The sequence below is a fragment of the Durio zibethinus genome, chromosome 6 (assembly GCF_047325235.1).
Source record: "Durio zibethinus cultivar Kanyao isolate XHJ-2024 chromosome 6, ASM4732523v1, whole genome shotgun sequence".
Taxonomy (NCBI): Eukaryota; Viridiplantae; Streptophyta; class Magnoliopsida; order Malvales; family Malvaceae; genus Durio; species Durio zibethinus.
Window position 1 is genome coordinate 24,953,126 of NC_143167.1, and position 144,179 is coordinate 25,097,304.

At 28.7% G+C, this 144,179-nt stretch overlaps 5 protein-coding genes and 1 pseudogene across 39 annotated transcripts; 3 read left to right on the forward strand and 3 right to left on the reverse strand.

The window, feature by feature from the left end:
• The first annotated feature begins 54,310 nt into the window (after positions 1-54,310).
• LOC111284382 (glutamate receptor 2.2-like) lies at positions 54,311-58,734 on the forward strand. 2 transcript variants are annotated; one of them, XM_089762339.1, is made up of 5 exons: positions 54,311-54,625; positions 55,473-56,788; positions 57,006-57,317; positions 57,457-57,943; positions 58,119-58,734. In XM_089762339.1, exons 1-3 carry the CDS (start codon positions 54,340-54,342, stop codon positions 57,147-57,149), a joined length of 1,746 nt encoding a protein of 581 aa, XP_089618465.1. In that variant the 5' UTR covers positions 54,311-54,339; the 3' UTR covers positions 57,150-57,317; positions 57,457-57,943; positions 58,119-58,734. The 2 variants fall into 2 exon arrangements, with proteins under 2 accessions (XP_089618465.1, XP_089618466.1); XM_089762340.1 differs by having other exon boundaries at positions 57,457-57,866.
• On the forward strand, positions 57,468-58,658 carry LOC149518505 (glutamate receptor 2.8-like). Its single transcript, XM_089761580.1, has 3 exons — positions 57,468-57,866; positions 58,119-58,313; positions 58,452-58,658. The coding sequence occupies exons 1-3, from the start codon at positions 57,468-57,470 to the stop codon at positions 58,656-58,658; spliced, it is 801 nt and encodes a 266-aa protein (XP_089617706.1).
• Positions 58,735-58,974: 240 nt separating the features above from the next.
• LOC111285503 (diacylglycerol kinase 4-like) lies at positions 58,975-67,078 on the reverse strand. Of its 4 annotated transcripts, none has more exons than XM_022874984.2 (12): positions 66,539-67,067; positions 66,324-66,446; positions 65,728-65,865; positions 65,552-65,637; positions 65,278-65,365; positions 64,706-64,838; positions 64,014-64,096; positions 62,490-62,560; positions 61,599-61,676; positions 61,241-61,328; positions 59,768-59,884; positions 58,975-59,342 (listed from the first exon to the last, which is right to left on the reverse strand). In XM_022874984.2, the coding sequence occupies exons 1-12, from the start codon at positions 66,884-66,886 to the stop codon at positions 59,184-59,186; spliced, it is 1,512 nt and encodes a 503-aa protein (XP_022730719.2). In that variant the 5' UTR covers positions 66,887-67,067; the 3' UTR covers positions 58,975-59,183. The 4 variants fall into 4 exon arrangements, 2 of the variants coding, with proteins under 2 accessions (XP_022730719.2, XP_022730720.2); XM_022874985.2 differs by having other exon boundaries at positions 64,706-64,781; positions 66,539-67,066; XR_016342911.1 differs by lacking the exon at positions 58,975-59,342 and adding an exon at positions 60,886-61,071 and having other exon boundaries at positions 66,539-67,078.
• Positions 67,079-76,388: 9,310 nt separating this feature from the next.
• Positions 76,389-78,243, reverse strand: LOC111286358 (uncharacterized). The gene is made up of 3 exons (XM_022876272.2): positions 78,183-78,243; positions 77,995-78,065; positions 76,389-77,897 (listed from the first exon to the last, which is right to left on the reverse strand). Exons 2-3 carry the CDS (start codon positions 77,998-78,000, stop codon positions 77,547-77,549), a joined length of 357 nt encoding a protein of 118 aa, XP_022732007.2. The 5' UTR covers positions 78,001-78,065; positions 78,183-78,243; the 3' UTR covers positions 76,389-77,546.
• Positions 78,244-78,304: 61 nt separating this feature from the next.
• On the reverse strand, positions 78,305-80,557 carry LOC111286357 (uncharacterized; annotated as a pseudogene). Its single transcript, XR_016342921.1, has 5 exons — positions 80,354-80,557; positions 80,133-80,253; positions 79,905-80,008; positions 79,089-79,283; positions 78,305-78,999 (listed from the first exon to the last, which is right to left on the reverse strand). The product of XR_016342921.1 is annotated as an uncharacterized LOC111286357 (transcript).
• A 100-nt stretch (positions 80,558-80,657) lies between these two features.
• Positions 80,658-99,705, forward strand: LOC149518506 (uncharacterized). 30 transcript variants are annotated; one of them, XM_089762356.1, is made up of 12 exons: positions 80,981-81,773; positions 81,854-81,937; positions 83,089-83,173; positions 83,594-84,910; positions 91,070-91,166; positions 91,262-91,344; positions 91,699-91,794; positions 91,894-92,018; positions 98,024-98,292; positions 98,660-98,793; positions 98,968-99,030; positions 99,250-99,705. In XM_089762356.1, the coding sequence occupies exons 4-8, from the start codon at positions 84,641-84,643 to the stop codon at positions 91,960-91,962; spliced, it is 615 nt and encodes a 204-aa protein (XP_089618482.1). In that variant the 5' UTR covers positions 80,981-81,773; positions 81,854-81,937; positions 83,089-83,173; positions 83,594-84,640; the 3' UTR covers positions 91,963-92,018; positions 98,024-98,292; positions 98,660-98,793; positions 98,968-99,030; positions 99,250-99,705. The 30 variants fall into 30 exon arrangements, 21 of the variants coding, with proteins under 21 accessions (XP_089618468.1, XP_089618470.1, XP_089618474.1 ...); XM_089762359.1 differs by having other exon boundaries at positions 91,265-91,344; XM_089762354.1 differs by lacking the exon at positions 91,894-92,018.
• Positions 99,706-144,179: the final 44,474 nt, after the last annotated feature.

The window sequence follows — 144,179 nt, forward strand, 5'->3', positions numbered from 1 at the left end:
GTGATCTCAGTTTCGAGAAAAAATAAATAATTTTAAAATTATTGAACCCTACTTAGAGGAGCTTTTTTCAATATGAGAATTTTTAAAATTGATTGAAATTTTGCTTAAAGGAGTCTTTTTCAATATGAGAATTTTAAAATCGTTAAGCCTTTGCTTATAAGAGCTTTCTTCAAGATGAGAATTTTAAAAGTCGTTATGGCTCTGTTTTGAGGAACTTTTTTCAATATGAAAATTTTTAAAGTCGTTAAGCCTCTGCTTAGAGGAGTTTTTTTTCAAGATAATAGTTTTTAAAATTGTTAAGCCTCTAATTAGATGAACTTTTTTCAAGATAAGAATTTTAAAGTCATTGAGCCTTTGCTTAGAGAAGCCTTGTTCAAGATGAGAATTTTTAAAGTTATTGAGTCTCTACTTAGAGGAGCTTTCTCAAGAGAGAAGTTTTAAAGTTGTTGAGCCTCTGCTTAGAAGAGATTTTTCAATATGATAATTTTTAAAGTTGTTGAGCCTCTACTTAGATGAGTCATTTTTAAGTTTTAAAAAGTTATCAAATCTCTACTTAGAAGAGCTTTTTAAATTTTCAAAAGTTGACTAACCTCTAGTAAAAGGAGCATTTCAATTTGATTTTTAAAGTTAAGAGTTTCTTGATTTGATAAAAAAATCAAAAATAAAAAATCTTTAGACTTCAGACAAAATTGTTGTCTTTGTCTTTGTTTTACTCTTGATTTTCAACAATGCGCAAAGAGAGGTAGCTATAGACACCAAATTTGTTTAGATTTTTTAAAATTAGGCCTAAATTTTTTTTCTTAAGACGGAGACTATATTTGGGATAAGAATATTGAAAAAAACTTTTTCAAAGTTTTTTAAAATTTTTTATGAATATCATAGGCAATTGATGATCGATTATTGGCAATTAACAGTGCACATGTGATTTCTAGGTATATTAGCCAGTGTTATTTAAGAGAAAAAAGTTTTTTTTAACAGAAAAGAGAAATAAGCTAAAAAAAAGTTTATATAAAAGCAAAAAGGGGTCCAAATACGAGGTCGTTTGGGAGCCCATGGTCCACACCCAACTTGTGACCCAACCTAAGGTTTGGCAATGACTTAGCGACCCACCTCTGCCCTAAGCCTCAATAGGTTTAGCTGAACCACTGACCTGAACCCAACTGCCCCTAACCGAGCTCACCAAACTGGCATTGACTGGTCCAGTTCAAGTACATTTTTTAAAATATTTTGATTTAGTTTTTTATTTGTATTTTTACCATTTTAAGCTTTTTATTATTATTCTTATTATTATTATTATTATTATTATTATTATTATTATTTATACATGTTTAGAATTTTCAATTGTCTAGAATAAATATGTGTTTCTTTTTATAGTAATAACAATAAATAAACAAAAACAAATAATGAAAAATAAATTTTAAATTTTTTATAATTTTAAATTTTATTAAAAAATTAAAATAAACCTTGTAAAGCAATGTAATAAATAATTAAATGATAATAATAATAATAATGATAAATAATAATGGTTTCAAACCTTTGATAAATTTTAAATTTGAAAAAATATTAAGAAAAATAATCAAATAAATAAATAAATGAAAAAAGTAAAAAAGGAAATTTTTGTCTGATAATGAGATTCTAAGGTTCTTCAACTAGCGATACCTATAAAATTTTTAGGTAAAAAGATTTTTTTTAATGTTATCTATAAACACTCATTGTGTCTGGGGTACGATTGATTTATCAATTTGGATTTTTTTCGGATTGTTAGACTTTGGAGGGGTTCATGTTTGGGTTTTTTACATCTTGTATTATTTCATTTGTATTTTGAGCCTGGTAATTTTTGAGCAGATGCAAGCTCTAGTCCAACCTATATTGTATTTATTATTATTATTATTATTATTATTATTATTATTATTATTATTACTACTACTACTATCATCATCAGCAGCATCATTATTATTATTATTATTTTATTTTTTGACTTTTAATTTTATTTTTCCCTTTTCTCTCTTTCTGTCATTAACAATGAATCTAAGGGAATAAAATATGAAGGAAAATCAAGTCAATTCTATGGAATCAGGATCTGTGTGCATAAAATTAGGAACCAAATCATCTAAAATTAAGGCCTTAGATCAATCGCCCAAATCAAGCAAAACAAATCCCAGGATTTAAGCCTAGATTAAATTGTTTTAAACCCTAAAATCACTACTAAAATGGCTATAAATGGGACACTAAAATCACACAGAAAGCAAAAAAAAAAAAAAAAAAAAAAAAGAGGAAGGTTCTGGGTTTAGTTGTTGTTTAGATGATTTTGTTTTAAGGCTAGTTAACATTTGGGTTTCTATATTAGGTAAAAAGCAAAAAAAATTTGGAATCTTTGAAAAAATTTGAAAAATGGGAATTTTTTGGAAAAATCTAAGAAGTTTCTAGAAAAATCTTAAAATTTTGAAAAAATATGGGTTTTTTTTGTAAGGTTTGAATTTTTCGATTGAATTTTTTGACAAGGGTTAAAGTTTACGGCCAAATTTCAATCAGTAATCCAGAAACCAATAACCAAACCTAGTTTTCAATAGTCTTATCTGGGGTTTCTAGAGAGAGGCAAGAAAGAAAAGGAAAATAAAAAGAGATAGGGCTAAAGGTTTCTAAAGAAAAACTAAAAAGATAAGCTTTTATACTAGCACAAAATGACACCGCTTTGGAAACCTAGGATCCGTATGTCAACCTGCTGACCCGTGTGTTGGACCTGACTCGATCACAGGTTTTTTTTTCTTATTTTATTTTCCATTTATATTTTTATAGATTCTCTTATTTATTTTCTATTTCATTTCATTTTATTTGTTTTATTTTTATTTTTATTTATTTTTAGAATTTTTAAATTTCATTTATTATCATTATTATCAATTTCTTTCAAATAATTATATAAATTTCATTTTTGTCTAAATAATAATAATAGTAATAATAATAATAATAATAATAATAATAATAATAACAAGATATAATTAAAATGTTTCTAAAGAAAGTTCATGAATTCTACCAAACTATTGGAGGCTTTTTCATAAATTTAGTTTTTTATGAATTTTACCAATCTATTAGAGAATTTCATAAATTAATTTTAAAAAAATCTATTGTTAATAAAATATTTTGTACTTTATCCTACCAAACTATTGAAGAATTTGCATTTTAAATTAAATCTTACTAAACTATTGAAAGATTTAATATATTTTTTAAAAACAACAATCTTATAATAAAATCTCACCAAACTATTAGGAGATCTGCATCAAAGTAAATCTTAGCAAACTATTCGAAGATTTTACTGATATTTCTTTAACTAAAATTTGAATGAATCCAATGATGAAGCCTCTTCAAGGTGGGATACTAGTTTTCATGAATACTCCCAAGGTGAAAAAATTATCTTAAATTGCAACCAAACTATTGAAGTAATTTTAAGATTAATTTTCAATATTAAATATTTTGGTAAATCATAAATACGGTTAAGGCTTAGATAATTTGAAATCAAACTGGTATCATCCTTTGGATGGAGCACTGTAAGGGTGCTATGACACTTTTTATGCATAATCGCACTCTCGAATCTGAAATCTAATTTCGTAGACTAAAATCTACTATTTAAATATACTTAAATCAATCTTGGGACTTTTTTTTAAATAGGATAGATTATGTCAGGTGGCCAATCGCACCTTAACAAAAAAGAATGGTGTAACTCCTTTAATCCATGTCTAGCAATAGGTTCATGGATCTATACGTTATGATAGTTTGGTGACTCTACTAAGAAAATCGAGAGTTAGGCCAGTAAATGATTTCTTGTTATCCTAGCCTTACCTAATAAATTTGAGATTTTTTTCTTTTCTTGTTTTATTTATTTATTTATTCACTTTCATATATCTATTATTCATTTGCACATGCATAATATGAGTTATATACCTAAGTTTTGTCTGTTATGAGGAAATAAAGTACTTACGCCTTCATGAGATTTCATGTCTCTACATAAACTGGCAAAATATTTTCACTCAGATTGAATCTTTTTTGCTTGTAGCCTATAATGGGCAAGGATTAGGGTGCCTTATTAGTTTGTGATGAACGATGATATAAGGAACAATTTAGGAACTTTTTACAAATAATTCAAGCTACATATAGTTAACTTTAAGAGTTTAACGCATAAGTAGAGCCATGTCCCTTTGCCTTTTATAGTTAATATGAAATTTAGAGTCAAGTTGTTATTTTACTTACTTTATCGTGTTTATTCTTTATTTTATATCGAGATGACTAATTGATTTTCTTATTTATTTTTCTTCTTATGCATATTCACAAACATACATATAGATTGTACATTATTGCTACCCTAAAGATATTTTCAACAAAAGCTTTCATGAAACCCACAGATTGTGAAGTTTGCACCTCATCTATGTTTTTTAAATGTGATTCGCCCAATGATGTGAAGATAAAGTTAAAAAGGAAACAACAAAAAGAAAGAGATTGTTTACTGCTTGGTTATGCCTCTATTTTACCTAAGGAAGTTCAATTGCTTCTTAAACAAAACAATTTGAAAACCCTATTAGGCATATAGAATAACATGGTTCCTTTGAAGCAATAAGCTTTTTGTCAAAAGTTTGGGCATGTTGCACATCTCTTGTTAGTGAAAGTTGAAACCTCACTTATTAAGGTGATAATGTAGTTTTGGGATCTATCCTATTATTGTTCCATTTTTAATGAAGTTGATTTTGTGCCAACTATAGAAGTGTATTCAATTATGGTAAGTATGCATCTTTAGTATCTAAATAGAATATATGTGAAGCAACAAAAGTCGGGGTGTTGTAAAAAGTTGACTCATATTTTAAAAGGTAGGAAAAAAGCTCATAGATTCACATGTTCAGGAAAAAAGAGGGCATAAAGGTATTTTATTGGAGTTTTTTCGAGATTTCATTGTTAAACACCCTGACGAAGACCAAAGAATGAATGTATTTTCCTTAGCAATATATGGAATGGTAATCTTCGCCAAAGTCTTAGGTCATATTGAGATAGAGGTGGTAGATTTATTTAAATAGATTGAAAAAAGATGTAATCCTTCACCAGTAATCTTGGCAGAAACCACCATATCATTGAGCTTTTACAAACAAAATGACAAAATGCATTTTTTGGGTTACACACCATTATTGTATTTATGGATGAAGAGCCATCTCGAATGCAAGAAGAATACTTTTTTCAAACTCTATTTTTGTAATTGAAACCTTATTAAGGAGTTTTGCAAGGGTAAATGGCCAGAAGCAAAGAAAGAATGGGAATATTTATTGCAGAAGCTCATGGCTAGTCAAGTGAAATAGCTAGTCCATGGATAAGTTAAGAATTCATGCCTTATCAATATGGAGATAAGGTAAGGGTTCCACTTTTAGGCTTACGAAGGTCAATAAGTTATGCACCGCTGATGCTAAGGAGGCATTATATAGCTAAATAGTTCATTCATATGACATACAGGCTCAGCTAATTTGACTATTTATATGAGGAACCTAAAACTTTTCAAAAAATTGATAGTATAATCAGGGCTTGGAAAAAGCCTAGAAGAGTGTGCCTTGGATCATTCACTGATAAGTCATTTAAAGGTATAGGGTGTAGAGAGTCAAGAGGGGCAAGGAGGTGGCATCTACAGATCATGTCCAGTCAATGAATCAAGGGTTGGATAAAGTGCCTTTAAAGTTAGAATTTGTAATGGAAGAATCAAAATTTGAGAAAGATAAATTAAAGCAAGAAATTATAAAGCTTCAAAAAGAAAAAAAGCAATGGAAAAATAAAGCAAAAAAACTAGAAATCCAAGTCCATAAGATTTTCAAAGAGAATAATACGGTAGTTAAGGATATGGCTGAACTTCATCAATAACATAAAAGATTAGAGGCTGAGAGTAAGACTCAAAAAGCTATTAGAAAGCATGGTGATGCCTTTATAGAATTGATGAAGCTGTGGTAAGAGACAAAAGATTGTGCATTCAAGTGAAGGCTAAACAAATAAATATCGTCAATTTGACTTGTGAGAACAAAAAATTGAAAAAAAGAGTATTCCTAAATGGAGGATGATTATATGGAAGCTCAATAAAATAATGAGATGCTTGAAAGGTATATCTAGACACTAAAATAGAAACTGAGTGAGCAAGGGAATCATATCATGGCACTTATGGAAAAGCATAGGGAGTTGTCCTATCAAGTATGGTTTGGCAAAAGAGAATGGTTGAAAAGGCAAAAATACATAGAGCATCTTGCAACCTAGATAAATAAGGCAGTAATTAAGGTAGGAGAAATAACAAAAGAGATAGAGACATTGGGAATTTTGGTTACACCAACAGGAGAGTGTGGGCAATAGTTGTTGAATTTCATTGTAAAGGCTAAAGACCAGTATGAACAAATCAAGTCTTTTTACAAGTAAAAAGTATTAGACTTAATGTAAAATAGACTTTTGTGGAATAAATGAAAGCTCACTTTTGTTGAAATCTTTAATAAAGGGCAAATATTTTTCTTACCCATGCATTATATTACATTCATTCATAATCATTTTTTATATCATGTTAGCTTATAACAAGATCACTAATTTTAGATTATGGTATGTAAGGTTCAAATACAACTCAACATTCGTATAACACTCGACCTCATACTAGAAAAATAGAACAAGATAATACGAGTCACATTGAGAAGTTAGAAAACACTAAAGAGAAAATCAAAGAGGAACTGAGCAAGATCCAATAATCCTAAGCTACAATTATCCGAGAATGCCTTATGCACCTAATTAAAGAAATGTCCAAAGTTACATTAATCCTGTTTCCATGAAAAAGGTAGTTGAGCGAACCCAAGTCCTTAATCCAAATTAATCAAAGAAAAAATTGAAAGGGGTTGAGTCCTTGAAACACCTTAAAACTGATCACATGATAAATATGATCGAGAAGAGATTACGAGCCATAGAAAGCATTGATTTTTATGGTTCTATGGATGCCATGAGCTTTCTCTAGTATCAAATGTGGTGATTCCCCTTAAAGTTTAAAGTTTCAAAGTTTAAAAAGTACAACGATACCAAATGCCCTATCACACATGTCATGATATATTGTCATAAGATGGCAGTACAAGCTAGTAATAAAAAACTGTTCATGCATGTGTTTCAAGATAATTTAACTAGGTATACTACAAAATGATACGTTCAGTTAGACAGGGCCCGTATACAATTTTGGAAGGATTCAATTCAATCCTTTATCAATCAATATCGTCATATTATATATATATAGCTCTTGATCGCCTTTTGTTGCAAAGTATGGAGAAGAAAATAACTGAGTCTTTTAAAAAGTATACCCAAAGGTGGCATGATATAGCTATTCAAGTGCAATCATCATTAATAAAAAAAAAATAAAAGTGTTATTTGTAAGTACTTTGAAGCCACCTTACTATAAAAAAATGATTAGGAATGCGACTAAAAATTTTGCTAACATAATGATTTCGGGAGAGATCATTGAAAATGTTATAAAAAATGGCAAGCTTAAAGAGGGAGCCCTCTGTTACTAAGAGGATGCCTAAGCTGTGAGTTATGAAGGATAGTAATATAAAAACTACCCTTAACCAATTTATCCCACATATTATCCTAACATAAATCATGCTTTAGTTTTCCTCTATCAACTAGTTCCATGAGCTTCCTATCCATCTGTTTATCAACCTAACTTCAAACTACTTCCCTATAATCCAAACATCTCGACTATAACAAGACCCTATGTCTATCTAACCAACCCAATGAGTGGAACACAAGAGCCACAAAATAATAAAAAAAACCCACATACGATCTTATTCCCATGAATTATATAGAATTGTACCAAAAGCTTTATAAAAATCACTTGATTCTTTCATATCTATGAAAGTACTTGAACTTCTTTCTCTCAAATGGTACAATTCTATTGCTCATTATGACTATCATTATAGGGTTACTAGCCATTTCACTAAAGATTGTTCCTCTTTGAAGTACAAGGTGCAAAGTGTAATAAAAAAAGTTGATAAATTTTGATACTAGTGAAAAAATAACACCCAATGTCAACAGTAACTTGTTGCCTAATAGTACAATCAATACTCAGAACAAAGATAAGGGGCAAATAAAAAGAAGAGTGAAAGAGATCAAAATGCCATTTAGTCAGCTATATGAAGATTTATATAAAGTTAGGATGATATAATCGATGGACCTATGTACCTATCATGAGAGATGTGTCTCGACTTGGAGATACTAGTATCATAGTGGGGCTCCGAGGCATTAATTAAAATGTGCAAACAGTTTTATGAAGAGGTATAGAGGCTAATGGATTTTTACTAAATTGAATTGTATGAAAAAATAGAAGCTTTAAAAGTTGTTAAAGTAGCTAGACGATAAGTAGATACAAAAGCCAATTACCATACATTATGGTGAGAAGCCAAGATCGATCATAGACAAGTTTATTCCCAGGCCAGTGACTTTTAAAGTCCCAATTCTATTCCCTTACAAGGATGAGAAGGCTATGCCATGAAAGTATAGTTATGAGGTAATGGTCCAAGGATAAGAAGAAATCATGCCTAAGTCTAATGCTGCCAATATAACTGGTATAGATGGGATGACCAAAATTGAAAGATGCTATACTCCTGAGGCACTAAAAAAAGTTAAAAATAAGAGAATGATGGAAAAACAAATTAGACTGTAATAGATTCCAAGAAAAGATACCTAAAATCTATGTTTAAAAAAAATGCTTACGAGTTCTTAAAGTTAGTGAAACATAATGAGTACTCTGTAGTGAAGTAATTAAACAAAATGCTAGCCAGAATATCTTTGTTGTCATTACAGTTAAATTCAAAACCACATCACAACGCCTTATTGAAGTTGTTAAATCAAGCTTATATGGCACATAATGTGTAAGTAAAATATATGAATCATCTGATAGGAAACTTAGTGGTACCATATTATATATGCTTCAGTGACAATGAGATTCTACATGAAAGTAGAAGAAATACAAAGGCTTTACATATCACTATTAAATGTAAGAATCACATCATAGCCAAAATCATTATTAATAATGGTTCGACCATTAACGTTATGCATATATCTATTTTAGCAAGGCTGCCTATTGATATGTCCCACATCAAAAGCAGTCATATAGTGGTCCGAGAATTTGATGGAACTAGGCATGAAGTATTAAGAGATATTGAATTACCTATGCAAATAGGACCTTATGTCTTCAACATAAAGTTTCAGGTTATAGATATTTCTTCATCCTACAATTATTTGTTAGGAAAACTATGGATTCATATGCCAGGTGCTATTTCTTCCTCTATACATCAAAAGGTTAAATTCAACACGGAAGATCAATTGGTGATTGTGGTCGCAAAAAAAGACTTACTGGTGATTTAGCCTATGAATGCTCTATACATAAAAGCTACAGAAAAGTTATTAAAGTGCTCTTACTAATCTTTTAAACTTGTTAATGCTATGGGTAGAGGTCCTAAGTTTAGTAGGATTATAATCAATCAGATGATTAATAAATGTTAGAATATTAGAGTTAGACTAGGTAAAAATTTGCAAGGAATAAAAAACCACCAAAATTATAGACAACAATGGAAAATTGGGCCTCGGATGTGAAATGAAAGGAATACAATATGAAAATAGAGGAAAAATAATGGAGAGAAATATGCCAATGGTTATCTTTCATTTATATGAAACATTTATTCTTGAAGGATACATACACCCGAAAATTAAGGAAAACACTGAAGGGGAATTAAACATGGAATAAGCTTTCGTTGAACTATCCATCCAAATGATAAATGAAGATATTCGAAGGAAAGAAGTATTGGTTTATCCATACCCACCAAACTTTGAACTGAAAAACTAGAGTGTCATCCAAATGCCTACTATCTTGGATACTTTTTCAATGTAATTACAACTCCCAATTGTTTATGCCTAAAAGCATTGGGATGATTTCTTATGTATGAGCCTCTTATTATCCATTATTTCAATAAAAAAAGAAGCATGCATTTTATTCGTTTCTTCTATTCAATCCACTTTCTCATCAAAACATTTCGACAATATCTTCTATTTCATTTAATTTTAAGTCCTTAAATGAATATGAAGATAATTATGATAATAATAAATGATTTAATTTTGAAAATTCAATTAACACTAATTACTTCAACACTAAAAAAGACTCTGAAGAATACATTTTACCTTCAGATTTAATGAGATTAATTGAACAAAAGAATAAATCTATTAAGCCTTATTAAGAAATTATCGAGATGATTAATTTAAGAGATGATGAGAACAAAAAAAAGTCAAGATTAGTACCTTGCTCATAGTAGTTAGCAAACAGCAATTAGAGGATTTATTTTGAGAATTCGTAGATGTGTTTGCTTGATTTTATCAAGATATGCTTGGATTCAACATTGAGATAATGGAACATAAGCTACCACTGAAGCCTGAATGTAGGCCAATTCAATAAAAATTTAGAAGAATAAAACCTAAAATGTTATTGAAGATTAAAGAGGATGTAAAAAAGTAATTTGATGTGGGCTTTCTGCAAGTGGCCAAATATCCTGAATTGGTGGCCAATATAGTACCTGTTTCTAAAAAAGATAGAAAGGTATGAATATGTGTAGACTATCGTAATCTAAATAGGGCTAGCCCAAAAGATAATTTTAATTTATCGCATATCGATACATTGGTAGATAATACAGCTCGACATGCAATGTTCTCTTTTATGGATGAATTTTTCAACTAAAATAAAATAAAAATGGCTCAAGATGATATGAAAAAGACTACTTTTGTAACTATGGATTGAAAAATGCTAGGGTAACTTATCAAAAGGCTATAGTGATACTCTTTCATGATCTGATGTACAAAGAGATTAAATTATATGTAGATGACATGATCATAAAATCTTTAGAAGGAAAAGACCATGTAACTAACATAAAAAAATTATTTGAGAGGTTGAGAAAGTTTTAGCTTAAGTTAAATCCATCCAAATATACATTTGAAGCCAAGTTACGAAAATTACTTGGTTTTGTGATCAATGAAAAAGAAATTGAAGTTGACCCAGATAAGGTACGAGTCATTCAAAACTTATTCTTACCCAGTACACCAAAGGAAGTTCAAAGTTTTTTAGGTAGATTTAACTACATTTCACGATTCATCTCGTAACTTACCTTCAAATGCAATCTTATCTTTAAACTTTTTCAAAAGAACAATCCTAGTGAATGGAATGTGTGGACATCAATTTGTCCAGAAAAAGATACAAAGTACGTATAAAATACGAAATATAATAAAAAGATACAAAATACAAAAAAATATGAAATAAAAAAAAAGTAGAACAGAACAAAAAATCAAGAATGGCAGTGGTGCCATCCCCGGCACCACTGCCACCACCCGTGCCACCAAACCCACCAGACCCTACACTGCCACCACCCGTGATCGTCAGACCCTACCTTTCACCCCTCTAATTAATTTTTTCGTTGACAAACTACCAGATATAGCCAAGATTAATAAAAGACGCATGGGGCTCGTGTTTACACCCGTGCCTAGCCCTATGCCCTTCCTCTCAAACACACGGAGCTCTATAAATAGAGCTCTAGCGAAGCAAAAAAAAAAAAAAAAAAAAGAGAAGGAAAGAGGTGTTGCCAAAAAAAGAAAAAAAAACACACAAAAAATTATACACAGTCCTCCCTATAAGGAGGAACCCAACGTTGAGTTTTCTGCACGAAGAAGGGAAAAAAAGAGTTAGTTTAAAAAAAAAAGAGTCAGAACACTAAAATTTATAGTTTCATCGAAACTTCACCAGCAGATCTACGGATTTTGAGACTCTGTTTGGTGAAAAAGACGTCGGATCTGTGTTCAGGGGTCGAAAGAAGTTTGTGAGAGATTTTTAAAATTTTTCGACATCATCGACGGTGGCCGGAGCTCGTCGCCGGCAAGGACTGCGACGGTCATCACGACGGACGACCACCAGCCCCAGGTCGGCTGGAAAGAGAGAAATAAAAAAAAAGAGGTTTCTTTTTACTGAGAAAGGGAAGAAATGAATGAAAATTTTTTTTTTTACCTTTTACATAAACTGTCAATAGCCAAAACGACGTCGTTTCAATAAACGCCCAAAACGACATCGTTTAGACCAAGTAGGATCCGCGCGTCAACCCGTGACCCGACCCGGGGTCTGTGCACCCGATCCGACGACCCGCTTCTCCATCAGCCCCTGACTGGTCCATCTGAATCGAACCAGACTGCTCAAGTTGAACCGGACCGCGCTTGAACCGTTACCAGATCGAGTCAAACCGTCGGACCAAACCGCTCGTTGATCGGACCGTTGATCGGCCCGATTTAGGTAAAAAAAAATTTTTTTGAATTTTTCTTATTTTTTTATATATTATTTTATTAATGTTTATGCATATTAAAATAATTACATTTGTTAGATTAAATGATGAAATTGTGGTTAATTTTTTTATGTAATTATGTTAATTTTTAAAATAAACTTTAAAAACAATAATATAAAAATAAACTTAATAATAATACTAAAGTAATAAAAAATGTAGGAAAAGTAAATTTTTATCCGACGATGAGATTCAAAGGTATTCCGAGTAGTGATGCCTACGAAATCTCTAGGTGAGAAGATTTTTTGTAAAATATTACCAGTGTATTGGAATATTTATAAAAAATCTTTAATATAATAAAATTTTCATTTTTCTTCAATTTTTTTAAAATAAAAATTTCTTTTTTTATAATAATAAATAAAAATTGATTAATATATTAAAAATATATGTAATAAAAATAGGAAGGAAAGAAATTTAATCCAATGATGAGATTCTAAAAGTATTCCGAGTAAAGATGCTTTAGGAAATCTCTAGGTGAGAAGATTTTTTGTAAAATATTACCAGCGTATTGAAATATTTATAAAAAATCTTCAACATAATTAAATTCCTTTTTCTTCAAAATTTTAATTAAAATTAAAAAATTAATAAAATAATTAATAAAATTTTTGAATGAGAATAAAATGTGTGCATAAACATGAAAATATTTTGCATGGCATGCATGACATAATTTCTTACGAAAAGTAAATTTAGACTCCCAAAGATGAGATTCTAAAAGTATTCCGAGTAGAGATGTTTTAAGAAATCTCTAGGTGAGAAAGAGTTCTTTTAATGTTACCAACGTACTGAAATATTTTAAGAATTATTTCAATAAAAAGGTTTTAATTTATTTTTCTCGAGAATAATTTTTTTTAACATGACATTTTCTTACGAAAAATAAATTCGAGCCTCCAAAGATGAGATTCTAAAAGTATTCTGAGCAGAGATGCTTTAAGAAATCTCTAGGTGAGAAAGAGTTCTTTTAATGTTACCAACGTACTGGAACATTTTAAAAATTATTTCAATAAAAAAGTTTTGATTTATTTTTCTCAAGAATAATTTTTTTTAATAAATAAAAAATCAAGAAAATTATTTTTCGAACACCGAAAATTGGACTATTTTTATCAAAATCAAAGGATAACATGTTGTTAATTGGTACCATTTTTAACGGACGTTGTGGGGTTGCTAATCCTTCTCCATGCGTAACCGACTCCTGAACCTAGACTGTTTCGTAGACCGTAAAATTATCTTTTTAATAAATTTTAATTAATTTTAAAACTTTATTAAAAAGATATGTTTTAGTAGGTGACTAATTGCACCTAGCCAAAAAAGATTGGTGGCGACTCCATTAGTTTTTTATTAGTTTCCAAATTCGTTGGACGGACACAAAACCGTTACGATAGCTTGGCGACTCCACTGGGAAAACCTTTTATTTTCGAGAGTCAGGCCAAAATTAACTACTTGTTATCCTTAAATTTTGATTTAAAACAGTCTTAATCAATTTCTTAAATTTTTATTTTTCATTTTTAGTAAAAAAACAAACAAAAAAATAAAAAAAAACAAATCAAAAATAAAAAGCAAAAAAATTCACACACATTTCTTTTACTATGCCTCTTATGTTTTATTTTTTCTGTATATATTACTATTAATAAATTAGGATATATTTGCACACAATGGCACGATGCATCTCATACATGAGCTCTATACCCGGGCTCCGTCCTTTATACGAGGAAGTAAAGTACCTATGCTCTCGTAAGGTGATAACCTCCATAATGGCAAGCGAAATACTTTCACTCGAATTGAACCCTTTTCCGTTTGTAGCCTGTAATGGATGAGGATCGGAGTGCCTTACTAGTCCAACATGAACGACAGTGAGGAACAATTTGGGAACCTTTAGACCCTGTTGATCCAAACCCAGCATATAATAAGCCTAGAAAACCAGCCTTATGTAAAGCTCCGTCCACCTTCTTGTAGAAAACACGTAAGAATAAAGTTGTGTATAATACGAAACAAAACAAAACAAACAAAAAATCTCAAAACACAAAAAAAAAGACTAAAAATTTTTTTTTTCTTAAACCACATCCTCATATTAACTCAATCTTGTTTCGTTTTCTTTTTTTACATTAATCATATCTTACAGTTTTACATCGAGATATTTGCTCTAGGACATCTCTCTCAAGAAGTTTTCATGGATCCCATAGAACTACAGATTTACTCATCCTCAGTTAGTGTGCCATGTGAGTCGTATAATGAAGTACATGTTTGGTCGAAAGAAGCTCAACAAAAGAACGGAGATTGTTTACCTACCAGTTATATGTTTGAGTTACTCGAGAAAGTGTATTTAGATCTTACACAGAATGATTTAAAAGAGTTAGCTGCTGTATGGGGTCAGTTAAGTAAGAAAAGAAAAGAAAGCTTTTGTAAAAAGTATGGGCAGATTGCATTTCTCATTTCAGTAGTGATAAATGAACAGCTGATCAAAGTAACTATACAGTTTTGGGATCCATCCTATAGATGCTTCACTTTTAATCAGAAAGATTTGATGCCAACTATCGAAGAGTATTTAATTTTGCTCAAGATAAAACTACAATGTCCAAATAAAGTATTTACCCGAAAGCCAAAATCAAGTTATCACAAAAAGTTAGCCAGGCTTATGGAGGTTAAAGTAGAAACCATTGACTCTTTTGCAAAGTCTAAAGGTGAACATCTCAGCATTTGTTGGGACTTTCTCCGAAACTTCATTCAGGAGCATTTGGATAATGATCAAGGTATGGATGTGTTTGCTCTAGCATTGTATGGCATGGTCATCTTTTCGAAGACTTCGGGTTACATTGAAATAACTATGGTAGACTTTTTCGAGTAAATTAAAACTCAAGCAATTAATCTCGCTCCAGTAGTCCTAGCCGAAACCATCAGGTCATTGAATTTCTGTCGACGAAATGGGAAAGGACGATTCATAGGATGTGCACTCTATTATACGTATGGGACAGAAGTCATTTCAAATGTGGGAAGAGTACATTTTCGAAATCATATCTTTGAAATAAAGCACCACTCGAAGAGTTTTGTAAAAGCCAATGGTCGACATTAAAGACTAAAAAAGAATGGATCATTTTCTTACGAAGGCTTACTGAGGATGAAATCGAATGGATGGTGCCTTGGATGCCTCATGTGCCTTTGTTGTATCATGGAGGAAATGAGCCATGGATTCCATTATTAGGGCTATAGGGCATTGTAAGTTACGCTCCATTGATGGTACTTAGGCAATTTGGTGCAAAACAGTTTGTTCTTACTACTCATGGCTTGGTCTAAGTAGAATTCATTTATGGGGATTCAAATCCATCAAGAACTTCGGAGCAGTTGATCCAAGCATGGAAGAAAACACAAAGAATGAGGTTAGGGCCTCTCATCGATAAAGTCACTTCTAATTACCAAATTTGGAAAGCAAGACGGCTTAGACACATAGTACTCCCGTCTGATGATAGTTCATATCAATTGGTTAATCTTTCAGAAGAGGTGCAATTATCAAAAGTTGAGCTTGTCAAGAAAGAATTAGAAGCTGAAAAAGAAGAAATAAGAAGAGAAAATTTGAAACTTCACGAGAAAATAAGGCAATTAAAATATGAAACGGAGATACAATGGAGCAGATTAGAAAAAGTCATAAAAAAGTGAGATCGGGTTAATAGTGATTTAAAAGATCTACACTAGGAAAATAAGAGGTTACGAGTTCAATTCAAAACTGGAAAAGTTACTAAGTCTTACCTTAGTCGACAACGTGAAATGGATGAGCTCTGAGAGGGAATAAACCAATGAAAGAGCAAAGCTCAAGAAAAGCAAGAGAAGACCACCAGAATTTCTCAAGAATGTTAGAATTGGAAGTGATTATACTCTACAAACTCAACAAGATTGGTGGAATGCCAAAACGAAAAAGAAAAGTTGAAAGTCATGCTCGTAAAAGAAAGAAGAAAGCACTTTGAAGTATTGAATGAAAAAGAATCACTTCACCAGGTGATCAAGGGTTAGAGATACAACTACAAGACCACAAGAGCCATATTTCAGTAATGATAGATGAGTGGCATAGAAGGGAAAAAGATTAGATCTTCACTTGTGATTCAGAAAGGGATGCCCACATGATATGAAAGGCAGAAAGCTTAGAGAGGTAACAGTACATAGAGCACTTGACTAATCAAGTTTCAAAGCAGTGAAGAAAGCATAAGAGATGGTCGAAAAGGTAGAAGCATTAAGAAAAGAAGTCAATCCCATAGGAGAATATGGACAGCACCTAATGAACTTTCTAGATGAGGTGAAAGATCATTATGAGCAAGTCAAATGCTTCTATGGATATAACTCCAGGATGGTAAATCCTATGTAATAAAAGTTGTATGGGATCAATAAAAATTTTTAATGTTGAAATTCGTCCAAGAACAAATATCTCTCACTTGCATTCATGCATCATATACATCATTTTTCATAAAATAAGTAAAAAATAAAATTTTAATTTTTTTCTTTCTTCTTCAAAATAAAAACTTTACGGTAATAAAGGTTCAAGAATAGCTCGCCCGTCAAAAATTTTGACCCAACCTACTCGTTATTCATACAATACCAGAACACAGACAAGAATCATGGAGCAAGAACAGGCCAGTCAATTTGAAAGAATGAAAAAGCTTAAGAAGAACTAAAATGAGATCTCAGTACAATAATAGATATGCTCAAAAAACTTGATAAGAAAAAAGTAGTGGAAGAAAATCTTAGCTTTCAAGAGTAATCACCAGATATGGTAGATCCTGTCTATCCTCTAAGATTTGAGCCACGACTGAACCAACCTTCAAAAGAAACTAGAGTACCAATTCCTACTTTCGGTGGATATCCTAATCCTTATCCAGGAATGACATCCACACTTATTCTAGGATAATTTCAAAATTTTGTTAATCCCATTATGATGGAAAAACCACCTGAGCCAATCTTAGTTCCTAATTTGGATGATCTCAAGGAAAGAGAAAAGCTAGGGATGCAGACACTTGAAAAGGTAGAAGATACCAATGCTCAGAAAAAAATGAAGTTATTGGAAGAAAGGCTTAGGGCTGTAGAGGGAATGAATTTTTATGGCTCTACAGATGCGACTGACCTTTGTTTAGTTCCAGATGTGGTAATTCTACCTAAATTCAAGGTCTCTGAATTTGAAAAATATGATGGCATAAAATGTCCAATGACCCACATCATCATGTATTATCGAAAGATGGCAGCATATGCTCGAGATGAGAAGTTGTTAATACATATATTTCAAGATAGTCTTATGGGTTCTGTAGCTAGATGGTATGTTCAATTAGATAAGACTCGTATTCATTTTTGGTAAGAGCTTACAAAGGCATTTCTTACACAATATCGACATGTCACGGATATGGTTTCAAATCGTCTATCTCTTCAAAGTATGGAAAAAAAATAACTAAAAACTTCAAGGAGTATGCACAAAGATGGAGAGATGTGGCTGCACAAGTTCAACTACCTCTCACTGAGAAAAAAATGACTGTTTTATTTGTAAACACCTTGAAAGTACCGTATTATGAGAGATTGATAGGCAATACAACCAAAAACTTTATAGATATGGTGATATCATGTGAGATCATTAAAAATGCCATAAAGAATGGTAAGCTTGATGTAGGAGAGACAAGTGGAACAAGAAAAGATAGAGCTCTAAAAAAGAAAGAGAATGAAGCCCAATAGTAAACTATGTAAGGCAATAGTTCAGAGGTTTCACCCCTACTTTGTACCAGTCTACCAAACCCATTACCCTTCTGTAAACCATGTTACATCCATCCCACATCCATATCAACTATACCAACCACTACAACAACCAGCTTATCCACCCCGTTTTCAGTCATCCTTTCAGATACCCACCTACAATCGTCCTGCTGCACCTATTAGACCAAGATGGAGACTTAGTCCTAATAGTAGTTTGAGAGGCCTGAGAAATACCTAAGAAAAAATTACTTTTGATCTTATTCCCATGACATACACAGATTTGTATCCTCGACTTGTTGATAAACATCTGCTTGCTCCCGTTATCGTTGAACCTTTGAAACCTCTATTTCCTAAATGGTACGACCCCAATGCACATTGTGATTATCATTATGGGAATCCAGGTCATTCTATTAAAAATTATACTGCTTTAAAACGTAAAGTGCAAGGGTTAATCAATAAAGGAGTATTAAATTTTGATACCAACCAACAAGGGACTCCAAATGTCAATGGAAATCTTCTACTAAATCATACTAGACCATCAATAAATGCCTTAATTAATGGGTAAAAAAGCCACGTGAAGAAGAAAATAAATGAAGTTAAGACTTCGATGGCTAGGGTGTTCGAAGTCTTGATCAAAGTTGACATGTTGAAGCCAATAGAACCTCAAAATTACTCTAAAACAATTAGCTCAACTAAAAGCTGCAATTATCACGGAGGTGTTCTGGGGCATTCTATCAAAAATTATCGCCAATTTCGTCGAGAGGTGTAAAAATTGATGGATGAAAGTCGAATAGAGTTTTACCGAGAAAGGGAAGAGTCGATGAAAGCTGAAGTGTCTACCATTGATTCAAAGAATAAGTTTATGCGTAGACCGGTAACTATCTATTATGATGAAAAGCCAACAACGAAACTAGAAAAGCCTATCTCTCGACCTGTGGTGATAATTAAAATTCTTGGCCCTTTTTTATATTAGAATGATAAAGCAGTACCTTGGAAGTATGATTATGATATCGTAGTCAACCCAGATACTATCAACATAACGGGTGTAAGAGCATAACTCGAAGTGGTAAGTGCTATACTTCAGAGGCTTTAAAAAAAGCTAGAAAAAAGAAAGCCAAGGTATGAGAAGAAAATGAAAGTCAAAGTGGTCTTGACATAACCCCAAAAAAAGAATGTCAGAAGTCAGTATCTGAAAGTGAAGCATGTGAATTTTTGAAGTTAATAAAATATAGTGAGTATAACGTGGTAGAACAGCTTAACAAGATGCCAGCTAGAATTTTACTATTGTCATTATTGCTCAGTTCAGAGTCATATCGTAATGCTTTACTGAATGTGCTAAATCAAGCATATGTGTCTCACAATGCTTCTATTGAATATGTGGAACAGCTTATTGGTAATCTGACAATTTCAAACTATATCTCCTTTAATGATGAAGAGATTTTTTTTGAAGGTAGAAGAAGTATCAAGGCTCTTCACATTACTGTGAAATGTAAAAGTCATATAATGGCTAAGGTTTTGATTGATAACGGCTTATCCATCAATGTTATGCCTGTGACTACTCTGACAAAACTTCCTGTTGATGGATCTTATATGAAACCTAGTCATATGATAGTGAGAGCCTTTGATGAAACCAGAAGAGAGGTGCTAGGAGATATAAAAGTGCCATTACAGATTGGCCCATGCACTTTCAACGTAAAATTTCAAGTTATGAACATATCTCTTTCATACAATTATTTATTGGGTAGACCGTGGATCCATATGGCAGGTGCTGTCCCATCCTCATTACATCAGAAAGTTAAATTCATTGTTGAAGGGAAGCTAACATGTGTGGCAGAAGAAGAAGATTTATTAGTAACTCAATCAATAAATACTCCTTATGTGGAATCGACAGATGAAGCTCTAGAATGCTCTTATAGGTCTTTTGAGATTGCCAATGCAACATATATAGCTGAAGGATCTAAATTGTATTCATCACACTTGTCTACGATGACTAAAATGGTAGTCAAACAGCTTACCAAGATGGAATGGTGACCTAAAGTCAGACTTGGGAAAAATCTACAAGGAATCACAGAGCCATCGATCGTATATGAAAAGAGAGACAGATTTGGCTTGGGATATAAGCCAATGAGAGGGGACAGAGCAAGAATGGTGAATGAGAAAAGAGATAAGAGGATAGCTAATCTTAAGGGATATGAGCTGAAGTCAAAGCCCATAGTCATTCCATACCTTTATAATTCTTTTCACTCAGGAGGATACATTTATCCAGATTTATCGGGAGCCCCAAATGTAAGATTCGTGGAAAAATTTTCAGAGCTGGCCATTCAAATGGTGGATGATAGAGAAAAGAAAAGTCGAAGTGAAGAGCTGTTCGTGTACCCTTGTCCTTCAGATTTTGAGCTGGATAATTGGAAAGTTACAGAGTTGCCTGTTGTTTTTAAAACTTTAGAAAAGTAATGTACTGTGAACTTTAAATCCCTAATTACTTTCTACAAGTATTAGAAGATCTTTTATGGTGTATTTATATTTGTCGTTCTAATAAAGGACTTAGAAGATGCATCCACATTTCTTCTATTATTTTTATTTTCATTTTACCTTTCATTCTTTTTCTTATATTTTCTTGTCATTCCATTTTTGTATGCCAATATTCTCTCTATCTTACCTTTTACAGGGTCTCAAATAATGAACATCAAGATAATCATGACAATAATCTCATATTTGATTTCGAAAACTTAATTCATGTTGACGAACTTGATAATGAGGAAGATTCAGATAACTATACACTGCCTCTTGATTTGTTAAAATTAATGGAACATGAAGATAAGCCAATTGAACCCCACCAAAAAATTACAGAATCAGTAAATTTGAGAGATGGTGAGAACAAAAGAGATTTCAAAGTTGGTACTTCTCTTTTACTAGCTGAAAGATAGAAGCTAGAAGAACTACTTCAAGAATATGTAGATGTGTTCGCATGGACTTACTAGGATATGCCAGGACTCAGCACTAATATTGTAGAGCACAAGTTACCTTTAAAACCAAGATGTAAGTCGATGCAGCAAAAGGTAAGGCACATGAAACCAGAGATGCTACTGAAAATTAAAGAGGAAGTGAAGAAACAATTCGATGCTGGATTTTTGAAAGTGGTAAAATATCCCGAATGGGTAGCCAACATAGTGCTAGTTCCTAAAAAAGATGGAAAAGTGAGAATGTGTGTCGATTATCGAGATTTGAATAGGGCAAGCCCTAAGGATAACTTTTTTTTACCTCACATCGATACTCTAGTGGATAATACTGCTAGACATTCCATATTTTCCTTTATGGATGGTTTCTCATGCTATAATCAGATCAAGATGGCTCGAAATGATATGGAAAAAACTATATTTGTGACCATGTGAAGAATATTCTGTTACAAAGTCATGCCTTTTGGGTTGAAAAATGCTGGTGCCACTTATCAAAGAGCAATGACGACTCTCTTCCACGAGATGATGCATAAAGAAATAGAGGTATACGTGGATGATATGATTGTAAAATCTCATGAAGAAGAAGATCATATGGTCAATCTCAAAAAAATTTTTGACAGGTTAAGAAGATTTCAGCTGAAGTTGAATCTTGTTAAATGTACATTTGGTGTCAAGTCAGGAAAACTATTGGGCTTTGTGGTCAGTAAAAGAGGGATTGAAGTAGACTCGGATAAGATACAAGCCATCTAAAATTTATCTCCTCTTAGTACCCCAAAAGAAGTGCGAGGTTTCCTTAGGATACTGAACTATATTGCTCGTTTCATCTCTCAACTCACCTATAAGTGCGATCTTATTTTCAAGCTTCTCAAAAAATATGATCCAGGGGAATGGAATGATGAATGCCAAAAAGCTTTTGATAAGATCAAAGAATACTTGTCAAATCCACTTGTGTTGGTGCCTACAATCCTGAAAAAACCTTTGATCTTGTACTTAATAGTGCATGAAAATTTCATGGGATGTGTACTGGGGTAAAAAGATGAAACTGACAGGAAAAAACGAGTAATATACTACTTGAGTAAAAAATTCACTGATTATGAGTCCAAGTATTCACCATTAGAAAAAATATGTTGTGCATTAGCCTAGACAACTCGAAGGCTTAGACAATATATGCTTTATCACACTACTTGACTCATAGCAAAGCTGGATCCTATTAAGTATATCTTCGAAAAGCCCTCGTTGACGGGAAGAATAGCGCAATGGCAAGTTATGCTTTCAGAATATGATATCATTTATGTGACTCAAAAGGCTATTAAAGAGAGTGCAATAGCTGAATTCCTTGCTGATCGTGCAGTCGAAGATTATGAGCCAATAAAATTAGATTTTTCTGATGAGGATGTGATGGCCATTGAAGAAAATGAACCTGTTGAAAAATCATGGAAGATGTATTTTGATGGAGCTGCTAATGCTTTGGGTCATGGTATTGGGGTAATTTTGATATCTCCTGATGGACATTATTACCCCATCACAGCCAAGTTAAATTTTAATTGAACAAACAATGTGACTGAATATGAGGCCTGTGTTATGGGTCTACAAGCAGCAATGGAAAAGAAGATCAAAGTGTTAGATGTATTCAGAGATTCAGCTTTAGTCATCTATCAGTTACGAGGTGAATGGGAGACAAGAGACTCTAAGTTGATTCAGTACCATAAATACATCTCTAAGTTGGTCAAACAATTTAAAGAAGTTCAGTTTGAGCATCTACCCAGAGAGGAAAACCAAATTGTTGATGCACTGGCTACTCTAGCTGCAATGATTAAATAGATGCAAATACTAAAATCCAACCCATCAAGTTGGATGTAAAAGATGTACTAGCACATTGTTCAAGTGTTGAAAAAAAAGTTGATAGGAGGCCATGGTATCATGATATCATGTAATACATTAAAAGCCAGCAATACCCAGAACATGCAATAGAAAATGATAAGAGAACTATTAGAAGATTGGCTATGAGTTTCTTCATTGATAGAGATATCCTCTATAAAAGAGGTCGAGATCAAGTACTCTTAAGATGTGTAAATGCAGCTGAAGCAAAGAAGATTATTGAAGAAGTGCATGATGAAGTTTATGGGGCACATGCAAATGGTCATATGATGGCTAGACAAATTATGAGGGCTGGCTATTATTGGTTGACAATAGAAGGTGATTGTATTGATTATGCTAAGAGATGTCATAAATGTCAGATTTATGCTGACAAGATTCATGCTCCACCATTAACATTACACGTTATGGCTCCTCCGTGACCATTCTCTATATGAGGCATGGATGTCATTGATCCTATTACTCCAAAAGCTTTGAATAGGCATAGATTCATTTTTGTGATGATTGATTACTTCACTAAATGGGTAGAAGCTGCATCATATGCTAGCGTGACCCGATCTGTGATATGCAAATTCATAAAAAAAAAGATAATATGTAGATATGGGCTTTCAGAGATAATTATCTCTAATAATGCCAAAAATTTAAACAATAAGATGACGAATGAAGTTTGTACTCAGTTCAAGATTCGTCATCGTAATTCGGTACCATATCTTCCAAAGATGAATGAGGCAGTAAAAGCTGTAAATAAAAATATCAAAAGAATCCTAAAAAAAATGATTGATACTTATAAAGATTGGCATGAGAAGTTACCCTTTGCTTTGCATGCTTATAGAACATCAGTCCGAACGTCTACTGGGGCCACTCCGTTCTCTTTAGTATATGGAATGGAAGCAGTGCTACCGATCGAAATGGAAATTCCCTTGCTGAGAGTCTTAATAGAGGTAGAATTGGAGGAAACAGAATGGGTTCGAAATCGCTATGAGCAATTGAACTTCATTGAAGAGAAAAAACTTACAGCACTTTATCATGATCAATTATATAAAAAAAGGATGATGAGAGCACATGATAAGAAAATTCATCCCCGTTGCTTTAGAGAATGAGATTTAATGCTGAAAATGATCCTTCTAAATTAACATGATAATCGAGGAAAATGGACACCAAATTGGAAAGGCCCGTATGTGGTGAAAAAAGCCTTTTCTGATGGGGCATTGATTTTGACAGAAATAGACGGAAGTGATTTACTTGCTCTGATAAATTCAGATGCTGTGAAGAAATATTTTGCTTAAAAAAAAGAAAGAAAAAAGGTAAAAAAATGAAAAAATGATGACTCATCCGAAGTTGAAAACCTGAAAAAGGCGGCTTGAATGCGAAAAAGAAGTATCATTCCACAATACAAGGGTAAGTGTAGTTTGATGAACTCTAAAAGATCAAGGAAGTCATCTAATTTAGTTTTAGAAAAAAATCTGAGAATATTCTGTTCATGATTATCTTATGATCATCATTTGGGCACCTTTATTTCAACTCAAATACTTTACCATGTACTTGTTACCAGTCTAATGAAATATGCTTTCTTTCTTTTGGGAATAACACCTATCCATTCCTTTATTCTCATTTTTGTCCACCATATGAATAGAAGAAATGCGGGATTGCATTTTATTGGTCTTAGACTTAAAATGATGAAAAGAAACACAAACATGAAAGATCTTGGCATTACTTTTTAAAAGTTGACAAAGGTAAATGAAAATGGATGAGAAAAGTATGACAGAACATTGATGTTGCAGACTTTTGAAGAAGAAAAATATTGTGGTCAGATGTTAAAAACAGATTGGTCGTACAAAAATTCTGATAAAAGAAGTCAAAAGTGAGAGATTTTGAGAACTTTTTTACTACAATGAATGATTTTGATTGCATTACATGCATTGCATTATGAGCACTCAGTACATGCATCCATGATAAGTTGTAACAAAGATAAAAAATTTCCATTTCTTAATGAAAAACAAGATTTTGGTAAAGACAATGATCAAACAAAATAATTCAAAAGAGGAAATTTAATTGTTCAAATATGAGAACTCAAATTTGAAAACAAGATGAGATTTTAAAGTTGTTGAGCCTCTGCTGATATGAGCTTTTTCATGAGATTTTAAAGTCGTTGAGCCTCTGCTGACAGGAGCTTTTCCAAGATGAGATTTTAAAGTCGTTGACCCTCTGTTAAGAGGAGCCTTTTTCAAGAGATTTTTAAAGTTATTGAGCCTCTGCTGAGAGGAGCCTTTTCATGAGATTTTAAAGTTATTGAGCCTCTGTTGAGAGGAGCCATTTTCAAATGAGATTTTAAAGTCGTTGAGCCTCTGTTGAGAAGAGCCTTTTTCAAGATTTTAAAGTTATTGAACCTCTGTTGAGAGAAGCCCTTTTCAAATGAGATTTTTAAAGTTGTTGAGCCTCTGCTGAGAAGAGCTATTTCAAGAGAATTTTAAAGTTGTTGAGCCTCTGCTGAGAGGAGCCTTTTTTAGATGAAATTTTAAAGTTGTTGAACCTCTGCTGAGATGAGCTTTTTCAGATGAGATTTTTAAAGTTGTTGAGCCTCTACTAAGAGAAGCCTTTTCCAAGATGAGATTTTTAAAGTCATTGAGCCTCTGCTGAGAGGAACTTTTTTCAAGATTTTAAAGTTATTGAGCCTCTGTTGAGAGGAGCTTTTTCAAATGAGATTTTTAAAATCGTTGAGCCTCTGCTGAGAGGAGCCTTTTTCAAGATTTTAAAGTTGTTGAGCCTCTGTTGAGAGAAGCTTTTTCAAATGAGATTTTAAAGTTGTTGAGCCTTTGCTGAGAGGAGCCTTTTTCAAGATGAGATTTTTAAAGTCGTTGAGCCTCTGCTGAGAGGAGCTTTTTTCAAGATGAGATTTTTAAAGTCGTTGAACCTTTACTGAGAGGAGCCTTTTTCAAGATTTTAAAGTTGTTGAGCCTCTGTTGAGAGGAGCCCTTTTCAAATGAGATTTTAAAGTTGTTGGGCCTCTGCTGAGAGGAGTTTTTTCAGATTTTAAGTTTTCAAAAGTTGTCGAGCCTCAAGTGAGAGGAGCATTTTCGATAAAAAAAAATCATTTGGATTCTGGACAAATTTGTTGTCTTTGTCTTTGCCCTATTACTGATTACCAGTAATGTACAAAAAAAAAAGTAAAACAGAACAAAAAATCAAGGATGGCAGTGGTGCCATCCCCGGCACCACTGCCACCACCCGTGCCACCAGACCCACTAGACCCTACACTGTCACCACCCGTGCCACTTGACCACCAGACCCTACACTACCACCACCCATGATCGCCAGACCCTACCCTCCACCCCTCTAATTAATTTTTTCGTTGACAAACTACCAGATATAGCCAAGATTAATAAAAGACGCATGGGGCTTGTGTCTACACCCGCGCCAAGTCTCATGCCCTTTCCCCAAACACACGGGCTCTATAAATAGAGCTCTGGCGAAGCAAAAAAAAAAGGAAAAAAAAGAAAAAGGAGAAGGAAAGAGAGGTTGCCAAAAAAAAAACACAAAAAAATATACACAGTCCTCCCCGTAGGGAAGAACCCAGCGTCGAGTTTTTTGCATGAAAAAAGAAAAAAAAAGAGTTAGTTTCAAAAAAAAAAAGTCAGAACACTAAAATTTATAGTTTCACCGAAACTTCACCTGCAGATCTACTGATTTTAAGACTCTGTTTGGTGAAAAAGACATCGGATTTGTGTTGAGGGGGTCGAAAGGAGTTTGTGAGAGATTTTTAAAATTTTTCGACATCGTCGATGACGGTCGGAGCTCGCCACCGGCAAGGACTGCGGTGGCCATCGCGATGGACGGCCACCGGCCCCAGGTTGGCTGGGAAGAGAGAAACAAAAAAAAAGAGGTTTTTTTTTTTAGAAAAGGAAGAAATGAATGAAAAAAAAATTTTTAACTTTTATATAAATTGTCAATAATCAAAACGACGTCATTTCAATAAACGCCCAAAACGACGTCGTTTAGACCAAGTAGGATCTGCGCGTCAACTCGCGACCCAACCCGAGGTCCGCGCACCCGACCCGACGACCCGCTTCTCCATCTGCCCCTGACTGGTCCATCTGAACTGCACCGGACCGCTCAAACCGAACCGGACTGTGTTTGAACCGTTGCCAGACCGAGCCGAACCGTCGGACCGAATCGTTCGTTGACCGGACCATTGATCGGCCCGGTTCAGGTAAAAAAAATTTTTTTTTTAATTTTTTTAATTTTTTATATATATTATTTTATTAATATTTATACATATTAAAATAATTATATTTGTTAGATTAAATGATGAAATTGTGGTTAATTTTTTTATGTAATTATGTTAATTTTTAAAATAAACTTTAAAAACAATAATATAAAAATAAACTTAATAATAATACTAAAGTAATAAAAAATGTAGGAAAAGGAAATTTTTATCCGACGATGAAATTCAAAGGTATTTCGAGTAGTGATGCCTACGAAATCTCTAGGTGAGAAGATTTTTTGTAAAATATTACCAGTGTATTGGAATATTTATAGAAAATCTTTAATATAATAAAATTTTCATTTTTCTTCAATTTTTTTAAAATAAAAATTTCTTTTTTTATAATAATAAATAAAAATTGATTAATATATTAAAAATATATGTAATAAAAATAGGAAGGAAAGAAATTTAATCCAATGATGGGATTCTAAAAGTATTCCGAGTAAAGATGCTTTAGGAAATCTCTAGGTGAGAAGATTTTTTGTAAAATATTAACAGTGTATTGAAATATTTAAAGAAAATCTTCAACATAATTAAATTCCTTTTTCTTCAAAATTTTAATTAAAATTAAATAATTAATAAAATAATTAATAAATTTTTGAATGAGAATAAAATGTGTGCATAAATATGAAAATATTTTGCATGGCATGCATGACATAATTTCTTATGAAAAGTAAATTTAGACTCCCAAAGATGAGATTCTAAAAGTATTCCGAGTAAAGATGCTTTAAGAAATCTCTATGTGGGAAAGAGTTCTTTTAATGTTACCAACGTACTGGAACATTTTAAGAATTATTTCAATAAAAAGGTTTTAATTTATTTTTCTCGAGAATAATTTTTTTTAACATGACATTTTCTTACGAAAAATAAATTCGAGACTCCAAAAATGAGATTCTAAAAGTATTCCAAGTAGAGATGCTTTAAGAAATCTCTAGGTGAGAAAGAGTTCTTTTAATGTTACCAACGTACTGGAACATTTTAAAAATTATTTCAATAAAAAGGTTTTGATTTATTTTTCTCGAGAATAATTTTTTTAATAAATAAAAAATCAAGGAAATTATTTTTCGAACACCGAAAATTGGACTATTTTTATCAAAATCAAAGGATAACATGTTGTTAATTGGTACCATTTTTAACGGGCGTTGTGGGAGTGCTAATCCTTCCCCACGCGTAACCAACTCCCGAACCTAGACTGTTTCGCAAACTGTAAAATTATCTTTTTAATAAATTTTAATTAATTTTAAAACTTTATTAAAAGGATATGTTTTAGTAGGTGACCAATCGCACCTAGCCAAAAAAGATTGGTGGCGACTCCGTTAGTTTTTTATTAGTTTTCAAATTCGTCGGGTGGACACAAAACCGTTATGACAAAAGAATGTCAAAAAGCTTTTGATAAGGTTAAACAATACATATCAAATCTTTCAATATTAGTATAATCTGTTTGGAGAAGATCATTAATTCTATATATGGTGGTTTATGAGAAGCTGATCGAATGTGTGCTAGGACCATAGAATGGATCTGACAAAAAAGAAAAGACTATTTACTATTTGAGTAAGAAATTTACGGAGCATAAGTTCAAGTATTTGTTGTTGAAGAAAATGTGTTGCACTTTAGCTTGAATGGCTAAAAGACTCAGGCAGTATATATTTTACCACATTACCTAGCTTATGACTAAACTCAATCCAATCAAATACATCTTTGAGAAACCTTCATTATTAAGGAGAATTGCAAGATGGCAGGTGATGCTTTTATAGTATGATATACTATATATAAGCCAAAAGACGATCAATGAAAGTGTTATTGTTGAATTTCTTGTAAACCGGGCTACTAAAAGCTATGAGCCCATGAAACTCAACTTTTCCAATGAAGAACTAATGGCCATATCAGGATTAAAGGAGGATAACGAAGATGAAAAGTCATGGATAATGTATTTTGATGAGGTTACTAATGCCATGGAGCATGGAATTGGGGTAGTTCTAATAAAAAGGATACGGCATCATTCATGAGGTGCATCAAAGTTAATATTAGTAAAAAGTTCTAAAGTGCTAAGTGCATCATATGGTTGAATTTTTTAAAAAAATTTGAGATATGTTGTCATGAGTATCTAATTATTTGTCTGGGGCATTATTATCCCAAATAGCCATCCTTATATACCTTTATCCTGTCCCATTCCCATCAGTTACAATTTACTTCTTCGAATAAATGATATTCATTTTATTCTATCCATGTCTCACTTTTAATCATTGCCTTTCACTTTCTATTGATGTTTTGCCATGAATAAAAGAAATGTATAATTTGCATCTTATATTTTAAAATTGAGATAATGACTAATAATTGAATAATGTCATGAGAGATTATGCATTCACTTTAGAAAAACTGAAAGAGATGAAGGCAAAAGATGAAACCTTCAAGGTTTGGTAAAGGTATTGGTTTTGAAAATTCCCTTAAAAAAATGAGTACATATTTTGATTAACAAAAAACGGATTTGGTTTTCGTCACGAGAAGTTTACAGAGATTGGGATGCAATGGAAAGAGTTTGGAGAACTTTAATACCATAATCAATACTTTCATGCATTTACGTCATTCATATTACCATTATTACATACCAAGTTTAGATCTAGGCTTGGTTCAAATCATTTTATTTTTCTTACCTGCGATTCGATCCTCGTTCCTATTTCAATCTTGGCTCAATTCATATCATTTTATTTTTTTGACTCGCGGTTTGATCCCAATCACCTATTTCGATCTTGGCTCGATCCAAATATTTTATTTTTTTGACTCTTGATTTGATCGCAGTCACCTATTTCAATCTCAACTCGTTCTAGATCATTTTATTTTTTTGACTCGTAGTTTAATCCTAGTCACCTATTTTGATCTCAGCTCGGTTCAGATCATTTTATTTTTTTGACTCGCGATTCGATCCCGATCACTTGTTTCGATCTCGACTCGATCCTGATAATTTTATTTTTTTGACTCACAGTTCAATCCCAATCACCTATTTTGATCTCGGCTCAGGCCATATTATTTTATTTTCTAACCGTGGCTCGATCCTGGTCACATGTCCAGATCATTTCATTTTTCTAACTTGCAATTTGATCCCAATCACCTATTATGGTCTCGACTCAATTCAGATCATTTTAATTTCTTGTTCGCAGTTCAGACTTGATCATTTTCCTATTTTGGTATACTCGATCACATTTTTTATTTTAACTTTAGGTCCTAAACGTAATGGCTGTTGATGTTTTTGCATCATTCCTATTCAACAGGAATGTGCAAAAAGGGACAATTGTAGACACCCATTTTCGTTCATGGTATGATTGATTCATCAATTCAAATCTCTTTTGGATCAATGGATTTTGAAGGGGTTCATGTTTAGGTTTCTTGCATCTTGTATTAGTTTGTTTAGACTTTGAGCCCGATAATTATTGAGTAGATACAGGCTCTAGTCTAACCTATATTGTACTTTTTTTATTATTATTATTACTATTACTATTAAGAACCAAATCGACTGGAATTAAGGCATTAGATCAATCACCCAAATCAAGTAGAACAAATCTCAAGATTCAAGCTAGGATTAAATTGTTTTAAACCCTAAAATAACTACTAAAACAAGCTATAAATAGGACACTAAAATCACACAAAAGGCAAAAAAGAAATATGAGAGAGGAATGTTCTAGGTTCAATTGCTATTTTGATGATTTTGTTTTAGGACTAGTTAATAGTTAGGTTTTTGAGTTTAGTGAAAAGCAAAAATTGTTTGGAATTTTTGAAAAAATCTGAAAAAATGGAGTTTTCTAGAAAAATCTGAAGAGTTTCTAGAAAAATCTAAAAAATTATGAAAAAAATTTGGGTTTTTGTTTGAAGGTTAGAATTTTTTGGTTGAATTTTTCAATGAAGTTTGAAGTTTTTGATCGAATTCTAACAAATTTTCCAAAAATCGACAATCAAACTCAGTTTTCGGTAGCCTTATCTAAGGTTTCTAAAGAGAGGTGAGAGAGAAAAGGAAATTAGAGAGAGAAGGCTAAAGGTTTTTAAAGAAAGATTGAAAAGATTGGCTTTTATACTAGCATCAAATGATGCCATTCTGAAGGCTTAAGATTCACACGTCCACCTGCTGACCCACGCATGAGCCGCGTGTTGGACTCGACCTAATCATAGGTTTTTCTTTTTTTTTTTTTTCATTTTATTTTCCATTTACATTTTTATGTATTTTATTTTTATAAATTTTCTTATTTTTTTATTTCATTTTATTTGTGTTATTTTTATTTTTATTTATTTTTAGATTCTTTTTAATTTAATTTATTATCATTATTATCAATTTCTTTCAAATACTTATATAAATTTCATTCTTTTAAATAATAATAATACAAAGATATAATAAAAATGTTTATAAAGAAAATTCATGAATCCTACTATTGGAGTTTTTTTCATGAATTTAATTTTTTTATGAATTCTACTAAACCATTAGAGAATCTTATGAATTAATTTTAAAAAATCTATTGTTAATAAAATATTTTGTATTTTTTCCTATCAAACTATTAGAGGATTTGCATTTTAAATTAAATCTTACTAAACTATTAGAAGATTTAATATATTTTCTAAAAACAATCTTATAATAAAATCTCACCAAATTATTGAAAAATCTACATCAAAGTACATTATACTAAATTATTGGAAGATTTTACTAATTATTTCTTTAACTAAAATTTGAATGAATACACAAATAAAGCTTTTTTAGGGTGAGACACTAGTCTCTATGAATACTCTTAAGGTGAAAGGATTATCTTAAATTACTACCAAACTATTGGAGTAATTTTAAGATTAATTTTCAACATTAAATATTTTGGTAAATCATAAATATGGTTAAAGCTTGGATAATTTGAAATCAAACTAGTACCATCCTTTAGATGGACGCTGTAAGAGTGCTATAATCTTTCTCAGGCGTAATTGCACTCTCCGAATCTGAAATCTAGTTTCATAGATTAAAATTTACTATTTAAATATACATAAGTCAATCTTGGGACTCCTCTTTAAATAGGATAAATTCTGTTAGGTGACTAATCACACCTTAACAAAAAAGATTGATGGTGACTACTTTAATCTATGTCTAGTGATAAGTCCACAGATCTATATATTATAATATTATTAATGTATTAGAGTATTTATATAAAGTTTTCAATACAATAAAATTTTTTTAAAAAAATTAAAAATAAAAATAAACTAAAATTATTAGCAAAAATAATAAAAATGAAGGAAAGGAAAATTTTGCTCGATGATAAGATTTTAAGGTATTTCGAGTAATGATACCTTAAAAATCTTTAGGTGAAAATATTTTTTTAAATACTATCAATGTATTGGAATGTTTATAAAAAATTTTCAATATGATAAAAATTTCTTTCTCTTTTTTAAATAATAATAATTTTATTAAAAAATAAAATACGTTCATCAATATACTATAATTTGCATTGTATACATGATATATTTTTTATAAAAAATAAATAAGAGCCTCTGAGGATAAAATTATAAGGTATTCCGAAAAACGATGCCTAAGCAATTTTTAAATAAGAAAAAATTTCTTTTAATATAATTGATGTATTGAAATATTTTAAGAATTATTTAAATAAAAGAGTTCTAATTTATTTTTCTCGAATAAAATGGAATAACAAAAAAAGAAATAATAAAAAATAAAGAAACAAAATTTTGATAAATAAAGGTAGTCAAGAAAATTATTTTTGAACACTGAAACTAAGACTATTCTTGTCAAGATTAAATAATAACATGTAATTAGTTAGTACCGTTTTAAATAGGCGCTATGGGGATACTAATCTTTCATTACACGTAAACGATTTTCGAACCAAACTGTTTTGTAGTCAAAAAAGTTATATTTTTAATAAATTTTAATTAATTTTAAGATTTTATTTAAAAAATATGTTTTAATAGGTGGTTAATCACATTTAGCCAAAAAAGCTTGGTGGTGACTCTGTTTTTTTTCTTTCCATTTTTAAATTCATCGGACGACTCCAAAATCGTTACAATAAGTAACATAAATAACAAAATAATTTATTATATTAAATTTCATAAACGTTGCTAATCAACTCATTACAAATTTACATTGACAAATGTTTCATTGACAATGAAGATCAAAATATTAATAAATTTAATATTTCATAATGTTAAGGTTTTAATTACAATAAATTCATGTTATCTATATTTCTTTTAATATTTTACTAAATGCTTTTATTATAATTAGAATTTTGATATTATGAAATATGAAATATTTACTTGAATTTATTCAAATGGACTAAATCATCAAGCTTGAAGTAAAACTGTTTTCGTAATTTTGGTATTGGATAATTTTTATCTATTTTTCAAATTTAAAATGATATAATTACAATAAAATAAAAATTTTATAATTTAATTCCATGAAATAAAAATATTAATGCTTATTTTTAATTTCTTATAAAAACTGAAAAATTATTTGTTATTGACCAAATTTTAAATTTTTAAAGTTGGGTGACCAAAATACAAATTTTTAAAAAGTTAAATGATCAAAATTTATTTATTTATTTATTTTTCAAAATTTATAATGTTACGTTAACAATACTACATGGCATGTTAATTGAGATAGCAATGCCAAAAGACACCTAAAAATTGACATAGCAGTGCCACATCAACACATAGTTAGTGATTAACAGATGATATTTACTCAAACCTAAGTGATCAAATTGATAAATTAGTACTTAAGTAACCATTTAAAAAAGACCCATAAAGTTGAATGACTATTTGTATATTTTACTTTCTTTTTTGTGCAAAACTTTTTCTAATGTTGTTGCTTTCTTTTTCTATGCTCGAAAGAATTTATTATTTTCAGTTTTTTTTTTCTTTTTAAAAGAATTAATGAAAAAAATGCTTTTTTCATAATTCAAAATTTTATAATATTTAAGAGTTATAATTATTAAGACAAATAAAAAACACAAATTGATTTACCAATTTTTTTCTCTTTTCAATTTATTACAAATTATAATTTTTTAAATAATTAAGAAAAAAATAAAGAAGATAAAAAAAATGAGAGTTAAAAAATAAAAAATAATAATAAAAATCATATTATTATTTAATTTTTACCTTTAACACCATATTTGTAGTTTTATTATCTCCTAAAGCTTCATTTTTGCCTTTGTCGTTTTCCATAAGTAATATATATATATATATATATATATATATATATATATAAAGATAAATATATAAATTTGTTAAATAAACACATGGGTTTTTTAGGTTTCTATCTCTTCTTAATCTCTATCTTATTACTTATTTAATTGAAAAAAATATTACACATATAACTTTCTCGAATCCACAACTTTAAAACTTCAACTCTTATGTTATACTAACTCATTTAAGAGTCGATCAATAATACACATGTTGTTAATTTTTCACAAAACTATATCGGGTTTTAAATTAGAGTCCATGATTAAACATAATGTATGGTCAATACCCAGAAAAGCCCAATCAAATAGGTATGGGTTTGGGCTATTAGAAATGAAGAAAAGAACCCAAAAAATCAATTTTTTGTAAGCCTTTCGAAATCGTTATCTTCAACAGCCATTCAAAATCAAATGCCTATTCAAATTAAAAATGTCTGACAAGAGAGAAGATTTTAAACAAAGGTCTAGAAATATATATATATATATATATATTTTACATTTAAAAAAAAATCAAATAACCAGCTGGAAAAAAATAAGATAAGAGGTTTTCCATCTAGGAAATAATTAACAATTAAATTTATTTAATTGGAAGTAGGCAAAATCCCAAAACTGCTCTTGATTAAAAAATCGCACAACAATGTCAACTAATGAGGCCTTACTTTTCGGTTTCATAAAGATATGTAACATATAAATATAAAATTTTTAATAAGATAAAAAATTATTTTTATTTTTATTTTTCTTTATATTGTGTGTAAGAATTATAATTCTTACAAAAAATATATATATAAACATAAATTGATGAATCAAATTAATTTTTGATTTTTTTCAATAATATTTGATGCATTAATATTATATAAGTATTATAAACTATCAATCAACTAAATCATGATACCACATTGACGAATAAAATAAAAAGTAAACAAATTCTTATAAATAAATTTTAATAAATCATATGATAACTTCATTTATACTTATTTTAAGGCTCTAATTATTTTTTATTTTATTTATTAATAAAATATTATAATATGATTGATTGATAATATACAATATTTATATACTATCAATGTATATACATAATTTTATCCGAACACATTCTAATTGATTGTGATATTGTTAAGATCAAAACCCAATTCATGTCCAAGTTTCATTTACGATTCATGAGTTTTCAAAATTAAATTTTGAGCTAAAATGGCCAAAATGCCTCTTGATTAAACTTAATCAAATTTAATCAAATTTAGTTAAACTTGAGTCAACCAATGAAATTGACGATTGAATATGACTATTAAGATTTATGATTAATAAAATTATGATTTGAACTTTCTAAAATCCTGTTGGACCTCAAGAAGAGTTAAATTATAAAAATATATTTTTGAGTTATTTTCGTCATTTTACCTTTTGGGATTTTTTCACTAGAACTCCATAAATATTATTTTATAAATTTTAATGTTTTAAAAATCTTGATTGCACTTAAAAATTATGAAATTACTAAAATACCTTTTAAAAGATATTTTTATAATTTGACCTTTTGGGGTCAGTTTTTTGTGAAACATTCTAGATTATATTTAAATATTATTTCATGAATTTTAATGCATTAAAGATCTTGATTGCACCTCAAAAAAAGTAAAATTACTAAAATATTTTTTATGACATTTTTGTAATTTGGCTTTCTCAGGGTCAATTTTCATAAAAAGCTTTAGATCATAATTAAATATTATTTTATAAATTTTGGTCCATTAAAATCATGAAAATAAATATTGAATCATAAGATTCTAGAGAAAATCATGAACAATGCTCAAAACACTAATAAGGGCAAAATTATTATTCCTTATGTTATAAAGGGATTGCCACGCATAAAGACAAAAGAATGTGCAAGAAAATATTTGAACCTTTAGATCTTAAAATACCATAATTCAATGGTTCACATCATGAGTTTGGCCACCAAATTTCATAAGAAAAAGACAAATATTTTTTCTCCATTGATTTTCTTTTAATCTAAGAACTTATATGCAAGGTTGAGGGCTTTTAAATGATGGGGTTAAGGGGTTGAAACAAAGAGTTTTTCAATTTGGAAAGAGTGGTTGATGGAAAGACACAAGAAAGGAGGAAAAAAATAGAAAAAAAAAAAGGAAATATTAAAGAAAAAGTTTAGAAAGGTAACATCTTTAACTTTGCTCTCATATTTTTCTTCATATCCCTTTCTGTGCTAAAGTCGCTAGAATGTAATAAAACTCAAAATCATCTTCCCTCTGCAGTTTTGGGTTCATAGTGACTGCCATTTATATAATTTTTTTCTTGTTTTGTGTTGGTGCTATCTGTGTTATCTTGTCTTAGATCCTACTTGAATTTAATTTTTGCAATGCTATTAGCCCATTTTTATTTTTTTTTTTTTGCTTCATGTTCCCCATTTTTGCTAATGAAATTTAATGGTTTTGGGTTTTTTTTTTTTTTTGGACTTTAGCTTAGGTAGTAATTGGTTTGTTTATGTTGTCTTAAGCTTGCACTTTCTTTTTTGTTTACTTAGGGTTGGATCATCATTTGTAGCCTTTTTTTTTTCTTTTATTTTTGTTGCATAATGTTTGTTTTATGTTATTTAAATTTCAAATACTTTAAATTTTATGTTCTATAAGTTTCATATATTTCATTCTCATTCATGATTAACATTGCTCATTTAAATTTATACTATATTCATGTTCACCTATATTTTACTAGTAAGCATGTTACTTATCACTTGCATTTTGAAATGTTACCCAAAAAAACCAATAAAAATCCAATTGTTTAGAAAATTAATGAAAAACAAGCTTATTCTAAAAGTCTATCTAAATGTTGGGGATTTTTGAATAAGTTCACAAAAATACGAAAACCCTAAGAAAACCCTAAACCAAAACCTAAATACCCTAAACCATACACATAAATTGAAACCATAAAATATCTTAAGCCTGAAATTATCTAAACCCTAACTTAAACCTAACCTTAAATCATAATATTAATCTAAATTTTAACCTAAACCAAACCTAAACCTAGCTTAAACCCTAAAATGAACCTTAAACCCAAAGTCAAACCCTAAAACCCCAAAGTTAAACCCTAAACCTTAAAGTCAAATCCTAAATCCTCAAGTCAAACCTTAAAACCCAAAATCAACCACTAAACCCTAGACCAAACTCTAAACCCTAAAGTCAAAACATAAACCCTAACCTTAGCCAAAACCCTAAACTTACCCTAAACCCTAATCCTAACTAAAAAACCTTAAATTTGGCCCACACCCTAAACCCTAAAATTAAAACCTTAAAATAAAAAATCCAAACCTTAACCTTAACCTACATCAAAGCCTTAAACTTACCTCAAACCTTAAATCTCACCAAAACTAACCTTAACCGAAGCCCTAAACCTAAACCAAACCTTAAGCCCTAAACTAAACGCTGAACTTAGGCTTTAACCTTAAATTTGACCCAAGCTTTAAATCCAACCCTAAACCTTAAATCATCCAAACCCTAAAACTAGTCAAATCCCAAAAACCTTGAACTCATTTCAACACCCAAAGCCTTCCCAAATTCAAAGGATTTGCATGAAAATCCTATATGAAATAATATATTCCTAAATGCCATCTAAAGGATGAGGTACTTAGGAAATTTTATTTCATTAAGTTTTTCGTATAATTTCTTAACCAAAAAATAATAATAAGGTCAAACAAAACAAAAGAAATAAAAGTAGGATTTAAATATTAATACTCATACCTAAACTCTGTTTAAAGGCCAAAGAGTCCAGCTGGTCTTTTTATATTTAAGAACCCGATTTCAAAATTTCATCTTATCATTATTGTTGTAACGATTGTGTCCGCCTAACAAATTTGGAAATGAAAGGAAAAAAAAAAGGGAGTCACCACTAATTTTTTTTAGCTAGATGCGATTGGTCACCTATTAAAATTTATCATTTTAATAAAATCTTAAAATTAATTAAAATTTATTAAAAAGATAATTTTTGGGTCTGTAAAATAGTCTAGGTCTAGGAGTTGGTTATGTATGGGAAAAGATTAACACCCCACAGCACCCATTTAAAACGGTACCAATTAATTAGTATTATCCATTGATTTTGATAAAAACAATCTTATTTTTTATGTTTGAAAAAAATGATTTCCTTAATTTCCTTATTTTATTGAATTTTTGTTTTTTTTTTAATATCTTTTATTACTTATTGTTTCATTTTTATTCAAGAAAAATAAATTAGAATTTTTTTATTGAAAAAATTCTTAAAATGTTTCTGTACGTTGATAACATTAGAAAAACTTTCTCTCACCTAGAGATTTTTTAGGCATCGCTTCTCGAAATAACTAAGAATCTCATCCTCGGATGCTCAGATTTATTTTTCGTAAAAATTATGTTATGCATGCAATGCAAAATACTAATATATTGATGCACACATTTTATTCTCTTCTTTAGAAATTTTATTGATCTTATTTATTGAATTATTATTTTTATTGTTTATTGAAGAAAAGAAAATTTTTTATCATATTAAAGATTTTTATAAATATTCCAATACACTGGTAATATTAAAAAAAAATTTCTCACCTAGAGATTTCGTAAAGCATCATTACTTGAAATACTTTAAGAATCTTATCTTCAGATAATATTTTCTTTTTCCTTATTCTTTATTTTATTTTTACTTTAGCAAAAAAAATTTTTATTATATTGAAAACTCTTTATAAATATTCCAATACATTAGTAGTATTAAAAAATAAGTTTTCTCACATAGAGATTTCGTAGGTGTCACTACTCGGAATACCTTTGAATCTCATTGTTGGATAAAATTTTCCTTTTCTTATATTTTTTATTATTCTTTATATATGCTATTTTTTATTAATTTTTTTAATTATTTTATAAGGTTTATTCCAAATTTTAACAAAATTATAAAAAATTTTAATTTTGTATTTCATTATTTATTTATTTTTTTTATTAATTACAACAAAAATTTATCTTAGCAAATTTAAACATTTTAACATGCATAAATATTAATAAAATATTTTAAAATAAAAAAACATTCAAAAATAATATCTGAATCAGACCGATCAACAGTCCAATCAATGCAAGTTCGGTCGGTCCAATCTGATCCAATTCAACTGGACCGATCAAAGGCTGAGGGATGATGAGTCACCGAGTCAGGTGCGCATACCCCAAGTCGGGTCAAGGCTAACGCACGGATCTTTTTGGGTTTAAAACAGTGTCGTTTTGCTTTTGCCTAAATAATGTCGTTTTGAAGGCCTATTTAAAGGCCAAATCAAATTTTTTTTAGTTTTCTTTTTCTCTCTCTGTTCATCTCAAACACTTTTATTCTCTCTCTAGAAACCTAAAATCCGATGACTCCTACACTGTGCTATCCATCGATTACCATCATCATCCGTCAATCACTGAAAAACTTAAAATCACCCAAAATCTTCCCTTCAACCCTCCAAATACAAATTTGAGAATAGTTTTGCAAAAAATCTCTTCGAACTGCGAAGATCTGACGTGAAAGATTTGGCCAAAATGATTTTTTATTTTTTATATTTTTAGACCAGTGTTATAGTTCCCGTTCTAGGGACTATGTGTTTTTTTTTTTTTTTGTGCTTTTTGTATTTGATTTTTCCTCTTTTTTTCACAGATAGTTTTTTTTAATCTAGCAATGAGTTTTTTATTTGATTTTTTTTTGTTTTTGCAGGGCTTCTTCATTTATTTTTTGTTCTAGGTCCCTTCTAAACGGATTCCCATGGCTCTATTTATAGAGTGAAAAAAGGAAGAACAAAATCCTAGAAAATATGGGATTTTGATTGCCTATGATTAAGGCAGCCATCGACTGTCAGAATGACTGTCAGTGGTTATCAAAACTGCTAACAGTGCAGTTGCAGGTGACTGTCAGAGCCGCTAGCAATGCGACTGCTGATGGCTCTGGCAGTGCAGCTGCAACAAGCAAAAAGGTGCTAGAAAAAGAAAGAAAGAAAAAAGATATAAAAAATAATAATAAAAAAATTGTGTTTACAATTATGCATGATATCCATTTGCATATTTTTAAGAGTATTGTTTGTATTCATCATGCATATGTCCTTTAATTACTGTAATTTATTTTGTTATTGTCGCATCATCAAATTTTTTTGTATAAAATATTTTTCATAGAAAATGTTATTAAAAAATTATAGATTTTAAAATAAAACTAAAATAACATTTCGAATGAAATAATTCTCGATATTTTTGTCTAGATGCTAGAGAATCATAAATAATTATTATCTACAAATAATGTTATTTATATTTTAAAATAGTGTTACGGTGAATCTTAAACGAAAATAGTTACATTAAAATCTTGTCTAAATATTGAAGAATTTTAATGTAATACTTTAACCTAAAGATTTTCTCAATATTTCTAAATAAAGTTTTTATCAAATAATTTTTTTTTAAAAGTGAAAGGAATTATCATTAAATATCAAATTGAAACTATTATTGTACAACATCAAAGATAATACATGATTAATTAATACTATTTTAAATAGATGATGCGAGGATACTAATTATTCCTTACGTGTAATTATATTTTTGAATCTAATTTTATTTTCAAAAACTAAAAATATTTTTGTGATAAACTTTAAATTTATTTTTTATTAAAAAAATATATTTTTTAAATGATCAATCATACATAATAAAAAATATTAATAATGACTTTATTTTTTAAACTTTCAAAATTTTTACAATCTTATAATCAAATTCACGAACCCACATCTTACATCAATCGACCCATCAAATATTAACTCTTGAAAATAAACGGATTAAATGTATTATGGAATGTGTGAAATCATCTCCTGTTCTTTTTTTTAATAAATGAAAAGTCCTATGGTCAGATTAATCCAATTAGAGTGTTGAGGCAAAGAACTCTTGTTTCTTTATCCTTTTCCTTTTGATGTTGAAGTTGATGTTCTAGACCTGTTCATTTGGACAAAGTTCAGTCTAATTCGAGATATTATTTAATTAATAAAAATATTTTTATTTAATTTAAATTTTAAATTAATTTAATAATATTTTTTAATAATATTAAAACTATACTAGATCGAATCTTAGGTAAAATTTTCAAAGATTAACCGACACAAGAGCACCAAGTCAAACACTAGACAGTATAAAGCTCAGTAGGAACTGTCCTGTTTTGTCTCACCTATTTTTTGCATCTGAGTCAATTTTTTTTTCTTGTTGATGCTAGCCTCGATAATTATAGCAGCGTTATTCAGTTTAGGAATATCAATTTTATATTTAATGATAAATTCAATTTTTTATCTAAATAAAAATAAATATATTATGAATATAAAAATAAATATAAATATAATTTTATATTTTTATTAGATACAAAAATAAAGATGAATAATATAATATTTATTTTGTATCTGTACTTTACATATATATTTATATATTTAATAAAAAATTCTATTAAATAATATAAATTATTTTTTTAAATTAATTAAAATTAATATATTTTTGTTAAAAAATATATATCAATATATATTTATAAAAAGATTACTTAAATATTAAAGATAAAAATAAAAAATAAAAACAATTACCTATTTGGAGCCGCCCCTTATAAGAAGAATGGAAGTTGTGAAATTTATTGAGAGGATATTTTAGGTATTGTAAGGGCTAAGGCCTCTAGATTGTATGTTTGTAAGCGGATTATCCCAACTATGCCCAACAAAAAAAAAAAAAAAAAATCTAAAACAAGCCAAATCAGTGGAGGTAATTATCCCAACAGAGACAAATGCGTCATAAACAAAAGAAGCTAATAACACAAGCAAGACAAAACAAGATTAACTCCACCATCCGAAATCCAAAACGCAAAGTGCTGCCCATAACTAATCCACACTTACGATATTAAAACTTGAAACAAAAGGCGACAAAGTAAATATAAATTTCAATATTTAAAAAAAGTTAAAATTATAAATGATTTTTAAATTATAATAAATATTCAATATGACATTTAAATGTTAAAATTTTTTTAATATAATATATAAATTATAAATATATTAATTAATATAATATTTAAAAAATTATTTATTCATCATGTATTATTTTTTAAAGTTAATTATGTTATGAATAAATATTATATTAATCAATAAATTTATAATTCAAATATTACATTATAAATTTTTAAAATTTAAATATTATATTAAATATTTTAATATATATAATTTAAAATTATTCATTACATTAATTCTATCTAAAATCTGAAGTAAAAAGAGGACAACCCCTTATCAATCGTCCGTCACGGCAATATTTGAAACAAATAGAGTAAAATCCGGTACCATGATAAATTTTGGAGCAAAAGAATTTCCCGTGATATGTGAAGTACTAATTTTATAAAAATCAAATGAAGTATTTCTAGCTACGACAATATCTTAGCTAGCCAAGCGAATTAAAATCATTCAAATTCGAGAAAAATAAAAATCATTCAAAATTTGAGAAAAAAAAAACTCAAATAAATTTTATTAAAATAAAAATAAATTCTTGATTTTTTTATTATGTCATGAAATTAAGATTACAATTTTTTTTATTTCGATATAATTAAAATTTTAACATTTCAGAATATTTCACATTTTGTTAATTTTTTATTGACTAATAATTTTTTCAAAAAATACTTATTTGAATTTATTTAAACAAATAGAACGAAAATACTTAAGGAAATTGATATTATTTACCCATTTTTTAAAAGAATATAATTACAATGAAATAAAAAGTATAACTATAATTTCATTCAATAAAATATCGAAGATTTATACTTGAAATCCTAGCTGTTAGTGTGGCGTAATCACTTAATTTCTACAGTTCTGCAACAATTGTATGAAGCAATATCCTTTGATCACAGTATATATGCGTACATGGATTTTGCTTAATAATTAAGGCATTTTTATATGGTTGAAATAGTTTTTTTTTTTTTTTTAACTCTATGGTTGAGATAGTTATAGCCAATCAAGTTAACCTGGTGAAAAGTCATTTATCAAAGACTTGTAAACGAAGTATTTAAAATTTTGAAAGGCCTATATATCTAAAGTTTGGAAATTTGAATCTTAGTCAGAAATACTGACCAGGGATGGTCCAGTTTGGCTGGGTCATAAGTAGAATTTAAATGAATTGAAGATGATAATTTGTATAGGCAGCAAGAAATTCCAAGACAGGCAGGAATTTAGCTCATCTAGAATCCCCACTTGGTTGAAATGCATTAATCCAATAATGCTGGACAGAGATTTAAGTTCAATTTTTCACTTGTTGCACTGCCCCTGAAGCTTTGTTAGCTTGAAGATGCCATAAAATCCAATGAATGAAAGGTTAATTTGTTCTGTTCTTCAAAGCTTTGAAAGGCACTACATGAACTTTTTATATATTATCTATTATCTATTATTTATCTATAAATTTTAAAATTATTAAAAGTGATTGACCTAAATATTCTTATATAGTTTTAAATTAACAAATTAATCCTTAAATATATAGCTTTTATTAATTTATTTAAGTTTAATTTAAATTCAAAAAAATTATAAATAAAGTCTATATGAAATTAAACTATTTAAAATTTTAAAATTTTAAATCTAAAAGTATTAAAAGTGATAGAATAAAATACCCTTAGTAATATTTTTTATAAATTTTAATTTAAATGAATTTTATTATTATTATTATTATTATTATTCTCATTTTTATAATTAGACTCAAAAAATGCTAAATGTAATTACTTAAAATACACTTAATAAAATTTTAATTTAAAAAATATTAAAAGTGATAGATCAAAATATTATTAGTAAATTATTTTATAAATTTTAATTTAAATGAATTTTTTATGATTATTAGAATTTGTTATAATTAGACATTTAGATTTATATTAAAACACAAAATATGATTTTCACATCAAATAAAAATATAAATAAAATGATATCAGAACTTATTATTAGCTATCTATCTATCTATCTATCTATATATAAAAGTGTCAATTCCAAAACTATTAAAAATGATCGACCTAAATACCCCTATGAATTTTTTAATTAACAAACTAATCCTTAAATATAGAGTTTTTATTAATCTATTTAAGTTTAATTTAAATCTACTAAAATTAAAAATAGAGTTTATATGAAATTAAATTATTTAAAATTTTAATTTAAAAGTGTTAAAACCGATTGAATAAAATATCCTTAGCAAATTTTATCTAGATTTTAATTTAAATGAATTTTTTTTTATTAGACTCTTTTATATATATATATATATATATAATTAGACTTAAAAAGCACTAGAAGTGATTAATTAAAATATTTTTAATAACTTTTTAATTCCAAAATTATTAAATGTGATTGATCAAAATACCATTAATGATTTTTTATAAATTTTTTATAATTAGACATTTAGACTCATATTAAGATAAAAATATGATTTTTACATTAAATAAAAATACAAATAAAATGAAATCAATACTTATTAGAGTGTATAAGAATAAGATAATTATATGAAGTTTGTTTCTTTATTGTTGTAAAAACAATTGCACATGTAATTTATGTTAATAAATAAATGCATTAAAGATAATCATAATTAACTCATTGAAACTTTTTTTTATTTTTTGCATTCCAATTTTTTTAATTGATTGCTAACTATATACGTATATTAATGATTTTATTGTTTATATTTTTATGAATTGATCATTTGATCATTGATAATGTAATTAAATCATTTTAGTCATTTGAATTTGTCATTATTATAGTTTAGTCTGACCTCTATAATTAATTTTTCTTTTGTATTTCTCTCCTTTAGAATTTTATAATCATTATGTTAGTGAACAAAAACTAATATGAAATCAAATGCAAATCAATTACACACCTTCCACCAACACTTAACATTATGTGATTAATTGAACATTTTAAACACTTCAATTAGACTTTCCATCTATAGAATTAGATGATTAGGAGGTAAAGGAGCCACCAGTAGCTCAAGACAAAATTATTACAAGAACTGTTAACCATGATTAATTTCTATCTCAAGATGATTTAATCTTTCTTAATTATATTAAATTCCTTGCCTTTTTTTGGTTATCTAGGTAGTTGAATAACCTAATGTGAATTATTATAAGTAAAAAATTCTCAAATGAAGTAAAATTAATTAACATTCATTCATAAAATTTTATGTTGTTAATGCTAATAATGAAATTATTATAAATTGTATAAGTGCTACATAACAAATTTATTATTCTGTGAGTTAGATTTTTCTCCAGAAAAAAAATGACAAATATTAAGGTTAGAAAATTTTTTTCATTATAATTTTAAAAATTATATATTTAAATATTTTTATATATTAGAAATTTATGCATAACAAAGTTTTACAAATAAAAGAAAATTTAAGCTTTCAATTGGTAGAACATACAATTACATTCAATCGATGGAAACACCAATGAAAGAGTATCCTAAACAAAAAAATGAGATAAAAGATTGATAAGTTATGCAGAGTTTTATCTTCTCCATAAAACAAATAAGGTTAGTGCTATTTGATGTTTAAATAAAGAATATACAAATGTATTAATTTAAAAAAAATTTAAGATTAATATGAAACTCTTTTATTAGGAAAAATATTCTTATTAGTTTATTTTCTACATTATATCATTAAAGAATGTTCATTGTAGTACAAAAAAATTTAAGGTTACCATGTTAGGCAATATTTGTTTAAAAATATTGAAATTCATCAAATTAATTATCAATATTACATTTAATATAAAAATATTATTATAAATTATAATTAAACTAAACTTAAAAGTGATTTAAGGATATTAATTAGCAAAATTTATTTGATAAGTTTTTATTTAATTGATTGTTTAGTATTTTAATTGTTTTAAATTTTGATTTTTTACAATTTCGAGTAGGGTTTTAGCCTTAAGATAATTAATCAATTAGGTTGAGTCAAGTTTTATTATCTATTTCTATTCATAATATACTCAATTATTCACTTATGTATCTGAACAAATTTTACTCAATAATTGGTCATGCTTCTCTTTATTTGAAAAACTAGATTCAAATAATTTTAAATCTAAATTAAAAAAATATACTCAATTACTTATAATTGTAATTTCATATTAAAAATGTTTTTTAAAATCAATTAAATAATCCAACCACAAAAACAATAAAAATGAGACATTGAAGATAAAGGAAACAAATTAAATAAGAAACTTTTAAATTGTTTTGGAAGATGAATAAGAAATTTTGATTGGATTACAATTTCAATTTGAATTTTGGTAGTGTTCATTTATTACAAGTTATGAATAACAACTAATTTTTTAATTTTTTAAAATTAATAGAAATTGAGTCAAGTTAATTTATTTTTATAATTATGCGTATTATGTTAAATTTTAATTAAATTAAAATTTAAAATGAATAAAAAGTTTATGTATACTCAATTTGAGTTTTAAATTGTTTTAAGTTTGAGTTAATTAATCATATTTTTTTTAGTTATCCCTTTATGACGTCGATAATAAACTTCAAAATAAAATGACTACACAATACAGTGAAAATTTAAGTGCAAAAATTATGAAAATACTAATGATAATTCTAGAAAAAAAAATCATTATGCCTAAGTCTTGCAAAGATTAAAAGATATATCTTCTTTTTAGGAATTTTAAATTTATATTACAAAAATGTTAATCTAAATCAACAAGTTTATAATCATTAATTTGCTGATCAAGTTTCTACTATATAGGTTGAGAGAAATAACACAAACATTTCAATTGAAAGAAATAATAGTTCATATTATTTACTCTTTACAAATGGAAAAGTTGGTTGGCATCTAAATATCAAGAAAATTATTTTGAACAATAATAATAATAGTGAAACAGTAATTTAAAATATACCATCTTTTTTGTTTAGTAGAAGAAATTTTTGAAAGAGAATAAGAAGGTAATTTTTGTGAATGTAATATTTTTTAAAATTATTGTCTCTTTGTTTTTCTTTATAAGTATTGTTTAGTAAATTTTTTCTCATTACTTTCACTTATATATAACAAAATTCTTATCTAAATTATATATTTAAAGATAGAAACATATGACAAATTTTATTACTTTCATTATTGATAGGACATTTCAAAATTTTTATTTTTTTATATGCAATTGTACATCACTAACAAGTAAAAAATAAATACACTAATCATTCAATCAAATTATCAATAAAGCTTGTCTTAATATGTATGATTTTGTCATGAACTAAAAATTTGAAAAATATCTTAGATATTTTGACTTAATATATATTGTATATATTTATTTAATTTAGTTTTGATACTTGCATTTGTATAAAGAGTTTTGATTTTAACTTCTTATTGCATGTTAAATCATGGATAGCAAATTAAGAGCATTTACTCATTGCTTTTCTAGTCATATACAATTGAACTTTTTCTTATTTTCTTTCTCTACCTTACAAATTATATCATCTAGCATAAATTATGATTACTTTCCATCTGAATATATGTAAATCAATGATAGCATAGTAATAGATAATTGATAATTTAATAATTAATCATTGAAAACTTATTTAACGTAATAATCATCAATAGCCTAATAGTTAATTAGTAATAACTTAATAGTAAATCATAGATGACTTAATAGTAAATTAGTGATAACTTAATAGTAAATGAATAATAATCTAATAGTCAATAAATGATACTTTAATAGTAAATCAATAATAATAATATAATAAATATATAATAACTTAGTAGTAAATCAATTATAATATAATTGTAAATGTATAATAACACAAAGGTAAATTAAGTGTAACTTATTAAAAATTAAGTTATAACTTAGTAGTTAATAATTAATAATAGTAAATTAGTGATAATTTAATAAAAAATAAATTTCAGTTTAATATAATTAATTGATAGTAGTAAACTATAAATAACTTAGTGACAAATCAATAATAACTTCAATGTAAATAATTTATAATTTAGTAGTTAATTATTGAAAATTTAAAAATAAATTAGTATAATTTAGTAGTAAATTATCGATAACTTAATAGTAAATCATTGATAATTTAAAATTAGTTATAACTTGACAATGAATCATGGATAATTTTGTAGTAAATTATTGATTATTTAGTAGTAAATTATTGGTAATTTAATAGTAAATTGATAACATAGTAGAAAAGCACTAATAACATAATAATAAATTACTAATAACTAAATTTTAAATCAAGGATAATTTAGTAGCACATTAGTTAATCATTGATAATTTTGTAAAAAATCATCTATCAATTAGTAGTAAAACAGTTATAATTTTATAATAAATCATTAATAACTTAATAATAAATTATCAATAATTTAATAGTAAATCAATCATAATTTAATAGCAAATCTTTTATAACTTTACGTTAAATCAATAAGAGTTTAGTTGTAAATAACTGACAACATAGTAACAAATCAATGATAACTTAATTATCAAACATTAATAACTTTTTTTACTTTAAGTTTGTAGGATTAAACCTTGGTTTCTAGCATAAACAAAGCTAAAATTTTCATTTTAGGGGTTATGATAAACTTATCATGAACTTATTCAATAAAAAATTTAATAAACAAATTTGCAAATTTGAATGAAGTAATAATACTATTATATAAAAAGAAAATTATCTCATATATTGTTAGTAAACTTTTTAAACTTCATATTTCATAGTTATAAATGCATAAAAACATATTAGTAAATCAAGGATAGCTTGATAAAAAATAGGTGATAACTTAATAATTAATTATTAATAACTTATTAATAAATCAATGATAACTTAATAGTAAATTAGTGATAACTTAATAATAAATTAATTTTAATTTAATAGTAATTAATTGATAAACTTACTAGTAAATCAATGATAATTTTTGAAAACTTAAAAATAAATCAATATAATTTAGAAATAAATCATCGATAACTTAATAGTTAATCAATGATAACTAAATAGTAAATTATGAATAATTTAATATAAACAAGCTATAATTTGGTAGTAAATAATGGATAATTAAGTAATAAATCTATTATAATTTTATAGTAAATAATCAAAAGCTAAATAGTAAATCAATGATAACATAGTAGTACATGTATAATAACATAATAATAAATTATTGATAATTTAGTAGTAAATTAATTATAACATATAGTAGAAATCACTAGTTACAAAGTAGAAAATCACTAATAACGTAGTTATAAATCAGTGATAATTTAGTGATAAATTTGTTAATCATTAATGCATTTGTAGTAAATCATCAATAAATTACTAGTAAATTAATTATAACTTTATAAATCTTTAGCAACTTAGTAATAAGTCATTAACAATTTAGAAGTAAATCATTAATAATTTAGTAATAAATCATTCATAAATTAGTAATAAATTTATGATAATTTAATAGTAAATTATTGATAGCACAGTAATAGGTCACTGAGAACATAATAATAAAATCAATGATAACTTAATTATCAATTATTAATAACTTTTTTATATTTGAAGTTGTTAGGGATTGAACCTTAATTACTAATAGAAATGAAACTAAAACTTTCATTTAGGGAGGTTCATATAAACTTCACATAAACTTACCATGAACCTATTTAATAAAAAAATTTAGTAAAATAATTTTAAATTTAAATGAATCAATAATATTATTATATAAAAAAAAATCTTATATTAGAATGGCACTCACGCTTTGTTGCAAAAATACATTGTTGATATATGATTGCATAAATTTTATCAATAATTATCAAAAAGATACTATAAGTTACCAAAATTATATCAAGCAATTACTAAATTTTTTTAAAAATTACCAAAATTGTATCAATGGTTAAAAAAATTATATTATAAGTTATTGCACTAATATTGAAGGTTACTAAAATTGTATCGAATGTTACTAAGATTTTATCAAAGGTTATCAAAATTAGAATTGTAATGATTTTATTAAAATCAAAATTATCAAAAGTTATCAAATCAAAATTACCAAGACTTTTAATAATGATTGCCTGAACATATCAAAGATTATCAAAATCAAAATTATATCAAAAGTTATTAAATTTTACTTATATTACATTAAAATCAAAATTAAATTCTTAATATTTATTACTATTATTGTAGCATCCAAAAAACTATTTATTAAATGAAATTTTTAAAGATAAAAGCTAAAAACTAGTATATATAACTTCATCGAATATTGGGTATTAAATAGTCAATAAAAGGAATTCAAGTTTAATTTAGTAGATTCATACAATTATTTTTAAAAGTGACATCTAACAAATTTAAGATTCAAATCTTAATATTTATAATATCTTTTTTTTGTTTTTAAACTACTTTTATTGTAAAATAAAAAAATTTAATAAAAGGCTTTTTTATTATCATATATAATATTATATTATAGGATACATACTTGGTGGACGTTTATGTGGATAATTTTTATTTTTGACACGTAAGAAAATTCTTAATATTTCTTTTTATAATGTCACATAAAATATCTTTTTAATTTTAGACTATTTATCAAAAAATGTATTTGAAAAATTATTTAGTTATCCAAAATCTTCAAAATTTAAATGGAAGACCAATTCATATATATATATATATATAATAACAATTTATCATATTATCTATAATTAACTTTTTATTATTTTTTACTGCAAGTGTTCTTTAATTTTACAGCAAGTCATGATTTAAAATTTTTAAGTTTTGCTTTCACATTATCAACATTTCTTTTGGCCAATTTAAATTTAAAATAATTAAACAAATAAAATTATCCATTTAAAATAAAAAGTAAATTATAATATGTATTTGAAAATTTGAAAATTAATTTTATTTAATTCAGATTTCATTAGTTATGTAGTTATATCTTATTTTTAAATTTTAAAATCTTAAATTTTGATATTTTTACCTTCATAAATTTTTTTATATTCATTTATTTTTAAATGTTTTAAAATTTAAAAAGATAAATATCACTTATTATATTTTTTAAATTCAAAATAGATTTATCAATTAGAAAATTATCTATAAACTTTAATTGTCATTCAATAAACTTATAAATAGTATATGTTACATCATTATTATTTTTTTAATTTACAATTTTTCTTTGAAAGGTGTACTATTACTTTTATAATTTTATTCTTATAAAAACTAATATTTACTTAAATTCATTTTTCTTTTAACATTTATTTAGTAGCTTTTTTTTATATATATTTTGCCAAGAGTTTTGATTAATTATCACATAGTGACGGTATGTTCAAAGATATTTATTAAATTTTTTTCCAGGAAATTTATATTAAAGTATAATTTATTAGAATATCTTTTTTCTTAAAATTGTATTTTTTATTTTTGGTGATTTTTTTATTTTTAACCTATTATCAAGAAATATATATATATATATATATTTTACTTTTCACATTTTTCATATATTTCAAAAATAGTTTGCTTTGTTATGAATTAGTTCTTGGGATCATACAATTTGGTTCTAATAAAATAAGTGCTATCCTTTTTAAAGGAAAAATGTTTATCTCATTGCTTGCTTTGATATGTGAATAATTGTTTTAGGTCAATTAATGAGGTACCAATAATATAAAGATTATGCTCTTTAATTTTATTTTAAGATAAATGACTCAAAATATATTCAACTTGATTGTATCATATATCATCATCTTTGGTTTAGATTTATAATTATATACTTTCATGTAAAAATATTTTTATACTTCATGTATTTCTTCAGCCACTTAGTAATTCATAATTTATGAATCAAGCACTTTAGATTTTTTTTTCATTTTATATCATGAATCAAATAGATTATACGTATTTTTAAAATAAAAACTTTAAGATCAATATGTGATAAATGATTTTTTTTACAAATAAACAATTAGAATATATATTCTTTTATTAAGATAATATAACAATTAAAATGAACTAAAAAATTAAAGGTATAAAAAAATATAATAAAAAATCTCTACATCTCATAGATTAAAATGTTAGTTATCTTATAAATTTCATGACTTCCACTTTATGATTTGAACTCTACAAATTTTCAAGTTAGAGTTTAAGATATGGGTGCCCCTTTGAAACAAGGCACTTAACAAATTAAAGAGTGAAATTAAAATGGAATTTGATAGATAAAACTTGTAAAATTCACCATTAAAAGATAAGAAAGGTTTAAATATGTAAAAGATAAATTGCTGCATCCCTTAGAAGGGATCATTATTAATGTAGACAAAAATGGATTTTTTTTTGCCATAAAAAAAATAATTATTGACTATTTTATTTAAAATAATTATTTTAAATGAATATTAGAAATTATGAAATGTATTCAAACTTTTTATACACGGCCTACTACCTATTTAAAGAGATTATTGATTAATCTGTTTCCATTTATTAAAAGGTAAACTATATAAATATATTTTGTGATTTGGGCTGAACTAAATTTGTCTTCTGCTGATTAAATTTGAATACTTAACCAACTTGTGTTTTTCTCTGTTAATATTCTGTTAACAGTAAAAATAAAATGTCGTAAATATCTTTTATTTCATTAAAATAATAATAAATAAAAAAAAATAAAAAAAAATTGTAATTTTTTTTGGTTAATGAACGAATTCCAAACTTTCTAGAATACAACTCTAGGAATCTATTTCACTTATAACTTATAATTATCCATCAATTTACTTTATTAACAGCTTGATTCCCTTAGTCGAGGTAATTAGAACTTAAAAGCAAAAGCAAAAAAAAAAAAAAAAAATTCTCAATTTCATACAGTAGGTTCTTCAATGGGTTTATTCTCAGTGGGTTTTTCAGATGGGCCCCAAGGATTCTATATTAGAGTCTTCAATAGTTTTTTTTTTTCCCTCTTCAATGGGTTTACGAAGGAGTTCTACAAGGACTTTCAATGTTTTTTTTTTCTTTTTCTTTTAATGGGTTTATTCTTGACAAACAAAAAGTGGATTCTTCAATGGTGTTTGTTCCTGTCAACAATAATTGCTTGAAAGAAGGGAAAAATTGCATATAAAAAGTTGTAAAATTGCAGGAATTGTGATGTTAGGATTGAGAAAATTAACAAAATGTGAAAGAAATTTTAACATTTGGTGGTAAAGAGAGAAAAAGTGTAGATAGAGATAATGAGGCACCAAAATTAAGCAAACTACTTGGCTTTACATTATTTGTTTAATTAGAATAATATTGGTGCATTGAAACTGAGAAATGAAAAAAATTAAAAAGCTTATGGAACACATCTATGATATTAACTGTGTATCAAAATAATTCTTCTATAATTTATAGAATAATAATGATATGATACAATTGACAAAGACAAATCTTCATGCATTATATCAGATATATGCTTATTTACAACAACATAAACCTCTTCTAAGAGCTTTTAATGAGTAATAGAATTTATAACTCCACCATTAATTATTCTGTTCAGAAATTTTTTCTTTTTTCCTTTTTAGTATTTGAGATTGTTAAAAATTAAATTTAATCATTAAAATTAAAGATTTAATTTTTTATCAAGACCATGGGAGAAAATTCTCGACAAATTTGAAATAAACCATTTCATTTGAAGAAATTACACCAACTATTATCCTTATGTGCCTTGAGATCTTTTTATTTCATGTTGTTATATGCTTGTTTCTTCCCCGAAGGACCCCTTTTTTGTCCTGAAAATGATATTAGACCAACTATTACCCTTAGTGACTGAAAAGTTCTTTTTTGGTTTTATTTGTGAAATTCCTAGTAACTTACATTTTGAACTTTTCAAGATTTCTTGGAGTCTAACATTCTCTTAGCGACTGAAAAGTTCTTTTTTTTTGTTTTATTTGTGAAATTCCTAGTAACTTACATTTTGAACTTGTCAAGATTTCTTAATTGGAGTCTAACATTCTCCATTAATGCTCAACAATCTCTCTCTCTCTCTATATAGCAATTTGATCATAGGGGCAAAACCTCTTATACCATGGAGAACCTGATGCATCTTTCCCTACGTCTTTGGTGCTTCTTTCATTGGTTTTGGCTGGGAGTTAAGTCATCAAATGGTGGGCATATAGGGAATAAAATTTCAGAAAAGAAGATGTTGATACATGTTGGAGTGGTTCTAGAGTTGGAGTCACCAATTGGTTCTGTAGCAAATGCATGCATCTCCATGGCAATCTCAGATTTCTATGCTACACATTCCAACTACAGTTCTAGATTGTTTCTCCACACCAGGAACTCGGTTGATGTTGTTGGTGCTGCTCTTGCAAGTAAGTAATAATTAATTTAGTTTTTAGATCAATTAAGAGTAGACTTGTTTAAAGGTCGAATTATCCCTTCAAACATGAAGGTTTATCTAAATTTTGAAAAGGTTTGAAAAAAAAATTAAAACCCATTAAACGAACTCGGATATAACTTTTAGGTTTGTTTAAATTTCAAATAAGGCTTTAGACAAAATATTTCAAACTCAAACCCAAACCCAATTCAAATTCATATGTATATATAATTTTTATTTATATATATATATGAATTATATATAAATTAATTCACATATATATATAAAAATTTTAAAAAATTATATATATTTTTTTAAACTTAATTTTTACTTTTATACAATTTTTATTTTTAATATTTATATATATAATTTTTTTTAATTTATATATATGTGAATTGAATATAATTTTATTGAATTTAATTAATAATTTTTTAATTTTTTATTATTTAAATTAAATTTAATGGATGAATTTAGGATTTATTTTTTTAATTTGGATCAAGTTTGAGAAAATTTTAAGGTCTGAAATTTTGGATTGAATTTGGTTTGAGCAAGCATATAATTATTAAATACTAAATATGAATTTGACTCAAACTCAATTCAATTTGATCCATGAACACCTCTAATTAAGAGTGCATGTATATTTATATTTTTATATAAATTAATGTATGTGTTTATATATATATATATATACACAAGAATAAATTATTATTATTATTATTATTATTATTATTATTATGGAAACTCATTCTTAGCAAATTGTTTATTCATGCATTTTACTATTTGTATATAAGTTGATTGACTTTAGTTCTCAATTCATTTCACAAAATATTCATAAATTGCAGCTCTAGACTTGATTAACAATGATGAAGTAAACGCTATTATGGGGCCTCAAAAATCAATGCAAGCCAAGTTTGTGATCGGTGTTGGAGGAAAAGCTCAAGTTCCCGTTATATCCTTTTCAGCTGGAAGTCCCTCTCTCTCTACAACCCAAAACCCTTTCTTTATCCGGACAGCCCACAATGACAACTCTCAGGTTCAAGCCATCACATCCATTGTTAAAGCCTATGGATGGCACCAAGTAGTTCTCGTATATGAAGACACCGAATATGGTGGCGGCTTACTTCCCTACTTATCCGATGCATTTCAACAATTTGACATTCGAATAACTTATAGGTGTTCCATCTCCCGAACTTCTAGTGGATTCAGGATTTTGGAAAAGCTCAATAAGTTAATGGCGCAGCAAACCAGAGTATTCTTGGTGCATATGACTCATTCCTTAGGGTCTAGACTCTTTGTACATGCAAAACAAGCCGGTATGATGAGTGAAGGATATGCATGGATCATCACTTATGGACTAGCAAGTTTGTTGGATTCTATGGGATCAGAGGTCACTGATTCAATGAAAGGTGTACTGGGTATCAGGCCATACATACCGAAATTGAAAAGGCTTGAAAATTTTAAGAAGAAATGGAAAAGTGAATTTGACTCTAATGCTACTGAATTAAACATTTTTGGTTTATGGGCATATGATACTGTTTGGGCATTAGCTATGGCTGTTGAAATGGTTGGAAAGGAAAGCACCAATGCTTTCAAGCGAAATTCTAGCAGAAATAAGAGTCAGGTTTCAGGTATAAGAGTGTCAGAAATAGGCCCAAGGCTTCAGAACGACATGTTGAATGTCAGATTTAAAGGCCTCAGCGGAAATTTCCATTTGGTTAAAGGAGAGTTGCAGTCTTCAGCTTTTGAAATTATCAATGTGGTAGGCAAAGAAGGAATAGTCATTCGTTACTGGACTCCTGAGAAAGGATTATCTGGCAAACTAGGCTATTCTGGTGATGTAGTAGAATATTCAACTTCCATGGATGAACTCAAACCACCTATCTGGCCTGGAGACTCCAAAACTATACCGAAGGGTTGGGCTATACCAGTAGAGGGTAAGAAGTTGATGACTGGAGTGCCAGTGAAATTGGGCTTCGATGAATATTTAAAAGTGGAGTTGCATCCTTATACCAATGAGCCGATCGTTTCAGGGTTCTCCTATGATGTTTTCCTGGCTGCATTGGAGGCATTGCCCTTCGCAGTTAAACATAAACCAATTCCCTTCATAATTAATGGTTCAGCGACATACGACGACTTACTTCATCAGATCAAAGTTCAGGTGAGTTTAAACTTTCTATTCATTGAATCTCTCCAGGTTAATAAGCAGATAATCAAACAGCTGATTTTAGATGATAGATAAGGCTGAAAACAATGTGCACAACTTAAGCTAACAGACCATAGAGTGGAGAGAACAATATATACTTAGGATTTTCATTTTATATTACAACTCTATATATTTCTCACTCCTCACATTTTATCCATTTGTGGACGTGCAGAAATTTGATCCTACCGTAGGAGATATAACAATTCTTGCAGATCGGTCGGTGAATGTTGATTTTACATTACCTTACCTGCAATCACATGTGTCAATGGTAGTGAAAATCAAAGATGATGAGAGGAGAATATTTGGATATTCTTGAAGCCACTAAGTTGGGATCTTTGGCTAACAACTGGAGCAACCTTCACCTTTACAGGTCTAGTAGTCTGGATTCTGGAGCACCGTATAAACACGGAGTTCAGAGGTCCCCCAGAGCAACAACTAGGCACAATTTTTTGGTTCTCCTTCTCAATCCTTGTGTTTGCTCACAGTAATTCTCTTCTACCTATTCATACAGTATCATTTTTTTAACTTAATTTGCTTATGCAAAACTATATTTAACCACGTCAAACACATTAATTACTCATTACATACTTGAACTAAAAGCACTTTTCCTGGTACCATATCAGGGGAAAAGGTTATGAACAACTTATCAAGATTTGTGCTGATTATATGGATCTTTGTGGTGCTTATCCTCACTCAAAGTTACACCGCAAGTTTAGCCTCAATGTTAACAGTGCAGCGGTTGCAGCCAGCAGTAGTAGACATTAAAGAGCTCAAAAAAAATGGTGATTATGTAGGATATGAAGCAGGTTCCTTTGTGAAAGACCTTTTGGTGAACAAGTTGCAGTTCGACGAGTCCAGGCTGAAGCCGTATAGCACTCCAGAGGAGTTTGATGAAGCATTGTCAAAGGGAAGCAAAAGGGGTGGTGTTGATGCAATCTTTGGTGCACAACACTGCATAGAGCTTTTTCTTGCCAAATTCTGTGACAAATATATGACAGCTGGGCCAAACTTCAAAACTGATGGGCTTGGCTTTGTTAGTCTTTCTCCATCTTGCCTTCATTTACTTTTGAAAAAAAAAAAAAACCATAGGACTGTAAAGAATTATGCAAGGTATATTACAACTTGCTATATATAATTCAGTAGAAGAAAAACTGTAAGCATGAATATTGTTCTTAAAGTTTACAGTACATAATCCATATATTATTTGTCTAAGAAACAGTGATCCGAGATTGCTTCATGCCGGTTGTTTGTTTAACCGAGAATATCTTTTTTTCTTTTGCCTCAGGCCTTCCCACGAGGATCACCGCTAGTTCCATACATGTCCAGGGCAATCTTGAACGTCACTGAAAATAAAACAGCAATGGAAGCTCTTGAGAACAAATATTTTAAGCAAAATGTGGCCTGTCAAGAATGTCAAAGTCAACGAATTGCTTCTGATAGTCTCAGTGTCTACAGCTTTGGAGGCCTCTTCATTATTACAGTAATTGCTTCACTGTCCGCACTCCTCATATACATGTCCAAGTTCCTATAATCGCACTGGCCTGAGTTGGGCACCTTTCATGCCAAAAGATCAAAATGGTCGAAACTTACTGAACTGGCAAGGCTTTTTGATCGAAAGGTTGTAGCTTCAAATCCTTTTGAGAGGAATGAATCTAGAGCACATCATCTAGTCAATCCCCAAGGTGTTGAAGCTTCATATGATTTTCACAGTAGTCAGAACAGCTCGATGACATCTGAAGGTGTTGAGATGGTTGTTAGAAATGATGAAATCCTTTCTTCAGGGAATGGTAGCAATTCATCTGTGAATGTATCCAACACACCGTGAGCTTTAGCTCACCAATCTTATGTGGGTCCCTTTGATATTAGTGTCAATAATTCAGTTTCATCAGTATTGAGAATAACTTTAAAATGAAAAAGAAAGCCCCTGTTTTATCCACGTACTCCAAGGTTGTAACCATCTATTAATAATAGTAATAAATCTTACAATTCATATACTTGTATAACTAATAATTTATATATTTATATTGTGTTTTGATACAACACTACCCTTTAGTTTGGAGTCATGATCAGGTAATCATTAACCAACGTAATAAAAGCCTCCTCCAAGTGCAAGTAAAACCTGGTTAAGCATAATAGAAATCTCAAAGAATGCACCACTGGAATATATATATATATATATATATGTATGGAATTGACTGCAAATGAATTTGATACAAAGATCCCTATTCCTAGGTATGTTTCTCTTCTCATTGTCCAAGTTCCTAGTCACTGGGGAAAACAAATGTAATTTACAAGCCCTTTGGAGACAACCACGCTTTACATTGACGGCATGCATAAGGATTCGCCAATGTCATTCTCCACTAACCATTAGTGACTGAAAAGGCACCCTCTTAATTTCCACAAATGTAGAATAATCCTTGCTCATGGGCTGTTTCCATGGTTCCCCATCCATCTGCATAAATGCATCTTTCCACTCTCCACCTCTTATCTCCAGTCTAATCGATGAAGCCTGAAAAAGATTGTAAAACTCATCAACATACCATATTTTCAAAAGACCAAGCCCAGAGAATACAGATTTTTTTTAGTTCCTTCTTTCCCAGGCACTTCAGAGCCAATCTTATGCATGCAAGACACTAAGAACTACCATTACAAGAAACAAGGTACAGTAGAGGAACACAACATTATCTGTAAACGCTATTGAGTTTTTAAGAATAACTTCTACTAATTATCAAGCATCTTGCCAAACAACTTTTAGTAATTACCAATCTTTCTCACCAATGGTAGCAACTTCCCAAAGACCCAGGACATAATTTCCTTCTGTTTGTGCCTACCTACCAAGGACATAGTTTCAATCAAGTCTAAACCTGCACTTCTACAATCTTATGTTTAACCACCTTTGACTTGTTTTGATGAAAAATACATAAGTTACAGTACCTGCGCAATGTGTTTTGCAGATATGAGCTCAACCATTACAAATGATGTGTGCCATCCTTGCTTTAAGCCAAAAATTTCTAGAAGACCATCATCAGCATGGGCCTCAACAAAGCCTTTCTGAAAAAATAAACAATTAAAATTGAAGACAATCAATTTAGATTTGGAATTTAATCAAGCCTCTCAATAAGCTTAATATTAAAACAAAAAGACCGAGTAACTTCCAACTCTCCACCAGCCTAGGAATCATGGTGAAGACATTGATCTTACACCAAAAGCATAGGCCGCAAATTTGAAAGCAATTAAGTTTACATAGTCAAAGAAAGATGCACAGTATTTGTTGAAAACCTTGGCATTAGCATCTTTCCAAATGCTTTGGTGAACTATGATTTATATTAGAGAAATATCTATTGATGACCTGTCATTTTAAACTGATAACAGTTCAACTTCTTGATTTTCCCATAATTACATTTGATTGTAATAAGATAGGTTTCTTCTACCCATGTACCATCTTTATCAGGCTAAATTTATGTTATTACATATAATGAAACGTTAAATGCTCATTTCATTTTACTTCCCCTTGGAATTCTTATTATTAGCTTTATGTTACTTCAATATAATAATTGGAATGGAACATTATGAAAGCTGCATTAAGAAATACTCTCTTCTGTCATTTCTTTGTTCTCATTTTGCAATAACAATTGGCTGTTCAGTATTCACCCCTTCTCACTATTTTATATAAATTTATATTTCACAATACAAGAAATTCCTCATGATTTAGTTTTAACTTAAATAAACATTGATACGCTGAAAGAAATTTAAGAGTCCAGTAATAACACCTATTAAGGATGCACAGTTTTGTTGTGCTATTCACCTCTATTTATTTATGTTCATATAAATATTAGAATAGACACTACAAGATAGCAATATTTATCAACAAAAGAAGCTTAAGAGTCAAAAACAATATATGGTGACCATCTCAAATCATGCATTTTCAGTAATATAAAGCTGATTAAAAATTATCAGGACCAAGATAATATTTCCAAGAACTATTGATTAAATAAACACAAACTGCCCAGTTTTCATAGAGTTTGACCCCTAATAGAATTCATTCCTGGTACCTGGATCATGTTAGGCATACTGGGTGATATCTGCAACTTCAACTATCTAAGTAAGTGAAAACTACATGGCATCCATCTGGTTCACTAAAACTCCAATCTTGAATTCTCAAGTAAGTACAAAGCTCCAATCTTGGAAAGGAACCAAGCTGAAGTTGTTTTGAATTGCAAATAAAGTATGCAGAACACCTTTTTGTTTCCATTATGGAGCCAGAACAAATTATATTGCTCAGTTTTTGAGATCCAAATCCAACCATCAAACATAAGCAAACAGTCAAAGTATACCCCAAAGAGAGAGAGAGATTGTAGAACACCGTACCCAGAATAATACTATGTAACCTGAAGAAATGTACCATACCTTTTCCAAATACTCTGGTTTTAGATTACCCCACGGATTTCGCCCACTTCCATAACTATGAAGATTTAATGCAACAATTGCCCTCACACTAAAATAAAATGCATAATATTAGGGGATGATTAAATCATAAGCCATAACAGGGGCAGAAATGTTCTACCCATCTATGCATCTAGTGTCATAGTAACCTTAGCAATATAGCTAGTTATGCAGAAGGTTCAGTAAAAGACAAATTATGGTTATAAAGATATCAAATGCACAAAATAGGGTTACATAAAAATCATGAAGGCTAACAGTTGATAACTAGAACAATTAAGATACTAATGTATCACAAGGTAAAATTAAATACTTAGAAATGTACCTTTTGGGGACTGGAACCTGCTCCCATTCCGAGCAATTGACCCTTTTAATATGTATCCTTAAAATGTTCTTGAGTCCCCTGCACTTAGAAACATTTTTTGAATATGTTCACCTCAAAAAGAATGGTTCAAAACACCATTCACAAGAAAGACACTTTCTCCATACGATTCATGGATTATTTCTTCTCAGCTAAATAAAAGATGTATCAAAAGGAAACTTGTTGGTTTAACTGAACAAGCATTTGTAAACAACGTGCATTATAATAGTGATGATGTTTTATTATTTGAGAAACATTAAGAAACAAAAACAATGTGGTAAAAGGCAGAAGACACCCTCAAGGTACTAGGATTTTTGTATTGCCAGAGGCACAAGGGCAAAAAAGACATTTGACTGAGCAAAGCAAGGTGCTGATATAATACACATATAAAGGGAAACTAGGACCCTTTTCATTTTTGTATAAACATACATATATCATCAATTCAAAGTAGAGTTTTAAAAAAATTTTAGAGAACTTAATGGAGGCATGTCAAGCCTCACCTTTCAAAATAATGCACCTAGGCATCAAAGAATTATGCTTGGTAAAAGCACTTTTTGGCCTTGCCCTCAGCCCAAGGTCAATGCCTTGGCTACACTGTCTAAGGAAGAATCAACCTTAGCTAAGTGATTGTTACATGTGAGGCACTTTATGTGTTGTGCCTTACCTCAGCACCAAGGCCAAAGCCTTGGCTACACTGTCCAAGGAACAATCAAAACTTAACTAGATGCTTGTTGTACATACACACACACACACACACCAACATGCATAGAAATATACATATTGTTGTTTTTTAGAAACTGGAATATGTCCATTATAGGATGAGATGCATGCTAAAAAACTATCATAATATCTAACCTTAAACCTGGATCACTTATGCAAGGTGTGAGAAACCAACCCTGAGTGCAACTGTAACTGGAGTAGATAATCTGTCACAAAAGATGGACCAATTACAATCTAATATTAGTTTTACCAAAGCAAATCATTGACTGAGGCAAAGAAACTAATAATGTGAATTTTGAATGCCAAGCTGCACACTTCAATTGAACTTAAGTTAACTTTAGTGAGATTAGTATTATATTTTGTGCAAATCCTAGAGGAAATAACAGGAGAATGAAGAAAAGACCCTGCATAAACTAAATTTACATTTAAGTTGTTTATCAGATAAATCAGAAGAGAAAAAATAAATTTAAACATCCAAGCATATGCACAAATATTGCATACATCTACAGTTCTACACAAGAAATTCATAACTCTTCTATTGGCTAGCAAAGAACAAGGTTAAGGCTGGGACAACATGAAATGCTCCCAGTGTTGTCAAGGGCGCAAGGCTCACTCAAGGCGGTAGAACCCTTATATTGCCTGAGATGCAAGGTGGAAAAAAAGTGCTCGCCTCAGGGAAGGCACAATATGTATATGCGTATGTATATATAAAATAAGCTTAAGATATATAATTCTGCTAATAAAATCTAAAGAGCGGTCCACTTTTATCCTACAAACATGCAATTTTTCCTTTTTCTTTTTTTTGGCCAATATGCACCATTTCCTTATGGACCCAAGTTTGTTGTTGAAAGAGTTTCATATTGTCACTTTTTTACTATTAAAGGTAAAGTTAATAAAAAAATCCTAAAGAAAAAGAAATGCAAGAGAGAGCCTTTTCTTGCACCCACTGTCTTACAGAAAAGCATGACTAGATGCACCAGGCGTACACCCGATTAAATGCACCTTGTCCAAAAGGGTTCAAGGTACTTTCATTGTCTAGCACTAAGGCACAGCACCTAGGCGTATATCACTGAATGCTCCTATATAGAAAAACTACAAGACTTTCCCACTAGCATTATGTTGTAGCTTCATTTTTACTTCTAGCCTTTCATGCATCCTCCTCATTCCTTGTCAAAGAATTGTGGAGCAGCAAATCTTTAAAATATAGGTACTGAGACTGAACTGCTATATGTTTGGCCACAAAAAGAATAGATTGGGGAAAAATCAAGAATTCCACACTAGTTTTATATTGTAATTCATTTTACATATAGCCTTTCATGCATCCTCCCCATTCCTTGTCAAAGAATTATGGAGCAGCAAATTTGTAAAACATAGGTATCAAGACCAAAGTGCAAAATATTTAGTCATAAAAAGAATAGATTGAGAAAAAACTTCAATTTATATAGGTGAGACAATCACTTCCTGTCCCTCCTTTTGACTATGCCACGCATAGTCACTAATATCATCTGTAGATGATCCATATATGGTTGACAGATGGCAGTATTACCATTAAGCAACTTCAAACTAAAACATCTACATTTGACAAGACAGGATAATACCAGAGATTGACAACAAAACATTCTTGAACTTGCAGTCAAATAATAAAAGAAATCCAAATACCTTATTTGAAATAGGACCTTGCGCAAGGTAAGGTTTCTCATTACGTAAATGGTGGAATCCATACGCAACTTGTGCATCCATTCCTGAATGTAAATGAACATAAAAAGATTCTTAAGGACCAAAAATGTTAATAATAATAACAATAAACGGAAAAACACCATAAGCAAGAATAAGTGTTGTCATTGTAACCAAAAACTTTCATATATGATTTCTAAACATTTCATGACTCCCAATTTTTAAATTGCTTTTCCTTTCGCAAAAGTTTTTATGGTCTTGCAAATTATTAACCAAATTAGCGAATAGGGGCACTGTAAGCCTTTAATGAGTTGTCTTGAGCCCTCAGAGTCATATGAGTGTGCCTTCCTCCCCCTTTTCTGGATTTTTTGTGAAATTGCAAGAGTAGAGGATGATAAGATTTGGATGATTTAAAAGTTAAAATTATTAAAATAAAGCAAAAAGAATCATTATAAAAGTTTGCACATCCTTGGACTCTATCAGGGATTTGGTTTAGAATGCTACTACTCTATTCTGTTTCCCTTGAAATAAAGTAGCAGATAGTCTCCATAACAGCTTACATGCCAAAATTATGATTATCAAGCTTCTAAGATGTAATACAGCTCCCCACCAAGCAAATCTCCCCATGCATAAAATTAAAATTACAAAGATTTAGAAGTTTAACTGGTATACTATACCTATGCTAAAGTAATTATAGAATACTCCTTCATAGCAGTTCACTTTGTCAGGAACATCCCCCACAATCTCCAAAGTCTGCAATCGCGGACAAGATTTTCCCATTTGAATTTGAAATTCCACATCATAAGATGACTAAATGACAATCAGACAAAAATTATTTAAAGAAAAAGAAAACACTAATGTGTCATGTCTAAGTTATCAGATGGTAGACCAGGCTGAATACTTTAGACAGAAAGAAGCAGCTTTAGATATACAATGCCACAGTTCATTAGATAATGTGCTTTATTGGATTAAATCATTATAGCATATTTTGATCTATGACCTAAAAAGTACTCTTGCTTTTCAAAAACTCGTCTCTATAATTATATTATCAAGATAGACACATAGACATTTTTATATATTTGGTAAATTCCAATAATACCGAATTAGGTAACCTAATGACAAACTTCATGAACTAAAACAGAAAAAACTTTATTGACCTTCAAAGGACTCAGATTAAGCCAATGTTCATGCATCCAAAAATTGTCACGCAATAGAAGATGTTTGAATAAAACAGAGGATGATTCACTACCTGATCAAGACAACACTCTTCTGTAGCCTTCAAAGAATGGGGAGGATCAACAACTTCACCGCCAGGCATTTGCAACACAACAAGCCAACTGCATCATCAAAGAAACAATTAGTGATATAACTGCAAAGTAGTTATGAAAAAACATTTTCAATCGTAGGAAACTCAAACATGCAGCGAGTCCTCAATAGTGGATCATCAAACTTATAAAACAAACAGCAGTGTGCTACAGACACAAAACATAGTACTAATCATTATGCAATAAATGTATTCTCACCTATCTAGACGGCAAATTGGACCGGAAGTAGCTCTTTGCAGAGTTCTTTTAATAGCCGATTTCCAGGAAAAAGGAAATGAACCTCCCTGCAGTGACCATTCAGTGCATGAATCAAGAAAGAGAGAGAAGCAAATAGCAGACAACATCAAAATTTAAAATGTAAAGGAATATCATACCCAACCAAAACTTCTAGACAAGTCATTGCCTGTACCAAGTGGAATGATAGCTACAGGAGGAACCGGCTCCCGACCCTTCTGATGAAGTTCTCCAAGACATCCAAGTACCCAACCAACAGTACCATCACCTCCAGCAACCTGCTCATTTATACAGAGCCTTACAAAATCAGCTTGGAATGTTCGATTTGTTAGTTACTTTTGCTATGTTTTTTTACCATCTAGAAAGTTGCTTAAAAAAGGAAAAACAAAATCATAGTTGATTAACATCACACAACAATTTAACACAGCCATTATGTATAAAAGTAAAATCATGTACTTTATTCCACAGAAAAAAGTTATATTTTTAATTTTTAACTCTTTAAAAAATTATTTACTTTTAAATCTAAAAGATTCTTTTTTTTACTTTTTCAAAGTAAATATAGTAGCAAGTGGTGAGATTTGAACCCAAAAAAAAAAGACAAGTAACAAACATAAGAACCCAACTGTAACTAAATTAAAGCGGTAACATCCAAATCCGAATTGGAACATTCTAAAAGAAAAGGGGAAAAAACAGCACAGGGAAGTTTACAAGTTGTAAAAAGTTGGTAGAAACATACCACAACTCTAATGTTCTCCCGTATCTCTTTGGCACAAAAATCTCCATTGTTAGCCCACTTCTCAAGGCAAGCCAGTCCATACCGTACAAATTCATGCGGTTTCACATCTTGGAGGTCAAATACCTATATTTCCGATATTAAAATTCTTAAGAAAATATAAATGCAAATAAGTCTTTCGAAACCATAAAAATAAAAGCAAAAGAAATAAGTGAAACCTGTTCTTCGCTGATTAATTGCTGGAGACGCTCTTTAAGGACGGGGCCATGGCGACCGCCGCTACGGGGGTTAATAAAAACGACCATAGGGGATTCAGGATACGGAACATCGTCGGAGCCACGTGAAAGGAAATGCTGGTCACCGCCATCGACGTCCTTTTTCCTAATGGAATCTTGCATCGCAAGGCGCAGATACTGAGGCATCAAAAGCCTTCGTCTAAGCTCTTCCTTATCGATCCTAACACCGGCTAAACCCGACAAACCGCAAGCTCTTATCGAGTCCATCATGGAGGAACGAACCACGATCCGTGCCGTCGATGAATCACCAGCCGACTTCGGCGAATCCATATTTACCAGAATCTTCTTCTTTTATTATTTTTATTAAAAAAAAAAAGAAAGAAAAGTATGTGAATAAGTAAAGGTACATATATTTATATATACATATATAGATTGAGGGAGTGAAGGGGCAGGCAGGGCAGGGGAGAACGAAAAAGCTGAGGTTGGTTTTTCAGTTTGGTTTTTTTTTTTTGTTTTTGAAAAAGCGTTTGGAGGAGTTCAATTGTTTTTCATTGTTTTGTTTGTTTGGACGGAGGAGAAAAGAAATGCCCTTGCTGGGAGATTAAATTACATAAGTGCCAGCTGGGATTTTTTCAAAACCAAATTGGAGTTTATGGAAAGTATCTGAAAGCTTTGTTTTTGTTTGTTTGGGTGGGGAGTTTTTACGGTACTCACTTCACTTGTATTCAAACTGTAACTCTCCAGTGAGTTTAGCTTTGACCAAAGCAATGGAATTGTTTTTAGTTAAAAAAAAGGCAATGGAATTTTTTTATATATTACTTGAAAAACTAGTTTCATGATTTTAAACAATGGCAATTGTTTTTTTATAAAATAATAAAAGTATGAAATATTCTGAAATTTTTGAAGAAGGAAAATAAAGGAAGTGAAAAAAAGTGAGCAAAGAAAAAAAATTTTTAAAAAGGAAAGAAAGTTGTTTTTTCCTTCTATATGTTTTGCATTAAATATGAATAGTAGAGGAAAAAATTAAAAATGAAATTGTGAATAAAATATTTAATTTAAGTAGAAACAATGTTTTTTTTTTTTAATTTGGAATTATTTAGATTTAAAGAAAAAGAATATATATAAATTCATTGCTTTTTTTTTATTGATCAATAAATCATTTTTAATTAATTAAGTAATATTTTGTCAAACAAATATGATTCAGATTTAAAGAGAAAAAGATATAAAAATTCATTTTTTTATTTTTTATTAATCAATAATTTTTTTTTAATTTATTGAATAATTTTGTCAAATAACTATAGAATAATATAAAATTTATTTCTTAAAAGTCAATTTTTTAAAAAAAAAATCAACCTAAAAGTGAAACTGTAAAGAAAATGTTTAATTTAAGTCTAAAGAATGTTTTATTTTCAATTTCGAAAGATTTAGATTTTAAAAAAAAAAGAAAAAAAAAGGAAAAGATACAAATTCATTTATTTTTATTTTTTCTCTTATTTTTCCCTTATCAAACAGAAGAATGGAAAGAAAAAAATATAGTTTCTTTTTTCATTTTTTTCTTTTTTTTTTCGGTCCTACCAAATATATGTTAATATATTTGGAAAATTAATTAATTTTCTTTTCCGGGTGTAATTACTCATTATATTTTGAGGGACCCGAGTTAAATTTGTTTTGAAGAAAATATGGAAGTTGTGGGAGTGTCGAAGGCCGGCTGTCCGTCCGGCACGGTGACAACTTTTATCTTTTTGTTTGATTCTGAAATGGAAAACAATTAATTAAAAAAGGAAAACCAAAAATAAAGCTATATAGAATTATTATAGGGATAATTGCTGGACTAGCTGTCTCAAATTAAAATAAGATTTGGTGAAAATATAGAAGGAGATTCTTCCTTTACAGGCAATGGGCACGGGTTATCCATAATGGAAAGTTAGATTTGTTTAGTCAAAGAAGCTACCAATTGCAAAACTCTTTACATAAACTAATCGTTAAAAGGTCAAATCACAGCATTATATATATTTATGAGCCCTAAGCAAATACACTAGGCTAAAATATGTAAAAAAATGAATAATTAGGATAAACAGTAACATAAAATAAAAAATGTTATATAGTTATCTTCAGAAAAAAGATAAAAATATGAAATAAACAGCAAGTGTTGATTTTTGAAATGAACAAAAAAAAGTAGACATAAGGGGTTTTTTTTTTTAATTTTCTTTCAAAATTAGTAAATTGCTACTGCAATCCTATTAATATATTATTAATTTTTTAAAATATATATTTTTTATTTTATAATATAACTTTTGTTAATTTTTTCAAATTAAATTTATATTTTTTTTATCTATTGTAATTTAAAACTCTTAAAGTAATAATTGATATTATTTTTAAGATTACTATAGTGATTTTATTATTATAGTCATACGATAATCAAAGTGATCAATTCATCAGTGATCTTAAATTACAATATTTTATATAATATTATAAATCATTAATATTTTTAAATTATTGTGTTGATATTAAATAAAAAATAAATCATATAATACAAAATATTCAAAATAAACTTGAAAAAAATAAAATATTAGTACTTGTTGAATCAACAATTTATAAAATAATTAAAAGTTATTTTATAAAAAATTATAAAATATAAATCAATTTTGATAAAAAAATAATTTTTAAAATTTTATTAAATAAATTCTATTTAAAAAGTAAATTGTTTTTGGTCAACATATTAATAAAATTCTTGAATTATTTTGTGTTTTTTAAATAAGTTCATATAATTTTATTTTACCAAAATAAGCTCTTATTGTTTAATTTATATCTAATTAAACTTTTAATTCAAACGAAAAATTAGTTTATGTTAAGAGCCTATTTAGCTAAGAATTAAAAATTAAAGGTTTATTTATAAATATATATTAATAATTAATAATTTATTTAGGTTCAAATTAAAATTGAATGATTTATTTAGATGAAATAAAATATAAAAGCTTCTTCAAATAAAGTAACAAAGTTCAGGGATTTATTTATTAATTTTGCTTTATTTTTTAATGGAAACAAATAAATTCTAACTATTTAAAGTAAAAAAATTTTTAGTTAATATTTGATACACTATTAATATCAAAGTTTCAATACCATATTAGACCACATTCAATTTTTTTTTAATGTAATATATATCGGTATCGATTACTTTAGTATATTATTTCAGATTTTTTGATTTAGTATAAATATATTTATAAATATACATGAACATATACATTATAATCCTACTAATAATTTACAAAATAAATATGCAATATCTTTAAATATCAAATAAATAAATTTAAAAGTATAAAAAATATTATCATAAATTTTTTAGGATATTTTTAAACACTTAATCTAATCATATGATATTTAAATAAATATTTTTTATGTAAATATTAAGATAAAAATAAAGAAATGAAAAAAAAAAAAAACCTTAGTTTCATGATTTTAAAACTTTAAAAAAAGAGCACAATTGTTTTTTTTTTAAGAGATGGAAATACTTATAAATTTTGGTTTGAAAAAATAAAGTATAAAAAAAGCAAGTTAAAATAAAAAAAAATAAAGAAAGTCAATTTTTAAAGATTATTTAATCAATTAATTTTATTTTTATTAGATTAAAAATAGTCAAATAATAAAAAATAAATTAAAAATTATAAAATATATTTCACATTTACATACTAGTTGAAATAAGTCAATTCATCGAAATTTATCGAAACCAACGAAAATAATCAATATTATCTAATATTAAATTTGAAATAAAAATTTATCTTTAAATATATCATATTTTAATATAACTGAAATGTATCGATTAGTACGATAAATTTTGAAACAAAATTAACAATTAGTGTCAATATAATTTTTTAATTACACAAATGAAATTAACAAGGTGATATATGTATTTTTTTAATTAAATTTTTTATTTTTAAAATATATCATAAAAAATATATTTCATTATACTAATCCATATATATAATTAAAAATTTATAGTAATTGTATATCAAATTTTAAATTTTTTTATCAAAACACTATCAATTGTTTTATGCATCTCATACATTAAATTCTAAAAGAACTTTTTAACCAGTCGTCATTATATAAAACTTCAAATGAATATGTACAAATAAAACAATGTTCAAAATTAAAAAAAAAAAAAGTTATTCAACTTTATTGTGAAATAAATTCTAAACAATTCGATAAAAAATCAATTTAAACAATCCAAATGTGAGATTTTAATTTTTAAATGTTGCACGATTTACAAACAATATCTTTAAATAATTGAAATAAGAGATATCTTTTTTATTTTTAAATCCAAACCATTCTAGCACATATGTTACTGTAATATCAAAATCAACACATCCCTTCTAGAATTTCGAAAAACTGCCGCTCTGCTTAAAATTTAGCACCACATGGGAGATAATAACTAGACATCAAAGAGACAGTTGAGATCTAATTCAAAAGCTCACTTTGTATTTGGTCTGAACAATAACTCTCCCTTTCAAGAACGAAGCCAGCATCATAATATTAGAGAATTAAGTATTAAATTAATAATAAATTAAATTAAAAAAGGGACAAAAATGAAAATAACATGGTTAAAATAGTAATTTTAAGATTATTACATTTTTTAGGAGCTATGACTCATACTTGTCCTCTAAATTCGCCTCTATTTTGTTAATATTTAAAAATAATCAAATGAATTCATCATTTTTTTTGTAATATTTCAAATTTTATTTAGGATATTTAAAACTCAATTTTTAAATTTATGAACGTTTAAAAATGCTTTAAATTTATACATTTTGCCAATCATCAATTGAAAAAAATATATATTCCACTTAATATAAATTTTAATCCAAAAATCAAGCCAATCACTTTTTTTATGTGAGCATATGGATTACACATGTTGAGGCGATGTTGACGTAAAAAATTTTATCATTGATGAAAATAAATGAATTTATAATATTTGTAAAAGATCATAAATTTAAAATTAAAATTTAAAAATTAACTATTAAAATAAAATATTACAAAAAGATTATAATATATAATGTAATTTATTCTTTGAAATTTTATTCTCTTAATAACATTACAAAAAAGACAGTTATTACCCAAAACATTGCGCAATGGAAACCGTTCATATACGACTGTGCTGAGGTTACACACAAATGATGTATAGATTTGCTAGCTCGATCTTTCACTGCCAACTTGATTGAATTTATTACGGTTGATGAATATATATGCATGTGCAGAATGGGCTAACGTATGACAAATGGGAATTTATAAAAGGCAGATCAGATCTCATATATTCTACTTTGCATACGCGCCGCATGGGATTCTTTCCCTTGCTCCAAACTTCAAAGCTTAGAATATGTGTCCTTTTCTTGAAGAAAATAGTAGCAGGAAAACCATTCACCGTTGTTACAGCCTCAGCCAAGCCCTGCCTTCATGGCATTTTAGCAGTTCTTTCCAGGATGGAGGGGTAATTAAGGAAATCCAGTATATCACGTGTGAAACCCATAGCGGTCTTGGAAGGAAGTTTTGGTTCCACGCTGTTAATGACCGTTGATTCCGTTGACGGCCCACCAAATAGGACCCAAAGGGGCCTATCTTTTTAAAAGTCGGATTGTCTCTAGAACATTTTTAAGAAAAGAAATTTCCACTGTTTTTTCCATTATTCTTCTCATTCACATTTTTGCATTGGCCAACACAAACAAGTCATTCCATTTCACGGAATTATGCTTTTGTCGAAATAGAATATAACAGTTCCTCCAATTTGCTAAACTTTTCAAAATTTGAGACATCAACGTCAATTTCAAACCACTGTTTGTTTGTAAGTTTCCTTTGCACGTAAACTTATACATATGTTTTTCATTTCAAAATTAAATATTTAATATTTTTAGTCTAAATCAATCAAATAATTTTGAGTAGGTTAAAGAAAATTGCATAAAGATATGTTGAAGACAATAGATAAATAAGTAATAGGAAACAATTGGTGGCAAGCAAGGGTGTGAATGGAAGTCTAATGGAGCATTAGCCATTGGGTTGAAGAGGGAAAGAAAATAGGGCAATGGTGGGTGGTCGTCTTTTCGTGGGAAAAGAGAGAACTTCAATTTTGGAATTATGAAGGTTGTAGTTGTATCACAAAGTGGGATGAAGGCCTCATGCTCTCAAGCTTTTTTTTTTTTTAGATGAATTTTGAAAAGGTAATGCACCAACTGTATTTATTTAGATATTATTTAGAATTTGAGTTCTAGATTCAAGTTTTATTATATGTAAATTTGATTAATTTTAATTTATTAATTGATTAATCAATAATTATAATTTGATTATAATATAACAGTTGATTATTTAATTGATTATATAATATAATATTCAATTATAATTGTAATTTCTTTTATATTTATAATTTTAAAAAATATCTAATATGTAATTAACTATTTATTTTTAGAAAACTCCCATTTTTTTATTAAAGGTAAAAATCTATTAAATTTAATTAATGGGAGGTAGTTGTCTCCTTTTTCTTCTCATAAATTTAAATTTCTTACACCAATAAATTTTTTTATGTATTTCTCTCTCCAAATTTTTTTTTAAGAATTCTCTTTCCAATGTTGAATATGAAATCTTCATATTCAAAATTTAAGTTTCAATAATTCTTTTGTAAAATAAAAAATTTAAAAAAAGTATTACTCCATATCATTTGTATCTTATTTTAATTAGAAGCTATATAATTTTGATTGGATTAGATTTGGTTCTATTGTTTTGATTAATGCGTAGTATTATAAATTTTTAAAACTTAATCTGAATTGATCTTTTTAAGAAATCGAATTGACCTAAACCAAAATTTATTTATTCAATTAAGTTCTATTCATCCATTTTTTTAAAATTAATTATTTTTAGTTGTTTGCTATTTTATATTATTTTAAATATATTTAAATATAAATAATTATTTTTTATTTTATAAAATTTTTTTAAAAATAAAAACTAATAAAAATATATTTTTTGATTCCATTCAGAATTTTTCACTTTTTTACTTTTGATAAAAAATAGAACTGAATCATATTAAAACATAAAATATCCAAATTTAAATTGAATCAAATAAAAAAAATCAAACCAAATACAACAATTTTGAATCGATTTTTAATTTTTTCACTACTAATAGTTAAAGCAATTTGTTTATTCTTTACTTGTTTATATCACTCAAATGGATTATTATATTTCAATGAATAAAATATATTGAAAATTGTTAAAAAAAATATTATTTGAGATAAAAATTTTATATATCATTGCAAATATTTTTAAGTAATAAAAATCTTCTGGTGTTATTTAGATAAAAGATATCTAACATTAATTTTTAATTAAAAAAGGTAAAATGGTCATATTAATAATAATTACTTTCCTTCTTAATTTTTAATTAAAAAAGGTAAAATGGTTGTATTAATAATATTCCTTGCTTATCCTAAACAATAGAAATGATTAATCTATTTCTTTCCTTCCATTTTCCTACTTTTTTTTTCCTTATATAATTTTTTCTTTCTAAACAAATATAGTGTAAATGTAATGGTTTTCAACCTACTACTAAAAACAATCAATGACAAAGTCCTCTGTTTTACAATATGATGATATCTTTAAACTAGCCTTGGTCACCCCCAAGCAATTGCTCTAAGCCACAAGTAGATTGGCCTAAAGCCTCTTCCAAAATTTTTATTTGGGGGAATCAGCCAACTATGGGTTATTACAAAATGGGTGGTGTGGAATGAGGGTAGTTTGGACTTTGAGTTCTGGAATTGGATTTGGGTCCACTCTATTTTATTTTAGGTTTAGATTAGATTTCATGACATGATAAAATCTTTTGTTCTTCTATGAATTAATATTGCATGTTCTTTTTACGAGTACTCATATGATCACATCATACATGTGTCATGTTATTGAAATAAATGTAGTTTTCATTAAATAGAAATGCACATAAAAAAGCAACTCCCTTGGCTGCTTTGAGCCCCACACTACTAATCATGCTGTCTCGTTCACAAATCACAATGATTGGCAAAAAAAAAAAAAAGGTAAAAAAATAAAAAAGAGCATGTACATGTTCTTTGCAACAAACACATTTTGTTCTGATAGCAAGGAGAAGATACTCCAATCTTAAAATTTTAGGTTGAAGTCTTACAATATTTGAATTTGCTTTAATTTTAAGTTAAATTTATTCAATTATATGCAGATTGATTAGTTGGATTTTACATTTTTTATATAATTTATTAATTTTCTTAATTTTAATTAATTAAAAAAAATTAATCCTAAAAAATTGAATTTAAGGAATTCGATGTTCCTCAATTAATCAATCTCATAAAGCTAAAATCTTGAATTGATCAAATTTAAAAATAAAAAAAAATTTACTCATGTTATATATCCTGAATGCTCATCTAGTCTTTTTTCTATTCTATCATAACTCTCAAAACTAAATTAATAGAAAAATTGGAAATTAAAAAAAAAAAAACATATGAGAGTCTAAAAAGAGGAGGAAGGCAATTCAAATGTGGAAATTTGTACCTTTTTTAAAAAGGCATGATTTTTTTTTTTTTTGATATGTGTGTGTGTGTGTTTTTGACAACAGTTGTCATGCCTCTACCATTGTTGAGGTTATGCAATTTAACTGATTGTGTTTTTGTTACTTTATAGTGTATATTGTTCCATTGCCAACATCATCTTACTAATTTTTGCTAATGATTTAATATATTTGCAAGCCGGTAAGGTTCATTTTTTTCTTTAAATTACAAATACAAGAGAAACAACAATCTTAATAAATATAAATCACCAAATAATTAAATTAATTAATTAATTAATTAGAACTTAACTAAACAAATTCAATATAAAATTGAATCAAAATCACATATAATAAAATTTGAACCTAAAATTTTAAAGTCATAAAATTCCTTTTTTACCTTTAAGCCGATATTTCACTCATAATCACTTCTAAGATGCTTACTTTGGAGAAATATCCGAAGAAGCACCTGATGTGAAAATTTGGTTCGAAAAATATATTCTAATTATCTAATTCATGTCACATTCATGTCACCAACAATATAAATTTCGATTATTTACCTGAGTTTTCTCTATGATTGTTTAGGAGAATGGCATTTTTCTTTTGATTATCTATAACGGTGATCTTGATTGACATGCGGCACGCTGCTCTTAAGGTATCTTTCTCCTGCTACTTATTGCTTTCCCAGTGTAAATATTTTAGCATTTATTAATTTCGAGTGTATGTGCATAATTGTCCTTCAAGCTTTCTTATGTATGCACAAAGCAAACATTCATCGTTCCAGCCATCGTTTTCTATGGCCATGTTTTTGCTATTCCAGACCTCTTAAAAGTTTTCTGATATGTGCATGTTATCTGCCTATGTATGGTGCTCTTTTATTGATTTTAATTAAAAAATTGTTTGGCAGGGTGGCCACTGGTATCCACCTATTATTATGGATGAAGAGCTTTATGTTCCAGTGTGGAACCCATCAGATCAGATGAGCAGCTATTGTTCTATAAAGTAGGCCTGGACGTGCAAAAGAAAATTTCAATGCTTTATGGTGTTCCAAGATTTATTTGTGATCTATGAAATTGAAATCTCTATATTTTCTAGTTTTGGTTTTTGATTGTGTACATTCTGACAATGACGCCTTGTAGAATGGTGAAATGGCTTTTTAAGAACAACTTTTTACATTCACAAATTCTGTTTTGGATGGTATACCAGTAACTTTCAGGTGCAATTTAGATTAACCTGGAATAAGGATTTAAATTCCTATATTCAAATATAATATTATAATTTAAATTTGTAATAAAAATGTTCTTCCATTTGACTTTACTTCTGGTTCTACTGCCTTGAAATTATTCAATAGGCCCCTACTAATCAATTGGTTTCAGGACTTTGATTAGTCCTCCATTGTTTGAACAATTAAGATTCAGTTTTGAATACCGTTTAGATTACTTGTTTCTGAAATATGACTACACATTCTTCACATCAGGTATCAATTTTTTTATACTGCATGTCATCGTGAGATGTGAATTTAGTTGCAATCAATGAATCAATGATACATTTGCTTGACTGGCTTTAATAAAATGCAGGTGGAGCGGGTGCATGAAGCGATCATATGATGAAGGTGTTAATTGGACACAAAGAGAACAGCTTCCACCTGGAATGCTAGGACCATCTAAGAACAAGGTGCGGTTAAAAATTTACCATGACCTACATTCCAATTTGCTGTGATTTATGAAACTCCGATAATATATCCTCATGATGTGTGCCATTCACTCATCTGCAGCCTCCCTAGTTGGGAAACGGTGTTTTGTTCTGTGGATCCTCAGTGGAGAGTCGGAATTCTTCGGGGGCATGAGCTGAGGTTGTAATGATGATTTCAACTACATGAGCAGTTAGAATCTTATGTTAAAAAAAAATGCTATTGACATGTTTTATAAATCACATGCAACAGGTTATGACTGATTCTGGAAGAACCTGGAAGAAGTATAGCTCTATATATATTAAAAATGAAACTGTGTGATTCCACCAGATCCTTTAATAACATTAGTAGAGTTTGTATGGCAGAATCAGTTGATGGTGGAGGGGTTATGCCATACCTACTGAGCTCCCCAGCCCAAACTCAGGTTGGTATGACTTTTGCATGATAACAGGTCGTAACTAGACACCCAGCTAAAAATAGATTTACCTTGATTGGAATTGCCCAGTTTGGAATGCATTAATTCCTTTGAAAATTTAACTTGTCCATTGAAATTGGCAACTGTTGTAAATGAAGAGGAATACTAAATTCAAAGGAGAAAGACAGTCTGTACTAAAAAGATCTTTTTTTTTTTTTTTGAAGGAGAAATGATATAAAAAGAATAGCAATTGTAGTGGTTTTTTATGCTTATTGATTTGCCACATTCTTTGTTTTGTGCACCAAAGCCAAATATATAAAGATGTTCTGAGAAATGATATTAGTTTGTCTTTTCACATCAAGTGATTGCTACAGTTTGGATTACCAAATGGGATGCCAGATGACAGATGGACTCTCTCTACAATCACATTGCCACTGCAATCAATTTTGTAAGAGAAGTCCATTCCCTCCAAAATCAAGTGACATATTATCTTTCCAGAAGCAGCCACTTCACATCCATGCCCAGAAGCTTCTCCATCTTGGGAATCATCCGAATCTGAAGCATTATCAAAGGAGTAACCATTTCCTATCTTTAGGAGATTATCATGAGGGCGATTTCGTTGTGATATTGGTCGAATATCCCAAGAAAGCACTCGTTTAACCAAGCTTTTGAGCTCATCTAGTGATGAATAGAGGGACTTCTCCTGAAACAAACCAATTCCTCCGGATAAACAAATAAACACACCCTGACAGCAAACTTGAAAAAACTGGGAAGCTAAAGAACCATGGAAGAGGAAATACTGTCATCCAGTTTGGTACAACTGCTCCTTCAATACTGTCACAGTATGATAGATATGATTTGATGTCCAATGCTGGCGGTTAACAAAATTCATCAAGAAGCAGAAAGTATATTTACACATCAAATAGGAAGGAAGCAGATAAAGCCATCAATGATTAACATCCAGTAAAGTCATGAAACAAGATCTTACTGTTCCATCAACTAGATCCACTCCAGAGTGTAGAAGCATATTTCCTTGTATTGCCTCCATCTAAACTATAAATCATATATCAGTTTTAAAGTGAATACATCCTTTTCTAAAGACATAAGTAAGGTTCCAACAACTTTTATGAACTTCAAAATAGAAAAAATACACCACTTAGCATCAACCTTGTTAGTTTACAATGACTGAAAAGATACAGTGAAAAATGATGTTTGGCACAACATGAACACAATTTCTCTCTCTCTCTCTCTCTCTCTCTCTCACACACACACACACACACACACACACACTTAGGAAGAAAATTGCAATCACAGAGCATTCTTGCTAACCCTTGATTTAATGTATACTAACAATGCTTTACCATAATCCTCCATGACATCCAAAGCCAACTTTCGACAGAGAGACCCATTCTGCCAACTTGGACGAGAGATTATCTGAACCATCACTAATATTAGGGGCTAAAGTAAACATGCATATTGCTGTGGTTCTCATCCTTAAATATGCAAAACTATGCTCCTGGTGCAACAAAGCCAAAAGATCCACCAGATTATTTCTCAGAAATGATCTTTGTTCAAGTGTTGAGAACAAAATTTTCATCTCTAGTTTTTTTTAATAAAGTTTTTAACCCCCAGCTATCAATTTAAGGACAATCATAGGTGAACCTGCCAATAACACATCTGAACAGGACTCCACACCTATACAACAGTGAGTCCTATAGGACATGGTCAATGTGGAGATCTTGTAGCAAAAACTCCCCGCCTTCTCCCTTTCAATCTTGGACCTCTGACCTATTAAAGTGGCCAACCTTCCATAGAAGTTTAAAGATGATAAGAAAGAATCATAAGTGAGAGAGAAAATAAATAATACATGTACCATTAGTGCAGTGTCACAAACCTTAGCCTTAAACTTTCATTTAGATGGATGCTTCCATAACTTCTCCAGATCTGTATTTAAATGAAACACATATATAATCCAGCAATGAGAGTATTCTTCAAGACCCTCAAGGGATGCCGGAGAAACTCTAGCTGAATCAAAAACCAAACATGCCCTAGCAAGAGGGACAAGTAGAGGTTGCCTGGGGTCCCATTCCTGCATAAAATACACATGGAATTGTTCATTTAGCATATAATCAAGCACTATGCTAGACTAACAACAGACTAAATTAGTTATAAGCTTCAATCTGAATATTATTGAAACAAAAATGAGCATTGCATAGCTTCTATTAATAGAAAAATATTTTATTTAAACAATCCCTTTTGACGTGCTGAACAAGACTACAGTTGAAGCGTTTTTCCACCACTGTGGAATAAAATTGTAGAAAGCATAGAGAAATATCTACTATGGTTGAAAGCAAATTTTTAGTTCTTTATTTTCACCTTAGAGTATTTGATCTTTCTCTATTTAAAATATTCATTTGGTGATTGATTTTCCGACTATTAAGAAAATAAATCCACCATATCCACCCAACTAGAAGATTAATTGACCCAATCCAAGTTTTGTTTTAACTCCGGTCAATCATTATGGCCATGAGTCATGAAAATTTTCATTTTGTACATTAAAATTAATATTTATTTAACATGGCCTCTGCCAAGCGAGAAAACATTACAAATGAAAACAACAGCAAGCAGCAATAATAGAATAAAATAAAATAAAACAAAACAAAAATGGCTGATTTAGAGATTACTAAACAAAATGCCATCTGAAAGTCACCTTGTAGAAAAGCAAGATTGAATGATACCAATAGGTGCCATTGGAAACGATGTCATTTCTAAATTCTCAGACTTGGATTGTGCTGCTATTGCTTTCCTCAATGCCTACAAATATATATATATATATATATACAAGTAAATGAAAGAAAAAAGAAAAAGGAAAATAACAGTAGCATAAAAAATAAAAGAAAAAACAATAAAAGAATGAGAGAAGGTGGAAAGGAAGAACCTGCTGAGCCCTAGTGCGACCATGTCTCTCAGCAGCATATTTTCCGAAGCAGAATTGAGAGATTTTTGAAGCTTTTTCATCTTTGAATCAGATTCTTCCCACTTTTTCTTCCACAAATAAACTGAAAGAACGACGATGAACATCAACATAGGTTTAAAATAGAGGTAAAAGGAACTGTAACAAATATAAAGAAGAAGAGAAAGGGTAAAGAGAAATGATACAGGAGATTACTGGAGAAGCGGAAAACACTGTAACAAGTGCCAATGCTAAGAACGAGTATCCGCTGCAGCCCATTGGTTTGGTAATTGGCGCTTGTATTTCTTCCACTTTTTTTTATCAAAGTCTAAGTTGGGGTTTAACCTAACCACTACCATCGGTTGCTAGTTTGGCGAGGATGTAGAAATATTTTTCTTCATTTTTTCCCCTGACATGGAATGGATTGGGTAACTACTAACTTGGGTTTTAAAATTGGAACTTCTCTTCGGCTTTGAGCTCCTTGGAAACCAAACAGAGAAGATCCAAACCCAAAACAAGTTGAGTTCTGAACTAGTACTTGACTTTTCTCCAAGGCCCGAACTTGAGTCAACTGTTTGAACTAGGCCCTTTCTATTACACACTATTGCTCGGAGTTGGAGACTCGGAGGCCTCCTAACTTGCTTTCTACTTTTTAAGCTGTCTGGTCTTGTAGTCCAAAGCCCAGCTGTCTTTCTTTGTTTCTCTCCTCTCTCGCCCTAGAGGCTGCTGCAGTTTCCTAATATTGTAAGTTTCTAACTATATTACGTACTCTCCTTTGTTCCCCATTTTTATGATAGCATTTGGTAATTTACTAATACATTGGGTGAGTACTCTTCTTCATAACCCTTTTTGAGTTTCATCTCTCTTATTATATTCTTCATCTACATAAATTTAAACATGTTTATCTTTGTACTTCTACTTTTACATGCTTGCATCAATTTTGCTTTTAAAAACCCATTCCATGAAACTATATAAATCGAATAGATATACGGGAATCAGTAGGAAACATTCTACAGTTTCACCCATTTTTCTGGATCTTCAACCAACTTCAAAACCCCAATGTCACATAGATATGGTTGAATTGTTTCAAATTGATGCTTGTTTTGTTCGTATTATGATGTGATTGTTGCTCTTAAGTGTATAAACCGGTTTTTTGTGGTAACCCCAAATTTATTTTTGCCATTAACTATAAGTGAAAATGTAAAACTTGGTTCACAGTTTTAAGTTCTAACTCTTTTAGCATCACAAGAATGTTAAATTTTACAATGTTTTGTGTAGCGTAATCCCACAGACAACTGCAAAGTTTATTATAAAATTATAAAATTTTGAATAAATTAATTATGTTCTTGTGCTACTATTGCTGTTGCTTCTGTGCGCACATGTCTTCATAAATGTATATTTTGGTAAGACTTTAGAAACCTAAGACATGCCGTAAAAACCTTGCAGAAAAGTAGCTAGAATATTGGAAAAGCTCGCAACTTGTAGTCCTTAGAATTTAGATTTGAAGAAAGATTGTTACATTCAGGGTTACTGAGAGAGGAATTCACCCTTTCCGCTAGTTCTGCTCCCTTCAAAAGTTGTCATGCCTCTACCACTATTGAGATTACATAATTCAGTTATTTGAGTGTGAGTTATAGTTTTTAATTTATAGCGTTCCTTTCTCGACAGAATTTGGCTGGTTTATTGCTTCTATGCAATTTGTGTAGGTGGATAAAGGTTTTTTGGATGCTTATTTTGGAGGTACCTCTAAAGGAGCACCTGATGTGAAAATTTGGTTGCAGAAATACAAGGTAATGTCTAACACACTTCCTGGACATGATATCGGCTGCTTCACTAGAATTTTCCTTTGTGGTTTTATAGGTGGATGGAGACGCAAAATTTGTATGTTCAGTAGATATTACTGTGATTACTTTTCTAGTTGTTCTTATAATGGTCATCGCTGCTGCCCCAGATCATATGCTTCTTGAGATCAATTTCTTTTGCCAATTGATTACATATCCAGTATACATATTTTGTTTTCCAAATTCAATCTGGTTAGCTTGAGAAATTGTGGTTTAATCTAGCATTTTAGGAAATGCCTCTTAATGTGCCAAAAAAAAGTCATCTTAATGACAAAAGTGAAAAACATATTGGAATATTTCTACTGCTTTCCAGTTTACTGGCCCCACTTGTTTCCTGTTAGTCTTTTTCCCTTGTGATTATGCTTTGATCCTCAAAGCTTTTATCGTCTGCTTAAATAAATTGTGCATGCATGAGTATGTGTTCACATTCATGTAAAATTTGTGCTCTCTCATTCTTCTTTTTCTCTGTGCATGTTACATTGTGCATGTATTTAGGTGTATCTCTATATACAAGCAAGAAGGATGCCTTGCCACCCTTGCGTCACTGCCTTATGTCTATCGTTCTTCTGCATCTTTGCCGCATTCTTATGTGTGGAAAAATACTTATTTACAGCTGGTTGTAATCTTGTAATCTGTATATTTATATTTGTATCCCTATAATTAAGTATTTGTATCCCTAGAATCCCTTTAATTAAATATTTGTATCCTTATAATTAAGGATAAAAAATTATGATAGACAATACCTCAATTATAGGATCAGTTTTAGGAAGATTTAGTTTCCTAGTTTACCCACTAGTTTGTTGTATATAAACTTAAGGTGTTTGTATAATTTTTAAGAACAATTTTTCAATATACATTCAGTCTTACTCTTAATTTTTCATATTATTTTATTTTATTAGAGCTTTAGGTTTTTCTTGATAAGCAAAATTCTCAGTCTTCATTGTTGAGTTTTACTTTAGGCCTTCATTGCCGAACCTTGTTAAGGCCTTCATAACCATTTTATTTTTCCTTTTTTTAGCTTTCATTGTTAAGATTCATTTTTAATTATATCTTAAGACTTGTTTCAGTTCAAAAAAAGATAACAATGTCTAATATAACAGAATTCGTTATCACTACCACCTGATTTGAGGAACTGGTAACAAGGTAACAAGGAACTGCTATCACTACAGAAGTCTCGAGAACAAGGTAAGTTGGACAGAGAAGAGATTGACAAATTGAGAAACCTATTGAAAACCCTTGAAAAGCCTACTGGGGTATGTTCGTTGGGTAATGTCTTAAGTTTAGGTAAAGACTGATTCTCATGGATTAAATGTCTTGGTTAAGCCAATTATGAGTTCTTGGGTCATTGAATCAGGAGCCACAAATCACATGACACATTCTTCACAAAAGTTTAGTACATATACCTTGTGTCCTAGTAATAAAAAAATTATTGTTGTAGATGATTCACTTGCTGCAGTGGCAATATTATGAGATAATTAATCCCTCATTTGTTCTTAAAAATGTTTTTTATGTTCTTCGATTATCTACTAATATGATATTTATATAAAAACTTACTAGAAATATGAATTGCAAAGTGACTTTTTATCCTCCTATTGTGAATTTCAGGATCAAAGTTTGGGAAAAAAGATTGGACTTGCTAAGGAAAAAGGATGGACTATATTATATTGAAACATTAAACAATGCAAGTAATATCAAGAATAATTTACCTTTGTCACTTTTTTTTGAAAAATCTCCCAATAAAGACAAAATTTGGCTTTATCATTTTCATCTTGGACATTTTTCTTTTGAAAATTTGAAAAACATGTTTTCTTCTTTGTTCAAAGGATTAAATGTTGAAAATTTTCGTTGTGATGTTAGTTAACCTGCAAAGCATAAATGTTTGTCTTTCCAATTAGTAACAAAAGAAGTTCTACTTTTTTTTGCTTGATTCATAGTGACATATGGGGGTCCTTTTACAATTCCTAGTATTTCAGGTGCAAAGTGATTTGTTTCTTTCATAGAGGATTGTATCAGGGTCTCTTGGATATTTTTACTTAAATCCAAATCAAATATGAATAGTGTGTTTTTAAGCTTCTAAACATGATCCAAAATCAATTTGGAGTGAAAATCAGGAGATTTTGGTCTAATAATGCAAGAGACTTTTTCAACTAGAGTCTATCTACCTATTTTCAAAAAGAGGGGATTATCCATGAGTCATCTTGTGTTAATACTCCATAGTAGAATGGAGTAGTAGAGAGGAAAAATAGCTATTTACTAGCCATAACCTCAGTTTTATTTTTTCAAGCAAATGTATCCAAATCCTACTAGGGGAAGCTATTCTCACTATCACACACATTATAGATATGTTTTCTTTTAGTGTTTTGGGATTTAAAACTACTATGAACTCTTCTCACAATTCTATCCCAACTTTAATATCAAAAACAACTTCACACCTAGGATATTTAGTTGTATATCATTTGCTCATATTCACAGTCATAATAGGAGGAAGCTGGATATTAGAGCAATTAAGTGTATTTTTGTAGGGTATTCATCAACTCATAAAGGATATAAGTGCTATCATTCTCCTAGCAAAAAATTGTGTTTGTAGATGTCACTTTTGAAGAAAGTAAATCATTTTTTACTCAACCTTATCTTCAAAGGGAGATTTCATTCATGGAAGATAAGGATAAAGACTTTTTGTTGCTTGACTTGTCCTCCTCTTCAACATTTTCACCTATTAATTCTTTTGAGTCTAAACCTATTTCTTCTGAGTCCAAGTCAAACACTGAATTTGAGTTTGAACTCATTCCAAACACAGAAGATGTGACAAAGGATAATATTGTTCTTGATTCTATTAAAGAATTACAGGTATACTCAAGAAGGAAAGTTCCAACTCTTGAACCGATGCAAGTCCAAGAACTTGATCTTAACTCTGAAAATGAGGTAACTATAGTCTCTAACTCAATTTCTCAAAATGAGCATGAATCTCCTAAAACTATAACTAGTGATTATGATCTGCCTATTGTCATTAGGAAAGGAATCAGAGAATGTATTAAGCATTCGTTATACCCACTCGCTAATTTTGTGTTATTTGAAAAATTGTCACCATCCCACAAAAATTTCCTTGTAAGCTTAAACATTATTTTTGTTTCAATTATATTATTTAAGGCATTATCCAATGAGAAATGGAGGCAAGCCATGAAAATGAAAATGAAGGCCTTAGAGAAAAATAAGGCATGGGAACTAGTAGAGTTGCTTAAAGGAAAAAATCTAGTTGGGTATAACTGGGTTTTCATTGTAAAACACAAGGCGGATAGTACAGTTGAAAGGTATAAGGCCAAGTTGGTGGCTAAGGGCTACACTCAAACTTATGGAATAGATTATCAAGAAATTTTTGCTCTAGTTGCCAAGATGAATATAGTTAGGATTTTGTTATTCTTGGTTGCAAATATATATGCAGGTTCCATCGGGATTTGGAGGTCAATAAGAAGCAAACAAAGTATGCAAGCTGAAAAATGCTTTAAATGGCTTTAAATAGTCCCCTAGGGTTTGGTTTGGGAGATTTGCCAAAGTGATGCTAGCAATGGGATATAAGCAGAGTCAATGACATCACGCATTGTTTATCAAGCACTTGGATTTAGGGAGAGTCACAGTTCTATTAGTGTATGTTGATGATATAATTGTAACCGGAGATGATGAAAAAGAGAACCTCTAAAACTATGTTTGGCTAGAGAATTTGAGATAAAATAGCTAGGGAGATTGAAGTACTTCCTAGGAATTGAAGTAGCTCACTCATGACATAGTATTTTCATCTCACAACAAAAATATGTAATGGATTTTTTGAAGGAAATTGGAAAGCTCACATGTAAACCTGAAAATACTCCTATGGATCTTAATCATAAACTTGGAGAAGCTAATGAAGATGCTGTTGTAGATAGAAAGATATATCAAAGATTAGTTGGAAGACTCATTTATCTCTCACATACTAAACCTGATATAGTATATACTGTGAGTGTGATAAGTCAATTTATGCATAGTCTTAAAAAAAGCGCACTTACAGGCTGTCTACCATGTATTACACTATTTGAAGGCCAATCCTGGGAGAGGTATTTTATTCAAAAGAAATTCAATACTGGTTCTAGAGGCATATATAGATGCGGATTATGTAGGTTCGGTAACTTACAAAAGATCCACCTTAGGTTATTGTTTTTTTCTAGGTGGTAATCTTGTGATTGGAAGAAGTAAAAAATAGAATATGGTGGTAAGATCAAGTGCAGAAGTAGAGTTCAGAATAATGGCTTAAGGAATTTGTGAACTACTATGGTTAAAGATTATCCTAGAAGACTTCAAAATCAAGTGGGATGGACCAATGTGACTCTATTGTGATAACAAGTCTATAATAAGCATTGCACACAATCTTGTGCAAAATGATAGAACAAAACACATTGAAGTAGACCGGCACCTCATAAAGGAGAAACTAGATAGTGGGTTGATTTGTACACCGTATGTATCAACCAAGAGTCAACTTGTAGATGTGTTGCTTAAGGGTCACAGTAGTGCAAAATTTCAAGAAATTATTTGCAAGTTGGGAATGGAAAACACTTATTTACCAGCTTGAGAGGGAGTGTGGGAAAACACTTATTTACAATTGGTTTTAATCTGTTTAATTGTATTTATATCTCTAGAATTAAATATTTGTATCCTTAGAATCCCTAAAATTAAATATTTGTATCCCTAGAATTAATGATAAAAAATTAGGATAGACAATCCCTCAATTATAGGATCAGTTTTAGGAAGATTTAGTTTCCTTTTACCCACTAGATAGTTGTATATAAACCTAAGGTGCTTGTATAATTCTTAAGAGTAATTTTTCAATATACATTCAGTTTTACTCTTAATTTTTCACATAATTTTATTTTTTAGTTTTTTCATAGTATATACCTTTTTATTAGTTATATGTGTATGCTACATGTAAGGCATAAAATAGAACACAAAAGGACCAGCTTCACTTATTATTTTCTTTGTAAACTCTAATTATGTTTTGTTTGCTTCCACCTTTTATACCTTACATGTGTGCATGGATGTGTCCATGTGTGTGCATATTTGTGATATGATACTCAAGATTTTAACTGAGTTGCACACCTTAAATGCATGAAAATTTGTTTTGGCAAGATGGCTGCTAGTATCCACCTGTTGCTATTGATGAAGAACCCAATGTTCCAATGTGGAACCCAGTGCTATTTAAACTTCCATTTGAGGAACTGTTGTTATTCTATAAAATAGGCCAGGAGGTTCACAAGTAAATTTCTAGCCCTTTTATGGTTTTCCAACGAAGTCTTATTTATAAACTAGGGTGGCCAGGTCTGTTTGTGTTTTGCTTTTGCGTTTGTGAATAGAACTTTCTCACTGTTCTGCAAACTTCACCCAGTTTATTGCATTGTTAAGACATAAATAAACAATGCAATTTTAGAACATCAACATTTACTGTAGGAGAGTTGTTCAATCTGCAAAGTTTTTCTCCATAAGTTCCAAATTTCATCACAAGGTCTACAGTTGATTCCAAATGAAAATATCTCCAAATTGAAGGACCAAAAAAGATCCCTCTTTCTCCCATAAAGAGAAAGTGACTTTAACACATAGACCTCCTTTACTTAAAAGCATTTGCTAAAATTGCTTATAACTTAGTAAGAAATGGTATAATTAGAAAAGTGCATTACAATCCTTTCCCTTTAAAAACTTAACCAAACAAGGAATTTTGATAATCCCTCCATGGCACCCTTTCCATTCTTTTCTGCATTTTTGCTTACCAAACAAGGAAAGCATGTTCCTTTTCCTTCGCTTTAAACCCCCTCTTTTCCTGTCCTTTTGTAATACCCAAGCCCAACTCTATTAACCTAATTAGTTGACCCAGCCCATGAGTTTTATTAGAGTAAAAAAAAAAAGAGAAAAAGAAAAAAATATCCTATTGACGGTTTTTCATATTCTTCATTATGACGGAAGAAAAATTAGGAAGACTTGAAGAAACCCCAAAGGAGGATAAGAGATGCTGGAATTTTAGATTTTAGGCCTACAATTGAATGATTAAGATAAGATTTGTCTTTTAAACATTTTAATTTTGGTCTTTGTGAGTAAAACCCAAGTATTAATTTAGGATTTTTAATCTTTTTAATTTTTTCGGCTACCTTTCGGTGGTCTTTTGGTGGCATGATTGGTACCTATGGAAAGCTCTCTTCAAGACCTTTCTATTGGTTTTTGTAGCACTTAATTTGGTTGTTTATTTTAAGAGTTATAAAATTTTGAAGTTCGAAAAAAATAGGTATTTGATAGTTTTGGTACCCCAATTTGGGTCGTCAGAACTCCACTTTCTAGTAACTTTTTTGGTCGAGTCTTTAGGGGGTTTTTGTAGTATGAAATGTGATCTTGATTTTGGTCTAAGTGATTCAGTGAGGGGACATTTGTGCTAATGGAATCAAAGCTCTAAAGATTGCAAAATAATTCTAAAACCCAGATGTTTTGGGAATCCCAATGACGATTTTCAAAATTTTGGCTTCCAAAACTTATGATTCTTGTTCTCCTTTTTGTTCAAACAACATTCTTAGTTGAAGTATTGCATATGAACTTTTAATTAATGTTGGTTTCACCTTCGGATTTGACGTAGTGTGTTAGATATAAGTGCTTAAAGTAGGCCAAATGGTCATGAAAATTCAAAATTTCAGCATCTTATAAAGATTCATTATAAATTATTTTAAAAATTATTTTGGCCCAATATTGATCTATTTTGATAAAAATTCTAGAAATTTTGTTATATAAATTTTATTCAATTTTTAGACAAAATATTTTTGTGAAATTCTTTATAAATTGCTAAATTTTGAGAAAAATACTAAAACTATTAAATTCAAGCCTTATTAGTCTTTTTTTCATTGAGAATGTTGTCTACTATTGATTTTATATTTTAGTTCATAATTTCTAATTTTACCTATTTTAGGTATTTTCTTAAAATAAAAAAAAAAGTTTTAATTATTTTAAGAATTCATTTTGATCAATATTATACATTATGTTATAAATTTCAAAAATTTTAATTGTGAAATTTTATTGAATACTCGCATGAATGAAGATGTTTTGTGAATTTATTTCTAAATTTATCAAGTTATGAAAAGATTCTATGTTCTTTGAGAAAAATCGTACTAAGCTAAGTTTTAACTAATGTTATAAATTATCTCACCCAAATATTTCATTGTTTAGTTTTTAGAGTTTTAAGCTATTATATTCCCATATTTGGATATTTTAATATTTTTGTAAATTATAAGAGAAAATCTTTTTGATTTTGAAAAATGTTGCAAAATTAGTTTCGATTAATAAGAAATGTTGAGACGCCTAATATGCCTTAGATTGCCCACCAGAAAGTCATGTTATTGTTTGATAATTCTTAAGTTTTCATTTTTGATTTCAAGTATTGTTGGATAATAGGCTTCGAAAGGTTTTCAATCCTTTGTTTCTTGATTACGATATTAGCGAGTTAAGGTAAGTCACTTGATATCTTTTTGGTTTTTCATTCCCTGAAAATTAGGCTTAGCTTGTTTAGATTTTATATATAATGCATATTGTTTTGTCTCTTTGGTTTGTAAATCAGGTTGAGCATGCAAAATTTATATATATATGTTATTTTTGTTATGAATTTGCAATATAATTTTGTTATTCTTTTGATCATTGATTATGATTTTATAATAACAAAATTATATATCTATCTATTTTCTGAATACGAAATTTGCTTTGGATCAAGATATGAAAATTTGTTTTCTACGAAAAATGTTTGGCGAAAATATATGAATATTATTTTGTATATTTGGGTAATCTAAAAATATATTTGTTTTGTTTCCTAGTATGACTATGCTTTAACCTTTGCCAATAAGGGTTAAATATTGGCTAAGTCGACATGTACTTTGTGATCTAGAAACCTGTTCGAATCGTACCACTGATTAAGAATAGTGATTTGTTCAGTGCTATTGCACTAATATAACGGGTTAATTGTGATTGTTTAGTGCAATTATCAGGTTTTTTTTATATACTTTTGTCTCATTGTACTAAAGTGTTAATTGTGATTTTTGTTTGGATTTTGACCTATATCATAGGGGTTAAATGTGGTTGGAGTATGTTATAGGAGACTAATAAAACTTGTAATTATCTTGTGATATTTTGCTTAGCTTTGTTATCTAAGAATATGATTTTGAGAAATTGGTTTGTTAAAGATATGTTTACAAATATAAGATGACCCAACGATACTTTGAATCATATAATTAATGTTTGAGAAAGTATTTGATACACTGACAGTGGAGTTTTTTAACTCTACAAGTAGAGTTAAGATGGTGACACATGTCCCACTTCTTTTTTAAATTAGTTTTTTTTTTTTTTTTAATACACATTGAAGGACATGTGTTAAAATTTTAACCTCGCTTGTAGAATTAAAAAACTCTGCTGTTAGTGAATTTAATAATTTTTCTTAATGTTTTGGCCTAAATGTTTTGTAATATGCTTAATCCAGTTGAGGGGATTTTGGTTACTTGTTGTCATTGTACTCCATTCTTTAATTTTTCTTACTTTTTAGATTTTAGTATTTGCATTTTTCGGATAGTTTTGACGAGAGATTGTGTTGCAAGATTTCATCTATCCTTTGTCATCATATGGCTTGAAAAGTGAGTAGTTTGATATAATATAGTTAGAATATTGCTGCATTTTTCAATTAAGTGTAATATTTGAATTTTAGAGACTTAGGTTTGTAAACTATAAATTTTGGAAACCTTTGGAGTTTTGATTTTAAATTAGTGTGATATTTTGGAGTTTGATTAGTATGATATCTATTACCTTGCATGCTTATAAGATTCGTTTTATGAGTAATGTGGCGTTATATCCTAAATCTTTGGGTTTGGGGTGTGACACTTTTAGCAACTAAAATGTTAACATAATAGTGTAAAGGAAAAATTATACATTATAATGCAGTTTCTGCATAATATCCTTTCTTGCTATAATAATCACAAAAATATAATGGTACTATGACATTTCACAATCAAATAATTTAAGGCTTTCCTTGCCCTTGCTTTTCCCCAGATTTGTGGTATTGGAAAAGTGGCCTTCTTAGGGAAATGGAGGGGTGTCGAGCATCTTACCCTTTCGTTCGTTTTATTTTACAAACTACCCAAACAAGGTAAAGGTCGGCTTTCTTTTCCCTCTTTTCCTTTCCTTTCCCTATTCTTGCCTCAATTCAAACATGCTATTTTACGTGTCCCGGATAATCTGCAGCAGATTGGTCGATTTTCATGCTTGTGGAAATTGAAAATCCTAAAATAGTCATGGATGATTATGTGGTAGATTTGCTTTCATTGGTAGGTGAATGTTTGAACTTCAAATGTAATTCCATCCTCTATACCATGTCTATTCTGTTTTTCCATTAATTTGTTCTGCACACCTTAGTTGTTTTTTAATATGTTTGTTAAAGCCTTATGATTTTGTAACATGTCATATTAGTAGAATTGGGTGATCGCTTACAGAAACATTACTCCATTCTTTGTCATTTCATTACCTTGTATGCATAAAGTCCTAAAACCTTGAAAAGGCTTTAAGGAGAAAGAGAATTGGGTGATCTCTATTAGAAACATGTTATCATGATATGTGAATTTTGTCACAACTAATGTACATTCTTCTTATCTTATCTTACTTTTGGCTGTAATTTAATCCAGGTGGAGTGGTTGCATGAAGCGATCATATGTAAAGGTGTTACTTGGACAAGAAGAAAGCATCTTCCTCTTGGCATATTAGGACCTTCTAAGAACAAGGTGCGACTATAATTTGTCATTACATTTACATATATTTTAGTATGTTTTCACTCATGAAACTCAACATATCCTAGTCATTTTCTGTTTGCTCATTTGCAGCCTATCTTACTAGAAAATGGGCATTTACTCTGTGAATCCATAGGTGTGGGTTTAGTATCGATATCTTGATCCACTTCTTCAGAAGATAAGGATTTTATACTACTAGTTTCTTCTTTTATTTCTAGGTTAGTAGTTAAAATTTTGTCTTTGTCCTTATCTTTTTCATTTGAGTTGCTCTCATCGGTAGTATCATAATTAAGTATATAATGATAATTAAATTTTTTAAAAAGTTCTATATATGTTTCATATATAATTCTATTATATTTAAATAATTAATCTTTTTTTAGGGATAATAGTTTTTTCTATTTTATACTTAAGATATTCTATAAGACTTTTATAAGACTTAAAATCCAATTTCTCGGCTTTCAAAAACTTGGTTGGGAAGATGATGGTTTATCATTTTTACGCGTAAGAATAGCATTACATCAACCAAACGAATTGTAACTAGATTTCATATTTATTTAGCACTTGAAAACTTTTTTATTAGAATTGATAATCAGGTAGTTATAGGTTTTTTAAAAAATAAGAAGTTAGAAACCAATCCTAGAACGATTAGATGGAGTAACCTTTTATGTCTATAATTTTTCTATTGAATTTATTAAAGGAATTAACAATGTTTTTGCTAATTTTTTAAGCAAGCCCTATGGATTGAGATAAAAAAACCTTTAGAATAAATTGGTGAATGGATTATTGTAAAAGGGAAGCAATGCAAATAAAGTCTTTCTCTTAAACATGTGAATCCTTAAGATTTCAATCACTAACACAACCATTAGTTCCATATCCTAATTCGAGATATTTCTTTTATCCACAATCGTATATGGATATACTAGGAATTCCATCACAAAAAGAAATGAAACCCTATTAGTTATCTTAAGTTTCTCATGATCTAAATCAATGGACTCGAATATCATACTTTGAAATTTTTCAAAAAACAAAGAATTTGTTGAAACCACAACAAAATTTTTTAAAAATTAAAGATTTTTATAACTCAGGATTACTCTTTGAGTTATATAATCTCATAAATGAAGTTTGAAAAAATATGATTAAGTTTGTAGAATGATTAACCAAATAGGTTAATAGATTCCAAACTTTTTAAAATCTTGCTTTAAAAAGCTTAACTTTAAAAGACTAGGAGGAACTACAAATTTTTGAACTTGATGAAAAAGAATGCATCCTTGAAGAGATAGACAATCTCTTAAATATTTGTGATTTTTTTATAGAAGAATAAACAATTTCTTCTTCTATTTTAAAAATTCAAAAAATTCTTTTATATGAAAAGGTTAACAAAGTCTTACTTAATGAACTTTTTAATAGAATTAAATATTTAATAAAAGACAAAGTTGATCATTTACTTCATGAAAAATATTAGGAATATTTTTCTTTTATTTATTTAGAAAATCATGGAATTTTAGGAGAATTTCCTAAAATTAAATTCCAATTAGATTATGACCCTTATGATATAACTAGTATCGCAATGGGTTTTGAATGTATAATTACTTATATATATATATTCATAAAAAATGATAAATATTTTTCTTATATATATATATATTAAATAACTAGTTTAACGAGACTCTTTCAAAGAAAAATTTTTTCAGTCCTATCAAATCTGAGAAGCTAAAAAAGTTTTTTATGGATCAGATTTATTAGCACCAAATGAAAATGAAAAAAATTTAAAAGTTTCTCTTTTACAATTTAATAGAGCAAGTTTATATGGTTTTCAAGGTGCACTTACTTTGATGGAAAAAGCAAAAAAATTATTAAATGAAATTTCACCAAATTCATAAGTTTCATATACCACTGTTACAATATATAGTAAAAGGATTTTTACGAAAAAAATTTATGATGGAAACAATCCAGAACTAAAGCCTTAGGCGGTCAAACTTCTAGAAAAACTATTTAGAATGGAAGGCTTGGATTACTCACTTTATTTATTACTCCAATATCAAGAAGTACGATAACAATGGAACAAATAAATGACAATTTCACCAATTTTTAATCCAAAAGATGAAGAAGCTATAAATTTGACGAATATTCAAGATGGATAAGAAGACAAAAGGTCAACATTTATTGCTAATAAACCAGCTAGCCTGCCAAACAACCTGACTGCCAAAAGCAATGACGAAGATTTAATAGAAGAAGATAAAGGTAGATAATAGAGTACCTAACATCATAAATGTAATATTTATTAATATAGGCTATTAGGTTATTAACATATTTTTTCTCTCGACTCCTTTTTACCTTGTACACTTTTCTTTATTGCCCTGGGATTGTAGTTCAATTGGTCAGAGCACCGCCCTGTCAAGGCGAAAGCTGTGGATTCGAGCCCTGTCAGTGCCGACGGATACAATAAAAAAAAAATACATCAATTGATCCCTCCATTTTCTGTGAAAGGGAATACAAATGACAGAATTTCATTCCTAAGGATATCCTTTATTTATTTATTTTTTCTTTTCTATTTTTTGTTGGGGTTTATTTGTAAACTATTTGTAAATGGTGAAAGTGGAAAAGCAGTCAAATGATACATCATCAGATGATTGTACAAGGAAGGCAGTAGATTATCGAAAAGAAAGAGTGGAAAAGAATATATAGAAATAAAGGAAAGGAATTCTTTTGATTGGGCCAGGAATCCAATTTGAAATATAATAGGGAGAGAAGTAAAAGAGTTCTTAGAGTTCCTTTTCTGTGATGGTTCTCTTCTATTAAATAACCATTACATTTATGTATTTAGGTAGAATAGTAACCTGTGTTAATAAATATTGCATTTATGATGTTAGATATCATATTATCTATCTTTAATCTTTATCTTCTTTTGTTAAATCTTAGCTGTTGCTGTTGCTTTTGCTAGGCTAGCTGGATTATCAGTAGCAAATGTTGACTTTTTGTCTTTTTACCCATTTTGAATATTTACCAAATTTATAATTTCTTTATCTTCTAGATTAAAAGAAGTTGGTGAAGTTGTTTTTGATTTGTTACATTGTTCCTATCATTCTTGATATTGGAGTAGTAAAGAAAATGGGTAATCACGGTTTTTCATTCTAGATAATTTTTCTATAAGTTCAACTGCCTAAGACTCTAGTTCTGGATTGTTTTCATTATAAAATTTTTTCATAAAAATCTTTTTACCATCTGTTTTAGTAATCATATATGGAACTTGTGAATTTAGTGAAATTTCATTTAATAACTCTTTTACTTTTTTCATCATAGTAAGTCCAGTTTGTAGACTATATAAACTTGCTCTATTAAATTGAGAAAGAGAAAATTTTAAATTTTCTTTATTTTCATTTGGTGCCAATAAATTTGGTCCATAAAGAACTTTTTTGACCTCCGAGATTTGATAGAGTTAAAAAAATCTTTCTCTTTGAAAAAGTCCCGTTAAACTAGTTATTTTAATATATACATAAAAAAAATATTCATCATTTTTTACAAATAAAAAATTTTGATTTGATATAGGCAAGAAAATGCCTTATCAAATGAAAAGATAAATTTGGAAAAGTAATTATACTTATAAAACTCATTTTGATATTGATTATATCATAAGTGTCATGATCTAATAAGAATTTAATGATTTTCTAGATAAATAAAAGGGAAATATTCCTAAAATTTTTCATGAAATAGATGATTTACTTCAGCTCTTATTGAATATTTAATTCTATTAAAAAGTTTATTAGATAAAACTTTGTTAGCCTTTTTGTATAAAAGAATTTTTCGAATTTTTAAAAGAGAAGAAGAAATTGTTTGTTTTTCTATAAAAAATCATAAATATTTAAAATATTGTTTATCTCTTCAAGGGAATATTCTTTTTTATCAAGTTCAAAAATTTGTGCTTCCTCTTTATCTCTTAAAGTTAAGCCTTTTAAAACAAGATTTGGAAAAGTTTGGAATCTATTAACTTATTTGGTTAATCTTTCCACAAGCTTAGTCATTTTTTCTAAAAGTTGATTTACGACCTTCAAGTTGGGCTTTCTAAAGGGGTAATCTTGGGTTATAAAAATCTTTAATTTATGAAAAATTTTGATGCGATTTTGACAAATTCTCTACTTTCTAAAGAATTTCAGAGTATGACATTGGAGTCCATTGATTTAGATCCTGAAAAAATTGAGATAACCTATAGGATCCCATTACTTGTGATGGAATTCTCTGTATTTCCATGTACGGTTGTGGATAAAAAAATTTTAATGATTGTGTAAGAGATTGAAATCTTAATTCTTGGTTAGGATTAGCATATTTAAGAGAAGAATCTTATTTGGGTTGTTTCTTTTTTACAGTAGTCCATTAACTAATTTATTCTAGGGTTTTTTTTACCTCAATCCATTGAGCTTTCTTAAAAAGTTAGCAAAAACATTTTTAGTTCCTTTAATAAATTTAATAGAAAATTTATAGTGACATAAAAAGTTATATCATCTAATCCTTCTAGGATTAGTTGCTAACTTCTTATTTTTTAATAAATCTTTAACTGCTTGATTATCAATTCTAATAATAAAGTTTTCAAGTGTAAAATAAATATGAAATCTAATTACAGCATTTTTAATAGCAAGTAACTCTTTTTCAAATATAATATTTTTTAATTTGTTTGGTTTAAACTTTCCTAAATTATATCCACAAATTAATTCTTGATTATGTATCTTAGATTTAATTATACATCCCTAGTGTTGATATGAGGTGTCTGTTTCAAGAATAAATAATTTGCCTAGTTTAGAAATATATATTTTAGGTATAAATTTAAGATCTGATTTTATTTGCTTAATAATATCATAATCCTCTTTTGTCCAAGAAAAAAATGTATCCTTTTTTTGTTTTTCTTGTAAAGCTTTCTCTTTTTTAGAGAGATTTTTAATAAATTGTCTTTCATAATTAAGATAGAAAACTTTAAAGTTGCTTTTTATCTTCTAGTTTTTCTAAAAATTATTTAATTTTTATTATAATATGGTTTTGTAAAGTAAGATCTTCTAAGGATAAATTTAAACCTAAAAATTCTATATTGGTTTTTTCAAGTTCTATCTTTTTAGAACTTAATATTATATCATATTTTATAAATTCTTGAACATTCAAATTTAGGTGTTTTCTATGCTCATTTAATGTTTCAGAAAATATAAGTATATCATTAATACATACAACACAAAAATCTTTATATATTTCAAAGATTGTGTCCATCCATCTTTGGAAGATCTATGGAGCATTGCAGAGTCCAAAGAGCATGACCTTCCATTGATAATGGTCTTTTGATGTATTAAAAGCTATTAAGGGTTTTGACTCTTTGTTTAGCATTATTTGCCAAAATCCTGATTTACAATTAAATTTACTAAAATATTTAGCATTTTTTTATAAATTTATTAATACATCTTTTCTAGGAATAAAATAACCATTACATACTAGGTTTTGGTTAAACTTTTTATAGTTGATTACCATTCAAGCTTTACCTTTTTTTGCTCAACATGATTTCTTACCATAAATGCTGGGCTTGAATGTGGGCTTGTAGTTGGTTCTATAAGTCCTTTCTGTAAAAGTTTATTAATTTGTATATCAAATTCATCTATATCTTATGTAGTATATATTATTGGTTTGACTCTAATTATTTTCTTAGAATAAAAAATTTTTAGACTACAAAATCGATGGCTTCTAGCCCATAATTTTAATGGTTCTTCACTACAATTTCTTTTAAGATTTTATATAACTTTCACTGATTGATTTAATTTCAATTTGCTTAGTTTCTGGTCGGAAATCAGAGTCATATGTTTATGATTTTTACTAATGGTGTTTCTATAGAATCTTTATCTATAATAAATATAATATTATTGATATTCAAACAGAAAGGTAAATATTGTTTATAAAATTATTTCCTAATAACATATCACCCTGCATGAAAGGAAAACATAAAATTTTTGGAATTATGAATTTTTTATTCATAAAATAAATAGAAACATTTTTTGCTTTATATCCTATTATAGTTTCTTTTCCATCAATTCTTATTACTGCAATAGAATGTTTCATTGGTTCCCATTTTGCTAATGGTAAAGCATTACCTCTACTTGAGGAGCATGGGTTGAGGTTGTGATGCTTGCTCAACTACATTAGCTGTTAGACTTTGATGATGTATGCAGTTGACATATTTGATGATTCACATCAACAGGTCACAGCAGATTCTGGTATATCCTGGAAGAATTATGGCCCTATGTATGTTAAAAATAAATCTCTCGGTGTGATTCAACCAGTTTCTTACCGTACTACAAAAGGAACAATCCATGTTTTGTTGTGATCTTTTGATGGCATTGGTAATGTTTCTATGTCACAATCCTATGATGGTGGCCAGAACCGGGATTATGCAAGACCTACTGAGCTTCCCCACCTAAACTCGAGTTGGTGGGTTAATCCCTGTTTCTTGGTTGGCATCCAATAGAAGTAAGATTTATCTTTATTGCAATGGTACAACGTAGATTGTATTGAATGTCTAATAAGATTTATCGTTATTGCAATGGTTCAACGTAGATTGTATTGCATCTATAATTTAGTTATGAAAAGTAATGCCATTTGCATCTCTTAAAATTTAGTAATCTAGAATTGTATACTTCATAAATTTAAGTTATTATCTAATGCTATGGAAAATGGAAAGAATCTTGCTATTTACCTTTCAGATTTTCCTTACTGGCTTAAACCATGAGCTGCATGTGTTACGTATTGATGGGGTTAAGCTGAGGGAGGATAGTCTTATCTTACTTGCTTACAATACAAATCTCGAGGGATGTGCTTACAGTTGCACTGTCCACAGATGATGGTGATTCATGGCATGAAGCTTTGACACTAGAAGAAAATTTGGAAATGGAATTCTCTTATCCAGCTGTTATCGAGGCTAGTGATGGATCTGTTCACATCACTTACACATATGATAGGACCCAGATTAAGGTAACAACTTTGTTTCTGATAATGGGGATGGATTGGTTCTGAATTCCTTCCTTTTGTTCTTTCCATTCTATTTATTCATTAAATTTTATGTTATTTCCTTGTGATTTCCATCCTGTAAATATTGAGTGCCGTCAAGGATCACAGATTAACTTTTGCTGAAATTAATATTTGCAGCATGTTATCCTTCAACCAAATTGATTTAGTGATACATATCCTACTCAGCCAGGAAAATAGAAGGTGAGCTCTCAATCAGAGTCCAATGCCATCTTTGAACTGCTAGTACCCATTTTTTTAGTATTGCAGTATACCGAAATTTTATGTATTTGGATTGAATATAAACACGGCATCTCTCTGAAATTGGAATCTTCTTCAAGTTTTGGCTACTTAATGAGGTAATACTTGTCTCTTGGGCCCAATGGCAATGAATGGTACCTTTTCATGATTTTGTTTACGCAGGAAGGGTTTGGGCAATATTTTAATAATCCTGCTTGTGCAAACTGTTAGAAACTTGGGGTTTGTTATAGGACCATAAATCAGAGCTGAAGAAAGGATTTTTTTAGCTAATCCCAGATGGGAACTGGATTGACATGTTATTGAACTAGTGTGGATCTGATGAAGCTAATGACCCGGCTATTGTAGACAGAAAATGAGTGAAATGCTAGGTGCAGAATGATTATTACGCGCAGCACCTGCTTTCTCGAAGCAACTTTTGCACAAGCAATGTTTGGTTTTTTGGCCAACACAAGCAACGTTTAGATAGGCTTGTTTTGGAAGAATTTAAGTGTGTGGAAGTAATAGATTTTTATATCATTGCTTGGCTCTTGAACCTTGATGTAACATTGTTCTTTTTTTAGCTTAAAAGTGAGTATTTATTTTGATTCTAGTGTAATAAGTTTGATGTTGTTTGACTCCAATTTGGTTCACTCGTTTGGTCTCTGTTTTTGAGCACGAGTAGCGTTCTTGATAGACTATTAGTGCCTTGCTCTCTACGACTTTATGCTTGTTTTTTATGTACCTGCAATTATCAAAGATGAATGGTTAGTTCTCAAATCATCATCTTATCTGAGTCCAACAACGAATAGAAATGTGATGTTTGAGATTGGAATTTTTCAGGATTTTGACGAAAAATATTCAGTAATCCCATGAAAACAGCTTTGATTTCAATCTTGTCTGCTGCATTTTGTGTTTTTTTATCAGGGGATGCGGCATCGGCATCCCAACAGTCTCATACTATACCAAAACGACCGAGTCCCGTGAATAACTGAACATTTTCACTGAATGAGCTACATTGCCATGCACACCAGCAAGCTTTCAAGGAATGCTGTTACCAGTTTCCCACTGACGCTGAAGCTGAACAAGACGGTCCATTCTACCAAGACCAGTTGCTGCCGCCATGCAGCAATCCTTCACATTTCTATTAGTCAATACCATCATTATATGCATGTTAGCATCAACCAAAGATTCATTTGAAAAAAAAAAAAGAAAAATCTTATATATTCCGTCCATTACACGTATCTGTCACAATACTCACGATTTTCTCTAACGATTTTCACGTCGTTGACATGGATGTATTTGAAAAATTACACCCATTAATCATGACTTAAGTTATATGATACGGCGGAGAGCCATGGTTCCCTCATAAAATTTCTCCATGTCAAGAATTTGAAGCAAAATATTGACTATAGCAATTGACATATTACTCGATATATGGATCAAATGTTAAGAGAAGAGAAGACAAGACAATGGGTGGTTTTGTCCCTTTCCATCAATGTTTCTTTTTGTCCTAGTCAACTACTCAATTATGTCGACATTAAATCATTCTAGCTATTCCATGTGAATTCCTACTTGCAATCAACATGAGAGGACAAAATAATTCGCATCTAATTGTTTCATACAAGTAGACCTAGTGGACTAAAATGGGTCCTTTGTTTTATTTTCTTTTGTATTTCATAGACTATATGCATAGCATTGCCAAACACAGAAAAGGTATGAATGTGAAACTTGGATTCTTTTTACATTTGTATGCCGGGAAAACTAGTGCAATATTATTGTCCTTTCCATTGTTTTCACATTGAGAAAAGAAAGATTGAAAATAATTGTTTTTATATTTCTTATCTTTATGATTATTATTATTGTTTACTAAGAGCGTTGTTTTCTGTTTTGGTGAAGCTAAGGGATTCGTCATTTTTTGTCTAAATTGTTGGTAATTGCAGAAAGTTGATGCACATTCATGCATGCATATCGGTGAAGGATTAATTACAGCAGATTTTTTTGAAAACGGTTGGCCACGTCTATTTTTAACATTTATTGCATCTGACACTGTTGAATGAAATGAACGTGAGGCTAATCCCTTTACAAAGTTTGAAGTTCTTAAGTTTTGAGCTAAGTGCCAATATGAGCCGAGCTATCTACCTCTCTGTCTATGACAAAGACAAAGGCCAATTCAGCAAGTATGGTCAATAGCCAAATGCTACCGAGCTTTGAAAAAACAAAACTATATATATATATATATATATATATATATATATATTATACAAATTCAATAGCCTTCACTAAATTTGGCTGGTAAAAGAAAGTGTTCTTGTAGATGATATTTTTCTTATAATATTGAAACTAAAGAAACTTATAGATATTATTGTTAACAAGACATTTAATTTAAAAAATTAGAGTAAATTGCACTGTACATTCATCTATGATCTTTGTGTAATTTTTGTTCATAATAATTTAAATTTAATTTTTGAATATGTCATCTTTTAAAAATATTTTAAATTTATTTATTTTATCCATATTCATCCATTTCGACCATTACCATTAAAATATGGTAGAATTTATCATTTTAGCATAATGTGAACGTTCATATGATTATCCATTTGATAAAAAAAAAAGTGATTCCATTTGATTTTTAGGTTAAAATTTATGTCACGTTGCACTACATGATATATTTTGTTTGAATTTTGACCAAAAGTCAAAGGAATTACAATTTAGAAATATTTTTAAAAGAACAGATTCAAAAATTGAGTTTTAAAGTAAACTGTGATTATGTTCAAAGTAATAAATACTTCAATCATCACAGTTGATTAATTGAGTCTCCTCGATTATTTTTTAATACAACCCTTATACACACAGTTTATCTCTTTCGGATCCGAAATTCATAAATTAATCTCATATATATATATATATATATACATATTGTGATAAATCAATGGATAACTGACTCAACCCTTCAATCTCAAAAGATTACGAAATTATAGACTACTGACAAAAACATTACATCCTTGAACAAATTACACATGTTAAAAATGGAAAATAGGTAATAACTGTATTTTTTTCTTTTTTTTTGAGTGGATAGCTGTATGTTTCTTGATATATATATATGTATATATAGAAGGCAAATTCGAACTATTGAATCAAATCTACTAGCAGTTGTTGTGCAAACATGTTGCTGGCCTTTGCCTTCACACCCAATAAATTAGGCTAAGTTGTGGCCATGGGCAAGCCTCCCATGACCACAAGTTAGCCCACCACAAGGAAAAAAAAGGGCCAAAAGCAGATTCATGTTCTCATCTGTTCAACTCTTTCAAAATGCAATGCATGTCAATTACTTGTGTGAATGAAAAAAAAAAAAAAAACCAAATCTCTCCCAAAAAGTAATACAATCAAGTTTAAAGGCACACACACGCATGATTGTCTCATTTTAATCATATGCACAATAACAAAAATTCTTGTTATAAGCCTAACCACACAAACCAAAACGTAAAGGAAAAGGGAATTAAAAGGAAATTTATGTCTTCATCTTAATCAGAAAGTAGTAGAAGGTATATCTATGATTTATGTCTTCATCTTTTAAAGATAAATAAATTCATTTTATTTAAAATTTAAACTCTAAATTAAAAAAAAAAAATTTATGAAATTATTTATTTTAAATATGCGTGCGTCAAGGCAACGTAGGAAAAACGAAGTTAGATAGCTAAAATTGGCTACTATAATTTGCGATGGCCCACGTATATATTAATTTATATGTTTTTCTATACACATTTGTAGTATATGTTTTTCTCATGTGGAAAAATTTCCAACTGTGATCTTTTTTTTTTTTTTTGGCCAGAATCCCGACTGTGATCTGATTATACCTAATTTATTTCCTTTAAAGAAGAAAAAAGGAAAATATAGTAGTATATATTAATTGAATTTGAAAAAAAAAAAGGAAAAAAATTACGGTTTATTCGTTCTACATAAAAAAAAAAATGAAAAAGAAATTCAAGTATAACTAGAATTCGGCGGCAATTCCGGGAGTTGATTGCTGTTGTTGGACAAAAGCCCCACCGGCTTTTTGCATTAAATGGGGGATGACGCATTTAATGTGTAGAAAAGGAAAGTTTGATTTTAAGAGGTGCCAGCGTGAGCTGGTGACACAGGCAAACACAACGCGACAAAGGATTCCACGACCAAAACACCGTGTAAACAAGCCAAAGGGATATAGAAAGTCAAGTGCACAGTAAAATTGTACTTCTAATTGAATAGTAGCATAACTGGTTAGCTGCGGCCAACCTTGGCCTATGGGAGTTATTAATATCAATGGTGAAAGAAAAGTTTCAGTGTTTTAATAATGGAAAATGTTAACTCTATGTTTTAGATATTTGTAAAAATGATATGGCAGGGAGAATTTTATAATTAATATATTATTTTGTTTTGAAATAAAAATTTAATTTTAAAAATAATAATTCTTTTATAATACAAATAAGGGATAATTTGAGCTCAATCTTCTTCTTAAAGACAATGTTAAGAACGTACACCGTTATCAATTATTGATGCATTTAAATTTTATTATTTGAATGTTTCTAACAAGAATTAAATTTAATTGACAATATTCATTAAAAAATTTCATAGACTAATTTTTTTTAAACCAATTAAATTAATTATGAATTTAAAATAAAATTTATTTTATTTTAACAAATGAATCATTATTACTTTAAAATAATAACTTAATAGGAAGAGACGAGGAGTACTATTTCTCTCTCTCTCTCTCTCGCTGTCTATCCAGAAAGTGGTTCCAAAAGACCTTTGTCTTTGGCCTATGTGCCATACTTTTCACTTGTTGGCTGATATGAAACTTTCTGGGTTTTGGGGTCAGCTTTATTTTGGGGTCACTTACAGTTTATAGATGCATGTTTGAAATGTCTTTTTGCATCACTTTTCCTCTCATAAAAGCAAATGCAAAATCTAAGTACTAAGATTTTGGGTCATTTCGCCTTCTCACTTGTCTAATTTCACGAGGCTGTAACTGCGAAAATTCGTTCCTCTGTATATTGGAGCTGTGGGCAAGCTTTTTGGAGCTGTAGCTTAATTTGTAGCCTTTACAGTTTACAAATACATTGCTTTATGCTGTACAGGTTTTGATGGTTTTGTTGTCTTTGCCATTTGTAATTATCGTACAGATTTAAGCTTTCCCCTATGTGAAACAAGTGGTAAAGTTATCTGCACATGTGTTACTAAGGTCTCTTTCTCTCAAATGCAATGCCTATTCAATTGGTTTTGGATGGTTCAATTTTTTTCTTCTTTATTGTCTGAAAGAAAAGTAATGTATAGTACAATAAAGAAAAAAAATATAAATACTATTCCATCCACAATTTGGAGTAGACTGCATCACACGCTTAGTAGGTGAGTGTAATAACGTAATATCCAAGATACATGCACGATCGAGATTGTACGATTACGATGGATGTGATTTTGTTACTTCTTGATTCCCTTAATTCTGTACAGCAAATTAAGATGACATGATTATCATTGTTATCTTTAATTAGATTTGATTATTTTTATTTTTATTTTTATCTATTTCATATTAAATATATATAAAATAAAAAAAATTATTATATTATAATTTTTTATATGTCAATATAAAATATATTTTTTTATTAAATTTAAATTTTTTAAAAAAATTTTAAATTATATTTTTTTAAAATTTTTATTTTTTTATTATATAATCATATTACGTTTACAATTTTAAGATAAAACTTCAACCAAGGGATTAGGCCTCTACTCTCTTTTTGACATTAACCAACACAAGCAAACTCTTAAGCCTTTATCTGCTTCCTTTTTTCATATCATTCACAAAAAAATGATTGGTCTGCCAGCCATATATCCCACCTATACATCCTTACTTCAAAGGCTTCTTTCACACGTTAAAAAGAAATGCTTTTAATTTGCTTGATTTTTGTTCCAGTTTTGCTTGAACAAATCATTTGCCCCTTTATTGAACTGACGTGAAAATCTTGTTAAAGCCCTTAATTAATCCAAGCAAAGGGTTTCTTAGATTTGGAAAAGGTGGGCTTAATTTGTTAATTTGTAGTAGCTATCCTATTTCGGTGTGCTAACCATTTTCATAAACTGGCACTATATGCTAGGACAATGTTTGCTAGCTGTATAGCATTTTGCATGATAGAAAAGTTTCATGCAAAGCCACAGAGCCAGGTGGGGAGAAGGGTTCTGAAATTTCATGTATGGTATCTAGGCTTAAGTATGGATTGACAACCAACTTGTCCATTTTTTATTTTTCACTTTCATGGAGGTTTAAAAAAAATTGATTTTGGTTTTTTGAAATGGAAAATATTTTTGGCTCTGTCCCTGATGTGCTAGGGGCTCCAAAGGGTAGCTCTAAGTCCCCAAATCAGTGCAAGAAAACAACAATTTTACTCTTTTTTACAAATAGAGGGAAGAGCTATATATAAGGATCTCTAATGTATATATATTGGGTTTAATTTTCTTATTTTATCTCGTGATGCTTGCTACCTATATATATGAACATAACATCCTCTCATTACACATTTGAGGTCTACATATTACTAACTTCGGATGCATTAAAGTATAAATTGTACCCATTTTTAATACATAAATTCTTTATCAAAATTATGACCATGTCTACCAAAGTGATGATTCCCTTGTCTTTATCAATGTTTACCAAATTCTTTATTGAATGCTGAGATAAGGAACCAAATTGCATTTATGATTGTAGTTGAAAGTGGCTATACTCATATTTTCATTTAATGCATTTTTTAATGCGTAGGTCCTTTAAATTTGTAATGATATGGTTACTAATCATTTCATTTGTAAAAAAGATAAGCAGACTCAATGTTATTACATTTCTTTAGCTTTTTCATATATCCACCCCTTTTCAGTAGTTTGATGAAACCAAAAAATAAAGAATGAAAGAGTCGGAGATCCTTGGAAATAGGTATAACAAAATAAACTTAATTGGCGTAATTTATCAATATATATATTTTTAATTTCATAGCAAATTTGTCATTTTTTAATTTTGGAGTAAGTTTGGTCAAAATGTAATAGTTGAGAAATGTTTTGTTGATTGTTTTATAACTAAAAATATCTTGAAAATAATATGATAAAGAAAAAAGGTCATGACCAGTTGAAAAAATATAATGTAAAATTAGATTTAGTAGGAAATGTCATAATAAAAGAAGAAAAAGTAAAATTAAAAAAATCAAATTATGTGGCATTATATTTAGAAAAATTATTAAATATAGTGACAATAAAACTTTTTTGACTCCACAAGTAGGATTAAGATGTTGACATATGTCTCTTAATATATATTTAAAAATAAAAATTAATTTTAAAAAATAAAATATATGTTATCATCTTAACCCTGCTTATAAAATTAAAAAATTTTATTATTAGTGAATCAAATAATTTTTCTTATATTTAATAGAAAATATCATGATAAAAGAAGAAACTAAGTAAAAGAAAAAGAAATTTTCATGTTTTAACTGCATGGTTGTTTTTTCTTATAATTGTATGGTGGTAAAATTGCAACCGGTGAAAAATTGATGGTCAATTTGAACCCTTCACATAAGCCTAATCATAAATTTATATGTTATCCCTCAAAAATCAACCATACAAATTGACTAATTTCAAATCTAGCTCAAAATGATTAAATTATGAAAAAAAAAAAAAAATCAATTCTGCTGGCTAAAACCAAACCCTAATTCAAACCTATAGCTACAATTTATTTGCAAATTAGATTTGCAAACAAATGTTGACAGAAACAAAAATTAGCTCAATACTCAACTCAACAAAATTCAAATTTATTAAAAATTCTAGTAAGGACTTGAAATAAAATTTGACTACAACCTGTACAACTTGAACAAAAAATCTTGGTGTAGTCAACCATTATAAATATGATTCAAATGCAATAGAATCAAATAAGAATTCACTTCCAAAAGAAAAAATTGATGTAGTCAAATTTACAGATATGATAAATTTGTGAAATTGATATTGATAATATTAAAAGTTAGGATACATATCTCATTCTCTTATCTTTATTTTTCTAACTTTATCTTTTTTGCAATTTTGCAAATAATAATGGATATCTCTTGTACTCCTATAAATAAAACACAACTCTTACAAACAGAAAGCAAGTGAGATTTTTTTTCACCTGTGTAAGACTTTATCGTAGTATTAGAGATCAGGCTTTATAATCAAACAATTTATGCATTCCATATTGAAAAAAAAAAACCCAAAATAATCCACTTGATTCTCTCTAAGATCTAAAATATGAATGTAATTGTAATGAATATTTTTTAGTCAGTAATTGTGATATCTATTTATTATATGTTTTTATTTAGTTCTTGGATTTTTTGGCATTCAATACATACATATATATTTGTGTAGAGGTGGACAATGAGCTAAATATTGATAAAAGTTTGAGAGGCACGGCCAGAATGAAAGCAAACATATTGACTTAATTATTTCTTTGTGTTTTTATTTTTTGGTCAAATTATTGGTTTATGAAGAGATATGCTCTCCCTGAAGGCTTCTCTAATAATATCCACAATTTAAGCTTAGGATGGTAAAGAACTTATCCCTAGATTATCACCAACTCAATTAACCAATTAAGGTTTGGCCAAAAAAAAAAAAAAAAAAAACTTAACCAATTAAGGTAGGTCCCTTTGAAAGTTGGGTATCTTGAAGATTTGTCTTAACTTTTAAAAACACATTTTTGAAACATATCTTTATGTCTTAATTGGACCCAATTATCACACCTTGAATGCATATTAATGTATGGTTTTAAGTGTCTCACATAGGCATGCCTTCCTTTCACATCTTTGAAAGCTTTTCTCGATTTCTCCTGAAAAGTTGAATATGCTTGTGTATAAAGTATAAAGAGATTAGTGCCACAAACCCAAATTTTCCACACCATTAGTTGTGGGAAAAGTAGCTTTTTCCTCAGCTTCTTCTAAGTGGGCTTTTCCATTGTTGGTAACTCTTCAAGGATTCCAAAACCTCAAAAGTTAAAGGGGAAATACAGATGCCACATACTTTCAAACGAAGCTTTTGATGTGGGGATTTGGCATCTTCTAATTGTCTCTTTTCTTATGTGAAAATAAAAATGAATAGTTCTTTTGATGGGGCGGTGCCCCTACAATCATTAGAGATGAGGCTTCACTATACATTACTAGAACAAATACTGTTTTATTTTGTTCAAAATAATACACATATGCATCATCAATGAACAAAGTCAATTTCCATAATCATCAATTGATTACATATAGGCAACTTTTTATAAGATAAAAAAAAAAAGAAGATAAAATATTGACATCAATTAAATAGTTAAATCCCAAACTAGCTAGTTAAATCCCTCTCAAAAATAGAGTTTTATAGCCCATGGAAATACAATGAAATTTTAAACAAGTTCTATAATTTATATACTGGTGTAGGAAAATTTTCTTCTGTTCTGTTTTTAAGAAAGCCAATCATTTTGCCGATTCTTTGCTAAGCTGGGTTTCATCAAAGTGACTTGGTTATAACTTTTTATCTTTTTTTATTAATAATATTCTCAATTTTAATTTCCAAAAAAAAATCCATCTAGAAAATGAGTCTCTTTGGTAAGGCAATTTTTGTTAAAGAACTGAAAGTGATATTTCCAATATTTCAAATATTATGTACCATACTTAATTATATGTAATTTAAACTTCTCCTTGGTTGGAGTAACAACTAACATTACATCTAAACTTTTTTCCTCTATAGTCTCTTTTTAAAAAAGTGATTGTACCGTTCTTCTATTGTAAAAAGGGGGAACCAATGGTCTTCTTTTGCTTGATTGGTGCTTCTGCCAAATTCATCTAATCAAAAAGCAAGGCCACTTTCCTTTATTCTAAACTAAAAAGAGAGGGAGAAAGAAAAAGGAGAATGGGTAAGGGCAGGGGACTTGAAAAAGTCTACTTGCTTTGAGTGCAAGAAGCTACCAAAACTTTTTAGATGAGGGGTGGTAGCTCTCAATTCTCCCCCAGCTGTGAGTGACTTCTTGTTATTTATGTTCGCTTAAAGTTTGACCTTTGATGACATGATTATCATATACTTATTTATATACATGTGTGCGAAAAAGCTATTGTGGGGTTTGGCTTGCACTAGTGAAAAGAGTTATGGGCCCTTTTGTCTCATGATATACCATCAATTATCCTTTGGGAGAGGCTTTTTTTTTACATCAACAGATGATCATGGATTGATCGATTGTGATTTTGAACTTTGTGGGAGGAAAAAAAAGGGCGCCTTTTTTACGTTCTAATAAGTCAAATAAAATGCTACTTTAGAAATTACATGAGGAGAAAGGATTTTGAAGATCCTTTCAAATGGGGTCATTGGTTGATCTAGCAATCCTTACTTGGAGGAAAAAAAGGAGGGGGCTTTTTTGAATCATGGTTCTTCTATTATTGGTGGGAGTATGGTATAGTGGGAGAAACCCTTTTTCCCTTGTGAAGGAACCAACAACAAAGCAAACACCTTTTGATAATGATGCTACGGTAAAATAATAATCTTAAAGAGGGAGATAGCTTCTTTCAGTTCAAACCAAAGGGGATAAGCAGAATGATGGAAACAGATCTAAGAAGGTTTCAAATACGGGGGAAAAAAGTTTAGGGTCATGACGTCACCTTTTATTTATTTATTTTTATATATAATTTAAAGTGGAAGGAATTATTATTATATCATGCCCAAGGAGTGGGTATGCAAAAAACAAAAGCAAGGAGCTTCCTCAAGAAAATTTCCTCTTTGTCCAAAAAATATGGAAAAAGTTTATATATTTATGTTGTAATATTAAAGTTAAAAGGTTTATATATTCATTTTTATACACCTACAAATTTACATAATTTTAAGATAAATTTTATTTATTTGAAAAATTAATTTTAAATATTTAAATAATATATGTAATAGCTTACTTGCATGTACAATTTGCATGACTTTTAGTAATATATTGATTTGTAAAATTAATTTTTATACTTATTTTGACTTTTACATTTGATGCAAAATTATGTTACTGTAAAAAATGAAGTGAAATAATTTTAAATTTTAAGTAATAATATTAAATTTTTAACATTTGTTTTAAAAATTTTTTGTAAAAAGGTTTCAATGAGAGAGTGTCAATTCTCATTTACATGATTTTATAATCAATTTTAAAGATAAAAAAATTTGCTTTTTTGCTTTTAGTATTTACGTTTTGCTTTAAAAAACCAATAATATTATAAAATAATTAAATTTTAAAAACTTAATTTTAAATAAATAAATATGATTTTACTTTTATGTAAAATAATTATTTAGAATTAGTACTATATTTTAGTCATTTGCTTTTATTTATAAATTAAAAAAATAAAAGAAAAGCATAACAAAATTAACAATTAAAAGTAAGCCTATATAATTTTTTCCAAATAAATAAATAAATAAAATCAACAAATAATGCCTAAACAATTAAATCAATATTTTTTACCTTTAATTGTCAAAACATTTCAAAAAAGTCATTGTTCTAAATCAATCTTCTTCCTCTGCTCCGACATTTATGAATTGTCAAAAAACTTTTATAAGATCCATGCATACACTTTGAAACAAACAAAATATTCAAAGTTTTTATAAATATTTCTAAAAAATAAAAAATTGATTTTAACTTTTTAAAATGTGGATGCACAAATTATAAAAAATATAATAAAAAATAGTGCATCTCATATATAAAAAAATTATAAAAATATAATAAAATTTTTTTGCATCTCATAGGTTAAAAAACCATTTCTTTGCAAATATAAATGTTGAAAAAATAGAGATAGAATTAACATTGAAAATATCGTTAAACAATAAATATATGTATATTCAGTCTTTTTAAACTTAAAAATAATCAAATAATAAAAGATTATTATGAAATCTCTAAAAATAAAAATTATATTTTAAAATTTTAAATTTAAAATGTCATATATTTAAAAAATTAAGAAATTTATTTTATAATATTACATTCAAGATTTTTAGATTTAAAAAGATATATATTTATATTATTAGGAAGCGAATTTTAAAAGATAATATATCACTAATTTTGAAAATTTTAAATGAAAAAATTATATATTTAGATTATTTTAAAATGCATTTTTAAAAGAAATAATATATTTAAATTAGATTTTGTTGCTAACAACTTAAAAATAATTGAATTGGTCTACCACTTAAATTTGAAAGTTTTGAATAATTAAGTAATTTTTAAATATATATTTTTTGGTAAACAGCTTTAAATTAGGAAATATCTTACATGTTATTGTAAAGAGAAATTTTAAGGATTTTTTTACGTATTGAATAAAAAACCTTCCGCCTAAAAGTCCATATAAGCAAATCTTATCAAATTTTTATGTATGTTGTAATATAATATTATATATGATGTCTAAAATATATGTTATTTTAAACCAAATTATATATAAGAATAAGTTTTAAGTTTTTTTAGTGAATAAAGATATTTTTTGAAGGGACCATTTTCTTCCATTCTATTACTTTCCTATCTCAAAATTTAAACTCAATAATTTGAAGATAAATATTTAAATTTAAACAATTAATGTTTCCCTTTACAAACAAAATATAATTTTTTTTTAAAAAAATTCATAACCTAAACTAATTAAATTAAATTTTGAATTCTTTAGCTTGTGGCCTTTACAATGCATAAATTAGTTGTCTACTTAAATATTCATAAACACATAAAAATTAGTATTTTATAGACACCTATATTTAAACTTTAAAAGTTATAACATACTTAAAATTCAAATATTGAATTGATATATTAGAAAAAAAAAACTTAAAAAATAAATTTGATAAATAGTTGTAAAATCATAAAATAAAAAATACATGATAAAAAATAAATAAAAATTTGTATTTATACCTATATGTTTATATCATTAATAAAAATAAGTTATGGTTATTTTAAAAAGTATAAAATTATGTTATACAATTCTTTTTAGCAAAATAAATTTTTGAGATTTTATCTACTTCAATTAAATACAATATAACTTTTATTTTGAGTTAAATAACAAACTTTCATTGGTAATAACTTGAGTTACAATCAGCAATTATAATATATATACTAATTTTTTGGCATTCTTCTATCTAAATAACATCATTAGTAATGCAAAGTTCAAACCGTATTAACACATTGCTCAACCTAGTTGGCTTTTAGCCAAACATGCTTCACAGAATAGCAAATGGAATCTGTTCTTCTAAGCCTTGCTTCATTTACAAAGTTACCTATTATTAAAAGGTATGTTGAAACTAGTTGGATCAAGTTTATTATACCTAGCGCATCTCCTTCGAGCACTATGTTTATCTTGTGTCCTCAACAACAAAAGCCTCCACTATTGTAAGATTTGCCATTTCTGCAAGATTGAACAACAACAACCATCTATAGATACCTAATTTTGTCTGAGTTAATTAGAGTTTGTTCGACTTTTGCGCTCGATTTAACTTGACCCATTCAGGTTTTGATTTGGTTAATCGATTTAGAACTATTTTATATGGGCTTTAGTTCAATTCAATTATTGAGTCAATTTTGAATTCAGATTGGAGAACCTAATTAAAAGGCCTAAAATCCGTTTATGAGTTCGGTTTTCTCAAAGGCCAATTTAAGTCATTAGGGTTTGAAAGCCCAAAAATCCAAAATCTTATAGTTAATTTTAGATTTCAAATTAGTTGTTAATCTAATTATCTTAATTAATTAAAATAATAATTAAAAATTAATCAAAAATTAAATAAAAAAAATGATTAAAAGGTCGATTGCCAAGACAGCAGCCTCCCATCAATTTTCTTTCTCCCTAAATTTCTTTTTCTTTTCCTCAAATTGTCAATCCTATTTTTAGTTCATCTATTTTTACCCTTTAAGTTTTACCTACAACACCATTACAAGGAATGGGCTAAAACCATCAACCAAGAAACATAGTAGCCATTGCTGCCATAATAGACCAAAAACCTCAATCACCTTTTTAGATAAAATTCAATGATGGACAGAGGAAAAAGGAAAACCCAACCCCATTTTGACTCAGCTAAAAAACCACCTCTAACAATTCAACCAAGGACAACATAAAAAAATAACCACCTCTAGAATCCACCCAGAAAAAAAAACTAGTTCCCTACACACACCCAATACCCAGCCCTTCCAAGAACCTAAACTGGCAACAACCCAAGCAATTGCCAAGCACCAAACTGCCTTACCATTTTCTTAAATCAAATCCCACACTAACCAGCCGAGAGCCTAACACCCATTTGACCACTCTTTTTCTTGTAACAACTACCATAGCCTCCCAAAATCAAATCATTAACATCAACCATCCCCTTTTCTAGTTTTCCCACCATTGAAGCCCCATTACCTTTCTCCTAAAAAAAAAAAAAGGGAAAAAGAGCCACTCAAATCTGTCATAGCCAAAAAGACAGCCCTAAAACAATCATCTTCTTCAACTAAAAACTATTTTTTTTAGACTCTACAATTTTATTTGATACCTAAAAAAAAAAAAACTACTATTAACACCCAAAAAAAACACACACAAACAAAACACATCCTTTGGATTTAGAGAGATGTAGTGCCGTACAAGCATTAAAAAAAAAAAAGCCACAAGAAGTGGTGAAATAGGTAATTGACAGTTGAAAGGTGTCTTGAGTTTTATGGTTTTTACAAGGTTTTAAGTCTTGAGGTTTGAGGGTAAGGAAAACTAAGGGAAGATAGAGCCCCTAGCAAAAAAGAAGGGAATCATCAGGTAGGTCTACTTGACCTACATCCAGCCTCGATCTGTTAACTAGGCCCAACCGACTCAGTCGCTTCAAACTTGTCTGTGCTCACTTCAAGCCTATCCCAGCTTGGCCCAAGCCCAATAGGTTCCCAATTCTGTTTGGACAAGGCCTAAATCTGTTCTGTCTTTTTTAGGCTAGCAAAGTGGTTCACTAGGCTTAGTTGATTATGGATTTTGGACTTTGTTATTAAAGCTTCAATTAGGAATATTTCTTTCTCTTTTTTTTCTATTTATTGTATTATGTTTTAATATTTTTATGTTGTTTATGTTTGTTAATATTATCTTAAATTTTATGGAAAATAATGGTTAGACTTTACTATAAAATACATATAGGTATATTTTTGAAAGCTAATTGGTGGGTGATTTAAAAAATGGAAAAAACAAATATTGAGTAAAAGGTGAAAGATAGTAGTTTTATGATTTAAAAAATAATTTTCTTTAAAAAATATTTTATGGGAAATGAATATAAAAAAATAAAAAAATGATCTTGAAAACCATGCTTAGATGTTGGAAGGAATTCAAATCATGTTTCAAAAATTTAATTGCACCTAGATGTTGAAGAATTAAAGAAAAAATTTATATAAAAAAAAAAAAACTTATTTAAGTTAGATTAAATTAGGATCCAAAATATAAGATAAAAATTTTCATAAGTAAATTAAATAACAAGTAAAATTTATTCCACTTTTAATATTTAGAAAAAATGGTAAAAAACAAATAGGAATAAAATAATAAAAAATTTGATTAAATTGGTTGTTCTATTTTATTTTATTTTAGTTTATTTTAGCTTTCATGTGCATAATTTATTTGTTTCATATTGCATCTCTAAACACCTTATTTAGTCTGAGGCTCAAATCAAGCCCAATTATGCAAAAAAAAATTTTAATATCTTGTTTATGTTATTTATTTATTTATTTATCTTTTTTTATGTTTTAGTCTTTTATTTATATGGTTTTAAATTTTTATTATAAATCATGTCAATGAAATTTGTAAAGTAATTTGAGCACTAATCAAGGATGATCTCGGCAATTAAGGCTAAAACATGATCTCTTCAAATAGTAAAGGAAGGTTGAAAAGAAAGCAAATCAGGGAATCAAAGTTACATTTAATTTGAGAAATTTTGAGGGATTTTGAAAATAAAAAAAAATCAAGCTAATTTCAAAAATTAATTAAACAAAATTTAAAGAGAATAAAAAAAAATTCAGAGCATAATCAGATCTGCAATCTTTTTCTTTTAATGTAAACCCTTAAAATTTCTAGTAAAAGGCCCTATATAAACATCACTCAACCACACACAAAAAAAGAAAAGAGAGGAAGGAAAAAAGAAAAGTTCTAGGAATTTTAGTTTCCTATTTTTTTAATTTAGGGGAAGAATCATTCAAGCAAATTTTGAGATTTTTTTTCCTTTGGGTTCTATTATTTTATTTCATTCTGAGTTTGATTTGATTTGCTTTTAGTTTCTTGAATTTATATTTTAATTTATGAGTTTAATTTCATATTTTGTTGAGTTTTTGAAAATTTAGCTAGAGTTTTCTATTGGCTTTTGATTTTTAGATTTCTGTTGGGTTTTCAAGAATCTGAAAACTTTTTGAGGTTTTATTGGGTTTATGATGAACTTCCAGGTTGATATTTGAAGTTCTTGCATAAAATCGACAACCCGCATATAGATTCACGCTTCAAGCCCGACATGATTATAGGTTTTTCTTTTTTTTTTTTCTTTCATCCTATTTTCTGTTTTGATTTGATTTGGTTTTCATTTGATTTTTAGATTTTTACTTATTATTATTATTTTCATCTTTAATTATTATTTTACTCATTGCTTAAATTGAAAATTTTATTATTTATTTTTTAAATATAATAACCAAAAAAATATTTTTAAAATAAATTCATGAATCCTACCAAACTATTGGAGGATTTTTCATGAATTTAAATTTTTTATGAATTCTATTAAACTATTGGAGAATCTCATAAATTAATTTTTATAAAAAATTATTACTAATAAAATATTTTGTTTTGATCTTATCAAACTATTGAAGGATTTGCATCTTAAATTAAGTCTTACCAAACTATTGAAAGATTTAATACATTTTATAAAAATAAATTTACAAGAAAATCTCACCAAACTATTGGGAGATCTGCATCAAAGTAAATCTTACCAAACTATTAGAAGATTTTACTAATTAAATTTTTAAATAAAAATTTATTAATGAACCAGATAATGGAGCTTCTTCAAAATAGGATATTAATTTTCACGAATACTCTTGAGGTGAGAAAATTATCTTAATTTGCTACCAAACTATTATAGCAAATTTAGGATTAGTTTCTAATAAGTAAATGATTTGGTAAAATTATAAAAATATTTTAAGGCTTGGATAACTTGAAATCAAACTGTTACCATCCTTTGGAAAGGCGCTGTGAGGGTACTATAACCTTTCTCACGCGTAATCACACTCTCAATTCTAAAATCTAATTTCATGGACTAGAATCTACTATTTAAAGATACCTAAGTCAATCTTAGGACTCATTTTTAAGTGTGATAGATTTTGTCAGGTAACCAATCACACATAAATAAAAAAAATTAATGATGACTTTTTTAATTCATGTTTAGCAATAAGTCCACAATCTATACATTATGGCAATTTGGTGACTTCACTAAAGAATATGAGAGTCAGACTAGTAAATGATTGCTTATTATCCAAGTTTAACTTAATAAATTTAAAATTATTTTATTTTATTATTTTTCTTCTTGTCTATATTTTATTTACCTACTTATTTGTCCTATTTGTCATACACTTGCATATGCATAACATAAATTCTACACTCAAGTTTTATCCCTTAAGAGAGAGTAAAGCACCTACGCTTTTGTGAGATTCCTTGTCTCCACATGAGCTCACGAAATACTCTCACTCAAATTGAATCTTTTTTGCTTGTAACCTATAATAGGTGAGGATTATGGTGCTTTACTAGTCTATAATGAACAATGATATGAGGAACAATTTGGGAACCTGTAAAATCAATCCTAAACCACATATAATGAGTTGTAATACTTATAGGTAGATACATGTCTTTCATTTTTTGTCGAAATACTCCAAATTAGGTCACATATCTTTTAAGTTATGCATTAACTTGTTTTGTTTTATTTTTTTTTCTTTGTATTGGTTGCTAACTTTGTTCTTGTTTGTTACCTTGTTTTGGATGAATCATGATAACATCAATAAGTTTGCATTTATTTATTTCTTTGTTTGTCTAGTTTCATTCATTTCATTCATCTTACTCATTCATAGATCATCGTCATCATTCATTCATCATGTCATTGCATAATGGAAATCTTTTGCTCATCTGAGGCAGCAATTCAGAAGAGATGGAAGATCAATTAGAAGCATGGATCTAAGCTTTTAAACTAAACCAAGAAGAATTTAGGCATGACCTACAAGAAATAAAAATGTAACTTACTAAGCTAGTGAAATGGGTGAAAAATCTTGAAGCGACCCATTCTTGAGAATTTTCATCAACTGCAATTGATGTGTGCATTAAGCAATCATCTTGTCAATATCAAAAAGCATTTTATAATACTAATGTCAATCAAAGTCATGTTAATGCATCTAATGGCTCAAGAAAAGACCAAGTTAGAAAAGACATAGAAAAGATAAAGCCTTCTAACTTTTCATCGATTTCGTAAATTGGCTCATACCCAAATCCTTAACTAGTTATTTCTAAACAATCTCTTTTGGCATTCCAAACAAGACCTATTCTTATTTAACCTCCATAAATTGGCCCATACCCATATACTTTCCCAATTATGAATTATGCTTTTCAAAATCATGATGCTTATCAACTCATCCAACAACCAAGCTTTCCAATGAACCTTTGGGCATATACACCCAATTCTACTCTAAGATTTGCACCTGTGAGTCAAAAAACTACCTAACTCAAAAAATTATTGAGTAAAAAAAAAGAGAGAGCCATCATTGATCCAATTTTTGTGACTTACACAAAAATATTCTTGCTACTCTTCAAAAATTATTTAATTACACCAGTTCTTCTAGAGCTATTAAAATCACCTTATCTTAAATGGTTTGATGTTGAAGCTCGATGTGATTATCACTTTGGGAATACGAGCCATTCAATAAAAAATCGCATTGTTTTCAAGCATAAGGTGCAAGGTTTAATCAAAGATGGTGCATTGAGCTTTGGGGATAAAGGAGAGCCCAAGATTGTTAAAAGGGTATTACCCAGTCATAGTGCCTAAAGAACTTATCCATGGCAATACCTGAGTCTTAAAGCTGGAGAATAAGATCAAGTAATAGATTTTAAGATTTTTCTTAGGAATGTTTTTAGATATTTTTGTTAGAATAATTTTTTATTTTTAATTAAAGATCTTTTTTTCTTCTCTTTCTTATTATGTGATAGAATTTAATACATGTATCTATTCATTCATATATACATTTTTTTCTTTTCTTGCATAAATTCACAATAGACATTATCCTAATTCTTAATTGTGGCAATAAGGTTCAAGAGCCTAATCATCAAAGTAATCTCCTTGCCACTTATAGAGCCAAAACAACATAGTCGAATTGAGAAAATGCGAGTAGATTTGGCCCATATAATGAAAATAATGAAAAATTTAAATAAAGAGCAAAAAGTGAAAGAAGCCTGCATATAAGCATCTCAAGGGGCACAATCACAACAATTACCACATTTGAGGGCATACTCTTATTCTAGAATGCCTTCAATAGCTTTAATAATTCTAATCTTTGATGATTCTAAAAAGCTAGCAAAATTAAAAGAAAGTTCATTTAAAGTAACAAAAAATTCAATTGCTAAAAAAATGGATATCATAGAAGAGAGGCTTTGAGCTATCAAAAAAATAGATTTTCATGGATATATAGATGTATTAGAGCTTTGCTTATTGCTAGATGTGATTGTTCCATCCAAGTTAAAGGTCCCAAAATTTGACAAATATGATGGGACTAAATGTCCAATAACCTATGTCACTATGTACTGTAAAAAGATAGCTGCCCATGCCTGTGATAACAAACTCTTAGTTCATATATTTCAAGATAGTCTTATGGGATCTACTGCTAAGAGGTGTGTTCAGTTAGATAGAAATCGAATCACTTCATAAAAATAATTGGCTAGAGCATTCATAACTTAGTATAAGCATATTGTAGAGTTAGTCCCAAATCGATTGTCTTTACAAAGTATGGAGAAAAAAGATGTTGAGAGTTTCAAAGAATATGCTCAAAGGTGAAAGGTGTTGTTGCCTAGGTTTAATATCTTTTAATAGAAAAAGAAACTACAATCTTGTTTGTCAACATTCTTAAAGCTCCATACTATGAAAGGGTGATTGTAAATGCAACAAAAAATTTTACCGACATGATTATATTAGAGGAGATAATAAAAAACACTATAAAAAAATGAAAAATTTAAATAGGATAATCTACTTAGTGTAAAGGATGTGTGTGTACCAAGAATGAAAAGAGATAATGTTCAAGTTGTGATGTAAAAAAAGAAACAGGTTGGTAGCTTTACCCCATACATGATATACCAACCTTACTACCCTACTGTAAATAACCTTTTTTAGAATCTTTATTTCAGCAACCAGCCTAACATTTAGCTTCTCACAAAAGTAATTATCCCCAATCTACTACTCGACTATTGAATGACCAAAAAAGATCAAGCAAAATCTAGAAAAAAATCTCAATTTCAATTTTTAATCTTTTTGCCTCTACTGGTAAAGTACCAATACCTCACCCTAATACCTTTGAAAGTAACTTTGAATCCATCAACCAAGTGTTATGATCCAAATGGTAAATGTAATTATCACATAGGGGTAATTGGACACTCAATTGAGAAACGCAGATAATTGAAAAAAAAATATTGAAAGCTTTATCCATGTGACACCTTGACCTAAGAGCTTTTTGAACAATGGAAAGTTGCTTTATCATAGGTTGATTATTCTTTGTATATTGATTTCTTGGACTTGAAGTCATTGGTTTCTGAGGAGTTTTGATTGTTTGGTTTTTACAAATGCATATGAAAAAAAAATCTTAAGAAATTTGGTGATTATTATTAGGAATGGGTATCTTGAGCCATTTCCCTAAAATTTCATTCTTTTCAATTGAAAGATTAAAAACCTTGAGAATTTCTAGGATGAAAGTTTCAAAACTTCACCCTATTTGACCATGATGAACATTAAAATTTATTGATCTTTATTTAGGCTATGAATAATGAGATAATCAGTTAATTTGTAAAATCTTTTAAGGCACTCTCTTAAGCTTTTTTATTTTTGGTGATTTAATAAATGTCAAGATTATTTCAAATACGTCACCACATAAATTTTTTGAGCCATATTTTCTTAATTTGTTCAGTATTTTGGCTTATGCTATATTCATCTTCTTTTCAAATCTTTTGCCAAACGATCTTTTGTACTTACTTTGAGACAAAAGCCAAATTTACTTGATGTCTTAAATAACCTTTTTGACCATTTTGATTGATGAACATTCTGATGGGTCTGTTATTAAAATGCATTATGAGTATGAGTTACAAAAAAAAAAGTAAAAAAAGATTTGATTGTGAAATCATACATGTGGGGCATTCAAATGAACCTAAAGTCAATCAGACGACAAGTTATCTTTTGAGAACTGCTTTTCAATTCGTATTCATAGATGAAATGAAAAATGACTATCTTTCAAATTTTCTTCACAAAAAAAGAAAAAATCCATTTGCTATCCTTTTTTAGCCTATTGATTATTCTTTTTAATTGAACCTTTAACCAAGGATCACCCTCTAAATTTAGGGGGCAAGTTCAAAAAGAAAAAGTTCTCATCAATATGGCATGTGATCTTGTACTGAGGGTTAGGAAATAATGCTTTATGTTAAGAAGCAAGCTTAAAATAAGATGAGTTTAAAAAATTTTGAACTCATGTAAAAAAAAAAAGAAAACAAAAAAAAGTAAATAAGCATGCTTCGAGAAAAGGAAATATGTCTCTAGGAAAGTAATGATTCTTGGTTTAATCACCTGTAAATATATTTTGGTCCTATTTATCCTTTCTTTCAAAACTCTAAACCCCAGCCCACGTTATGTCTTTTAAAAAGTTCATTTTGATCAAGTATGGATATCTAAATTGAAGAGTGTTTTTTTTAGAAAATCACCATCACATTTTAATTTTTGATGAATTTTGAATGCTTAAATGCATGATGGAATATCCAAAAAAAAAAATGAAGTTTTAAGGTGAAAACCTAAAACAGTAGCGTAGAGCAAGATTAAAACTCTGAAAGCAACTTATGACTTTTCATGTAGCACTAAGAAGACTTTTCTTTAAAAGCCCAAAAATATTGATCTCACTATAAAGATTCCCTTTAAAATTTAGGCTTTTTTCTTTTTTTGAACTTGAAATTTTAAGCCTGACATAGTTGATCTTGACATTTATTAAAATACCACATATCAAGAATTTAAATGAGTGCCAAAATATATTGCACTTTAAAAGACTATTTTCAATTGTGAGCCTAGATGAAAAGATGCTTTTATTTTCATTTAATGGCCAAATTTCTTTAGTAATTAAGATCATTCTTAATGTGTCAAACCATTACATCCTTTTGGAAGACCAAAATTATGATTCATCATCCTTATTCTAAGCAGTAATTACCAGTTTTTAAGAGATTTGATCACGTGCGAAAAAGAGTTGTGTGGGGTAATTTCCATTGCTATTTTTGAGAAGTTTTGAAAAACATTCAAAATATGGTGGATCTTAATGCTCGTGGTGGGAGATAGATGAATGCTATAGAAGACCTTTCTAAGGGAAAAAAGGCCAAATACAAAGGATCAATATTGAAAAAACTCACTAGAGAAGAAGAATAGTTTTCAAGAATGAAAAAATTGAGAATGTTTGCTTTAGGGCATGAAAGAACTTGTCAACTAATTTAAAAGCTATATCATGGAAAGATGGAAGGAAGAAAAAGTTTCTAGAATCATATTATCACAATTAAGAACATCTGATATAGAATTCATGCATTGCATTCATTACACTTCATGCATTTCTTGCATTGTACACATCACGTTTATTTCATAGCTTGCATTCATATTTTTCAAGGGAAAAAAGTGTTGACTTAAATTTTTGATAAAAAAAGGAAACTTTGATCGAACAATATTTTACCTCAGGGTATATTTGTTAAAATTTTTTAGTATTAGTCTTAAAAAAATCTCTAGGTAATTTTTTTCTTAAAAACCTTTAGGTATATCTTTAAAAATGTTAAACTATTTTTAAAGTCTTTTAGGCAAGATCTATAAGATCTCCTAGCATGATTTTTAAAACCTTCAAATATCCTTTTTTTCTTTTTAAAGTGGTTGAACATTTACTTTAAAAAAGATTTTTCAAAGTTTGATTTGTAAAACCTTCGAGTAAGATTCATAAATCTTTCGAGCTAAATTTGTTTTAGAGCTAAGATTTGTAAAACCTTCGGGCATAATTTCTAAGTTCTCCAACAATATTTGTAAGTCTTTTAAGTTAAATCTGTTTTAGTGTTAAGATTTGTAAGACTTTCAGGTGTAATTTTCAAGTTTTTCAGGCAAGGTTTGTAATTCTTTCGAATTAAATCTATTTAAGAGTCGAGATTTGTAAAATCTTCAAGCGTAATCTCTAAATCCTCCGAGTAAGATTTGTATGTCTTTCAAGCTAAATTTATTTTATAGTCGAGACTTGTAAGAAGACCTCCGAGCGTAATCTTTAAGTCCTTCAGGTAAGGTTCGTAAGTGTTTCGAGCTGAATTTATTTTAAGATTGAGATTTTTAAGACCTCTTGGTGTAATGTCTAAGTCCTCTGGATAAGATTAATAAGTCTTTTGAGGTGAATCTATTTTAGATTCAAGATTTATAAAACCTCTAGATGTAATATTTAAGACCTTTAGGCATGATCTTTTAAAACTTTCAAGTAACTTTTTTTTAAAGTTGTGTAACCTTTGTTTAAAGGAGCATTTTTCAATGAATGATTTGTATGACCTACGAGCTTAATTTTCAAGCTCTTTGGATGCGATCTATAAGACCTTTGGGAATGATTGTCAAAACTTTCAAGTATCATCCTTAATTTTTTAAAAAAGTTGTGTGCTTTCATTTTCGAAGAGCCTTTAAAAAAAAAAGAAAAAAGTTGAATAATTTAGGCCTGGATGTAATTGGTATCTACATCTTTACAAAATTTCTGTTTCACAGAAACTGTGTAAATAGGGGCAGCTGTAAATGCCTTATTTAGTCCATGGCTCAAATCAAGCCTAATTGTCCAATTTCCTACATTTCTTTTTCATATCTTGTTTGTCTTATTTATTTATTTATCTTTTTTTTTATATTTTAGTCTTTTATTTTTCTATTTTTAAATTTTTATCACAAATCATGTCAATAAAATTTGTGGAGTAATTTGAGCACTAATCAAGGATGATCTCAGTAATTAATACTAAAATATGATATCTTCATATATTAAAGGAAGGTTGAAATGAAAACAAATCAGGGAATCAAAGTCAAATTTAATTTGAAAAATTTTGAAGGATTCTGAAAATAAAGAAAAATCGAGATAATTTCAAAAATTAATTAAACAGATTTTAAAAAGAATCAAGAAAAAAAATCAATTCAGAGCATAATCAGATTGACAATCATTTTCATTCAATGCAAAAAATCGAGATAATTTCAAAAATTAATTAAACAGATTTTAAAAAGAATCAAGAAAAAAAATCAATTCAAAGCATAATCAAATTGACAATCATTTTCATTCAATGCAAATCCCTAAATTTATAATAGAAGGCCCTATATAAATACTAATTAACCATACACAAAAAAAAAAGAGGAAAGAGGAAGAAAAAAGAAAATTTCTAGGTATTTTAGTTTTTTGTTTTTTCAATTTTGGGGAGGAATCATTCAAGTAAATTTTGAATTTTTTTCTTTGGGTTTTGTAATTTTATTTTATTCTAAATTTGATTTGATTTGCTTTTGGGTTTCCTGAATTTAGGTTTTAATTTCTGAGTTTGATTTCATATTATGTTAAGATTCTGAGATTTTTGTTGGGGTTTTCTATTAGCTTTCGATTTTCAGATTTTTGTTGGGTTTTTAGGAATTTAGAAACTTTTATGGGTTTTGGATGAACTTTTCGATTAAAGTTTGAAGTTTTTACATGAACCTGGTGACCCACGTGAAGATTTTTCTTTCAAGCTCAACCTGATCACAAGTTTTTCTTTTTTTTTCTTTCATCTTATTTTTTGTTTTGTTTTGATTTGATTTTTTCTATTGTATTTTCATTTTATTTTTAGATTTTTTTATTTTCACTTATTATTATTATTATTATTTCCATCTTTAATTATTATTTTACTCATCACTTTAAATTGAAATTTTATTATTTATTTTTTTAAAATGCCTTTATGAATTTCATTTTATTTATTTATTTAAAAATATTAACCAAAAAATGTTTATAAAATAAATTCATGAATCCTATTAAACTATTAAAAGATTTTTCATGAATTTAAATTTTTTATAAATTCTATCAAACTATTAGAGAATCTTCTAAATGAATTTTTATAAAAAATTATTACTAATAAAATATTTTGTTTTGATCTTACCAAACTATTAGAAGATTTGCATCTTAAATTAAGTCTTACCAAACTATTAGAAGATTTAATACATTTTTTTAAAAATAAATTTACAAGGAAATCTCTCCAAATTATTGGAAAATTTGAATCAAAGTAAATCTTACCAAACTATTGAAAGATTTTACTAATTATTTTCTTAAATAAAATATATTAATGAATTCATCAACAGAACCTCTTCAAAATGGGATACTAGTCTCTATGAATACTCTTGAGGTGAAAAAATTATCTTAAATTGCTACCAAACTATTGGAGTAAATTTAGGATTAGTTTCCAATAATTAAATGATTTGGTAAAATTATATGAATATTTTAAGGCTTGGATAATTTGAAATTAAATTGGTACTATCCTTTAGATAGGCGTTGTGAGGGTGCTATAACCTTCATCGTGCGTAATTGCACTCTCGAACCTAAAATCTAATTTCATGGACTAAAATTTACTATTTAAAAATACCTACGTCAATCTTAGGACTCTTTTTTAAATTAGATAGATTCTATTAGATGGTCAGTCACACCTAAATAAAAAAGATTTGTGACGACTCCTTTAATTCATGTCTAGCAATAGGTCCATGGATTTATACGTTATGATAGCATTGACATAAAATTGTCAAAAGAAAAGGAGAAATATGAAAATTGAACTTGCTACAAAAGTTTACCTAAATGTTAAGGATAATTGACGAACTTCAACTTATCGATGATGCCCATTTTTTCAACCAAAAAAAAAGAAAACTCAAAACCCTAAAAACCTTCAAAACTCTAAAAACCTCAAAACCCTAAAACTCTCAAAACTCTTAAAATCCTAAAATTCAAAACTTTAAAATCTAAAACCTAAAACCTAAAACCTAAAATCCTTAAAACCCTCAAAACCCTAAACCTTGAAACCTTAAAATCCAAAACCCTTAACCATCAAAACCTCAAACCCTAAATAGTCAAAACCTTATATGTTTAAACCTTGAAACTTCAAAATTCTAAAATCAAAATCCTAAAATCCTAAATCCTAAATCCTAAAACTTTAAAATCGTAAAATGAGACCCTAAATCCTACAAATCCATCAAGACCCTAAATCTAATCCTAACCCAAAATTCAACTTGTAACCCCAAACTATCACCCGAAAATCATTTTAACCCTAAAACCTCGACCTAAACCCTTACCCAAAACCATCTTAAAATTCTAAGGATACGTAAAAAAATCTCCAATGAAGTAATTTATTCTCAAATGCCACCTAGAAGATTGGGTATTTAGAAAACCTTATTTCATAAGTTTTTTTTTGTATGAGCCCTGAACCTACAATGATAATAAAATTAAATAAAAAATAAAAATATCACTAAAAATAGGATCTTAAATATAAATAGTTACACATAAACTTTGCCTAAATGTCGATAAGTTAGGGCGGTCTCATTATATTTAAGAACATGATTTCAAAATTGCATTCATCATCTTGCATAACATCCATTGGCATACATTCATCTATTCATTATTGTTTGTACTCGTTTCGCATGTTTATACCTTTAATTATCATTTGTTAGCTAATTGTACCATCACTATTTTTTGTCACATAAAAATATTCATTTTTTAAAAATGTAGTTTAAAAATAGGGAATTATAAAATAAGATAAAAATAACATTCCGAAAGAATAGTTTTTTTTAGGAAAAGTTGAAAGTATCAATTTTCCTCGAAATTAAAGTTTCCAAAAAATATTTTTGGGGAAGAGTTGAAAGTATCAATTTTTCTCGAAATTAAAGTTTCCAAAAAATATTTTTGGAGAAAAGTTGAAAGTATCAATTTTTCTCAAAATTAAAGTTTTCTAAAAAAATATTTTGGGGAGAAGTTGAAAGTATTAATTTTTCCTGTACAAAAGCAATAATTTTTTTCCTTTTTTATTTCTTTTGATTTTATTTAATGTTAAATAATCCGACGATGGAGCCTTTGCAAGTGAAACAGTAGTTTTCTTGCATACTTTTAAGGTGAGGGAATTTTTTTAATTTTTTGCTAAAAATATTAGAGTCAATTGAGAATAATTTTTAATAGTTAATTACTTAGTAAATTTTTAAGGCTTATTGGATAACACAAAATTAAGCTGGTACCATCTTTTGGTGGGCATTATGAATCTTTTGATGGGCATTATGAGGGTGTTATAATTTTTCTCACACGTAACCGAACTCTCGAATCCTATTCTGGTTAGTAGACCCGAACCTATTCTTTTAGGGACCCTTAAACTTAGGTGTGTCCCGAAAAGATAGATTCCTTAGGTGGCCAATCGCACCTAGATAAAAAAGATTGATGGTGATTTCTTTAAGTCAATGTCTAGCAATAAATCTCCAGATCTAGATGTTATGACAACTTGATGACTCCACTGGAGACCTCTGAGAGTCAGGCCAGCAAATAAATTTGTGTTATCCAAAAGCCTAATAAAATTAAACCTTTTTGTATATATTTTTTTATTCATTCATGTTTATTTACTTTATTAATTATGTCATTCATATGCATATGTATAACATGAGCTCTATACCCGAGTTTCGTCCCTTTAAGAGGGAGTAAAGTACCTATTGCTTTTGTGAGGTTTAATGTCTCCGTAGTGGCTAGCGAAATACTCCCACTCAAATTGAATCTTTTTCGCTTGTAGCCTGTAATGGATGAGGATTGGGGTGCCTTACTAGTCTGTGACAGACAATGACGTAAGGAGCAATTTGGGAACTTTAGACTTTAGCCTTGAACTACATATAAGTGAACCTTAAAAGTGCCTAACCCTATGATAGAGCCTTTTCTACCCAATGATAGATATACCTTGAAACTAGGACACAAAAGGGTGTTTATCTAATCATTTTGATTGCATGACTTTGTGCATCATTTTCATTATCATATGTAAACATTATGCATCGACATCACTTTCAGTTCATCTGTAAAACTAACCATGTTGTTTGTTAGATTTTGTGTATCTATATTATTTTCATGATCATGTTTTAACATTATCATTTACATCTATTTCATATTAGATTTCATCCATAAAAATGTACATTTCATTCGTGCATCAACGTATCATACATGAAGCCTAACATAGCATTTCTAATCATAATTATGGTGTTAAAGGTTCAAGGATAGCCCCACCAAGCAACCTCACCCATCGATATAACACAAGAGCCAGAGCTAAAAAAATGGAGCAAAAAAATTCTCATCGATTTGAAAAACTGGAAAAAGCTCAGGAAAAGATTGAGAATGAGTTAAGTAAAATTTTGGATGCTCTCAACAAATTAAATTAGGGGAAAGGAGTAGAAGAGAACACAAGCCAACAAGGCCCTACATCGCAAGAAGTGACTGACCCCTTATATCCACTGGTTTTGGTCCACCTCAAGCCAAGTCTACACAAGAAGTTCTACCACAACACTTCACATATCTTACATATCCGAAAATACCATCGGCTTCTAATCTAGGGCATTACCATAGCTATATAAATCTTGTCTTTACTAAAAAGGCAGTGAATTAATTCAAATCCCTGATCAAGATGAATTGAAAGGAAAAGACAAGGAAAAGATAAAAGTGGAAGCTCAAAAAATTTTTAAAATTAGTATGCTAGAACAAAGGCTACAGGCTGTGAAAGGAATTGGTTTCTATGGTTCAGTTAATGCTGCTGGGCTTCGCTTAATCCTTGATGTAGTCATTTCTCCTAAGTTTAAAGTACCAAAATTTGAAAAATATGATGGCACAAAGTGCCCAAAAACTCATATTATCATGTATTATCGAAAGATGGCAGCCCATGCTCATGATGAAAAGCTACTAATGCATATTTTCTAAGACAGTCTTACTGGTTCTGCTGTTAGGTGGTATATCTAGTTAGACAAAACTCACATCCGTTCCTAGAGTGACATGGCTCATGATTTTATCAATCAATATCGACATATCATGGATTTGGCCCCTGGTCGTTTGTCTTTACAAAACCTAGAGAAAAAAACCAATGAGACTTTTAAAGAGTATGCCCAAAGGTGAAGGGATATTGCTTCTCAAGTACACCTCCTCTAACTGAGAAAGAAACTACAGTATTGTTTGTCAGCACTTTGAAATCTCTCTATTATGAAAAGATGATAGGGAATGCAACAAAGAATTTCGTCGACATGATGATTTTTGGAGAAATTATTGAAAGTGTCATAAAAAATGGTAAGTTGAAAGGAGAAGAAACCAAGAAGGCATCAAAAAAGAAAGAAACTGAAGCTCAAGCTATGAACTTTAATAGACAATAATTCAGGGGTTATCAACCCTATCCACCTCAAAGTTACTTTCTATACTATCTTGCTGTGAATAATGCCTCATCCTACCCATACCAGCTAGTTCCACAACCATCTTATTCATCCACATACCGATCAATTTTTAACCCTCAAGATCTTACATATAGTCTTAACATTCAAGCTCCTGCAAGAGCTCAAATTCGTTTTACTAACCCAGTAAGTGATTCACGAGAGCAACGGATTACTTGAGAAAAATTTGTATTTGATCCAATCTCCATGACTTATACGGAGTTATATCGAAAACTCTATAATAGCCATTTGATTACCTCCAGCCATGTTGAGCCATTTAAGCCACCCTATCTTAAGTGGTATGATCCTACAACCCACTGTGACTACCACTATGGAATTACTGGCCATTCTACTAAAAATCACACTGCTTTAAATCATAAGGTGCAACGGTTGATCAATGATAGAATGATAAGTTTTGATCAAGGAAAAGCAACAACACCTAATGTTAGTGTTCTGAGTGAAAATCAAGAACACATTGGTCAGAAAGGGTCCGAAGGGTCACAATGAATTGAGGGGCAAGATGTCAATAGAGATTTTTCACTTGATTGTATAGGGGGACAATTTTGAAGAATGAAGATAAGGCTGGTTGAAGGTTTTTTTGTCATTTTAGGATTTCTTTTCGAGTAATGTTAGGTTTCTTTTTTGCAATATGATTTCACTTGTTATCATTTTAATAAAGGCAAGTTAATGCATTTCATTACAGTTTCTCTTTCACTCGACCATTACTCCATGCTCTGTTACCTTTCATAAATTTATATTTCCATTCTCAAATTTCAGATGATGAATATTTAGACAATAATAATAATAATTCTAGGATTTAATTTTGAGAACTCATCCACATTAATATGAAGAGATGATTTGAGTAAAAAAAAAAAGGTAAGCTGTTACTAGAGGTGAAATAGATATGTCTTAAAGATGTGTAATCTTTTATACAGGTTTATGAGCTTTGTTCAATAGATGATGTTTAAGAAAAGTATTCACAATTGAGATGAAAAATGGTCATCTTTCTTTTACTATTCGAAAAACCATTTATTGTTACCTTTTTTAGCTTATTATGATTTTTTTTTCTGAAGAACCCCAACCAAGGATCACCCTCTATACTGAAAGGTAATTTTTGAAAAAAAATATATATCATAAAAGGTCTTAAAGATGGAAAAAGAAAGAAAAGCAAAAGAAAAAAATAAATGACATATATGATTTGGGGCAAAGTAATAAGAATCTTTTGTGTGAGAAAGGAAAAAATAGTGAAATGATGTGGGGGCAAAATGCCAACTTGCATCAAATTATCCTTTGGTTTTGAACCTTTTTAATACATATTTTGAGCCTATTATATCCATTTCTTTTATGACCCTTCACCTTGACCTACATTACAACCTTGAAAAGTTCATTTGGATCAAGTGTGATTGCTCAAATTGAATGATCATATATTGGGCAAAGACATACTCATGATGAAACAATGGAATCATGCTACATTGCTCTAAAGTTTGATGTGTGAAAGATATCAATAATGGATGAAAAATGAGAAAAAAGAAAAAAGATGATGAAAAAAAAATAAAGAAAAAAAAAAGAAAGAAAGAAAAAAAAATGAAGAAATGAAAAAAAAAGATTCAAATTGAAAACCTGAAAGGGTGATTTTGATAAAAAAATATCCAGGTCAAATGGTTCACATAGATGGAAGATCAAAGATATCTGAAGATCCCTCAAAGACGGGACAAAGTTCACCAAGCTCAAAATAACTCCAGCAGTAAATGAAATGAGTTTTTGAAAAAGAATCCTAGATTAATGTTGAGAATTATCTGAATCTTCATCGTTTGGACATACCATTCATCCCAATGACATGTATCCAATTTATTTCCTTTCCCATTTGTTTTGTACTAAAATAGATCTTCATTGATTATCTTTACCATAATTCACCTTGTGTTCTCTTATTGTTACATCCCTAGAATAAATCAAGAAAATGTATGAGTGCATTATAATTGTCAAAAATTGAAATGATGATGAATGAATGATAATGTGCATAGAAAAGTCTTGCATTCCTTTAAAGAGAAATCTAAGATGATGGTGGTAACAAAATAAAAAAATGGTAGAAACCTAAAAGAGATGATTTAGAAAGATATATGATGTGACCAAATAGAGAATATGATGGTGGATTGGACAATAAAATGAAGATGGGGTAAATCTTGAAAAGTGGTATAACCAAGTGATGAGTACAAGGATGAATTGGTCGATATGACTTGCAAGTTATGATTGAATGATGAAAATAATTAGTGGACAAAGTTTGTTTTGGAATAGTTAATGATGAGAGACCTATGAGTAATGACCCAGTGATGGTGAATGAAATTTGTTTTAAAATTTGTTAGTGCTGAGAAGTCCATGAATGGTGGTCAAGTGATGATCGATTGATGAAACTTATTTCAAAGTATTGAGAAACTAAACAAGGAAGACATGCAAAATGGTGGAGTTTTGAGAGCCATATTATCACAATTATTTAGAATTTTGTGACATAGATGTCTGCATTACATGCATCATGGGGGCATCATTGCTTGAATAATACATGCACATAATTTGATGAATTAAACTTTGTTTGGATATGCATGGCACTATAAGAATATAGGTTACCGTATTTGCATCATTAATAAGGCATTTGCATCTTTGGTCATAACGTTCATTCATGTAAATTTTTTAGTCACTTGAAAAAAATTATGAATATTTTGATGAGAATTTTGAGAACTCAAATAAAAGTCTTTGAGTTTCAAAATGAGAATCTTTGAGGAGTGAAACCCTAAAGTTCGTCGAATGTGAATCTTCGAACTAGAATGAAAAGTTTTAAAATTTTAGATGTGAATCTCCAAAATACAAAGCTTCAACTTTTTGGATATGAATCTCTAAATTTTTTAAAAGAGAACCTTTGAACTTAGATGTGAAATTCTAAGTTTTATTGCTGAACTTTTGAACTCAAATGAAAAGCTTTGAATTTTTGGATGTGAATCCTAAGCTTGCCAAATGCGAACCTTTAAAAGGCCTTGAACTTTTGGATGTGAGCCTTCAAAATTCAAATGAGGATCTTTGATGCGAGTCTTGCAAGTTGTAAATGCAAATCTTGAGATCTTGCAAATTTGAACAAAACTAAAATTTTGATAATCAAATTTCAGTAAATTCTTACGAAGTTGGAAGGTTCTTGCGAATCTGAACCTATGAATTTGAACTCAAATTGTGAATCTTTGAGTTCCCATTACAAAATTTCTTCAATCACGATCTATAACTCCTTTGGACATGATTATCGAGGAGTAATTTATTTTCCAAAGTTTCGTTGCCTCTATTTAGATGAGCAATTTACTTTCCAAAAGTTGAGGTGCCTCTATTTAGAATAGCAATTTACTTTTCAAAAGTTAAGCCTCTGATTAGGAGAGCCATTTACTTTTCAAAAGTCGTTGAGCCTCTAATTAGAGGAGCCATTTACTTTTCAAAGTAGTTGAACCTCTGATTAGATGAGCCATTTACTTTTCAAAGTCGTTGAGCCTCTGTCTAGAGGAGCCGTTTATTTTTTAAAGTCATTAGGCCTTTGATTAGAGGAGTTTTATTTATTTTTCAAAGTCGTTGAGCCTCTGATTAGATGAGCTTTATTCATTTCCAAAGTCTTTGAGTCTCTGATTAGAGGAGCTTTATTTTTCAAAGTCGTTGAACCTTTGATTAGAGGAGCTTTATTCATTTCCAAAGTTGTTGAGCCTTTGATTAGAGGAGCTTTATTTATTTTTCAAAGTTGTTGAGCCTCTTATTAGAGGAGCCATTTATTTTTCAAAGTCGTTGAGCCTCTGATTAGAGGAGCTTTATTCATTTTCAAAGTCATTGAGCCTCTAATTAGAGGAGCATCGTTTATGTTTTTCAAAGTCGTTAAACCTTTGCTTAGAGGAGCCTTGATCAAATCTTAAACACAAAAAAAAAAAATGAAAGAAAAAAAAAAGGGTCGAGTTGAGTCTTGAATGGGTGTTTATGTCTTTGTGCAAATTTTGTTTCACAGAAAATGTGCAAAGAGGGGCAGCTGTAGACACCCAATTTAGTCCAGACCCAGATCAATTAGACCTGGTCCAAATAGGTTAGTCCACTTTATTTTTTTTTATTTTGTATTTTATATTTTATATTTTATTTTATATTATATATATTTCTTTATATTTTATGTATTTATTATTTATTTATTTATTATTACTATTTATTAATGTATGTTTTTATCTACTAATATATTTATATATTTATTTGTCCATTTATATGTTATTGTTTATCTGTTAATTATTGTTTATCTATTAATTAATATATTATCTTTATTTATTTATTTATTTATTTTCCTTCCTTCAATTTTTTTGATTATCCGATTGGGATTAGGATTAGGAATAGCTGAGATTCTGACGTGAATTTGAGGCTGACAGAGTTGGGATTGGATTCAAAGATTGAATCCAAATCTCAGGGGGAATTGAGATTAATCAAAAAGTCTTCTGATCAATCCCTATAAATGGGTACTGGAATAGAGAGAAAAGAAGACACACAGAGAATATTTAAAAGCTGAAAAAAAAGGTTTAGAGGCATTAGACTAGCTCTAGGAATCGGTGGAAAATTTTTGAAAAATTTTCTGTGATTTTTTTCTCGAAAATTTTGAAAAATTTTCAGATTTCGGTTGAATTTTTCGGGGAAGGTTGAATTTTTTGATGATTTTTTCTACCAAGTTTAAACTTTCTAGCAGAATTTTGAAAAATCGACCAACTTTTCAGTGAACTTCCGATGAAAAACCCAGATCTTGATGAAAATTTTCAGAATCCGACGGGCATTCAACCGGAGTTCTTCAAATTTTTAGAGAGAAGAGGAGAAGGGATTCTGAGAAAAAAATCGACCTTCAGCCTTATATACTCTTTCCAAAATGATGTCATTTTTTGCGTTAGTAACCTAGAGGATCTGCGCGTTTTGCCAAGATCCGACCCAACCCGAGCATTGACCCGCTTTCGACCCGCGTTCAACCCGAGTGCGAGCCGTTTCTCGAGCCGAGCCACCTCTCCGAGCTGTTTTTCTCTCTCAAGCTGAGTCGTTTCTAAGTTTTTTTTCATTTTATTTTTTAATATATTTAATTATTATTATTATTGTTATTATTTATTGATTAAATTAGATTTGTTTAATATTTTTTATTTTTATTTTATTTTCCTTTATTTTTATTTTCATTTTTATTTTTTTATTTTTTTTATTTTTTATTTTATTTTCTTTAAATAAAATTAAAAAAAAAACCTTTTTGAGAAAAAGTTGAAAGTATCAATTTTCTTTAAAAATAAGTTTTCAAAAAAATTTTTTTGATGAAAAGTTGAAAGTATCAATTTTCCTTAAAAATAAATTTTCAAAAAAATTTTTTTTGAGAAAAAGTTGAAAATATCAATTTTCCTCGAAATTAAAGTTTCAAAAAAATATTTTTGGGAAAAAGTTGAAAGTATCAATTTTTCTCGAAATTAAAGTTTTCTAAAAAAATATTTTGGAGAGAAGTTGAAAGTATCAATTTTTTCTGTACAAAAGCAATCATTTTTTCCTTTTTTATTTCTTTTGATTTTTTTTAATGTTAAATAATCCAACGATGGAGCCTCTACAAGTGAAACAGTAGTTTTCTTGCATACTCTTGAGGTGAGAGAATTTTTTCAATTTTTTGCTCAAAGTATTAGAGTCAATTAAGAATAATTTTCAATAGTTAATTACTTGATAAATTTTAAGGCTTATTGGATAACACAAAATTAAGCTGGTACCATCTTTTGATGGGCGTTGTGAGGGTGCTATAACCTTCCTCACACGTAACCGAACTCTCGAACTCTGTTCTGGTTAGTAGATCCGAACCTATTCTTTTAGGGACCTTTAAACTTAGGTATTCCTTGAAAAGATAGATTCCTTAGGTGGTTAATCGCATCTAAATAAAAAAGATTGGTGACGACTCCTTTAAGTCAATGTTTAGCGATAGATCCTCGGATCTGGACGTTATGACAATTAACTTTAATAAAATTTAATTGTTAATTACTTCATTAATTAAAAACATCTAATTAAAGATTAAATCAGACTATGCTTAATGTGTGAAAGACTAATGCAGCTTTGCCGTGATGTTTGCTTCTCCTTTTTACCTTTCTCATTCCCTTCCTCGCTAGCTGTCCATCAAAATTAACTTTAATAAAATTTAATTGTTGATTACTTCACTAAATACAAATCTCTAATTAAAGATTAGATCAACATTAAAAAAAACGAATAACTAAAGAGAATACATGAATAAAAAATTTTAAAATTTTATAAGCATTTGCTGATTTGTTACAAACATTACCATTAAAATAAACAGAAGTAAATACAAAGTAACAATAGAAGAACTCACATTTAACTTTCATTTTTTCTTTACTATCTTTGACTGATCGTTATGATTTAATGGAACAGGAAAGGAAGCAAGATTACTTTATTATGCAATTGTAAGAGAACTTTCACGTGGAAGCCAAAATTTCAAAGGCTTGTAGATTATTGTAGGTTTGTAGCTTTTCTTCTCTCTTACTCGAGCTAAAATATGCCACTTACTCCTCTAGGATCTTCCTTTCCTTTTTCTTTGGCTGAAACTCTAAATCTTTCTTTCCAAAATTCTCTTTGCAACAACTCATTTCATTTTTAACTTTTCAAGTTTATACCAAATCTTTCCCTTTTCTTTTTGCCTTCCCAATTTATAGAAGAGTTTTAAGAGTTTTATTTTTCTCTAATGATTTATTTTTAAAATCTTTAACCAAATCATATCGCATAACAATAACTGAAGAGATATTTAATTTTTTTTCACTTTAGTTTAAATAGATTAACTAAATTAAATTTATTTAGCTAATTTTCAAAGGTTCATACAATCTAAATTTATTTAAAATCCCTATATAAGAAATAATATTATCATTCCTAAATTCTAAGAGAATATTTGGTAAGAAAAATTTTGAATTGATAATTTTTTATTTTTGAATTTTGAATTAAGAATGATTGATTTGATTTTTATTATATTTTAACTATAAGTTAAATTAAAACATAAATAGTTAAATATACATATGATTCAGATTAAGTTAAATTTTAAAAGATTTGGACTATTAGATAATTTTTTAAATTTATTTATTTGATAAATAGTATAAAATTAAAAAATATCTTACATTTTAATTTTTTATTATTTCAAATAATATATAATTAGATTTATATATATCTAAATAAAAATGGATGATTTAATGATTTAATTTGAAAATTTTTTATATTTAATTATTTTGAATAATATTTAATTAGTATCATCTTACATGTCATTCAAATAAATTAACCAAATAAATATTTATATAAATAAATTTTATCAAATTTTATATATATTATAATATAATATTTATATATGATTTCGGACCTCTTTCCATACCTTTAGCCGGCCGACCGATGTTGTCAGGACAGCAAAAGTATTTTGCGGCCGAGGTACAAAACTCCAAGGGCAAAAATTCATAGCTATCGTCTATCATTCACCTGTTGATGTCCCTCCACAAACATTATTTTATTCTACTTGTACTTGCTACAAAATTTTCAACACAAATAATTCCAATAAACATCATGCATGCAATAAGTATGATTTAGAATAGATGATTATAAATATGGAATAATGGAAACTTTTGTTATTAAGAAACATTCAACGACCAATCCGATAATGAATGTAAGAATTAATTCAAACTTGTCTAACTAAAGAGCAAAGGAAAAAACATAATTCTCAAGATGCATGCGGGAGTCCACGCATTCCTCATATAATTCTTTTTTTTTAATTTATAATTTACCCTTAATCCCTATCAATTCTATTTATTTAATTAAAAAATATTACACATAAATTTTTTTAAATCTATAACTTTCACGTACCAATTCTAATATTAATTGATAAAATGTCAATCAATTATGAATATAATTAGATGAATGACTATATAATTGAAAATTGTTGTGAATATCCATATTGGTCATATAAATGTAGTAACACACTAAAAAATATATTTTGAAGTTTGTGGTTTGTTTAACTAATTTAATAAAATTCGAGGATTAATTTATTGCCGTAAGAATGTAGTAACTTAGCTAGACTTAACGTTAAACTAATAATTGTATCTCAATTGAAAGTTTTTTGGTACTCTTTCGTTATGTTTAGATATACATTAATAAAGGAAAGGAAATAAAAGGAAAGTAATTAAAGAAAAAGGAAAGTTTTTTTAGAAAAAAAATGAAATGTTATATATATTTTTGGATAGTTAAAATTAAATAAAGAAAAAAAAAAGTAAAGGAATCATAAGAACTATTATTTGGTTAAAGAGTGAAAAGGAAAGGAAAAGATTAATTATAAGATTTTTTTTATTATAACCTTCTTTTTATAAAATAAATATATAATATCAAACTAATTTTTTTGAGAAATATCAAACTAAAATATTACATAATGTACAGTAATTTAATTGAAAAAAAAAACAAAATATCTTTTAAAAATTTGTTATAAATGTAGAAATAAAAAATCCCAAGTCTTTAGTTGCAGTACATGATACATGTGCTTAAATTAATTTTACAAATATTCTACTTGACTAAACAAATGAAAAGGCAAACTGATTATGTGATTCAGGACACTAATTTGATTTTTTTTAATTGGTATGATAATTTTTTTTACGATTATATAAATTGATTTATGTACTAAAATAATAATATGAAATTAAATCATTTTCATTTCATTTTTGTTTTTTTTTTTTTGTTAGGGTTTTGCTTTATAACAAAGCAATATCTTATTTTTTAAACTATATAAATTTAAAATTACAAGTTCTTGCAGAGTTGTTAGAAATAGATTTGGCAAGAACTAAAATTGACAATTAATAAAAGTTTTATTTGGGATATAAAAAACAATAAGATAACGATTAGTATCTTTTACAATATCACCACGCTAATACAATTACCAAGATAATCTCAGTATCAAGGTAACATTAATACTTGTGATTTAAAATTATTTTATTTGATTAACAATGATTAATTTTTAAGAATTAAAAATCGTTGTATTTAATATTACTAAAAATCAAACATTATTTTGTTTAAAATTATGAAAATAACCATTCATATTGTAGTATTACACTAATTAATAATTTTAAAGTTGTTTAAAGATAATAATTTGTACAATATTAGTAATATTTATTTATTTTATAATAAAATATAATTAGAATTTTAAATTAGTAAATATATTTATTGATAGGTAAATTGATTTTTATAATATAAATTATGTAAAAAAATGAATTAAAAATAAAACCAATCTATTAAATTCATAATAAAAGAAAAGCAAAAAATTATATTATATATAAACTATTAAAAAAGTAAAAAAAAAATGCAAATTAATTTGAACTTTTTACAATGAATATTAATTCAAAAAATATAAAAATTTATAATATTAAATAATTACAATTTTAAAATGCATTAAATTGTTAATTTGCATATTAAATGGATAAAATTTATTATTATTTATTTTACATATCACTTTACATCGATAATAAAAGTTTTTCATTTTTTTATATGAGAATTAGATCACTTTTTAAGATAATGATCGATCACTCTCGATAATTTAAGATTACTGTTATATAAAATCATCGAATGTTTACCAAACACAATAATCTAATCACCATGTATAAATTACAATAATTTTTGAAGTAATCACCCTAAATACCAAACACAAAATAATGGTACAATAATTATTTGAAGTTTTAAAAATTTTATTCATTTCATTTCTCTTCCTTCTTCCAATTTAAGGTAATTAAAAAAAAATAAAAGAATGTGAGGGCAAGCAAGGGACGCTAAACACCTCTGTATTTCCTTTATTTTAATTTATGTGATATCCAAATAAAAGAATGATAAGAAAAAATTTCCTTATTTCCTTTTCTTTCCTTTACCTTCGCTTGTTCCAATCCAAACATAAGTTTAAGTTTTAACTATTTTTTTTAATTTTTTTTTACTTTTATTTTAATTCAAAATATAATTAACAAAAGTTCACCTTAATTAGAATACGGGATGTCTCCTTCAAAAATTTCTCTATGAAGCGCCCAAGGCAACTAGATTGAAAGACAGTCTTTCGACTAGCAAATCTTACAAACAATGTATAATATCTCCTTATGAAACATACGATCCGGAACAAAATACTCTTCTATATATCTATATTTTATTTGGTCCTCTTATAAATTATCTATTTTTTCCAAATAAATGATAGTAAAAATATTTTCAATTGCCCTTTTATAAACATAAAATTTCCTTTTATTCTAACACCACTCGCTTCGCATTAGTGTAGACTGTAGATTAGAAAAATAAATTGCAAACCTTCAAAATGACTGCCCAAAATGTATAAGTATTATTCTATATATATATATATATATATGTGTGTGTGTGTGTGTGTGTGAAAATGACTGCCCAAAATGTATAAGTATTATTCTACTGTAGATTAGAAAAGTAAATTGCAAACCTTCAAAATGACTGCCTAAAATGTATAAGTATTATTCTATATATATATATATATATATATATATATATATGTGTGTGTGTATATGTGCGCGCGCGCGTGCGCGTGCGTGTCATTGCCCAAAATATATAAGTATTATTTTATATATATATATATATGTGTGTGTGTGTGTGTGTTTGTATATATATTAATATTAATGACAGTTTTTAAACAATAGAAGGGAAATTAAAATATTATCATATGTCTACTTAATTGTTATATTAGTTTATTATTTTTTGTAAGAATAAATATATAGTGTAGATACTTTATTGGATCCAAATCCGAACCAATTGGGCCTGACTCAATAGAGTCCGAACTATGAGCCTAATTATTCATATTTATTTTTTTTATTTTTATTATTATTATTATTATTATTATTATTATTATTATTTTGGTTGATTATTCGTTTATTGGTTTCCTTATTTATCTTTGATTTTTCATTTTTTTATTTGATTTATCTTTTCTGTTAAGATAATAATAAGATAATATTAAAAAAAGAGTTAAAAAACAAAATTAAAAAAATGAAGATTCTACCATGAATGGGTGTTGGCAGAATTGTAGATAGCTTTAATCTTTATAGGATGAATTCTGTGTTTTGTGATAATACAAAATTCCTATCAAAGAGGGAGTCATGGTTAATCAAAAACTATTTTGATTACTTCTTATAAATATACGTTGATTAGAAACAGAAAATGCACAGATCAGAGATCAAAAAAATAAATATAGAGAGATCAACAAAAAAAGCACACGCAAAAGCAGCCAAAAAGTGTGAAAATTTTTAGGTGAATTTTTGGGAAACATAAGTTTTTTTTTTTTTTGAAATTTTCTAGAAAATTTTCATAATCCAATTGAATTTTTTGACGACTTTTGAATTTTTCGATGACTTTCTAGCAGGATTTTCAGTTTTCAATGATAAATTTTCAGAAACCAGTGAACTTTCGACCAGATTCTAGTGAACCAACCCAAATTTTGATGAAAAATCCTAAATCTGGTGAAAATTTAACTAATTTTCTTAGGGATTCTAGAGAGAAAGGGAGAGAAAAGGGAAGAAGAGAGAGAGTAAATGAATTCTATGGAAAAAAGAGATTTTTTGCCTTTTATACCCTCACTGAGACGATGTTGTTTTGGAGCTTAAGTAACTCCAGGATCATCGCGTTTTCATTCAGGTGACCCAACCTAAGTGCAACCCATTTTGCTGACCTATGTTTTAGCCAAGGCCTTTAGTCGAGCCAAGTCGAGTTGAGTCTTTTGAGCCACGTTTTCGAGCCGCTCTCCAGCTGAGTGTCTCAACCTCTAAGCTGTGCCGATTTTTGTTATTTTTTATATTTTTATATTTATTTATTTTATAAGTTTTTTTTGCATGAATAAATTTAAGAAAAATATAAAATATAAAATAAAGCAAAATATCTTTTTTGAGAATAAATAACAATTATCCAATGATGGAATTTTTAGAAATTTCAAATGAAAAATTTCTATAAACTTCCTAGGTGATAAATTTTTTCTAAATTTGTGCCAAATGGTGAAATAATTTAGATAAAATTTCAATAAGAATTATTAATATTTATTTTCAATTTAAAAAATAATAAAAATAAAAATTAATAAAAATTTCAGAATTAAATATTAATTATCTAAGGATGGGATTATTAGAAATTCACATGATAAATTTTCTAAGAAATCTTTAGGTGAGGAATTTATCTAAATTTATCCCAAATTGTGAAATAATTTAGATGTAATTCCAACAAAAGTAATTGTATTCTTTTCCAAATAAAAATTTTTGGTTAAAAATATTTAACAATTATCCAATGATGAGAATCTTAAAAATTTCAAAGGGTAAATCTTCTAAGAAATCTCTAGATGAGGAATTTCTTTAAATTTATCCTAAATGGTAGAAGAATTTAAATGAAATTTCAATAAAATTAATTGTCATAATATTTTCTTGCTAAAGATAAAATAAAAAAAAATTTTCTAAATAAGTCCAAATGGTGGAAAATTTAAAAATTCAAAAGAGAAGATATTTTTAATTTGGCTTAAATGATGGAATAATTATATATATTTTCAATAAAAAGAAACCAAAATAAAAATGATTAAATCTTTTTCCGACGACAAAGTCTCTTCTAGAAAATAAATGAAATTCTTAAATACATTTGAGATAAGGGGATATTTTTAAAAAATTTATTAGATTGATGAAGAATCTTAAGAATTATTTTCAATATCTAAACATTCAAGTTTAAAACCATTAGAATCAAGACCTTAGAAAAATTTAAAATAAAATAGTACCATCCTTTGGATGTGCATATGGGGCTACTATAACCTTCTCCATATGTAACTGAACTCTCAAATCCTATTCTGATTAATATACCATAACTTATTCTTTTAGGGACTCTTAGTCAAGTTTAAGAACTTCTTAAAAATGATAGATTTATTAGGTGGTCAATCACACTTAGTTAAAAAAGATTTGTGGTGACTCTTCTTGTTAAGTTTAATTATAGATTTACGAATTTATATGTTATAACATATAACCTAATTGAAGATGTCACAAGTTTCTTAACTTGGTTTGTGAAGTTTAAAGTTTATCAATGACGCATAGAATAATTTTCAACATATAGACATAACTTGTAGAATTTTGTTTTTCTTTTTAATCGAAATTATCTGCATATAATCAAATATATATTTGAAAACTTGTGGACAAGGTAAGTAGATGGAAAGACAGTCTTTCAACTAATAACCAATCCTTTGAAAATTAGAATGAACAAGTAACAGTAAAGTGTCTCTTGTTATTGACATTATTAAACAACCAATTTTATCAATTACAAAGATTACAATCTGTCGTACATATGCCTGAGAAAACAATACACTTCATTACTTGTCAGCACCTCCATTACAATAATAAGTCTTATATCATTTTTCAAAGACTGAGACATGAGCTTACACACCACACATATAATTAGGACATATATAGATAATGCTTTCAATTGCATTCACATGTAAAATATTGTGAAAAATAATCTAAACATAAAATTAAATTAGTTTTTATTCTTCTAATTCGTACATCCATCCAGTTGTCATCTTCTAAATATAGTATGCTCAATTATATGTGCAAAACATACAAATAAGCCCTGATATATTCAAAATTTGATGGGACCAATATTATTCTTCTTCTGTTACCATACTTCAACAGTTCAACCGCACACATATAACACCACTCTCACCGGTGGCTTCAAAAAACAAAAATTTGAAAACTACTCCAAGGGTAAGTAAAAATTAATTAAGCCGAGTTCAGAAAGGGACAATTTCAATGGTTAAAATTTAGAATTTTATTCTGGATGTGTTGGATTTTAATTTTGAAATCTGCCGAATGAGATTTATGAAACAACAAAATGTTACCTCCTATTGTTTAGCTCAAAATCCTTATATACAAAGGTGAAATTAAAATGGCCAAATGAAGCTACAATATGTGCATACTTCTTCATAAATATGTATATTTATAATTTCTAGTTCTTGTATGGTAATTTTTCTGCCATTAATGAAGCAATAACATAAGTTCTAGAGCAGACATTATTTCACTGATATTAATTGATGTCATACCTTGGCATGCAATGCAATGCAAGGTTCTAATGTCATGCTAGAGGCTGAAGATGTCGAAGCATGCTGCCAAGGGAACAAGAAGAATTGGACCACCTTCACTACATGGATTTGGATGCATTCCCTATCCCATCCCATTAAATATTAATTACGATTACATCTCATTTCCTTTTCTCTCTCTCTCTCTTCCTGTTTCTCTCATTTTCTCTGCCAAATTTGTTCTTTTCTCTCTCTCTCTCTCTTTTCCAAGTCTTTAAAGGTTTGAGAGTTGTCTCCTCTTATCTCTATCTGCTAAAAAAATTAGCATTATCAACTATGAGACATCATATTGATGCCAAGGCCAACTTTAGGTTCTCATATATTTGTTTCGTTATTCCTTTTTTTATAATTATTTTCAATGTTATCTGTTCGAAATGGATCAAATAGGGAAAAGATTTTCCAAGGTTTTTATACATATAATTATATAAAGATGTCAATTCTCAATTTTCATATTAAAATTAAAGATAATTATATATTCGATTTTTTTGAATACTTCAAAGCTTGAAATTAATTAATCAAAGTGAAGTTTTTCTCTTTTTTTCCCTTAAAATAGTAGTCGAGTTTTCATACAACAAAAGTAATATGTATATATATATCAGAAAAAAAGTAAACAATATAATCCTTTTTACATGGATTGGTTTAAGCTAAATAAGGAACCTGAGAATCCTTTCTCATGCAAAAAAACCTGTAAAATAGAAGATTCTGTGGAAAAAATTGAGCTTCGAAACTGTAGTACGAATAAAGAGAGTCTGAAGTCAAATTTAGATCAAATAGCAACAATCGGAGGCATTGAAAGCTAGTAACATTTTGTCAAAAACACCCATGATGAATTTGGAAATTTGAGAAAAGTTGGGTCAACTTTAACTAGCTATAGTTTCCTAATTTCTTTTTACACATATTTTTGAAACATTTTTATTCTTCATAATTCTCATATATATATACCTTGGAAAAGCTCTTAAGATCCCTCAAGTCAAAATTAATAAAACTTTTCATCTTTTTAGATTATTTGCAAATAGTAAAATGAAAGCAAAAGCAGCCAAGTAACATATCCTTTGTGAACAATAAGCGATGAGATTTCGGCATTGGGGGTCATTATTTTAATCGTCCACCTATGGGCAGCTAGAAACTCTTGGACCAATAAATGAGCCATACTGATATACTTTTTGGTTTTTATGAATTATTAGCTATTTAGAAAAATTGGCTGTATTAAGATAGTATAGGTAAATTCTGAATAACGAGTTGCCCTAGC

Bases quoted from the DNA above. Each gene is read 5' to 3' on its own strand.
- LOC111284382 (XM_089762339.1), top strand. From the start codon at position 54,340: ATGGAGAACCTGATGCATCTTTCCCTACGTCTTTGGTGCTTCTTTCAT. The intron at 54,626-55,472 runs GTAAGTAATAAT...CATAAATTGCAG, and splicing joins TGTTGGTGCTGCTCTTGCAA to CTCTAGACTTGATTAACAAT. The intron at 56,789-57,005 runs GTGAGTTTAAAC...GTGGACGTGCAG, and splicing joins TTCATCAGATCAAAGTTCAG to AAATTTGATCCTACCGTAGG.
- LOC149518505 (XM_089761580.1), top strand. From the start codon at position 57,468: ATGAACAACTTATCAAGATTTGTGCTGATTATATGGATCTTTGTGGTG. The intron at 57,867-58,118 runs GTTAGTCTTTCT...CTTTTGCCTCAG, and splicing joins AAACTGATGGGCTTGGCTTT to GCCTTCCCACGAGGATCACC. The intron at 58,314-58,451 runs GTAATTGCTTCA...TTTGATCGAAAG, and splicing joins GAGGCCTCTTCATTATTACA to GTTGTAGCTTCAAATCCTTT.
- LOC111285503 (XM_022874984.2), bottom strand. From the start codon at position 66,886: ATGGATTCGCCGAAGTCGGCTGGTGATTCATCGACGGCACGGATCGTG. The intron at 66,447-66,538 runs GTTTCACTTATT...TCGGAAATATAG, and splicing joins AATTAATCAGCGAAGAACAG to GTATTTGACCTCCAAGATGT. The intron at 61,329-61,598 runs GTACATTTCTAA...ATTTTATTTTAG, and splicing joins CAGGTTCCAGTCCCCAAAAG to TGTGAGGGCAATTGTTGCAT.
- LOC149518506 (XM_089762342.1), top strand. From the start codon at position 84,641: ATGGAAGATAAGGATAAAGACTTTTTGTTGCTTGACTTGTCCTCCTCT. The intron at 84,911-91,069 runs GTAACTATAGTC...GCTTTTCCCCAG, and splicing joins ATCTTAACTCTGAAAATGAG to ATTTGTGGTATTGGAAAAGT. The intron at 91,167-91,261 runs GTAAAGGTCGGC...GATAATCTGCAG, and splicing joins TTACAAACTACCCAAACAAG to CAGATTGGTCGATTTTCATG.